At 46.3% G+C, this 132,310-nt stretch overlaps 2 protein-coding genes and 1 pseudogene across 4 annotated transcripts; 2 read left to right on the plus strand and 1 right to left on the minus strand.

The window, feature by feature from the left end:
* Nucleotides 1–19,113: 19,113 nt before the first annotated feature.
* Nucleotides 19,114–57,579, minus strand: CCL25 (C-C motif chemokine ligand 25). 2 transcript variants are annotated; one of them, XM_084884861.1, is made up of 7 exons: nucleotides 57,373–57,579; nucleotides 37,732–37,808; nucleotides 22,593–22,691; nucleotides 20,391–20,508; nucleotides 20,170–20,294; nucleotides 19,754–19,858; nucleotides 19,114–19,516 (listed from the first exon to the last, which is right to left on the minus strand). In XM_084884861.1, the coding sequence occupies exons 1-7, from the start codon at nucleotides 57,510–57,512 to the stop codon at nucleotides 19,509–19,511; spliced, it is 672 nt and encodes a 223-aa protein (XP_084740987.1). In that variant the 5' UTR covers nucleotides 57,513–57,579; the 3' UTR covers nucleotides 19,114–19,508. The 2 variants fall into 2 exon arrangements, with proteins under 2 accessions (XP_084740987.1, XP_084740986.1); XM_084884860.1 differs by having other exon boundaries at nucleotides 22,593–22,682; nucleotides 37,720–37,808.
* LOC311622624 (26S proteasome regulatory subunit 4-like) lies at nucleotides 37,847–40,527 on the plus strand (annotated as a pseudogene). The gene is made up of 2 exons: nucleotides 37,847–39,926; nucleotides 40,185–40,527. The product of its transcript is annotated as a 26S proteasome regulatory subunit 4-like (transcript).
* A 95-nt stretch (nucleotides 57,580–57,674) lies between the features above and the next one.
* ELAVL1 (ELAV like RNA binding protein 1) lies at nucleotides 57,675–97,331 on the plus strand. Its single transcript, XM_084884849.1, has 6 exons — nucleotides 57,675–57,855; nucleotides 74,957–75,144; nucleotides 84,889–84,992; nucleotides 86,728–86,881; nucleotides 92,085–92,310; nucleotides 95,026–97,331. Exons 2-6 carry the CDS (start codon nucleotides 74,973–74,975, stop codon nucleotides 95,348–95,350), a joined length of 981 nt encoding a protein of 326 aa, XP_084740975.1. The 5' UTR covers nucleotides 57,675–57,855; nucleotides 74,957–74,972; the 3' UTR covers nucleotides 95,351–97,331.
* Nucleotides 97,332–132,310: the final 34,979 nt, after the last annotated feature.

The following is a 132,310-nucleotide window of genomic DNA, read 5'->3' on the forward strand; positions in this document are numbered from 1 at the left end:
TGGTGGAGCAGGGAAGGAAGAAAACAGCATACAGACCTTTGCCATCTGCTTGGCTCTCAGGTGACTCAAGTGACCTTCCCCTAGGTCTGGGAATGCCCGCTTCAGGAGGCAGATCCACACCAGAACCCCAAGACCCAGGGTCCCCGTTTTCCCAGCCCCTCACAGCCAGGAGGGGTACACCTCCCCGCCTCCCAGGTGAGTTCCCCATCGCCCTAGGAGGGAGGGGAGGAGGCTTGGCAGGATGGGGGGGGGGGGTGGGGGGCGACCAGGAGAGCCTCGCCTGGGTGAGAGCCGAGGCCTTCAGGTCTGCCTCTCCTCCAGGCACCCCAAATTCGAGCCCAACCTCAGGGCCACCTCCAACCCAACTTCTCCCTGAAAATGCTGTCCCTCAGCGCCTCGCTCCAAGCATCCGGAGCCCCCGCCCCAAGTCTAACCCTGCCCTGGCTTTGTGCTCCCTCCCATTTCTCAGCCCCGCTCCCCAGTCCCTTTCCCCACTCGCCCCCCCCCCCCCCCCCGCCCAGCCCCAGGCTCTGCCCCAGGCCCTGCCCCAGCCCCAGGCCCTGCCCCAGCCCCAGCCCCTCTCCCAGCCCTGATGGAAGCCCGGCCCCGGGAAACGTGCCCTCCCCCAACTCCTGCCCCCGAGCTCCCCCGTGTGGCCGCTCTGGGAACGCCGCGGGCCTGGCTTCTCAGTCCCGTTCCTGCTCCAGTCCTGGCGCCCACAGTGGGGCCCAGAGAGAAGGCTGGGAGCGGGGCGGGAGGAACTGGGGGTTGATTCCCTAGTTTGCAGCCCACTGCTCGGGGCCAGAGGAGCCTTGGGACACGCGCTGGCCGGAGGAGCACAGACCTTCCGGTGAGCACGGAGCCCGGCGTGGTGGTGCCCGGACTTGGTCTTCGGCCCTGCCTGCAGGAGAACGCGGCCCGCAGGCTCCCGGGGCTCGTACCCTCTGCCTGGGCCGCCTGCGCCATCCCCCAACATTCATACACACACACACACACACACACACACACACACACACAGAGAGAGAGAGAGAGAGAGAGAGAGAGAGAGAGAGAGAGAGAGAGAGAGAGAGAGAGACGCGCCTCCCACCTGATCCCACCGCTCCCCAAGCTCTGCCTCCTGCCCTAACAAAAAACTTCCCACAGTGCCCACCTCACTTCCACCTCACCTCGCTCTTGTTTTCTCTTGTGCCATGACCCCCTCGAGGGCCACCATTCCCCTCTCTGTCTGCACTTTTCAGACATGCACACAATCAGGACCCTGCATGTCAGCATGCTTGCCGGGGTGCACAAATTCAGTGCAAACACATGACTGCGTTCTGCTCACATGCATGCACCTCGTCTGTTCAGCCACATGCACGGACCTGGGTGTACCCCATGCTGCTGGGCTCTGGGAGCCCCGGGAGAGGAGGGTGCTCTGGCCAGGTGGGGCTCTCCTTCCTACAGCTGAGGACCGGATGTACTCACAGACATTAGCAAGTGCCTGTCCAGCTCGGGTGTGAATGGTGCATGCTGGAACCTGGCCGGCTCCCACAGCCTGCTAGGGCCTTGGGCACTGTGTGCCTAGGTGAGAGGCCCCAGTGCCAGAGTTCCAGGGACCTTGCCTTCTGCCCTGTACCCTATCAGGGCTAGGGGAGTTTGGTCCTCTGTGGTCAGTGAGCAGGTGTGGGCCCGGCAGGTCAGACAGGTGAGCCTTCTGCAGCAGCACCGAGGGCGCCTGCTGGCTGGAAGTCCAGGAGAGCTGCTGCGAGGTGAACCTTCATGGAGCCACTCTGTGCCGCTCTGGGGGGTGCCTGGGGGGAGCCTCTGAGAGCACTGCAAGATGGGTAACGCCTGGGAACACCCCTAGGGTGGGGTTCTGGAGGCCTCCCAGATGTGGCCACTGGGCCTGCCTGGTGTCCATTGAGAGAACTGAGGAAGAACAGGTGACCCGAGTCTGGGTGGAGAGAGTAACCCTGTCCACACTCTGGTTCTCCACCCACAGACCCTGCCTGTGCCCATGGCTTTGCCCGCACAAAGGGGCTCACCTGCGAAGGTAACTAACTTCCTGCCCCTCTGGGGTCACCCGCCCCCGGCCGCACGCGGGCAGCTGCATGTTCTGGGGGCTGAAGTGTTTGCGATCAAGACAGACACCCGCTCCTTGGCGCCCAGATCTTCGCTGTGATGTCCCTTGAATGAAGCTCACTCATTGCAAATAGTCAAACCTTGTGAAATGACATCTGCGGGGTTGTTTGTTGTTTTTCTTGACCAGAGAAGACTGACTTGGAGAATTGAGCGTGAAGCGCCCTCAGCACCTGGGGTTCACACACGCATCCTAAATGGCTCCCCATCATATTCAAAAGCTCTGAGATACTTTGCCCTGAATGAGGATTTCTTAACTTTGCCCCTCTCAGCACCTTAAGCCAGGCATGTCTTGGCCACAAGCATCTGTTGGCCAGCAGATAGGGTTCTGTGGTCTATGGTTTTTTCCTCCTGTAGTCCCGTCAGCCCACTAGTAGTCTTCTCGTCGGCACCATGGGCCCGGCCAGCTGTAATGCAGCTGGCCCTGCTGACCCTTCTCACTGTGATTTCCTTCTAACCCGAGTTTCCGGTGGCAGCAGGTCCTTTCATCAACACCGGAAATGTGCAAGGAGAGAAAGTAAGAGTGAAGGGAAACAGGGGTGCCCAAGGCTGAGTTCAGGGCCCGGTGAAATGGGGACGTCTGGTCAGGCATGACCAGTAGCCTTGGACCAAGGCACTGGGTGCAGAACTTAAGGGGCTCTGTACAGGTTGCAGCACTTCAGGGTTTTTTTTTTTTTTTAAAGAAATTCTACGGCTCATCCTCAAATTGGCCCATTTGTCCCTGTTGTCAATAGAGAAATGTTGTCCTAGACCAATGGTCGGCAAACTCACTAGACAACAGAGCCAAATATCAACAATACTGAACCCAAAACAGCAAGATTAAAATATTCAACAGCAATTTTTACCCAAGTATGGTCGCTGCCATACTTCAACATCAGGCCTGGCGGGCAGAACTGAGGCCCGGGGACCAGCCTTCCCTGTTTCCCCAGGGTGGGTGTGGCGTGAGAAGAGAGGGCCCAGAAGGGAAGAGCTGCTTGCCACCGTCCTGCACTTCTGCATGTGCCTCGCCTCAGGTTCTGCACAACATTCGGCAGCAGAAAGTCATATTCTTGGTCTCGTGGCCTAATGGAGAGATAGCGTTAATAACATAAATCCCCAGAGAAATGCAAGTGGCCATTGTAGGAAGCGCTGTAAACGGCCGCGTGGTGCAGAGGGGCATGGAGCTGGGGCATAAGTCCATTCTGCGGGGCTTGAGGTTGTGGCTGAGAGAGCAGACGTAAATGAAGCAAAGAGGGGCTGAGAGAGGCCCGGAGGAAGAGCAACACATGCCCTGGCTCTGGGTGGGCCTGAGGGAGAGAAGGGCATGTGAGACTGGAGCTTGGGGAGGTGGGGAGGTGGGTGCCTGCTCCCTGCACTGACACTTGGCCGGGCAGGGCCCATGCCTTCCCTTTGTGTCCTCTAGAGGGTGTTGTTGTTGTTTAAATCATTCTTTATTGTTGAAAGTATTAATACGTCTTCTTTTTCCCACCAGCCTGCCCCCCTCCAGCCCGTCCCCCTCCACCACCCCAGGCCCTCACAGCAGCATTGTCTGTGTCCACAGGCCATGCATATATGTTTACAAGGTCCTTGCTTGCTTGATTGCTTCCTACCCACCCACCCACCCACCCTCCCACCCTCCCCTGCCTTCCCTCTGAGATTCTGCACTCTGTTCCATGCTTCCAAATCTATGGATCCACTCTGATCATCAGTTTATTTTGTTACATAGATTCCACATACGAGTGAGATCATGTGATACTTGTTTTTCTCTGATTGACTACTTTTCTTAGCATGTTACTCTCCGGGTCCTTTGATGCTGTCTCAAAGGGTAAGTAAGATATTTTTCTTTTTTACAGCTGCATAGTATTCCATGGCTTTTTTATGTCCCACAGCTTTTTAAAATATATATATATATATATATATATATATATATATATATATATATATATATATATATTTTATTGATTTTTCAGCAATGTCCCACAGCATTTTTATCCACTTGTCTACTAATGGGCATTTGGGCTGTTTACATATCATAGCTATTATACATTGTGCTGCTATGAACATAGGGGTGCACATATTCTTTCTGATTGGTATTTCAGGGTTTCTTAGGATATATTCCTAGAAGTGGGATCACTGGGTCAAATGGTAGTTCCATATTTCATTTTTTGAGGAAACTCCATACTGTTTTCCATAATGACTGCACCAGTCTTCATTCTCACCAGCAGTGTACTAAGGTTCCCTTTTCTACATATCCTCATGAGCACTTGTCATTTGTTGATTTGATGATGGTAGCCATTCTGACAGGTATCAGGTGATACCTCATTGTCATTTTAATTTGCATCTCTCTGATGATCAGTGACTTTGAGCATTTTTTGATATGTCTCTTGGCCATCAGTATGTCCTCTTTGGAGAAGTGTCTATTTAGGTCCTTTGCTCATTAAAAAAAATATTTTTTTAATTGATTTTTTACAGAGAGGAAGGGAGAAGGATAGAGAGCCAGAAACATCGATGAGAGAGAAACATTGATCAGCTGCCTCCTGCACACCCCCCACTGGGGGATGTGCCCACAACCAAGGCACATGCCCTTGACCGGAATCAAACCTGGGACCCTCCAGTCTGCAGGCTGACGCTCCATCCACAGAGCCAAACCGGTCAGGGCTCATTTTTTTAATTGGATTGTTTGTCTACTTTTTATTAAGTTGTATGAGTTCCTTATAAATTTTGTATATTAACACTTTATTAGATCTATCATTGCCAAATATGTTCTCCCAGGAGAAACCAAGATGGCGGCATAGGTAAACACCTAAATTGCTGCCTTGCACAGCAATTTCAAAACTACAACTAAAAGACAAAATGGACAACATCCAGAACCACAGGAAGGCTGGCTGAGTGTAAATTCTACAACTAGAAGGAAAGAGAAAAGCACACTGAGACTCAGAGGAACTATTGGGGTCAATTTGCATATTACCCTTTTATCATATAGGAAACTAGAGGCCCCTTTCCTGGGCCGGTAACTTGCTTCCACTTGCCTCAGCTGGCTATCCTGCCCAGCTCGTTGCTTTGCTCACCGCCCCTGCTGGTAGCTCTCTGCTGCCAGTAGCTCACGCCCTGCCCTGCTCGCTGTGAGAGCCGCTGCTGGTTTGGTCATGTTGGCATTAAGGCGGGTCAGCCATGGGCCTTTTATATAAGAGGTATATATTTTTTATTGATTTCAGAGAGGAATGAGGGAGAGGGAAAGAGAGATGAAAACATCACAATAATGAGAATCATTGATCTGATGCCTCCTGCACGACCACTACTGGGCATGTACCCTTGACTGGAATTGAACAGGGATCCTTCCGTCTGCAGGCTGACGCTCTATTTATTGAGCCAAACCAGCTAGGGCTATCTTTAACTTTTTTTTTTTTTTTTTTAATATATTTTATTGATTTTTTACAGAGAGGAAGAGAGAGGGATAGAGAGTTAGAAATGTTGATGAGAATCATTGATCAGCCGCCTCCTGCACACCCCCCACTGGAGATGTGCCTGCAACCAAGGCACATGCCCTTGACCGGAATCAAACCTGGGACCCTCCAGTCTGCAGGCTGATGCTCCATCCACTGAGCCAAACCGGTCAGGGCTCATTTTTTAATTGGATTATTTGTCTACTTTTTATTAAGTTGTATGAGTTCCTTATAAATTTTGTATATTAACACTTTATTAGATCTATCATTGCCAAATATGTTCTCCCAGGAGAAACCAAGATGGCAGCATAGGTAAACACCTAAATTGCTGCCCTGCGCAACAATTTCAAAACTACAACTAAAAGACAAAATGGACAACATCCAGAACCACAGGAAGGCTGGCTGAGTGTAAATTCTACAACTAGAAGGAAAGAGAAAAGCACACTGAGACTCAGAGGAGCTGTAGGAGGCAAAGGTTTGAGTCGCACACGGAGAACACTGGCAACTGAGTGCGCAGCTGGTTTTCTTAAGTGGAAGGGAGACAAAAGCTTCCCACTGTGCTGAACTTCAGTTCTAGGCGAGACTCTGGGGACCCAGACTCATTCAGGGAGAAACTGGACTGTCTGGCAATGGGCAGAACTCAAGGGCAGCTTTCTCTCAGAGGTGCTTTCAGTGATTACCACGGACACTGAGACACAGGGACCTATTAGGGCAGGGATGATAGGAAACCAATGCTGTCTTCTCCGACCTGAGACTCCGCCCCATCCAAGCTGAGCACAGAGGCTTTTGCAAGTACTGTCTCATAAGGGTGTCTCCAGCACAGAAGTTCTCCCAGAGCTATTGCTCTGGGTAAAAAACAAAGCATGGTGGTTCTCAGCCACCAGGTTTGCAGTAGTTGGTTACAGCAATCTACGAAGCTAAAACAGTAGCTGCTAAAATGCTGACGGGTTGGTCCCTGTATCACTGAAAATCATCAGGCTTGCATGCTTTGGGGAAGGTTGCTGTGGACACTTTGGGGCTCCAGGGCTTCCCCACTGAGCTATTTGTTAAGGGGAGCCCCAGGGACTCTCGGTTGGGCCCTGCTCCTGCTTGAACATGAACCTCACAAGCAGAAACCTGTAAGAATTAGGTCTGCCCTGCTCTACCTCCAGGGACAGGGCAGACCTCATGACTCCTGAGTTGGTCCCTCAGAGCCCCCTCCACCTGCACTCTGACCACCAGCTCCCTGAAGCGGCCTGTAACTCCCTTTCTGATGACATAGCCCAGGGGGCAGGGCAGACAAAGGAACCCTTTGTGTTTCCACAGTCTGTGGAGGCAGATGTGGGGGTTCAGGTCACACTCGTTCACATCGGCAGGATGATGGGAGGGGAAGCAGGTGAGCACGGAGGGGTTGCTTCAGCACCGCTGAGCGCCCTGCCACACAGATACCCTTTGTATATTAACACTTTATTAGATGTGTCATTGCCAAATATGTTCTATCATGTCCTAACTATCATGTCCATCTCCAGGGATGCGGAGCTCCCACCGGTTCCACCATCAGGGAGTGTTACCTCCATGGTGTATAGAGCACAGTGGACATGCATTTCCAAAAGGATTTTATGGCCAAATATATTTAAAGAATACAGAATTAAACAAAGCTAACCAGATTCGCTACTGCAGACCTTGTCAGAGCCTTTATGAGTAGGTAGGAAGTAGGCAGCATTCCCTAAATATCTTTGGTCCCAAGGCCTTTTTCTTAAGTGCTTCCTAAAGACTCCTGTGATATGGAATTCTTTAAGCTGCACTGGGCTGGGCATGACTTCTTGGGAGGCGATTGCTATATATTTTCTTCCTGGAAATTCCCTCACTTGGCCCTCAGCTCTGTCCTGGTAGGGCACCCAGTGCACATCGCTCCCTAGCCTCGTGACCTCCAACGAGGAGAAAACAGTCATCGCAGCCCAAATAGCACAGAGTCTCCACACAGGGCTCAGAGAACATAATTCTGAGTGTCTTTCCATCTTGCTCACCATCCTCTGCATCCTCAGTCGTGCCTGTTTGAATGTCATCCCATGCACCAAGAGGTCTCTGGTCAATTCCTGGGCAGGGCACATGCCTGGGTCGCTGATCAATGTTTCTCTTTCATCGATGTTTTTATCTCTCGCTCTCCTCTCCTTTCTTTCTACAATCAATAAAAACATATTTAAACAAACAAACAGAAAAACCTCAGTCAGTGGCAATTGTAAAATATGGCTCTTGGCCCTGGTTCAGTGGCTCAGTTGGTTAGAGCATTGTCCTGACACACCAAGGTTGCAGGTTCAATCCCCAGTCAAGGCACATACAAGAATCAACCAATGAATGTATAAATAAGTGGAACAACAAATCAATACCCCCTCTCATCTAAAAAGTCAATAAATAAAAATTTAAAGAAATATTTCTCAAATAAATAAATAAATAAAATACAGCGCTTGGAACGGGTGTGAGCCTCTGATATGTGTTGTCTATATAGTGGGTGTTCAACAAATGTACTTCAGAGGAACAAGGTTTGGGGGCTCTGCTGCCATGAAAGACATCCATGAGCTTTGGTGCAGGCTCAGGGTCACGAGCAGTCCACCAAGCGATGTGAAAAGCCTGCTCTCTGTGTGTGACAGGAATGGGGCCTGGTCTCATCTCACCCTCCTGAGGAAGGCCTGTTGTGTGAGTTTTGACACTGCCTCTTCCACCTGGCAGTCCCAGCTCCTCACCAACACATGTCCTCACGTCCAGGGTGGCCGTGAAGACATCACAGCACAAACCACGCTGACCCCCTGGGAGGTTGGTGCACTATCCGCCATCACCAATGTCCAGGTCCTCTTCACACTCACTCATGTCTGAGGCAGCAGGATAGGGGCGGGGCTACAGGCGAGCAGTGATGAAAGGGGAGCCCCAGAAACCCTCCCACAGGGTCAGTGGTCTATGGCTTGCTTTGCTTTGGCTCTCATGTCCCAGATAGTAGGAGGGGACTGCAACCCCCTAACCCCCTCACACACCCGGCCCTCGGGCATCAGTGAGAAGCCATGTCCACAGCTACATCGATAGCTGCCTTCAGTGTTAACGCAGTGCATGGCACACCCACCAGCACACCCATCACGTCTCTAAGAAGTCGGGATTTGATGCTTTCACATAATGTTTGAGTCTGATGTGTGTTAAAATAATTGTATAATTGTAACAGATAGGCCCTGTGTTCCCTCACAAGATATGTTTACTAGTAAGTCCTCACTTCTGGAACCTGGAAATAGGACCTTATTTGGAAACTAGAGGCCCAGTGCACAAAATTTGTGCATGGGAGGGGGCAGTGTTCCTCAGCCTGGCCTGCACCTTCTTTAATCTGGGACCCCTAGGGGATGTCCGACTGCTGGTTTAGGCAGTTGGACATCTCTCTCACAATCCAGTACTGCTGGCTCCTGAACACTCATCTGCCTGCCAGCCTGACGCTCCCCTGCTGGCTTCATAGCCCCCAACTGCCCTCCCCTGCCAGCCCAAACACCCCCAACTGTCCTCCTTGCCTCTCTTCCAGCTGAGTATAGAACCTTATGCCCAGGTGGCAAGGGCTTCCGGTCCAACCTCATCACTGTCATTCTGGAAGGGGAGATCTTGGCAGATCATCCATCATGCACCCACTGATGGGCCTTTCTTTCAAAACTACCTCATCAGAGCCTAGGCGGGCAGTGGAAGGGGGGCACCACATCCTCCTGCCTGGAGGTCCAGTAATGAGACCAAACTACTTTTAGTTTGTGGTGATTTTTTTGTTTTTGTTTTTTCTTTTAGCTATCTCTTCTTTTATGGATCATTGTTGACCCATCAAATCCACCTATTCATCCATTCTCCATGCATCCCTTATCCTTCTTTACTTTTATACACTTATACATACATATACATATATTCATCCATCTTCTCACTACACATCCATCCATCCATCCATCCATCCATCCATCCATCCATCCATTCATCTACTCATCTATCTACTCACCCACCCATCCATTTACCCACCCATCTTCTTGTCCATTGACCCAAATGCTTATTCACTCAACCATTACTTTTCATATCTATCCACCCACCCACCGATCCATGATGCATCCATCCATCCTTCTATGTACAGGACATGATGAGATTAAAGAAGTCCATTGAGAAGTCCATGTGATGGATGGAGGGATGGACCATCAGATGAAGGAAAAGGTAATGAATACAGGTGACCCTGACCCAAGAGAGTCTGGGTATGGTCTCCAAGATAGGCCCTAACCTGCCCTTCAAATATTTAGCAGCTCCCAGATAGTCCTGAAGAAGCAGGACTGCTTCCTCTAGAGCCCTGGAGATCCCTGGATAAGGCATGGGTGTCCCTTGAGCCCTCTGCTTGGGTCTGGCTTCCAAGTTCGGCCTTCTCACTTCCTGGCAGGTATTGATGAGTTCCAGGTGCAGCCAGAGCTCTGCCAGAGAGGTGACTGTGTCAACACTTTCAGCAGCTTTCATAGTGAGTATCCACCTGACTACCACCTCCATTTGGTCACTTGCATGTGTTAGAGTGAGCCTGGACCCTCCCTGCCCACCTGGCTTCTCATAAAACCTTATCTCAGGTACTGGGGCCTGAAATGCCCTACGAGCTTGTTCACCTGCCTTGCTGCTGAGGCCCCTAAGATGTGTGGGGAAAGCTGCAACAAAATATTCATCTATACTCTGCTCTGCCACCTCCTCCTCCTGGTTGCCTAACTCTGGACTTATTCCCACTCAAAAATGGCCTGGCTTTATACAGAAGTCATGCCCTTCTCCCTCTGGGCAAAAGATGACTGAGGCCGAGGGCTAAAAGTGAGAAGGCAAAGGCACAGCAGGAACAGTTTCACCTTTCCTTCAAGTATCACTTCATTTGTCTTATTGTTCTCATTTGAGCATCACAGTAACTATCAACAGTTAACTGGTGTCTGTGACTGTGCATTACCACTGTTGTGAGCACCCATGTTTGTCATTCATTCATTCATTCATTCATTCATACATACATTCATCACAACAGAGATATTCCTATTATGATCCCATTTTTTAGATGTAGCAACCAAGGCTCAAGGAGGTTAAGTGGCTTATTAAGAGGTACCAGTTATCCCTGACTTGTTTGGCTCAGTGGATTGTTTGAGCTTGCAGACTCAAGGGTCTCAGGTTCAATTCTGGTCAAGTGTATGTACCTTGGTTGTGGGCACATCCCCACTAGGGAGTGTGCAGGAGGCAGCTGATCGATATATCTAACTCTCTCTATCCCTCAAATGGTGAAGGAAGGGATAGATTTGATATCAAAATCCCTATTTCCTCTGTATGTGGAGGTGGGAGCTGTCAATCCAGATTCAGAACCCAAAATGCTTGAAAAATATCTCTTCCTTCCTGCCACCCTTACCCCATAGAATATCAAGGAACAAAGAGAATCGACATCAATAAATATGATGATGTGCCAACCTGAATGCTGACCTTGGATGTGTAACCTTGTCTGGTCAGTTTGTGCAACTGAAAGCTGCAGCCTTTGCAGCCCTTTCCAGCAGTCAGACTCAAGGGCCCTGTACTCCAAAGGGCCCGGCTTGCTTTAATTCTTTACCTTCTCTATCTTGACATTTTTTCATATATTTTGAGCCAGGAAGCCCTTTTGCACTGAGCATATTCTGTCTCCAGTTCTTGCCAAAGAGTTTGTCTCACTCTTGGAATCACTGATTCATATGCTAATACTATGTTGACTTTTTGAGGAACTGCCAAATTGTGTTCCCCAGTGACTGCACTATTTTACATTCCCACCAGGAATGTACAAGGGTTCCTGTTTCTCCCCCTGCTCACCTCTACTTATTTTCCATTGTTTAAAGCTATACCAGCCTAGTGGATATGCAGTGGTATCTCATTAAGCTGATCTGTAGTTCCCTAATAACTAATGAAGTTGAGCATGTTTTCATGTGCTTATTAGCTACTTGCATATCTTTTGGAGAAATGTCTACTCAAGGTTTTTTGCCCAGTTTTAAATAGGGTTGTTTGTCTTTTAGTTGTTGAGTTCTGAGTGCTTTTTTTTATATTATGGACATAAGACTCTTATCAGAGATGATTTGCAAATAGTTTCTCCCATTCTGTGGTTGTCTTTTTACTTTCTTGATAATGTCCTTTGATGCACACTGGTTTTAATTTTGATGAAGTCCAATTTATCTGGCTTTTGTTTGTTTTTTTTAGCTTGTGCTTTTGGAGTCATATCTAAGAATCCATTGCTAAATACAAGGTCTTTAAGATTTACCCCTATGATTTCTTCCAAGGGTTTTAGCTCTTACATTTAGTTCTTCTATGTTGAGTTGATTGTTGTTGTTGTTGTTGTTAATCTTCACCAAAAATATTTTTTCCATTGCTTTTTAGAGAGAGTGTAAGGGAAGGTGCACACAAAAAGAGGGCAGAAAGGGGAAAAGAGAGAGAGAGAGAAAGAGAAACATCAATGTGAGAGAGACACACCCATAGGTTGCCTCTCACACGCACCCTGATCTGGGTTAGGGGTCAAACATGCAACCCAGGTATGTGCCCTTGACAGGAATCGAACCTGAGAACCTTCAGCCAAGGGCTGACGCTCTAACCACTGAAAAAAGCCAGCCAGGGCCCAGCAGGGTCAGTTTCTGAAGACTCTCTTCCTGGCCAATAGATGGTGACTGTCTTCTCATGCACATTCACAGGGTAGAGAGAAAGCAAGCTAATCCCATCATAGTTACCCCCACCCCCCAAGACCTCATCTAATCCTAAGCACCTCCCAAAGGCCCCATCTCCATGAGGGGTTCAGCATACAAATTTAGGGAAGTCACAAACATTCAGTCTGTAACACTGGCTGACATCCTATGATTGTCAAGTTTCCATGAGGACAAAGCACAACAGTTATCCCGAGTCACTTTCCCATGGAAAGGAAAAGGGATTTTATTATTCTTTTACTCCTCTGACAAGCACTGTCCTAAACCCTTTACATGATTAGGTTAATTTAATTCTCAATGGGTGGGTATTGTTACCTGCGTGCTATAGCTAAGCAAACTGAGGCAGAGAGAGGGAGGGTAAGTCAGGCCACACAGCTTTGAGGTGGTGCAGATTCAAATGAAGCTCTATATGTGTGTGATCTCAAATGTTTGTGGCAATTCTGTGAGGTAGGAACTATTGCAGATCTCATTTCACAGAGGGGTAAACTGAGGCACTGAGGGGATAAGTGACTTGCTCAAAGCTATACATTTGATCAGGTGGTAGCCCCAGCATCCTGGAGCCTGACATTTCCCTTAACCCCCAGCGGCCCGGCCCATTCTCTGTCCTCTGCAGATAATGAAGAATGCTTGGCCCAGCCTGCCTTTATGGCACCTGTGGACCCTGCCGCAATGCTCCAGGCAGCTCCAGCTGTGACTGCTATCAAGGTTTCACCCTGGGTGGAGATTAGGTCTGGGAGGTGATCCTGAAGGACGCTGGGTGAGCCCTTCAGCCAGACTGGGCACGGGTGAGGGGCTTGAGTGGGATGTGCCCAAATTCAAAAACCCTGGGGTGTCTGCACACAGGCAGGCCTGTGCACACATGTATATACACGTGCACAGAGAATGGGCATAGAACCTCAGCAGCAACTGTACATGTGTACACACAAGCTCACATGCACTGTGGTATAATTTTCCTCATGGCACTCCTGCCTGATTGCAACATCAACAGGATGGATCCCCAATTCTTTAATGATATGTGCCCATTAGCACAGCTCACACCTATGCCCACAAGCCCAGACACACTTGTGCATTTATATATCCAATATGCATGTGTGCAAGTACACATTGATATCCCAGCATGCACGCAGGCTTGCATATGCACTTGCCCTTGGGTACACTCAGGTGCATTCATATACTCTGAGTGCATGCAGGTTCACAAGTCTCTACCCAGTTAAGCCAAAGATGTGCGCGCTCACACACACACACACACACACACACACACACACACACGCCTGGAGAGGTTCACACACAGCCACACTGACACATTTGCATGACACCACTTGTGCCCAGGGGCAGCATGGCTACAGATGAATTGTGGGGGCAGCAGAGGAGGTCTGCTGCCTCCACCTCCATCCTGGCTTAGGCACTGTCTTCAGCCTGAGCTTCAGCCCCAGATCTCAGAACACTCCAGGTGCGGAGAGCTGCTCTCCCCTAAAGCCTGCTGTGAGTGCAAGATCACAGGCCTCCCCGCCATGGCACAGCACGCACAGGGACCACCAGGTGCCATGGAGCATGCACTCGGTGTGGCAGTCCAGCCTGTGGCGGGGACAGTCGGAGGATGAGCCAAAGGGGGGAACACCAGACTGTCCAGCTCATCCCAGCGTTGTGGTACATGCCTACACCTTTCCGCCACTTCCTCAGCTCCTGGCTCCCCTTGGGCTCTCTGCATCCCACTTCACTCCTGGTAACGAGCCAGGTACCTTCCACATAGACTCTGGCCAGGCCTGATGCCTCCATGATCCCTTCCATGGCACTTGGATGCCCCCCAACCTTATTTGCACCCCAGAACTTGTCACCCCTCGCCTCTTTGCTGGCAAAGCCTTCCCTCAGAGCTCCTCTGAATTTAGCACCCATGGGGCCCAGAGGAGCCAGCTTAATCCCTTTGTTTATTCATAAGCTAGTGGTCCTCAACCACTCCTCTCCTCTCCCCTTCAGCTCCTTCTCCTCTGCTCCTCTTTCCTGCACCTTTGAGCTGTGGGACTCTTGAAGCCACCTCAGCTCTAGAAACCTCCCCACTCTCAGGACAGCAGAGCACTGGCAGCTTTGTCCTTCTTGTCCTCTGGGGCCGCTGCAGCCATGACCCGGACCCAGGTTGTGACTTTGTCCCTAAGGCCACTGCTGGCCAGCCTTGCCACCATCCCCCAAGGGATCTGAAAGCTAAATATCTGTTAGGTGCCTGCTGGATGCTCACACTACTCCAGGCACTCTGCATTCATGGCCTCTCAATGTTGACCACCGTCTTCAGAGGTGTAGATGCCTCTCTCCCCATTTTACCACTGAGGAAACCGAGGCACAAAGAAGTTGGTCACACTGCAGCTCTGCTCACATGGCAGAACTTAGAAGTGGCCGAGCAGGGGACTCCAGAGTGGTAGCACATGGCCTTTTGGTTACCTGCGTCCTTGTCTTCACGACCAGGCATCCTAGACCCCTCCGCAGTCACTACCCTCGGAGACCATCACTTTATGCTATTTCCCAAAATCATCGACACAGAGGCCATTACTCACATCAGGGACCAAACTTCTTCACTCCAAAGGTGTTTCTGAACACTTACTGTGCACTGGGAACCCGAAATGGAGCAACAGTAAACAGAAAAAAAAAAGAAAAGAAAAAAAAGTATCTGCCCTCATGGGACCGATACTCTAAAAATACGGAGACAGATAAGAAGTAAGACATTGTATTTTGTAACACATGATAAAATATGATACATGAGCCGAAACCGGTTTGGCTCAGTGGTAGAGCGTCGGTCTGTGGACTGAAAGGTCCCAGGTTCGATTCCGGTCAAGGGCATGTACATTGGTTGCAGGCACATCCCCGGTGGGGGATGTGCAGGAGGCAGCTGGTCGATGTTTCTCTCTCATCGATATTTCTAGCTCTCTATCCCTCTCCCTTCCTCTCTGTGGAAAATCAATAAAAATATATTTTAAAAAAATAAAAATAAAATAAATAATACATGATAAATGCTGGGGAAACAATGAAGGCAGAACTAGGATAGGAATTGGATCTGAGGGGCTTTTAATATTAGATTAAACATGAGTGGATTACTTTGCCCTGTTCCCCCCTCCCCTTTTTTTTAACCTCTTGCTGGAAAAAAATAGTGACCGTATGTGCTATCCCATTGTTACCATTATTTTCTGTAAGCTTTGCACGGGCAGGGCCATGTGTCTGTAGGGCTTGCCACTGTGTCACCAGCCCTTGACCCTCGGAGGGAAAGGCGTGGTTGTCCGGATTCTGTGACTTTGCCTGCAATACCCACAGGCTGCCAGTAGGTGCTGGTAGGAGCACATGTCTGCAACACTTAATGGGAAGGACTGAAGTCTTGGGAGCTCAGGGGTTAGGAAACAGGAATAGCTTTCACTTTTGATGCAAGAGCAAAACACCCCGGCAGCATATCAATGAGGCAAAACAAACACGGCACTGCCCAGAGCAAAGGAGGAGGAAGCACAGTTAGCAGCCTGTGTGACTGGATATGGCACCCAGCCCTGGTCAGTCTGCCGTCGCTGCCGGCTGACTTAATCAGAGCCCTCTCTGGCTGCCAGGACCAGGAGCATACTCACAGGAGCTCGGATAAAGCAGAGTTTGTCGTCTGCACACAGAGGGCTCTCAAAAAGCCCCGACGCAGAAAGGGCAGCGGGCCTCCATGAACCGGAAAGCTCTCTGGCAACCCCTCTCTAGCCCGGCCGGATCTTGTGCTTCTCTCACTGTGCTGGGTCAGGCATCCTCTCGTAGGCTGGCTTCTGCTACAAGGCCCTTGGTCATAATTCCAGCCACCCCATCCACCTTTGGGATCTGACGCTGTCTGACTGAGTCTTGTATAGGACTCTTAGGTCATACCCTCCATTCTCTCTGCTCAGACTGGCAGGAATCTCACTGAAGCCCCTCTAGTGGGATTAGGGGTGTGGAGTTGGTGTGTAAAACTGGCGGCCTACCTTCCCTCTTTGCTTTCCATCTGAGAACCAGCCTCTGATTTCATGCCTCTATCTCTAGCCCATGTCCATTGGACTTGTGGATGGAGGGCTAGACAGAAGTCAAGGGCAGAGGCTGTTCTGTGTTTTCCTCCTCTTTAGAGATTGGCTGAACTCTACCCTTGGCCATGACTCCATGGCCCCCTATTTACCACATTCCAGTTCTGCCAGCCTCTACCCATCATCCATCCACTTGGTTTTTCTTCCCCGGGTGAGCCTAGCCAGCTTTGAGGTGGAGGTCCTGCTGACCTTGGGCTTGAACCTCTCATGTGTAGGCTGGGCCGAGCACATCCTGGAGCTGCAGCCTGTGCTGGAGAGTTAAAGAGGCCAGGTCCACTATGCTGTTGTCCCCAGCAATGAACGGTTTCTTCCGCATGCATTGCCTCTGTGGTCGCAGGTCCCTGCAGCTGGGGCATCAGAGGAGAGAGCCTGCAACCTACCAGCTGGAGGTGGTGAGCGTGGCAGGGCCCTGGTGCATCTGGCCAGAGGGACAGCTGAGGCCAAGGGTCCAGGCTTTGCAGCTGAAGGTTTGGCTACGGCTACTATAGCCTGGTCCCAGGCCCCTCCTACCCCAGACTCACCACCTGGGCACCACCCAGCCCAGCCTCATTCCATGGGTCTTGGGAGGAAACGGATGAAACTCTGCTTGCTACACACTGCAGGGAGACCCTGGGGACAAGCTGGGGCCTTACAAGGCCTCCATGTCTCCTCTTCTCCAGAGACAGGGTATTTGGGAGCTGTTAAGAATCCATCCCTGGTTGCAATGGCTGAGCAGGTGGAACCCCAAAACTCAGGAAGAGTGACATGCTACCTTATCACCCCAGGCAAGACAAGCCTCTCCCCTGCACTGTCTTTCCTGGAGACAGCTGGAAGTTGTGACCTGCACCTCCATCTCCCACACTAGGGTCAAGCAGGGCCCTGGGATTCACTGTATCTGGTCAATCTCAGGCTAAACTTCTGCACTGCACCAGGTCTCACCCCACCCCCACCCCGGGCTTGGTGGGCATGGGGACAGCAGCAGAGGTGGGCATAGGGATCATCCCTCCGAGCTGAAGGGCCCACAGGGCCCCAGCCAGAGCTGGTGACACACAGCCATGTTCATGCCCCCTAGGGTTCCAAGGATGCTTTATATCAGAAGTGGAAAAAAAAACAGTTATGTTTGGAGTTACGTCTGACTCCTTAGCACGTTCTCAAAGTAAATAGGCACTGAAGGGCTACATGAAGAACCGGAGACCCTAAGAGGGCGGGAGCTATGGGGAGGATGAGCTATAGCGCAGGGCTCTGAGCAGAAAGCCTATAGGTGAGAGGTGGGTGGAGTCCACCTTCCATCTGGGAGTGGAGACATGGTCCCGGGGTGCATATAGGCTCTGCCAATTCTCAGGCCTGTGTGTTTGGCATCAACTGAGCCACTGATAAAAACGGCCTGGCTGAGGTGGCTCCATGGTTGAGCATCAACGCATGAACCAGGAGGTTGGTTTTTTTTGTTTGTTTGTTTTTGTTTTTTTTTTATATATATATTTTATTGATTTTATACAGAGAGGAAGGGAGAGAGATAGAGAGTCAGAAACATCGATGAGAGAGAATCATCGATCAGCTGCCTCTTGCACACCCCCCACGGGGGATATGCCCGCAACCAAGGTACACGCCCTTGACCGGAATCGAACCCGGGACCCTTCAGTCCCCAAGCCGACGCTCTATCCATTGAGCCAAACCAGTCCCGGCCAGGAGGTTGGGTTTTGATTCCCAGTCAGGGCACATGGCCGGGCAGCCTACCAATGATTCTCTCTCATCATTGATGTTTCTATCTCTCTCTTTCTCCCTTCCTCTCTGAAATCAATAAGAATATATATATTTTTTAATATTGATGAAAATGGCTCACATTTCCATACCACATACTACATATCAGACACCATTCTAAGTACTTTCCAATTATTGACCCATTTGTTACTACAGCCTCATGGAACAGGGACTGCTATCCTCATCCTTTCAATCATTTTGCAGATTGAAAAACTGAAGCTCAGGGAGGACAAACAACTTACTAAGGTGACTCCAGGTTGGCTGCCTTAGGACAACACATTTGGGTACATTAAGTTTGAGTGGTGGCCTGGACCCTGACATTTGCCCCTTCTTCTTTCTGCAGAGCAGTCACTGAACTCTGTCCTCACTGGGGTCTGGTTCAGCCAAACTATCAGGAGCTTCTGGGCACCCATCAGAGCTCACAGAGGCTTCCTCCATTAGCGGGTTATGACAACCCAGCAGCCTGGGCAAAGCAAGCATGTGAGCCCACTTTATCAACCAGGAAGGAGGCAGCAAGAGAGTGAATGGTTTGCTCAAGGTCACCAGCTGAACATGCACCTGGTCCAGTAGCTAGCAACCCAGTGCTCGGCCCGCTGGAGGTGTCTGCTCTTCTGGAGTGAGAGGAGATCATGTGGGATTTGGCACAGGTTGGGACTGGCAGCCCATAATGAAATGTGACAGAGACAGGAATGATGACCCACCAAAGGTTTATTTTTTAAAGCACAGCTCAAGAGGGGTGTCCCTGGATGGACTAGAGGTTTGCAAGGGCCCAGAGGGACAGAGGCAGGTGTGGCCCCAGAGCCGGTGACAAAAGACTGCAAATGGGTGGTGTGCCTTGATGATTTCTTTTTTTTTTTTTTTTAATATATTTTATTGATTTTTTTTTACCCCCTCCCTCCCTCCCACATATCCCCTCCCTCCCCAGAGTTTTGTGTCCATTGGTTGCACTTATATGCATATATACAAGTCCTTCGGTTGATCTATTATCTCCCCCAGATCTTCCTCCCCTCCCAGCTGTAATTTGACAGTCTACTTGTTGATATACTATCTCTATATCTATCTTATGGTTCATCAGTTTATAATGTTCTTTATTATCCACAAATGAGTGAGGTCACACAAATAAACAAATGGGACTACATCAAAATAAAAAGCTTTTTTACAGCAAAAGAAACCATCAACAAAACAACAAGAAAGCCCACTGTGTGGGAGAACATATTTGCAAATGATTTCTTATCAGGACCGTTGGCCAGGGCTGGCTCTGGTTCTCAGAGAAAACAAAGGGCTTGAAATGAGGCCAGACCCCTCCTTACAGCTGCCTAAGGACAGGAGGGGGCAGCGGTGAGAGAACCAACGCAGGCTCAGGGACTGGGCTTTGAGAGTTGGCTTGGAGGAGAGAGCAACTGGGGGCTGCAAGGCCATAGTCACATTGGAGAAACTCCAGCCCATCTTGTGTTGATTGATCCTGGCAATGTGCAGTCTCACGGTCCTGCAGGAGAGATGGGAGAGGATTGGGGAGGACGGCAGGTGACAGGGAGTGGAATGGAGCCGAAGTTTCCTGGGCTGAGTCAGCTGTGGACACCTAGGATGCTCTCATGTGAACCTGTGGGGCTGACACAGAACCAACCCTCCTTGGTCCTGCTGATGAGTCCCCTGCCCAACCTGGGCTCATCATGAGCCCTCATCATGATGAGCCCAGAGATGGTCACGTGATCCACGTCCTTACCTGGATTAGCTCTTGTTGGGAGGGAGGCATTCCTCTCGTTGCTTCTGATGCCATGTTGAACCCTGTAGGTTCCAAATCTCAACTTCTTCCCAACAGGGTGCGAGCCTGCCAGAAAGATGGAAACAGAAATGGGTAATAGATTCACCAATGCCCTTAGAGCACCTGGATCCAGCCGAGCCTGAAGCCATTGGCTGATCATCTGAGCTGATGAGTTTCCCATTCGCTTGACTTGCCCATCACTGGCCATTGAAAGTGTTTTGACTAAAAGAGTTGCCCATTCACTCAGTCTCCCTCTCAGCCAGCAACTGGCTTTCTTTGGGGGGGGGGGGGGCAGCTGTCCGCATGCTGGGCTGCAATCCCCTCCTTTGGGGGTTGAGAAGCTCAGGAGCCTGCAGCTGGGCTTGGGTCTCACCAACCTTGGGGTTTTCCTGAGGTGCCTTGGTGATGCTTTTTCCGATGATCCAGAAACTTAATCCAATTTTGTACCCATTTGGCCTCTGGGTCCCCACACACCTTCTTATCTCGGCGAGGGAAGTAGAATCTGTGCAAGCGGGAGTGGAGTGCAAGGTTAATGTGTAAGTGGGAAGCAAAGCCAGGTGTGAGCTCCCACCCGCCCCAGCCCCCTTGTCCCACTCACATCACAGCCTGAATGTTACAGCTCCCACTCACATCCTGGAGCCGGTAACTGTGGGCCCGCTTGAGCATGTCCTTCCTAATGTGGTGATGGTGCCTCAGACAGCAGTCCTCAAAGACACCTGCAATCACAGTCACCCCACACTCACTTTTCTGTTCTGCATTTTTATTTTTGTTGTTAATCCTCACCTGAGGGTGTTTTTCTTCATTGATTTTTGGAGAGAGAGAGGGAGAAAGGAAGGAAGGGTGGGAGGAAGCAAAGAGAGAAGCATCAATTTGAGAGACACATTGGTTGCTTTCCCCGATGTGCCTGCAACCCAGGTATGTGCCCTTGACTGAAAATGGGTGCCCAGGCCAATGCTCTAACCATTGAGTGGCACAGCCACGGCCAGGCTCAGTTTTCTATGTGTCTGTGTGGCTGCATTTGCACTGGGTGTGCAGGCACGGACACCGATGTAGGCACCCTCGAACATATCTCGTGACTGTCCCGGACCCCATGGAGGCTGAGGGACAGCCCAGGTGATAAGGAAGCCATTAAGCTCACCTTTGGTCCTTGATATGAGGACAGCTGGCAGGAGCCGGAGAGGGCCTGAGACCCTGGCTAGGAAGGGCCCAGGACCTTAAAATGAATGGGAGACCCAGGCCATTTCTACTCCTGCTCTGGGGCAGAGGGCAAGGAGGGCAGGTGCAGTACCCTGAGGAGGGGTCAGAGGCCACCACTCCCATCTGGGTCCCTCCTCCTAAAATGAGTGGGCTGGCCCGCTGTTCCTGACAGCCTGGTTCCTGCTCCAGACTGGCCTTTCCCCACCTAGGCCTACCTCAGGTACTTCCTTTCTGTCCCAGGGGGTCTCTGTTCACTTTTCCTTCAGATGAACAAAAGCATACAGAGTTCCCACTCGGGGCTAGATGTCTGGATAAACAGAGGGGAACTGGACCCAGTGTTGCGATCGGGGATGTCCTGGCCCAGCAAGGAGACCAGGAAGTTGATCTATGCAGGGAGGGGGAAATTTAGGAGCAGAGGCACTCAGAGAAGGAGGTGCAGGTGCCAGGGGGTGTGGAAGCAAAGGATGAATTGATGCAAAAGACGGTACAGAGGCCTTCAAGCATCTGTCCCTCTATCGGCCCCTGGAGTGGCCATGACTAAGCCCTGGCAGAGTGAAGCCAGAGGGAGGAGGAGAAGGGAGGGCAAGAGTGGCCCCAGGGAGCAAGGGGCAGAGGCGTCAAATGGATCGGCACAGTGTCAGGCAAGCCGTTCCTCAGTGGGGCCACTTTGCCCCCAGGATCAAAGGGCCTGGGCTTGCCAGGCTACTGGAATGGGCTGCTGATACCAGGGCAATGGAAACTAAGCCCAGCCCCCTCTGGGCAAAGGCTAAAATCCGCTGGGGGACAGGAGAGGGCCTCAGACCTAGTAAGGGGTGGGTGGGGCAGGCGGGTGGGGCCATGGGACCTCGACCCTGCCCTGCCAGCTGCTGGGGTTTAGTAGCCTCCCCTGGGCCCACTGGGATGGAGGACTCAGTGGCAGGGCTCCACTCCTGGGGGTTTGCATGCCCAGAACTGGCTTTTAGTCACCAAAACCCTCATGTGCCTAATCTAGGGAGAGGAGGGAAGCTATTTCCCAATGATAACAGTAATCATTGTTGCTGCTGGCAGGCACTGGGCCAAGAGTTTTGCAGGCATTAATCCATTGGATCTTCATGCCCCTCTCTCTGCAGTGGGAATCGGGAGCCCCCACTTTGCAGATGAGGAAACTGAGGCCCAGGAAGGCTGAGTAGTGACCCTCGGCCTGACCACAGTTAGCCTGGGTTGGGGGAAGCTGGGAGGGGGGCCCTTTCTGCTAGTCTCTGGGGCTCTACAAGGTGAAGCCACTGCAGTGTGTCCCTGGTGATAAGGGGCTAGGCCACTGCTGGGAGCCACCCTCTGCTTCCCTCTGCTTCCCACACCCCCTGGCTGACTGAGTCCCTGCAGGAAAGACTTGGGTCGTGGGCTTTGGTGGAGGCACCACCGGGATTCTGCAGCCCCAAGAGCTGCACAGATGCCAGGAGTGTCTGCATGCCCGGGGACGGGGGAGCTGTCAGTCAGAGAATCTGAGGGTGGAAATCAGCTCAGGCTTTTGGAGGAGGGATAGGCAAATGGGAAGGGGAGACAGAAGGATGGATGGGTAGGGGAAATCTGAGGGGAGGAGAGTAGGTATGGCCCCAGACAGTACCTTGAGCTTGGACAGCTGGGGTCCAGGTGTCTATGAAGCAGGTCACCAGGCAGGCCAGGAGCCACAGGTTCATGGTGCAGATTTTTCTTCCTTCTGATCCTTGAGGAGTTACAGGGAAGGTGGGAGGGGTGTAAGGAGGACCCCAAATGGACAGTAGCATGCACTGGGAACACCTCCCTCCCATCTCAATGCAAGGAAGGCAGGCAGCAGAGGATGGGGCCCAGTGGCTCCCAGGAGATCAGCTGCTGGTCTCAGTGCAGCGGGGGACACTCACCGACGCTTATGGGGCTCCTGCAGCCTCTTGGAGTGTGTGCCGAGCTCTCCTACCCACTAGCCAGCGGGCTTTCTCACTTTATAGATGGAGCCCCACCCTGCCACCGCCCGCCCTCCTCCACCCTCCTCACCTGTCCTCCCGCTCCACCTCCGGTATCTCCCTCCTGCCCCGCCCTCCTCTCTTCTCCCGTTTCTCCTTCTAGCTCCTCTCCCCAAGGTCAGGATACATGTGGAGGGAGTCAGGGGCAACTGGGAAAAGGCCCCAAATCAGGAAACAATGACTCCCTCAACGACTACTCAGATGCGGAACCGACAAGGGTTTGGCTCCCTTGGCAATAAGGCTGAAAGTGCATGCAGATGGACAGCCCAGCCCTGCCGGGCCACTTGAAGGCTGGCTACCCCGTGACCCCCCACGACTTCCTTCCCTATCCCAGGCCTCTCAGCCAGCACCCTGCTTTCTCCCTGAAGGACCCTCCTTCTCCTCCTGTCCCCTCTCCTGTCAAACATCTGGGTGTCAGGCTGCCTAGAGCCCAGAAGAGACTTTACCTCTGCTCCCCTCTCCCAAGCCACCTGTTCCGTTGGGGCCCTGACTTCACGTGGCTTTTCTCTCCTTCCACACAGAGGGATGACCTAGTCACAGAAATGACCTGGTGTTGAGAACAGGCAAACCGATAGAAACAGAAAGTAAAATGAGTGATTGCCATTTTAGGAGGGGAGACTGAGTGACTGCAAAAGGGTTATTGGTGGTGTGTTTTTTGTTTGTTCTGAAATTAGATAGTGATGAGCATCCAGCGAAGCTGAGAATACAGTAAACACTACAGAATGGCCCACTTGCAATGGGTGCAATATACATATGTGAATTTTATGGAATAGTCTTGAAAATAATCTCAATAAAAGTATTAACTACAACAAAACAAATACATGTTCTGGTTTGGGAAGAAAAGTCAGGAGCCCCACGTAGCCACACCACCAGGAATAAACGCCACACAAGTAGGCGTCTCTTCTTTCCCTGGGCCCTATGCCCAGCTGAAATAGGGGTGCGGGTGGGGGAGGGAAGATGGGGTGCAGGTGGGGGAAAGGGAGCTCTTCAGATCACTCACAACTGATTGCTTTTAAGTTTTTTTTCAAATATATTTTATTTATTTATTTATTTTTTTTTTTTTTACAGAGAGGAAGGGAGAGGGATAGAGAGTTAGAAACATCTATGAAAGAGAAACATCGATCAGCTGCTTCCTGCAACCCCCCCCCCCCCCCCGACTGGGGATGTGCCCGCAACCCAGGAACATGCCCTTGACCGGAATCAAACCTAGGGCCCTTCAGTCTGCAGGCCCACGCTCTATCCACTGAGCCAAACCAGCCAGGGCTGCTTTTAACTTTTTAAAAAATGTTTTTATTGATTTTAGAGAAGGGGAGATAAATAGAAACAGCAATGGGAAACATCAACATGAGAGAGAAACATGAAGTGGCTGCCTCCTGCATGCCCCCTGCCAGGGATGGAACCCGCAATCAGGGCATGTGCCCTGTCAGGGAACCAAACCCGTGGTCTCTTGGTGCATGAGTGGATGCTCAACCGCGGAGCCACACAGGCCTGGCTGCTTGCAACTTTTCGTTCCCGGCATTCTTAGCTGTAGACAACTCGGTGTTGATAACAGCCTGCACGCACCCCTTTTTCATTTCTCCTGCTCCACCTGGGCCCTGCACTGAGTGGAAGCCGGCTGGTGGGGGCTTACACCTGAGGGCGGAGCCTCCTGCCCCGCCCCGCCCCGCCTCCGCTGAGGTCCCCGGGGGCGGGGGGAGGGGAGAGGGAGGGGGAGGCTGGGCCCCCCGCGGCTCCGCGTGGCTGCGGGCGTGGGGACGCGGCGTGGCGACCCCGGGCCAGCCTCGGGCCCGCTGCCCCTCCTTCCCCGCCCGTGGGCTGCGGCCAAGACGTGTAGGTTATCCAGACTCAGCCCGGTCCCGGGCGAGCGAGTCCCTCCTCCCGCCCACCGTTTGCTCCAGCGCCGCCGGAGCAGGAGGGCGGGGAAGCTGAGGACCCGGAGCGCCTGTCAGACCGGGCTGTGCGCGTTCTTGGACTTGGCTCCGGACCCTGGTGTCTGGGCAGGAGACAAGATGTTCCGAAGCCCTGAGTGAAAACCCCCAGTTCCAAGGACCACAGCTACGGTGTGAGGAGGACCGCGTATTCAGGTCAAGGCTGCACCGGGAGGAGAGGCCTCTTCCGTTTGCACAGCTGCCTCGTCTTTCTCATCACGTGTGAAATGAGTGCAGCTGCGGCGACAGAAGCATCCTCCTGCTTCCGGGTCACCAGCTCTGTCACCAGTCCTGACAATGGAAGCCTGGAGCTGAGCCAAACTCCGGGGCTGATTACACCCCAGGGCCTGCAGGGCAGCGGCTGCAGTACAGGGAGGTGGGCACGGCCCCTGTGAAAAGCCCTGGTGGGTATACACAGGCGGCCACTGTGGAGCTGGTGGGCAGTGGGTCTGTGAGGGGAAATGCCAACGGCTCCCTTTGGAGTGGACTCCTCTGCAGGCTATTTCTTACTTCTCTGCTTGAGGGTCTTCGCAGGTGCTCAACGTTGGCCCACTTTATAGAGGAGGTGATGGAGGGTCAAGGAGGCCTGGCACTTGCCTCTTTTTGGCCAGGCAAATTAACTTTTCTTAAAACTGTGAAGGAACGGGGGACAATCCCTTCCCTAACGGCAGAGGGCCATTGAGCAGAGGCCTAAGGATCATCAGGACAGATACTGGAGAAGTACCACCAGCTGAAGGGGGAGTCCTTCTGCAGTTGCTTTTGCATATTAAACCCCCATCATCCCCAGGAGCTACCTACAGTTTTCCTGAACCTCTGGCGCCTCAAGGTCCCACCAGTTCAGGTGGCCACCAAGAGAAGCAGCTAGGGACCCTTCTCTCTACTCCCCATAATGCAGCTCCTGTCTGCTGGGCCTGGACTCCTGTCATGCCCTGTTGCCTCTTGCTCTGGCCCAGATCCACAGTGGTTGCCAAGCAACTAGAGGAAGGGTGGGAGGAGGGAGGGGAAGGTGTCTTGCCAGCCTCTGACCGGACTTTCAGGGACTTGGTTTATGGGTTGTGTCAGTGTGTGCCCAATATGGTTGGCCCTGGTCCCTTCTCCTAGTGCAGCTTGGAGGGGCTTCCACCCCCAGGCTAACCAGCCACTTTGCATCAGAGGGCAGCACACTGATGGCCAGGGTGAGGGAACTCAGGCTGCGGGCATTGGTCTCGGCCTTGGCCTCACTTCTTATGCTTCTCCTGCTCTTACTGATTTGTGGGGGCCAGGTGAGGCTGGGGCTGGGGAGGGGTGACTTCAAAAAGGGAGACTGGTGGGCCCTGAGGAGAGGGTCCTATCCTATCCTTAGACACTGCTAAGCTCCATTCACTCCTTCCACACAGTTCTTCTGGATACCTCTGACATACCAGCTTGGGGTGACGGCAGTAAGGAAGCAGGTATGTCCCTAACATGAAAGTTGGCAAGGATGTCACTGATCCTCACTGGACACCTGTGTTGGGGCCACTTGCTATCTCATTCATTCTTCACTTAGCAAGCAGCACTTTCTATAAGCCAGGCACTGAGCTGGGTGCTGGGTCAAGCAGTGAAAAAGACAGATGGTGTAGAGCAGACAATATAAGCAGCAAAACAACAAAGCAAGAGCCCCAGCTAGTTTGGCTCAGTGGGTAGAGCATTGGCCTGCAGAATGAAAGGTCCCGGGTTCAAACCCAGTAAAGGGCACATGCCCAAGTTGTGGGCTCGATCACTAGTAGGGAACATGCAGGAGGCAGCCGATCAATAAATTCTCTCTCATCATTGATGTTTCTCTCTCTCTCCCTCTCCTTTCCTCTGAAATCAATAAAAATATGTGTTTTTTTTAAAAAAAAAAAAAAATGAAGCAAGATGCTGTGAGGTTAGAATTACTGCCTCTAATCCTGAGTAATAGGGAGATGGCTAGGGATGAGCTGCTCTTTTTTCTTTACTTTTCTTTTCTTTCCAGGCGTAATTGGGAGCTGGCTGCAGATTGAGAGACTGGGCCAGCTTTTATTTTGTGTAATTGGCAGGGAGCGGAGGAAAGGAAAGGAGAAGAAAAACAGACCCACTTTAGACCTGGTAGGAGTGGGGAAACTATAGAAATTCAAAGAGAAACACCCTAGGGCCAAGGGCAGGATCCTGGATCTGGAGCCCAACAAGCCGTGGCCATGGGGGCGGGAATCACAGCCAGGATGCACATTTTACGTTGGAGGGAGGTGCCCCCGCCGGTCCCACCGAGCGCTTTTCTTTAAAGAGAGTGGATTGAATTAACAATAACCCTAGAGGATTACTATTTATCCCCATGTTACAAGGAAAAAATAATCAACTGAGCCCAGCGAGGTGAAGTTACCTGACCAAGTAAGTGGAGTCCAGATTCCAAGCTTAGGTCTGACTGCTTCATTCCACATATACATACTATGGAGTGCTGTATTAAACATGTCTTTAAAAAATTTTAATAATGTAGCCCTGGCCAATATGGCTCAAGTTGGTCCGGCATTGTCTCTGCACTTAAAGGTTGCCGATTTGATTCCAGGTCAGGGCACATGCCTGAGTTGCGGGCTTCATCCTCCATGGAGGGTGTGCAGGAGGCAGCTGATCAATATTTCATTCTGGCATCAATGTTTCTCTTTCCCCCCTTGCCCGCCTCCCTCCCGCTTCCTCTCTCCCTAAAACTCAATTTTTAAAAATCTTTAAAAATTTTTTAATAATTATTTTGTTTAACCCTATCTATCATGTTGAAATGATAATACAGGTGTGGGTAAAAGTAGGCTATAGTTGTGAGTACGCGACAGTTTTTCTTGTATTTATTTATTATTAACCTACTTTGCCCACCCCTGTATTATTTCAACATGTAGCCAATTAAAAATGACTAATGAGATATTTTCCTTTTTGCATAGTAAAGTCTTCAAAACATGGTTTGTGGCCGAAACCGGTTTGGCTCAATGGATAGAGTGTCGGCTTGGGGACTGAAGGGACCCGAGTTCGATTCCAGTCAAGGGCATGTACCTTGGTTGCGGGCATATCCCCAGTAGGGGGTGTGCAAGAGGCAGCTGATCGATGATTCTCTCTCATCAATGTTTCTAACTCTTTATCCCTCTCCCTTCCTCTCTGTGTGTGTATATATATATATATATATATATATATATATATATATAGAGAGAGAGAGAGAGAGAGAGATTTATAGACCACAAACCAGGTCTATATATATATATATATATATATATATAGACCTGGTTTGTGGTCCACCTCCACTCATTTCCAGTGCCAATAGCCACATGTGGCTGGTGTTCACCTTATTGGACAGTGCAGTTCTAGCCACAGATAATGATCAGCTCATAATTTTTTGTTGTTTCTTTTTTATATTTTTATTAAGACTGTTTTTTAAAATATAGTTTTATTAATTTTAGAGAGAGGGAGATGGAGGGAGACCCTTTAATATGAGAGAGAAACATCAATATACTGCCTCCTGTACGCACCATGAGCCCACAACCTGGGCATGTGCCCCAACCAGGAATCAATTGGTGATCCTTTCAGTATGAGAGACAATGCTCAACCAACTGAACCATACCTGCCACTGAAAGTGTTTTTTATTATTTTTTAAAATATATTTTTATTGATTCCATAGAGGAAGGAGAGGGAGAGAGAAACATGATGACAGAGAATTATTGACCGGCTGCCTCCTGCATGCCCCCTACCAGGGATCAAGCCTGCAGCCCAGAAATGTGTCTTGACCTAGAATTGAACTAGTGACTTTTTGGTGCATGGGACGACACTCAAACAACTGAGCCACACTGGCCAGAGAAGCAAAATGTCTTTTTAAGGGCAACCATCTCCTGATAGGTTGACTTCACCAAACTTGCATCATAATAAAACCTATATTTTAAAACAGATACCAAGTGATGTGGAGAGAACCAGACACACAGGCAGACAATAGATGCACTGCTTCCCAATGGGGCTTGAAACCAGTGTTGTGTGTGTGTGTGTGTGGTAGTGGTGGGAGGGGGGCAATATTCATAGGATGTTGCAAGACTGCATGATCCGTGTTCTAGAGGAATGTCTATACTTACACAGGCTGTGGGGTACAAAGGGCAGCTCCCCAGGTCTCTGAAAGAAACAATCACTGAAGACCTGAAAGACATGCAGGTGTCAGTGAGAGGCCAGCTCAGCTCAGGGTGACCAAGGGACCTGCAGGATGGCTGAGGTGGGATACTGAAAGATGGAGCGGGGACAGGTTACCCAGGGCCTCACATGGGAACTAAGAAGGGTGACCTTTATTGAGGACACTGGGGAGCTGCTGAAGGATTTAGCCAATGGATAAGGTCTATGCTATGGCTCTGCCAAGGTCATGTGGAAGATGCACTGGAGAGCCATCAGCTTAGGCAAAAAAAAAAAAAATTCAAAAACCAACAGACTCTCTTCCCTGGAGAGCTATAGGGAAGTCGCCTTCCCAGTTCTTTTCCAGCCCTACACCAGTGAGAAATAATTCAGGAAATGTTTATTGAGTCTACTATATGCCAAGTTGAGTAGTCATTTTTATTTTTCTAACAAAGGGGTTATAGTAGCAACTGATGAATACTGAGAAGACAGAAAACAGGGACCTAAAAGAGAGAGAAAAAAATAACTAAGATTAGAAATCAAAGTGGGAACATAACTACCTTCCTTATAGAAATAAATAAAAAGGACACAGTAATCAAAACAGCATGGTACCTGCATAAACATATAGACCAATGGAACAGTCTAGAAAACCCAGAAATAAACCCACCCCTTTACAGTCCGTTAATATTTGACAAAGGAGGCAAAAACATGCAAAGACAGTCTCTTCAATAAATGGTGTGGGGAAAACTGGACAGATACATACCAAAAAAAATGAAACTAGACCACCGCCTTACACTTCACACAAGAAGAAACTCATAAAAATCCTAGAAGAAAACATAGGCAGTAAAATCTCGGACATTTCTTGTAGCAGTATTTTCTCATATATCTCCTCAGACCAGAGAAACAATTAAAAATTAAAAAATGGGACTCAACAAACTAAAGAGTTTTTGTACAGCAAAGGAAATCATCAATGAAATCAAAAGACAATTCACTGAATGATACCTCTGATAAGGGGTTAATGTCCAAAATTCATAAAGATATAAAACACAACACAAAAAACCCCTCAAACAATCCAATTAAAAAATGGGCAAAGGACATGAATAGACACTTCTCCAAAGAGGACTTACAGATGGCCAATAGACATATGAAAAGATGCTCACTAATCAACAGATAAATGCAAATCAAAACCACAATAGATATCACCTCATACCTGTGAGAATGGTTATCATCAATAAATCAACAAACAAGTGTTGGTGAGGATGTGGAGAAAAATGAACTCTTTGCAGTGTTGGTGGGAATGCAGGCTGGTGCTGCCACTGTGGGAAGCAGTATGGAGTTACCTCAAAAAATTAACATGGAACTGCCTTATGACTCAGCGATTTCACCTGGGAATTTATCCAAAGAAACCTGAAACACTAATTCAAAAAAATATATATGTCTCCCTATGTTCACTGCAGTGATATTTGCAACAGCCGAGATTTGGAAGCAGCCCAAGTGTCCATCAGGAGATGAGTGAATACAAAAGCTGTGGTACATTTATACAATGAAATACCATTCTTCTGTAAAAAGGAAGAAAATTTTACCCTTTGCAACAAGCATGGATGGACCTGGAGAACACTATGCTAAGTGAAATAAGGAAGTCTAAGAAAAACAAGTACCCGATGATTTCACTCATATATGGAATTTATTGAACTGAACTACCAAGCGAAATAGAGACAGACTCAGAGAACAGGCAGACAGCGCTAGTGGTGGTGGACTTGTTGGAGGCGGAGGAGTCTGAGTAAAAAAGAAAAAAGAAAGAGATAGCACTCAAGGTCATGGACAATGGTGTGGTGAATGGAAGGGAGGAGGTGGAAGAGGGTATAGCTGGGATAAATGGTGATGAAAAAAAATAAATTAAGTTAAAAACAAAAAATAAAAAACCAATAATACAGTACATAGTAATAAATGTTAACTAAGGATATGTAAAACTTATAGGCTAAAAATTATAAAGCATTGCTGAAAAGAATTCAAAAAAAGCTAAATAAATGGAAAGACAATCCATGTTCATAGATTGGAAGACTTAACATTGGTAAGACGGCTATACTGCCCTGGCTGCTGTGGCTCGGTTGGTTGAGCATTGTCCCATGCACCAGTTTGATTCTAGGTCAGGATTCATACCCAGATTGTGGGTTTGAGGCACCCAATCCATATTTCTTCTTCTCTCTCTGTACACACACACACACACACACACACACACACACACACACTTCCTCTCTCTCAAATCAATAAAAACACATTTTTTAAAAGATGGTAATACTCCCAAGTGACCTATAGATTGATTCAATGAAATCCTTATCAGAATACCAATTACCTTTTATGCAGAAATGGAAAAGCAGATCCTAAAATTCATATGGACTTATAGGGGACCCTTAATAACCAATCAAACAGGAGCCAGGCTAAGAGTGGGACCAGCCCTTTTCCTCCTGCAGGGCCACAGTGAAGGCCTGCCCCGCCACCGGGCAGGACTTTTGTCAGAAACAGCAGCTCCCTCTGGCTGCCACGATTGGACATGTCCTCCCTCAAAGCAGCCCCAGCCAGGCACTGCCCCCCTCACTCAGCCCGAGTCCTGATGCCTCCACCTTACCAGATTCTTCTTCACAGGATTATCAAGGTCAAATCGAAGGGTATTCAACTCTTTAAGAAATTCTGTGCGGAATCTTTCATACCCCGCAACAGAAAGCAAATGAAAATATAGTTGACCTTTGAATAACACAGGGGTTAGGGTGGAAACTCCCCTTCCCCGCTGATGCAGTAAAAAAACTGCATATAGCCCTGGCCGGTGTTGCTTGGTGATTAGAGCATCAGCTCTCGCATCAAAAGATCATAGGTTTGATTCCCAGTCAAGGGCACATACCTGGGGTGCAGGTTTAATCTCCTTTTATCCCCATATGCAAGAGGTAAACAACTGATGTGTCTCTCCCACATCGCTGTTTCTCTCCTCCCTTCTTCCCTTCTTCTCTCTCTAAACAATATCCTCATGTGAAGATTAACAACAAAAATCTGCATCTGATTTTTAACCACACCAAAATTTAACTGCAGTGACCCCTCAGTATCCAGAGGATTAGTTCCAGGACACCCCCCGGATACCAAAATCTTCCAATGCTTAAGTCCCTTATATAAAATGGCATAGAACAATGTATACAGTTGGCTCTCTGCATCCATGGATTCCCCACTGTGGATCAAAAATACCGTTTTTTGATGGGCAGTTGGTTGAATCAGTGGATGTGACCTAGGGATACGGAGGACTGATTGTATATTTATTGAGAGAAAACAACCTAAGTGGACCCACACAGTTCAAACCAGTTGTTCGAGGGTCAACTCTAAATAGAGCTGTGTGGTTTAAACAGGACCTGGGGGCCTCAAAGCACTCCCATATCATCATCCCCATCCACTCCAGATATGTGTAAACACTTGGGCCTCTGGAAATACTTTGAAAACTATCTGTTTAGAGGGGAAAGTAAAACCATAGAACTTGGATTTTCTATTTTCTTCTTGAATCAGTTTTGGTAGTTTGTTTCTATGAGTTTGTTAACTTCATACAGGTTATCTAATTTATTGGCATACAATTGTTCATAGTTACTCTTATAAACCTTTGTATTTCTGTCAAATATTTGTTTTTTCTTTCTTAGTCTAGGTCAGTGGTCGGCAAACTGCGGCTCCAGAGCCGCGGTTTGCCACTCTGTTGACTAATGAGTTTGCCGACCACTGGTCTAGGTGAAGCTGTCGATTTTATTCATTTTTTCAAAAAGCCAACTGTTGGTTTTGTTGATGCTCTGTATTATTTTTCTATTCTCTATTCTACTTATTTCCACTAAAATCTTTATTATTTCCTCCTTTGTGCTAACTTTAGGTTTAGCCTACTCTTCTTTGTCTAGTTTCCTTAAGGTAGGGATGTCGAACTCAATCAGAGAAGGGGCCAAAATCTAAAATCCAGCCTAAATCACGGGCCGAATGGTTTACTGAACAGTCATAAACTGACAATGTCATAAACTGACAGCGGAGTGCAGTGATGACAGTGCGGTGCGGGCCACATTGCAAGGCCTGGCGGGCTGGATTTGGCCCGCGGGCCTTGTGTTTGACACATGTGCCTTAAGGTATAAAGTTAGGTTATCTATTTGAGATCTTTCTTCTTTTTTAATGTAGGCATTTACAACTATAAACTTCTCTCTGAAAACTACTTTCGCTGCATCTCATAGATTTTGGTATGGTGTGTTTTTGTTTTCATTCATCTCAAAGTATTTTAAAATTTCCTTTTTTATTTATTCCTTGACCTATCCATCTAGTGTGCTGTTTTCCAGTTTTCTCTCTGTGATTGATTTCTAGCTTCATTCCATTTTGTTCAGAGAAGATATGTGATTTCAATATTTTGAAATCTATTAAGACTTGTTCTGTGATTTAGCATTTGGTCTATACTGTATTATATGCATTTGAGAAAATGTGTATTCTACTGTTATTGGGTGAAATTTTTTTAATATCAGCTAAGTTATAGAAATATTGAAAGTGGAATACTGAAGTTTCCAACTATATTGCAGAATTGTCTATTTCTCCCTTAAATTATGCCAGTGTTTTATTCACATCTTTAGGACTCTGTAGTTTAATACATATGTTTATAATTAATATATCCTTTAAATCAGTGGTTGGCAAACTCATTAGTCAACAGAGCTAAATATCAACAGTACAACAGTCGAAATTTCTTATGAGACCCAAATTTTTTACACTTAAGCTTCTTCTAACGCCACTTCTTCAAAACAGACTTGCCCAGGCTGTGGTATTTTGTGGAAGAGCCACACTCAAGGGGCCAAAGAGCCACATGTGGCTCGAGAGCCACAATTTGCCGACCACAGCTCTAGATAGATCGACCCTTTTATCCTTCATTGTTTAACAACTTTTAACTTTAAATCTTTTTTCTTTTTTTTTTTTGTCTGATATTAATATAGCTATTCCAGCTCTTTTTTTTTTTTTTGGTTACTATTTACATAGAATATCTTTTCCTGCCAGGGGAGCGGAACAGGGGATGGGTAGAGGTAGGCAAAGGTGGTGGTGTGGGGTGGGGGGAAAGGAGGACATCTGTAATAGTGTCAATAATAAAAAATAAAAAAGAAGGTATTCTTTTCCCTTTCTTTTGTTTTCAAACTTTTTGGATCTAAAATGAGTGCCTTTTAGACCTGGAGAGTATCATGCTAAGTGAAATAAGTCAATCAGAGAAAGATAAGTATCACATGATCTCACTCATATATGAAAATTAAGTAATAAAATAAACTGATGAACGGAGTAGATCCAGAGACTTGGAAGCATGAAACAGAATGCGGAATCTCAGAGGGAAGGCAGGGGAGGATGGGTGAGTGGGAGGTAATCAACCAAAGACCTTCTATGTATATATGCATAGCCCATGGACACAGACAATAGGGTGCTGAAGGCCTGGGGTGGGGGTTAGGGGTGAACTGGAGGGGGTTTAATGGGGGGAAAAGGGGGACATATGTAATACTTTCAACAATAAAGAATTGTAGCCCTAACCAGTTTGGATCAGTGGATAGAGTGTCAGCTGCAGACTAAAAGGTCCCAGGTTCGAGAGGATCCAAGATGGCTGCGCCCAGGTGAACACCTAGGCACAGCCGCACACAACAATTTCAATAAAATACAACTAAAATATAAAACGGACATTGCCCAGAACTACAGGAAGGTTGACTGACTGGAAATTCTACAGCGAGAAGCAAGGAGAAAACCAGAAGGAGGCTCGGAGGAGCTGGAAAAGCCCAAGGTACGGAGACGCGGCACGCGGAGAGGACGGAGCCAGAGAGGAGGGGGAGGCGGAGTGCCTGGCGGGCGTTCCCTAGCGGAAAGGAGATAAAACTCCGACTGTGCTGGGCCCCCGACTGCTCTGAACCCCAGTTCTAGGCCAGACCCTGGGGACTCAGACTCATCCATAGGGAGCCGGGCTGTAAGGCGGAACCCGGGGAAGCCGCGAAAGGAGGTCCCGGCGGCGCGCACACTGCGCGCAGAGAAGGGATGGTCGGCTGTGCCGCGGGATTGCCCTGGCCGAAAGGAGACTGGGGCTCCAGACTGCTCTGAACGCCACCTCCAACTCCACTTCCAACTGAACTGAACCCCAATACCGGGCTCATTGGGGGAGAGCATAGACTGTTTGGCAGCAGGCGAAAATCAAGGGCACCTTTCTCTCAGAGGCGCCCGCAGCGAGCACTGAAGGACCCGCATAGGGCGGGGCTGACGGAAGCCAAAGCTGCAGGCTCCACCCTGAAACCCTGTCCCATCTGTAACTGCGAAATGCGACAACAAAATAGATCACAAACGAAAGAAATGGAGGACAAAAAGCATCTGGATATAGAGTTCAAATCTACGCTTATAAGGTTTTTCAAGAATTTCCTAGAAAAGATGGATAAGACCTATGAGGATATAAAAAGAGATCAACTAGAATTAATAAGGAGTCATCAAGAAATGATAAGGGATCAACAAGAAATAAAGAATACATTGTCTGAAATAAAACATATTTTACAGAGGCCTAAAAACAGAAGGGAAGATCGTAAGAATCAAGTCAAAGATTTGGAACATAAAGAGCCAGAAGACACTCCTCCACAGAAGCTAGAAGGCAAGAGAATCCAGAAAATTGAAAATAATGTAAGAAACCTCTGAGACAACTTCAAGCGAACCAACATCAGAATTATGGGGGTCCCAGAAGATGAGAGAGAGGAAGATATCGAAAACATACTGCAAGAAATAGTGACAGAAAACTTCCACCACCTGGTGAAAAAATTAGACTTACAAGTCCAGGAAGCGCACAGAACTCCAAACAAAAGGAATCCAAAGAAGACCACACCAAGACACCTCAAATTAAAATTCCAAGAGCAAAAGACAAAGAGAGAAGATTAAAAGAAGCAAGAGCAAAGAAGGTAGTTACCTATAAAGGAGCACCTATACGATTGTCAGCTGACTTCTCAACAGAAACCATGCAGGCCAGAAGGGAATGGCAAGAAATATTCAAGGTGATGAATAGTAAGAACCTACAGCCAATGATAATCTATCCAGCAAAGCTATCACTCAGAATCGAAGGTCAGATAAAGAGCTTCACTAATAAAAAAAAGCTAAAGGAGTTCATCACCACCAAACCAGAATTATATTAATTGCTGAAGGGGGTTCTTTCAGAAGAGAAAGTAAACAAAGATAAAAATTATGAACAACAAATACGTAACTATCAACAAGTGAATCTAAAAACCAAGGAAATTAAAAAAAAAAATCTGATGAACAATAGTAACTGTTGAATATAATAGAATCAGAGGTATGGAAGGGGAGTGAACTGATGATTCTTGGGGAAAAGAGGAGAGAGGGGCGTGGGAAGAGACTGAACATAAACTGTGCACCTATGGATGAGGACAATGGGGAGTGGGGAAAGGGCAGAGGGTGGGGTGGGAACCTGGTGGAGGAGAGCAATGGTGGGGGGGAAAAAAGGAACATTTGTAATAATATGAACAATAAAAACTTATTTAAAAAATAAATAAATAAAATAAAATAAAATAAAATAAAAAATAAATAAAAGGTCCCAAGTTCGATTCCAATCAAGGGCATGTACCTTGGTTGCGGGCACATCCCCAGTAAGAGGTGTGTAGGAGGCAGCTGATCAATGTCTCTCTCTCATCGATGTTTCTAACTCTCTATCCCTCTCTCTTCCTCTCTATAAAAAAAAAAAATCAATAAAATATATTTTTAAAAACACAATAAAGAATTATTAATAAATAAAATTAATCCATTTTAGACAGCATATAGTTGTCACATTTTTTACCCAATCTGTCAGTATCCACTTTAAACTGATTTGGAGAGTTAATTCTTTTACATTTAAAGTAATTATGATAAGGAAAAACTTCTTACTACTTGTTTTAAAGGAACGTCTTATACCTTTATTGTTCCTCAATTTGTCCATTACCACCTTCGTGTTTGTTTTTAAAATGTTATTATTGATTTTAGAGAGAGGAAGGGAGAAGGATAAAGAGAAACATCGACGAGAGAGAAACATCCATGGGCTGCCTCTTGCACATCCCCTTCTAGGGATTGAGCTCCAAATCCGGGCAGGTGCCCTGACTGGGAATCGAACCAGCAACCTCTTGGTTCATGGGTTGATGCTCAACTGCTGAGCCACACTGGTTGGGCTGTTGATTTTTTAGTGTACCATTTGATCCCCTTATTATTTCCTTTTCTGTATATTTTTAGTTATTTTCTTACTGGTTTCCTGGGGATTACAGTTATCTTCAATTTGTAAGAAATTAGTTTGAATTAATACCTACTTAACTTCAGTAGTATATAAATTCTGCTCATATACAGTTTCATTCCTTCTCTTTTGAGTTATTATCACAAATTACATCTTTATATGTTGTATTCCCATTAACATAGCTTTATAATTATTATTCCATACCTTGTCTTTTAAATCATACAGGGAAAAAAGGAATTACAAACCAACAATACAATAATACTGTCTTTTTAAAAATATATATATATATTATTGATTTTTTACAGAGAGGAAGGGAGAAGGACAGAGAGCCAGATACATCGATGAGAGAAACACCAGTCAGCTGCCCCCTGCACACCTCCCACTAGGGATGCGCCTGCAACCAAAGTACATGTCCCCGACTGGAATTGAACCCAGGATCTGAGCCAAACCGGTCAGGGCAATACTGACTTTTATACTTACTTATATAGTTACTTTTACCAATGTTCTTTATTTCTTCACATGGCTTTGAGTTGCTATCTAGTATCATTTCATTTCTCCTAAAAGAAGAAAGACACCTTTTAGCATTTCTTGTAGGGCAGGTCTACTAGCCACAAACTCTCTTAACGTTTATTTATCTGGGAATATCTAAGCTTCGTTTTTGTACATCTGTTTTACCAGATACAGAACTCCTGGTTGACTTTTTTTCTTTCAGCACTTTAAATATCATTCACTACTTGCTGGCCTCCACGATATCTGATAAAAAAAAAAAATTGGCTATTAATCTTTTTGGAAATCTCTTGTATGTGATGAGTTACTTCTCTCTTGCTGCTTTTAAGATTCTCTTTATCTTACAATCTGACTATAATGTTTCTTTGAGTTATCCTGCTTAGAGTCCGTTGAGCTTCTTGGATGTATAGACCCATGACTGTTATCTAGGAAGTTTTCAGTCTTATTTTTTTTCAAATAGTCTTACTCTTTACCTCTTATTCCTCTGGGACTCCCAATTACCTGTATGTTTTACACTTGATAGTATCCCAAAGGAGACTCATGTTCTACCATGTATCTTCTCAAATTGGGATAGTTTTAATTGACTTTACTGCAAGGTAAGCATATTTGAAATTGGCTAGTGTGAATAAGTTTAGCAGGCTCTGGGGCACAGGTGCTGGCCCTAATTGCCTGATACCTGGCCCTGGGGTGATTAGGGCAGGGGGATATTGCCTCCTGGCCCGTGAGAGCCTAATAAAGAAGATGGGTGGAGTGTCAGTTCTAGAGCGTGAGCTCTGGATTGGTTGTTTGAAAAGCCCACTCCCAGGAGAGTCATTTGCTATCTCTAGGAATTAACTAGCCTTGTGAGGGGCCATCAGGCCCAGATCAGCAAGGCCTCAAGATGTCAAAAACATAAAATACTGAAAATAAAAAACATGATTGAGCAGCTGATTCTAGATGGACCAATGTCAGAGTGATGGTCATTGTCTTTGAGGTGGCAAGAAAGATGACAGGACAAGAAAAACAGACACGAACCTCCTGCCCTGGCTGGTGGCTCAGTTGGTTGGAGCACTGTCCTCATAGCAAAAAGTTGTAGATTTGATCCCCAGTTGGGGCACATATGGAAGTCAACCAATTTGATGTCCTCTCTCACATTGATATTTCTCTCTCTCCTTTCCCCTCTCTCTAAAATCAATAAGCATATCTTTCAGTGAAGATTAAAAAAATAATAACCTCCTGTACCAACTAGTAAGGTAAAAGAAGAAAACAAAGGGACCAGATGCTGCCAGCAAATTGCCACTGGTAATACCGCACACTCAGTGCTGGTTAAAATTATTTAAGTAGAATTAAACACTGTCTTCTCATGGAGGAAGAATTCATTAGAAATCAAGAACAAAGGAAGCAGTTAGAAGAAAAACAAGAGGAGGAAAGAGCAAAGATAGATTATCTGAGGGGGACCCCAATGTCAGTTGGAACCTTAGAAGAAATCATTGATGACAATCACACCATACTGTCTACATCTGTTAACATTCTTCCATTTGTAGACAAGGATCTGCTGAAACCGGGCTGCTCTGTCCTGTTTAACCGCCAGCGCCTGCCAGGACAGGGTGCTGGTGGATCACACAGACCCCTTGGTCAGTGATGCAGGTGGAAAAGGCCCTTATGGTGACATTTGGGTGGACAACCAAATCCAGGAAATTAAGAGATCTGGAGCTTCCTTTCACTCACCCTGAAGAGTATGAAGAAATGGGTTTAAAGCCCCCTTTGGGGGTCATTCTCCCTGGTCCACCTGGCCCGGGCAAAACCTGATTAGCCAAAGCAGTAGCAAACCAAATCTCAGCCACTTTCTTAAGTGTGGTTGGCTCTGGACTTATTCAGAAGTACATGGGCAACGGGCCTAAACTCATTTCGAAATTGTTTGGAGTTGCTGAATGCACCATCCACCATGTTTACTGATGAAATGGATGCCATTGGGACAAAAAGCTATGACTAAAATTCTAGTGGTGAGAAATTCAGCGTACAGTGTTGGAACAGTTGGAACTGTTGGAGAGTTGGGTGGATTTGATTTAAGGGGAGATGTAAAAGTTTTCATGGCCATAAACCAAATAGAAACTTTTGATCCCGCACTTATCAGACCTGGCCATGTTAACAGGAAGATCCAGTTCCCCTGCTCATCTTTGCAGATAAGGGCAAAGATAAGCCTATCTTTGCCTTAACCCATTTGGCTCAATGGATAGAGCGTTTGCCTGTGGACTGAAAGGTCCCAGGTTCGATTCTGGTCAAGGGCCATATATATTGATTGTGGGCACATCACCAATAGGAGGTGTGCAGGAGGCAGCTGATCAGTGTTTCTCTATCATCAATGTTTCTAACTCTCTATCCCTCTCCCTTCCTCTCTGTAAAAAGTCAATTAAAATATTTTTTTAAAAAAGAAGCACATCTGTTAGATCTGTACAGGCAGAATGATGCTGGCTGATGACGTAACACTGGACAACTTGATCATGGCTAAAGATAACTTCTCTGGTGCTGACATCAGGCAATCTGTACAAAAGCTGGTCTGATGGCCTTGAAAGATATAGACTAAAAGTAACAAATGAAGCCTTCAAAAAAAATCTAAAGAAAACGTTCTGTATAAAAAAACACGAAGGCATTCCTGAGGGGCTATATCTCTAGCAAACCGCAGTTGCCTTCAAGGAAACGTTTGGGAGTGCTTTGACCCCTTGGAGGTTGGAGAATAAGGTTGGGGGAGCTGCCCAGAGGAAGCTACGTTACTGTTGATCTTTAGCAAAACGTCCTGTATACTATGTACCTTTCTCAGCATGCTGTGTAGAATGCCCATCACGCAGTGCTCTCTTCCCATTAAAGTGTGCTCTTTCTAAACAAAAAAATACAAAGACACAAACATGATTAATATGCTTATCAGCACTCTTCTCTCACCACCTATCTCTTTTCCCTGTCTTAACAGCCACCCCTTTTGGCAATGGATAAATGCCAAGAACAGCTCTCAAGTCTCCCCAACCCCAAGAAACCCAGCACCTCTGATCCCTTGTTGCCTTACTCCCCTCTTACCGTGTCACCTCCCTCTCCTGAACTCCTGCCCTGGCTCCAGATTGAAACCTAATAGCTGCCCGTCACCCTCGGCCTCCCTAGCCATTCCTTCCGTTAGGCCTCTCCTCCACTGCTCCAGACACAGCCCCTTTGTGCCATGTTCCCTCCACACACACTTTTCATCATTTGTGAGACAAGGACATTTTGTCGAGGTTCTGTTCCTGATCCCGTTCTCTGGGATCAGGCAGAGACCACACGAAACCTCCTTTGGTATTTTAGCTACCGGTGAAAGGCTGGAGATGCTTCATATATTGTGTCCATTTGACAGTGAATTTCTGCAACAAAAACTCATTTTTCCTTTAACGTTGGCTATGAAAATCAAAGATATCTTTTCTTGAGGGAAGGGGGTATTTGGCCCAGGGCGTGTTGAATGTGGGAAGCTTCAAAGTCATCTATGTGAAGCAACATTGGGGGCTTTTTGGTCTTTATAAGCATAACTTTAAAAATTTGCTTCTCTTTCCAAGCCTAGGAAGTCTGGTCCACTCAAGTCCGGACCCCCAACCTTTTTGAACATGGAGTCCTCCCCACCTAGTGGGAGACAGATGGCACCACTGAGCACCACAGCTCATGCCAAGGGAGGCCAGTGCCGTCCTACCACCCGGCAGCTCTCCCTGACTCGGAGTTTCAGAGGAGATGCCTGTATGAATCCCCTGCATTTGCTGTAACAAATCACCACAACTTTAGTAGCTTAAAATATCACACTTATTATCTTACAGTCCCGGAGGGCAGAAGTCCTATAATTGAGGCATTGGCAGTGCTATCTTCCTTCTGGAGTCTCTAAGCGGCAATCCATGTCCATGCCTTTTCCGGCTTCTGGAGGACATCAGCATGCCTTGGCTCCCAGCCTTTTCTCCATCTTCAAAGTCAGCAGTGCAACATCTTCTAACTTCTTTCTCTGACTCTGCATCCATCCTCACATCTCCTCTAACCTGAACCCTCCTGCCTCCATCTCATAAAGACCCTGGGCCCACCGAGATAATCCAGGAAAACCTCCCCATCTGCACTGCCTCAATTTAACCACACACCTGCAAGGTCCTATTCCCCAAGTTCTGGGGATCAGAACATGGACATCTTGGGGGGGGAGGGTATGCATTATTCAGCCTGCCACAGCATCAATGGGGCCACATTCCTAATATGAGATCCGTGGACCACCCTTTGGGAGAAGCAGTGTGTGGGCTTGGTTCTGGAAGATGGCAGGTGGGGCTTTGGTTAGGGGGCAGAAAATGAATACCTGAATGGATGTGACCTAAGGACCAGGGCAAGGGAGGGCCTGCTCTTTCCAGGCTCAGTTCTGCAAAGTGGGGGTTCCCCATAGGTCACTTTTGCCCCCGGGGGACACCTGGCAAAGTGTGAACACGTATTTGGCTGTCATAGCTGGGGAGGGGTGGCCAGAGATGCCGCTAAATAACCTACAATGCATAATATTGTCCTCACCACAAAGAATCCTCCTGCCCAAAGGTCAGTGGCATTGGGAGTGTGAAGTCCTGTTTAGTCACTTTTTGGCTATCTCTCCAGACCCAGAGGGACTTCCCACTTCTTCATGAAGGGTTCTGCTCAGTGACCTTTAACCTTCCTGCCCCCATCCTGCCTTTCTTGGAAAAAGCTGTTTCTAGTGACCCTTGGCCTGCCTTTGTGGAGGCTGATAGCTCCTGCCTCTGGAGAAGGCTGGGCCTGACTGCTCTGACCTCTGAGTCCCTGCACTGGGCAGGTGAGTGAGGCGGATGGGGTGCTGACACCTGTGAGACTGTGCCAGTCACTGGGTGGGGAACAAGTTTGGAGAACTCAAATTCATTGGGCAGCAGGTGACAGGGCCCCTGACAGCAGGATGTGATTGGGCTGGGGCACTCCCTTTCAGCTCGTTCCCAGTGCTCCTGTCAGTGGTGTCCCTGGAGTTAGACACGCTCTCCTTGGGCCAGAGCAGGAGTAGGGTACCCACCTCACCCACAATGGAAGGTACCCCAGCCTGGTGGCTGACCCAGTGTGTGTAGAGGGAACAGGGTAGGCTCTGCCAGGATGTGATAAATCCCAGCCAGTGTCTTGCTGTTGGTCCCTGCAAGAAGGTTCTGCTGCTTGACAATGTGGTTAGCAAACTATTGACGCCTACAGCTTTGTGCTGGGGATGCAAAGATGGACAGGACCCAGCTGTCCCCTCTAGGAACTCTCTGCAATTGGGGAAAGCAGGGCTCATGCTGGTTCACTGCTTAACCAAGAACCAGCCCCTGTACTGGGTGTGCCTCATCTCTCAGTGGGAGCAGGACAACTAAATTTCTGGAGGAAGGGATGGGACGGAAAGAGGGCAGCAGGGATATGGGTAGGGAAAGCCCTGATACAACAACTCGGAGGGGAGGAGGAAGGTGAGCATGTGTCTAGTGGGACTTCCCTGGGGGTAAGCCCAGGAAAAACCCTGCTCCTGAGAGTGGGAGGGCTGGTCTGGGGAGATGGCCTATCCTGACTCCTACAGGCTCCTGAGCTCCTCCCTCACTGCCCTGTGCTGGTGTAGCTGCCTGGCCAGCCTCTGTGCATTTCCATGCAGCCCCTCACTAAGTCCAAGCCCTTGGTGTATGGTACTGTCCTCCTGGTGGGTCCAATGTCAGCCCTAGCTGCCAGAGAACGGGGTGTGCAAACCTCAGAATCCTGGCTCCTTTACTTGTGGAAGACCAGGCAGACCTCCTCTACCCACCCCTGCTGACACCCAGTGGGCTGTAGCGGAATAACATGTTCCCCCCATATTATGTATGGGCTGCACTGTGTCCTCCCCAAATTTCTATGTTGAAGTCCTGAACTCCAGGATCTCAGAACATGACTGTATTTAGAAATTGGGCCTTTAAGAGGTAGTCAACTTAAAATTAGGTCATTAGGGTGGGCCCTAATCCAACCTGACCAGTGTTCTTATAAAAAGGGGAAACCAGGACACAGATATATGCAGAGGGAGGATCATGTGAGGACACAGAAAAGATGGCCATTACATGCCAAGAAGAAGGCCACAGAAGGAACCAACCCGCCAACATCTTGATCTTTGACTTCTCACCTTCAGAAAAGAGACTAAATTTCTGTTGTCCATAAGCCACCCAGTCTATGCTTTGCTATGGCAGCCCCAGTGAATTCATACACCCAGGATACGACTGAGTAAGTCGGCAGCACATCTAGAAGTGGGAAAGTACAAAGATGAAGGCAAACCTTTCTCCACAGCTTTCATATTTTCTCTCTCCCGTGTGGACCTGAAGCCATCACTTTATCTGTACTACTGAGGCATCCCCTTGCCTCAAACTCAAGCATCTTAAGACATGGGCCCTGGTTTGGTGAGGGAGTGGAAATAACACCCACAGATGCCACCACAGACAAAAGACTCCCACCAGGCTGTGCCTTCCTTCTGAGTGGTCCATGTGAACCTCCCTCCCCCTCCCACCAACCCTTCCTCTCTCCCAGGCCCCCACCACCTCTTATCACAATCCTGCTTAGTCCTTTCTCCTGCCCACTGGCCCTGGGGCTGGGCCTCCCTCAGTGCTGGCTGGCCCATCTCTTCGCTTTCTCGGTCCCCCCCACCCTCCACACCCATCCAGCCCAAGGTGGAAGACCCTCAGAGGATAGGTACAACTCTGTGCCCTGCACTTAGCTCTTAAATCATGAGCACTTCACCATCAAGGTTCCAGGCATGAGTTCTGAGCTCCATGGATCCTGGCCCTTGGCCCCCTTCTGCTCCTCTTCCAGGAGTGAGTGACCTTGGGCCCACTTGATCCTTCTATAAACTGAGGCTCATAGGACCCAACTCATAGGCTCACCCTGAAGATTAAATTGCATCCGCAGAGCTCAGCCTAGGGAGCTACTCTTACTCTATGTGGTTGGGGTCCTCCTACTGTCATTTTTAGCGCATGAACAATTCACCAAGCCAGCTTCATCGCTGGGTGTTTGGATTGTTGCCAACACAAGGGCACCTCATTAAAAACTGGAAGAAATGTCTTACTTTGGATAGACCTTCCCTGGGTGGTGCAGGATCATTTTCAGTGGTATAACCACACGGTCAGATTACGAGCCCTTTCATATGCTGGCAAGTATCTTCCACAGGGTCTTTCAGAGGAGCATGACCACCCCCCCTGAGGAAAGCTGATGTTGGGGCCCTGGCAGCACTGCAATAACCTTCACCTTGACCAGCCCCTGCCCATGGCCCCACTGTTACAACTCTGCGCAGACACTGATGCTTGCTGACCCTCTTCCCCCTCCTGGGAAGTGTCTGTTTCTGATCTTTGCCCCTTTGGTTCTCATCAGTTTGGGTGAGCTTTTATAGACTGATAACACCTGACCTGTTCATCTCAGGACACTCACGGCACATGACAGAGTGTAGTGTGCCGGAGGCTCTGAGTGATGCTGCTGTGTGATTTGGGATCTTCGGGCTGGGAGGCTGGGAGATGTGTGGGTTTGGTAATACACAGGCAGTTATGGGAGTTGCCAGGATCAGGCAGAAGCTGGGAATGGGAACACCCATCCTTGGTGCTCCTGTCCTAGCACTTGGGGGGTGAGTGAGAGGCGCCTCACAGGGAGAGCTGGCAAGTCTGTGGGCCTCTGGCCTGTGTCCCATGGGATGCTGGACCAGGTGCAAGATGGAGAATTGTCACAGCAAACTGACCACCTGCCTCCAATAAGCATGAAGCCTCTATCTCATTTATAAACAAAAAATTGGGGGGACAGTGACCAGCTATACTCAGTGAAAGAAGCCAGAAACAAAGGGCCACATATTGTATAATCCCACACATATAAAGTAATCAGAAGAAGCATATCCATGAGTCAGAAAGATTCCCAGGGGCAAGCAGATGACTACCTATGGGCACAGGGTTTATTTTAGGGGTGATAAGAATGTTCTGGAATGATACTAAATATACTAGAAGCCACTGAATTTCTGTTTTAAATTTTTTGTTGTTGTTTGTTAATCCTCACCTGAGGATATTTTTTCCATTGCTTTTCAGCGAGAGTGGAAAGGAGGGTTGAAGAAAGAGAGAAACAACGATGTGAGAAAGACATCAATGTTGCCTCTGGCACATGCTGCAACTGGTGGTGAAGAGTGAACCTGCAGCCCAGGTACATGCCCTTGACCAGGAATTGAACTCAAGACCCTTCAGTCCACAGGCTGAAGCTCTAACCACTGGGCAACCAGTTAGGGCTAAATTTCTGCTTTTAAAATAATTTTAAGCATTGTAAAAAGCCCAACAAATACATGTAAAATATTTAGAGACAAAGCAGAAAAGAGAATGTGTATGGCATGCAAAAGAACACTTGGATAAAAAAACAAATCTTAAAAAAAAAAAATGATCCTGGCTACTATGAGTCACTGGGAGGAATGAGAAGGGTGACAAAGTGACACCACCCATATTGCACGGGGACAACAGGAGTGACCAGGTCACTCTGTGACCCTGGGAATCAGAGCTGTGAAGCCTCTTCTAACCTTTGACCCTATGGGAGATAAAATGCCCACTGCTGTCCTTGCCAGAAAGATATCGGAATCACAGGGTAATGGGTCAGATCCAGGAGGATAATTCTGGAAAACAAAACTTGCCAAACTCGTTCAGGCCAGTGCTCCACGCTATCTCACACTGGTGTTCAGGAAGCCGTGATCCTAAGACAAGAAGCGGAGCCCTTCCTGCTCTCCGGGCATTAGTCACAGAACTTTCTTTATGGGCCCATTGACACAGCGGGAGTCCTGGTGTGTTCCATGTTCCGCTCAGTGCCTGCTTTACTCACGTTCCCAAGGTGGTAGTGCCACATGCCTTTTGCAAACAAGCAAAACTTCGCAGAGGCTCAGGAAAACTATTGGCAGAGTTCCTGAGGGCGGCCTTGCACAGCTGTGCCCCTCCAGGGCCAGGCTTTCTGGGTCAGAAATAGGATCCATACGTGACCCCTGCCCTGAGGAGCCACTGCTCTTATATATAGCTCCAATCCTGACCTAATCAGGGGCATGAGTTCTAAACTGCTGCTAACCTGAAAATAAACTCAGCTGCCTACGAACAAATAAATAAAGCTTCCTGGTTTTCTTTCTGACTCATGGATATGCTTCTTCTGATTACTTTATATGTGTGGGATTATACAATATGTGGCCCTTAGGTCTAGTAATAATTAATGTCGTTTTCTAATACTTTAAATCGAATTTATTTAAACAATACAACAAAATTTAATCAACAATATAGTTGCTGTTGTTTTCTACTACTTGTGCCCAACGCTCAGGAAGCATTTTAATCCCTCTGTTGTAAAATTCTTGTGATTTTGATGCAAAAAATTCGGTCAATGCATTTTTGAGGCATTCTTCATTATTAAATTTTTTTCCAAGAAGAAAGTTTTGCAAAGAACGAAACAAATGGTAATCGGAAGGGGCAATATCAGGAGAATATGCAGGTTGAGGGAGAACTTCCCATTCCAACTGGCGCAGTTTTTCAGCAGTGATTCTTGCAGTATGCGGTCGTGCATTATCGTGGTGAAGAATTACGCCCTTCCGATTAATCAGCGCGGGTTCTTTTTCTCTTAAAGCTTGGGCTAACCTTTCCAATTGGGCACTATACACTGTACTTGTAATGGTTTGGTTAGATGGTAAAAGTTCATAATGAAGAATTCCTTTAAAATTCCACCAAACACACAACATCACTTTTTTCGCATGCAAGTCAGGTTTTGGCGTGGGCTGTGGAGCCTCATTTTTGTCCAACCATTGAGGCCGCCTTTTCAAATTAACATACAGCACCCATTGTTCATCTCCGGTAACAATTTGCTCTAAAAACGGCAAACGGTTTTGACGAGAGAGGAGCGAAGTGCAAATTGTGACTCTTTGATTACGGTTGTTGTCGGTCAACTCATGAGGAACCCATTTTCCAAACTTTTGGACTTTGCCAAGTGCACGCAATTGATTGGAAATTGTTTTTTGTGAACAATTTAAAGTTGTCGCAAGCTCTTGTTGGGTAATTTGAGGATTTTGCACCAAAAGAGCTTGAAGAGCTTCTTGATCAAAATTGGACACACGGCCTCGACCACTCTTGTCATCTAACGAAAAATTTCCCTCGCGAAATTTCTCAAACCAACGCTAGCATTTTCTGGCACTAACTGCATCTTGACCAAGAGCACCACAGATGTTTTTTTCAGCCTCACTTGCTTTTCTTCCTAATTGGAACTCGTAAAGCATGCAGTGCCGAATATGCTCTTCATCCGCCATCTTCTTAGCCCTAGTTCTGCAACAAAAACCAAACCAAACACAAACTTTTTCAAGCAAAACTTGTTAATTGCACTTCACACGTTCTGTAGATACCACGTGTTTGAAGGTTATGTCAATACAAGTCAACGCCAAGCAAGATTTTAAACGAATGTTTAAAAACGACATTAATTATTACTAGACCCGTAATAATTATTACCCGACATTAATTATTACTATTATTATGACTGACTTACTTGGCACTTTAGGTGGAATCAGACCAAAGTAGGGTCCCCCAAAAACTAGAGTGCCAGGAGATTCTTTTGGCTTGTTTGGGCCTGCCCAGCTTCTGCTCTCAGAATGAGGGTTCCACTTTGATGTCTCAGCTCCTGTAGGGATAAGAAACCCATTTCTTATGTCCACAATATAAACCCACCCACATAGGAAGCCCCATAAATGGTTCAGATATAATGGCTTTCCACCACATCAGAAGGTCAAAAGTCAGAAATTGGTCTTACTAGACTAGAGTCAAGGTGTCAGCAGGGCTACAGTCCGTCTGAAGGCTCTAGGAGAGAAAGTTTCCAAGCTTCTAGACACTTCCTGCCATCTGTGGCTGGTGGCCCTTTCCTCCACTGTCAAAGCCAGCAATGGCATCACTGACCTCTGTCACATCTCCTTCTCTGACTCTGACCTTCCTGCCTCGGTCTTATAAAAACCCCTGTGATAACACTGGCCTCACGCAGGTAATCCAGGATAATCTCCCCATCTCGATACTTAACGTAATCTGATCTGCACAAAGTCCTTTTGCTAAGTAAGGTAACATAATCGCAGGTTCCGAGAGATTGGGACACGGACATCTTTGGGGTACTGCTATTCTGCCCACCACAGGAGGACCAGCATGTATTTTCTGAAAAGGGCTAGTCAGTGTGGAGCTGCCCTCTTAAACTGGTCCCCACAAGTAACTTCTGTGGGCTCAGATACCACACTGGCATGGTCACTACTGTATCCACAGGGCTGAACACCAGTACTGGGTGTGTTGTGGGCCTAAAAGAAATAACATGTACTCCAAGGTGGGGGGGGGGGGGGGGCAATGGGAAGATATGTACACATGTCTTGTCTGTGAAGCTCTTTGTCTGGCCTCCAATTCTAAATGAGCTTTGCAGTGTAGAGAAGGGCGTGGCAAGAAATATTCAAAGTGCCGAAGAGCAAGGACCTGAAACCAAGGTGACCTTCCTTTTAAAAGGATGTGGCTGCTCCGGAGGCAAGGGTTCGATCTCCATGAAAACCGAGTCAGTCTTTGCATCGGGCGGGTGGAATCGCTGAGGCCTATTTGAGAGTCGCCAAGGCTGGGGGCATGATCTCAGAGCAGTTAAAAACACATTTGTGAAGGGATGTTATGGGTTCTCTCTCATCAAAAAGCCCGCAAGTATCTGTTCTACACCATCGGGGTTGCTTTAACACTGAAGCCTCCATCCGCAAGCCCACCCACCTCCAGGAGCTGGCAGGAGGTTGAAAGCGGACACGCGGTGCCAGGCGACCCGGCAGGTGTCAGCGGCTTGGCCGTCTTAGCCCCGGGCGCGGGGAGACTAGCTCTGACATCACCATCGAGTGGAGGATTTGACGGCATCAGCAGCAGCTTCAGAGCTTGTTGCTATTTTGTTTTATTTTTTATCTCCTTTTCCCTTTAAACCTCTCCAGGTTGCATGCTTTCGAGAGCGGAGCAGCCTTTGCAGCCTCCTCAGCGGAGAGCACGCCTTCGATCTGGGTTCACACGCAGCTGGACAGAGTCCTGTTTAGAAACAAGTGTGGGTCTTGCAGTATTCGTGTAATTACTGATAAAGAGATTTTCCGATTCTGGCACGTAAATATGTTTCCTGCTCATCCACGAGGGCAGGAGGCCGAGCACAGCCACAGTTCTTCCCTCTTTCACAGGCCTCCGTCCGAGGGCGGCGATGCAGGTGCCGCACACAGGGGCGGCCGGGGAGCAGGGGCGGGCAGCAAACCCAGAGCACACCGTCCATCCGCGGCCCTGCTTTTCCCAGGCCTTGTCTCAGTCCCGATCTTCCCATTCTGGGTCTGTAGTCTTCCTCTTAAGGCGGATTCAGGCACCTGCAGGACATGATGTTTATCATGCTGTTTCTCTGTGTGGATGGTCAGGCTTCCTCAGCATTATGGTGGTTGTGGGGGCACAGCGTGAAGGTGCAAACACAATCCATGTGGATTCCTCACTGAGCGCCGTCTGTATACCTGGCGGGCATCTCCCCTCAGAAGGGGTATCGACAGCTCAGTCACATGCTCCCTGTGTCTGTGATCAGCAGTTGGGGGGGCCTGATCAGAGGGGGGGCCACAGGAGGTTAGCGAAGGCCGATTGGGGTTGGATCAGGCTGGTTGGCTGCCGCAGTGTACATCATAGCCACCAATGGTCATGCTCATTCCGCATTAATGTTCACTGGGCAGAGAGAGAGAAAGAGAGAAAGAGAGAGAGAGAGAGAGAGGCTAAAGGCCTGGTGCACAAAATTCCTGCACTGGGAGGGGGTCCCCAGCCTGGCCTGCATCCTCTAACAGTCCGAGACCCCCCACTCCTTACCGCGCTCCTGCTTGCTGCTCCTTGGCATTGCTGTGGAAGCAGGAGGGGCTCCCGCCACTGCCACTGCACTCACCAGCCAAGAGCCCAGCTTCTATTATAGCTGAGCAGCACTCCCCCTGTGGGAGCACCAGACTTCCAGGGGACAGCTCCTACGTTAGTGTCTGCCCCCTGGTGGTCATTGTGCATCACAGTGACCAGTCATTCTACCCTGTTTCCCCAAAAATAAGACAGTGTCTTATATCAATTTTTGCTCCCAAAGATGCGCTAGGTCTTATTTTCAGGGGATGTCTTATTTTTTCATGAAGAATACAGTACACATTTATTGTTAAATGAAAATAAAGGAAATTTATTACCTGTATACGGTACGGTAGTACGGTAGTTGTCAACACAAACCAGACAAACTGTGAATCCTACAGTATCAAGAATTTACTCATTTATTCAATGACAATCATGTCATCATCTTCTGGAACATCATCATAACAATCCAATTCCTGAATTTCCTGGTGAATTTCTTGTAACTCCATTTCTTTCAGAATCAGTGGACCAAATCTCTCACGTTTAGCCTACGGGGGCCTTATTTTCGGGGGGATGCCTTATATTTCACTCAGAAGGAAACCTGTAAGTAGGTCTTCTTTTTGGAGGATGTCTTATTTTCGGGGAAACGCGGTAGTTGTTCTGCTGTACAGGTGGCTTAGGCTATTTTTAAAACAATAACCATCATTATTTTTATTTATTCATTTATTTTTAATATATTTTATTGATTTTTTACAGAGAGAGGAAAGGAGAGAGATAGAGAGCTAGAAACGTCGATGAGCGAGAAACATCAACCAGCTGCCTCTTGCACACTCCCTACCGGGGATGTACCCGCAACCAAGGTACATGCCCCTGACCGGAATCGAACCTGGGACCTTTCAGTCCACAGACTGACGCTTTACCACTGAGCCAAACCGGTTTCGGCCGCTTAGGCTTTTATTATATAGGTTATATAGACTAGAGGCTCAGCACATGAAATGGTGTGGGAAGGGTCCCTAGGGCCTAGCCTCTTGCAATCAGGGCCATCTTCTGCCCATTGACCAGTCCCCAGGCCAAACGCCTCCTCCACCGCAGGGCTGGCAGGCCGTTGGGATCACCAGCTCAGCCCCAGCTGCTCAGGGGCTCAGGCCTGTAGGAAAGCTGGTGCCGACAACTTTACCTCCATGCATGTGCACCAGACTGGCCACTGAGGGAACGTGCTCCCCGCTCAGGACTGCTCACAGGGGCGCCGTTGCTGACAGAGCTGCAGGGCGCACCCGTGACCTACCCGCCCGCTGTGGCAGCGCGTTCCATCAGCAGCCGGCCCAGCGCACACGCATGGAGAGGAAGTCGCCGGCGCCTGCTTTCCCACAGGCCTGAGCCTCCAAGCAGCTGGGGATGAGCTGGTGATCCCAACGGCCTGACAGCCAGCTCAGTCCTCCTGCCACCCACCCCGATTCCCCCGTTCACCATCGCTGATCCATCGGAGCCTGTGGGCCGGGGGCAGGGACCAAGAGGTCAGCCATTCAGTCCACTTGCCAGTCCCCAGTCCCGCCCCACTCGCAGGCAGGGGGTGGAGAAGGACCAAGAGGTGCTCAACGCACCTCATGATGACCGGCTGTTTGGTCGTCACGGACACTGGTTTTTTTATATATATACTAGAGGCCCATTGCATGAAGATTCATGCAATAGGCCTTCCTTCCCCTGACTGCCGGCACCAGTTTTCCTCCGGCACCCGGGACCCAGGCCTTTGCTCCAGCCACAGAGGAGAAGCCAAGTCGCTTCAGTCTTCAGCCTTTGTTCCGTGCCTGTGTATGCAAATTAACCTGCCATCTTTGTTGGGTTGGTTTGCATACTCACTCCCGATTGGCTGGTGGGTGTCGCGGATGTATGGTCAATTTGCATGCTTCTCTTTTATTAGTATAGATATATGCATAACCCACGACACAGACAATAGTAGGGTAAAGCCTGAGGAGGGGATGGGAATGGGAAAGAATGGGGAGGGGGGGTTCAGGAGGAAAAAATGGGACATCTGTAATACTTTAAATAACGAAGAAAAAATTTTTAGGGAGATATGGAGGAGATAAGAAATCAACCAAAGGACTTATATGCATGCATATAAGCATAACCAATGGAGGAAAAACTATGGGGAGGGAGGGCATGTTTGAGAGTGGGGGTGGGTGGGAATTGGTAAGGTATGTACACATAATATCTTAATTTAAAAAAATAGAAAAAAAAATTTAAATTCTCATTACAAGAACAAAAAAATTATAACTAGGTTTGGTGAAAGATGCTAAACTCATTGTGGTGACTATTTTACAATATATACACACTGGAGGCCCAGTGCACGAAATTCATGCATGAGGGTGTCCCTTAGCCCAGCCTGCACCCTCTCCAATCTGGGGCCCCTCAAGGAATGTCTGACTACCTGTTTAGGTCCGATCCTATCCCACAATCCAGGACTGCTGGCTCCCAACTGCTCGCCTGCCTGCCTTCCTGATTGCCCCTAACTGCTTCTGCCTGCCAGCCTGATCACTCCCCAACCACTCACCTGCCAACCTGATTGCCCTTAACTGCCTTCCCCTGTCAGCCTGGTCACTCCTAACTGCCCTCCCCTGAAGGCCTGGTCATCCCTAATTGCTCTCTCCTGCAGGCTTGGTCATCCCTAAGTGCCCTTCCCTATAGGCCTGGTCCCCCCAGGCCTGGTGCCCCCCAACTGCTCTCCCCTATAGGCCTGGGTCTCCCCCAACTGCCCTTCCCTGCAGGCCTGGTCACCGCCAACTTCCTTCCTCTGCCGGCCTGGTCACCCCTAAGTGCCCTCCCCTGCAGGCTTGATCGCCCCCAACTGCCCTCCCTTGCAGGTATGGTCCCTCCCAACTGCCCTCCCCTGGTGGCCATCTTGTGTCCACATAGGGGCAGCCATCTTGTGTGTTGGAGTGATGGTCAATTTGCATATTACTCTTTTATTAGATAGGATATCAAATTATTATGTTGCATAACTAAAACTAATATAATGTTATACCAGTATGTCAAGTATTTTTTTAAAAAAAGAGAAAGATTGGGGAGGGAGGAGAACAACTAAATGTAATATGGGAAGGAAAATCCAAGATGGCTGCTCGGGTAGGCACCTAGCCACAGCCGCACGCAACAATTTCAATAAAATACAACTAAAATATAAAATGGACATTACCCAGAACTACAGGAAAGTCGACTGACTGGAAATTCTACAACAAAAAGCAAGGAGAAAACCAGAAGGAAAAGCGGAGGAGCTGTAAAAGCCTAAGGTACCGAGACACAAGGCGCGCGCGGAGAGGACGGAGCCGGAGAGGAGGGCGGCTGAGAGCCTGGCTGGCGTTCTCTAGCAGAAAGGAGATAAACGCTCCGACTGTGCTGGGCCCCAGTTCCGACTGCTCTGAACCCCAGTTCTAGGCCAGACCCCGGGGACCCAGGGCTCATCCATAGGGAGCTGGGCTGTAGGGCGGAACCTGGGGGAGCCGCGAAAGGAGGTCCCAGAGGCGCGCACATTGCGCACAGAGAAGGGACAGCCGGCTGTGCCGCGGGATTGCCCAGGTGGGAAGGAGACTGGGGCTCCAGTCTGCTCTGAACACCACCTCCAACTCCACTTCCAACTGAACTGAACCCCAACACCAGGCTCATTGTGGGAGAGCATAGACAGTTTGGCAGCAGGCGAAAATCGAGGGCACCTTTCTCTGAGGCGCTTGCAACGAGTACTGAAGGACCCTGAGTCTCAGGAGTCGCATAGGGTGGGGCTGACGGAAGCCAAAGCTGTAGGCTCCACCCTGAAACCCCGCCCCATCAGGAAAGCTGCCTGCGAAAATGTCTAAACCAAATAGATCACAAACGAAAGAAATGGAGGACAAAAAGCGACTGGATATAGAGTTCAAAACCACACTTATAAGGTTTTTCAAGAGTTTCCTAGGAAAGGCCGATAAAATAAATGAGACCTATGAGGATATGAAAAGGGATCAACAAGAAATAAAGAATACCTTGTCTGAAATAAAAATATTATACAGAGTCCTAAAAACAGAATAAAAGATCGCAAGAATCAAGTCAAAGATTTGGAACATAAAGAGCCAGAAGACACTCCTCTGCAGAAGCTAGAAGGCAAGAGAATCCAGAAAATTGAAGATGATGTAAGAAACCTGTGGGACAACTTCAAACGATCCAACATCAGAATTATGGGGGTCCCAGAAGATGAGAGAGAGCAAGATATCGAAAACATACTGAAAGAAATAGTGACAGAAAACTTCCCCCGCCTGGTGAAAGAATTGGACTTACAAATCCAGGAAGCACACAGAACTCCAAACAAAAGGAATCCAAAGAAGACCACACCAAGACAAATCATAATTAAAATTCCAAGAGCAAAAGACAAAGAGAGAATATTAAAAGCAGCAAGAGAAAAGCAGGTAGTTACCTATAAAGGAGCACCTATACGATTGTCAGCTGATTTCTCAACAGAAACCATGCAGGCCAGACGGGAATGACAAGAAATATTCAAGGTGATGAATAGTAAGAACCTACAGCCAAAGATAATCTATCCAGCAAAGCTATCACTCAGATTCGAATGTCAGATAAAGAGCTTCACTAATAAAAAAAAAGCTAAAGGAGTTCATCACCACCAAACCAGAATTATATGAATTGCTGAAGGGGGTTCTTTCAGAAGAGAAAGTAAATAAATATAAAAATTATGAACAACAAATACGTAACTATCAACAAGTGAATCTAAAAACCAAGGAAATTAAAAAAAAAAAATCTGAGGAACAATATTAACTGTTGAATATAATAGAATCAGAGTTATGGAAGGGAAGTGAACTAATGATTCTTGGGGAAAAGGGGAGAGGGGGATGTGGGAAGAGACTGAACATAAACTGTGCACCTATGGATGAGGACAATGGGGGGTGGGGAAAGGGCAGAGGGTGGGATGGGAAGGGGGGGAAGGAACATTTGTAATAATATGAACAATAAAAATTTATTTAAGAAAAAAAAATGTGATATGGTATCCCAGATGGGATTCTGGAAGAGAAAAAGAACATTATGTAAAAACAAAGAAAATTAAATTAACTATGAACTTTGGTTGATAATGCTGTATCAATTTTGGTTCGTTAGTTATAACAAATGTATCATACTACTGAAAGAGGTAACTAATAGGGGAAAGTGGTTGTGAGGAAAATGGTAGCTCTGTACCTTCTTTGCAATATTTCCGTAAATCTAAAACTGCTCTAAAAGATAGTCTATTAATGCCAACAATAAAGTATAGATGAATAAATAAGGCCTTCATTCTTCATGGTAACAATGGTCATTGCTCCCTTCTCACAGAGATACGTCAAGAATTACACAGGAGAACCTGAAAAAGCATTTAGCACACAGTACATGCTCAATTCAGAGCACTTGCCACCGTTCTCATAAAGCTATGTCATCTGCTATGGGAGCCATTGGCCCTATTGTGATTATTTAAACTTCAATCAAGTAAAAATTAAATATATTAAAAATTTAGTTCTTTAGTGTAACCAGCTACATGTCAAGTGCCCTAAAACCACATAGAGCTAGTAGCATGTCAAGTGCCCTAAAACCGCATGTGTTGATAAAGCACATGCCATCAGCACAGAAAGTTCTACTGGGCCAACACTGCACTAAACAATGAATACCGTAATTCTTTGTTCAGTCTTTTCAACTCCTTCTAGTCCTTGTACAAATGCCATCCTCTCAACCATCCCGACCACTGTCTTCCAAATTGCTACCCCCACATTTCCCCTGCCCTTTCCCCAATTTATTTTTCTTTTTACCGCTTTTTACCACTTGATGTGGAAACCCCTTGATTTCTTTTCTGCCTCGCCCATACAGTGCTGAAAGGTCAAAAGCAGTACACTGGCAACATGTGGCTGTTGCGCCCTTGAAATGTAGCCAGTCCAACTGTAGATGGCCTGTGAGTGTTCAAAGAATGTGTGAAGAAAAAAAGAAAAAAGATCTCATAACCTTTTTTTTTTTTTAATCCTTACCTAAAAACATTTTTCCCATTAATTTTTAGAGAGGAGAAGGAGAGGAGAGAAAAAGGGAAAGAGAAATGTCAATGCGAGAGAAAATACACATGGATTGGTGGCCTCCTGCATGCGCCCCGACTGAGGCTGGAGATCAAACCTGCAACCCAGGTACGTGCCCTTGACCAGGAATTGAACCCAAGATCCTTTGGTGGGCAGGCTGGCGCTCTAACCACTGAACCACAGTGGCCAGGTCATCATAACTTTTCATATTGGTTACACGTCAAAATAACATTTTGGACATAAATTGGGTTAAATAAAACACATTATTAAAATTAACATCACTTGTTTCGTTTTATTTTTTCCCTTTAACATGGCTACTAGAAAATTTAAATTATGCATGTGGCCAACACTTGTCGCTTGCTTACATTTATTTCTACTAAACAGCGCTGGTCTAAAATGTGAGCCCAGTAAGGGTAGATATTTCTGTCTGCTCACTGCCCATCCAGTGCCTGGCACATAGTAGATGCTCAATAACATTTTAATGAATGAATGCTGAGATGAGCTTTGGGAACCCAAGAGCTATAATGGTCAACACTGTTGAAATGCTGACACGTCCCATGTCCCGCCTTCACACCACACCAGATAAGGAAACTGAGGCCCAACGAGATGACGTCAGGCCCTGTACAATCGCACGCAGTGCGGAACCGTCGGGGCCAGGATTCGAACCCGGGTTCTGTCCCCATTAGCCCAGGCGCGCTGACCGTACCTACCTCTTACGGCGGTGGAGGCCGGGGACAGGACAGACAGCGGCGGGAACACAACATGCGCTCCACAAGGTGCGTGGCTCTTCCACCGCCGTCTTCGGTCGGCTTCCGCGATCCGGGCGCCATCTGGACCTCACCGCAGCCATCGCTGGCCACCCGGGTCTCACCTGCCATCTACCCCTTCGTAGGCAGCGCCAGACGGAAATCCCTCCTCCACCGCGCGCCCCGGAGCGCGGCGACAGCCACGCTGGCCAATGAGAAGCGCGCCGTGGCGAAAGCCGGCCAATGGGCGCGCGCGCCGAGGGGGCGTGTCCGGGCCGCGGGCCGGAGCGAGCCGTGCGCGCCGAGGAGGAGCTGCCGCCGCCTCCGTCGCCGTAGCCGCTGCCGCTGCCGCCGCCACCGCTAGCGAGGCTGAGCGGAGCCGTTAGCGCCGCGCCGCCGCCCCTCGCCCACCTCGGAGCAGCCCTGGGCCCGCCCGCCCGTGTCCAGGTGAGGCTGGGGCCTTCGGGGGTGCTGAACCGGGTAGGCCGCGGCAGGCCAGAGCTCGCCTCGCCGGGCCGCGGGCGTCCGCGGGCCTGCACCGGCCGAGGCCCAGGCCGCGCAGAGCCGGTCGGAGACGCGCGCGGCCGCGGTGGCGGGCGGGCGGGCGCTGGCCGGGGAGGGCCCGGGCGGCAGGCCCCGGGCCGGATTCCTCGGCCGCCTCGAGGAGCGGGCGAGGGGGACCCAGCGTGGGCACGCGCCCGCCGGGCGGGCTCCACGACTCGGGCCTGGGCAGTCTTGGAAGCCAGGGATCCGGGGGCAGGAGATCGAAGCCAGAGGCGAGGTAGTGCGGTGAGCGCCTTCAGCACCCAGAGGTCCCGGCCCGCGGGCTCGGTCCCCTGGAAATCCCGCAGATTCTTTTGTGGTCGTTGTCAGATGACCGCGGCTAACCTGAGGTCCTTTGAGAAGTGTGCAAGCCCTTCAGTACGAATGGGAGTCCTAAAAAAGTGTAATTTTTTTTTTTGCACGCCATCCCTAACGAGGCTCTTTAGGGGGCGGGGAACATTTGGATTTGTAAAGTGTGTGTGTGTGTGTGTGTGTGTGTGTGTGTGTGTGTTGAAAAGACAAACTGCCGGCAGTTGAACAATGGGGGATGGATATTCTTCCTTTCTTTTTTGGAGTCCTCTGCTGCTAGGCTCATTAAAATGGGTTTTAAAACCTACTGTGTGCAGGGCAGGTGAGGAAGAACTGCTTGCGCTGCCGCTGGGGGGAGAGGAGAACCCCTTTATCCAAAGTGTTCATGTGGGATCCAGATGGCCATTGCTCCAGAAGTGGGAAGATGGGGAGGATGATTACACAGGAGGAGGGTTTCTCAACCTTGGCATTACTGACATTTTGGGTCTGATCATTCTTGGTTTTGGGCTGTCCTGTGCATTGCAGAATGTTGAATAGCATTCCTGGCCTCTACCCACTATATGCAGGACAACCCCCCCCCCCCTTTTCCCCACCCCCGTGAATATATAAAAAGTCTCCATATTGCCAAAAGTCTGTCTGTCTCTCTCTCTCTCTCTCTCTCTCTCTCTCACACACACACACACACACATACACATATACACATATATACACACATTCAATCAGTCACGTGTGAGAGCCGCCACTGGACTAAGTAATCTTCCTCTAAAGGTTCCTCCAGTACTATCTCTGACACCTTGAGAACTAAGGCCCCAAAAACCTTCAACAAACTCATCTGGGGGGGGGAGAGGAGCTTAGATTTTCTTATCTGTAAACTAAGATTGACAGCAGTATTGCTGTGCAGATTTAAGAGTGTGGGAATGAATGGCCGGCAGTGAATAAATGATGTTATAAAGTTTCAACAGTTTTTATTGAGGATTTATTTTATGCTTGACACTCAACAGACATTTATCTTTAGCCCTTGAGGTAGGTACTGTTACAGTGTTTAATTTTATTTATTTATTTGTTTGTTTTATTTTTATCTTTTTAATCCTCGCCCCAGGATATTTTTCCATTGATTTTTACAGAGGGTGGAAGAAAGAAGGAAAGACAGAGAAATAACTATGTGAGAGAAACACACTGATTGGTTGTGTTCCAACCAGGGCCCCTGCGGGGAGAAGCATGCAACCGAGGTACATGCCCTTGACTGGAATAGAATACGGGACCCTTTGATCCACAGGCCGATGTTCTATCCATTGAGCCAACTGGCTAGAGCTACAGTGTTAATTTTAGGGACAAAGAAACTGAGGCTTAGATGGGTCACTTGATATGACCAGCATCACACCATAAAGCGGCTTGTTCAGGATTTGAACTCAGACCCTCTTACTCAGAGTCCTTATTGCTCTTAACCGTAGGCTTCCACTGCTCTTATCATCACAGAAGTCCAGGAAACCCCAGAGGAATTTCATTCAGGTGCCGTTGAGCATCTTTGTGTACAAAGCCGTATGCTGGGATCCATTATAAAACTGCAACTTCAAGTTCCTGAAATACATGAACATCTCAAAATGTGGACATAAATGTTTATGTTGAAACACTGGTTTTGAGGGGGCAGAATTTCAGTTTGGATATGTTGAATCTGAAGTCATGAGGCAGCAAAAGGGAAATTATGAAAATAACATCTTTCTAATGCTTGCTTTGTTGCTTCCCTTATTCCCTGCCTCCCATTTTGTTTATTTGTTTGCTTGTTAATCCTCACCCAAGGATATTTTTTCTATTGATTTTTAGAGAGTGGAAGGAGAGAGAGAGAAAAACGGAGAAACATCGATGTGAAAGAGACACATGGATTAGTTACCTTCAGCACATGTCCCAATTGGTATATGCCCTTGATTGGGAATCAAACCCGAGACCCTTTGGCACGCAGATTGATGCTCTAACCACTGAGCAATGCTGGCCAGGGCTGCCTCCCATTTTTTATCCCTTTTCTTCACTCTAGCAAGAGTTGTCATAAACAGCCCTACAAGGTGTGGCTCAGTGGATAGAGCCCTGTGGACCAAAGGGTCCTGTGTTCAGTTCTGGTCAAGGGCAAATACCTGAGTTGGAGGATTCTCCCCAGCCCAGGCCCTGGTCAGGGTTTGTGCAGGAGACAACCAATCGATGTGTTTCTCTCACATTGATATTTCTGTCTTTCCCTCTCTTCCACTCTCTCTAAAAATCAATGGAAAAATATCCTTGGATGAGGATTTAAAAAAAAAAAAAAAAGGTTGTAGCTGAAACCGGTTTGGCTCAGCAGTAGAGCATCGGTCTGCGGACTGAAAGGTCCCAGGTTCGATTCCGGTCAAGGGCATGTACATTGGTTGCGGGCACATCCCTGGTAGGGGGTGTGCAAGAGGCAGCTGGTTGATGTTCCTCTCTCATCAACATTTCTAGCTCTCTATCTCTCTCCCTTCCTTTCTGTAAAAAATAAAATATGTTTAAAAAAAAAAGTTGTAAACACAGATCTGATCATGTTACTCCTAATTTAAAGTCTTTGGGCAGATTTAAAAAAATTAATTCTCTAAACCTCTTTAGTTGGCTTAAAAGCTAAAGTTTGGGATTCCAGATCTTGCATATTCTAACCCTTCCTTTGTGATTTCACCTGCACAAACTCTAACCCTCTCTCTGCCTGTTGCCCCCACGGTCTGGAATGCTACTGTGTGGCCCAGACCAGAGCTCATTCACCACTTGAAGCCTCTGACCGCCTGCCAGAATCAACTGCTCTCATTTGTGTCCTCCCCATCCATTCAATGTATTGAATCAAATTACCAGTAAATGGTGAATGGTGAGAGAGGTGCAGTTGCTGTCTTCTCCCCTAGATGGCAGTATGAGGCAGCCAGGCCAACCTCCGGCTTTGGGTCAGGGAAAGATGGGAGGAAGCCAGCCTAGGAAGGGAATTGAGTCTTGCTTCCCTCCTTTAACCAGCTCTCCCTGCTACGTCCCAGGCCCTGAGCAAAGGCTCTGGGGAAGCAGTGGTGGTTATATCCTGTGCATAGATCGTTTTGGCCCATTCTGGTTAGTGCATTAATGGTTGTAAATGGTTGCTGTGACAAAAAGGACACTGTAACCAATGACAGAGTGCTTCCCAAAAGAGGTAAATTTGTGCTGGGGAGGAATTATCCAGGTGAAGATCCTGGGGAAGGTCTTTGCAGGATGCAGGACAGTACTGGCAAGGACACAGAGGTGGAAACATTTAGGCTTGTTCAGGGAACCACATGGGGTCTGGTACTTCAGGGCCAAGAAAGGTGGAGTAGTGGCCAAAGAACTCCTGTGGCTGGTTTGCAGAGGGCTTGGGTGTGGTCCTGTAGGTCACGCCAGGGTGGCTATTAGGCAGTTTTAGTCTGCAAAGTGAAGGAGTCAGATCTGTACAGAAGAGGAAGAGTTGGAGGGGGATAATGCTGAAGGTCATCAAACCAGTTAGAAAGTGATTCCTTTCCTTTCAAAAAGGAAAATTGGGAATATGACCTGGAATGTAGTAATAGGGGAAAAGAGAGGGTGGGTTTGAGATGTGGTTAAGAGCTAAAAGATACAGAACTTAGTGGGTATTTAGATGTGGGACATGAGTAAGCGATGAATGATTCCGGGTCTCTGCCTGAGTGACCAGTAGATGAAGAGAGGAAAATAGAGAAAGTGAGAGTAGCTGTTTAGAATGTGGAGTCAAAGGGAAAGCATATCACTCAGGTAGAATGTGTGTGCATGGGTGCACAGTGAAACAAAGGTGGCAGAAAGCAGTGTCCATGTTCCTACGTGTTGGGGGATTCACTTATATGATCATTGCCCGTCCCCACTCAACCTAGAGAGCCTCCATGTACTGGTATATTGGCCAACTTCATTATCACACTTATAAAGCATAACTGTCTGTCCAATGTCACAGGGAATGGGGAGAAGTGGAAGAATTTGCCTCCTCAAGAAACTTACAACCTGACCTAGCCAGTTTTGCTCAGTGGTTAGAGCGTAAGCCTGTGGACTGAAGGATCCAGGTTTAATTCCAATCAAGGGCACATGCCCAGGTTGTAGGCTCAATCTCCAAAAGGGGGTGTGCAGGAGGCAGCCAATAAATAATTCTCTCTCATCATCGATGTTCCTATCTCTCTTCCCTCGCTCTGAAATAAATAAAAATATATATTTTTTAAAAACCACACATGCACAACAAAAACTTAACAACCTGAGCTAGGGAAAGTAGAGTGTGAGATTCAACAACAAAAAGTTGAAGCAGCAGGTCATAATAGTATTGAGAGAATGTGGAAAGAAATGATTGCCTGTTTTTTGGTTTTAGGTTTTCATGAAAGCACAAACTGTGTCTTATGATTAGAGAGGTGTAGGCAAGAGTTTCCACGTGCAGCCAGAGTGACTAAGAAAGGAGAGCACAAGGAGGTTAAGAAGCCCAAGTGGACTGGCTTGGGCAGGCGGAGGTTCAGAAGGTGAGCTTGGATATAAATCTGGAAAAGCATGCCAAGGTCTGGTGATAGAGGCACAGTCAAAAGGTGATCTTGGAATATTGCTTTTCTAGGGAAGAGATAAGGATGAATTGACTGGTCAAGAGGCTTTTGCAGTACTGAAGTGGCCTGGTAACGGCCTGAACTTGAAGGTTAGCATTGCACTTTATCTGCTTATGTCCCAGGCGTCTCAGCCCAGCAGATACAGATTTGCCATGAGTTAGCGGGAGCCACCCCAGCCAGGCGACTTTCTCCTCTGTGAGCTATGGGAAGGGGAAGTAAGAAAACATGTACTGTGTCCAATTAAGCCTTCCTCTCTCATACCAGTGTTAATTGGGTCAGGAGATATATTCAGGGAAGGTTTTTTTGGTGTGTTTTTTTCCTTTTCTGGCACCAGAGTATTTCCTGGGGGACCTTATATTCCTAAGACTTTTACCCTGAAGTACTCCGAATTTTACATCTGGAATATAATTGATTCCAGGCCTCTCCATATGATATATGAAGTCTCGAGATTGAGCCTGCAGATACATTTGATTGTTCTAGTTTTCTTCTTTCTCAAGTAGCTTAGAAAGTCTGCTCTGTAACCATAAATTGAGACAGATTCTAAGGGGTACCCAATGGAAACCAGTTTTGCTGCTTTATATATGTACTATCTATATATATTTTAATGTCATTTCTATACATATCTCTCCCTTATACATGCAGTAGGTATACTACTGATGTGAACAACATTGCTGAAGTCACACAGAGAGCCAAAACTGTTTAACATATTCAGTGGGGCTGAAAACCCTCAGATCATCCCAAGAGGACTTCTTAATATCTTCAGTTTATAGAAGTGTTTTGTTTTGGTTTTTTAATGTATTTTATTGATTTCTTACAGAGAGGAAGAGAGAGGGATAGAGAGTTAGAAACATCGATGAGAGAGAAACATCGATCAGCTGCCTCCTGCACACCCCCTACTCGGGATGTGCTCGCAACCAAGGTACATGCCCTTGACCGGAATCGAACCCGGGACTTTTCAGGCCACAGGCCGACGCTCTATCCACTGAGCCAAACCGGTTTCGGCAGTCCTGGGGTATTTTTTAAAGATAAATGAGATTATGGAGAGGTGTACAGTCTGCAAATGGAGCAGCTGTGATAGAGACATGGGGCCATGAAGGTCTGTGATATCCTGGGGAGAAGCTAATGAGGGGAGGAAGGACTGGAGCCCCAGATCAACCCCAAGATGAAGGGCCTTATGTTTCATCCTTGCTCTGTGACAAGCTTGAGACCTGACGCTGCCACTTATTAACAATGTGATGGCTGACCATGAGCAATGAAATCTCAGCCTCAGTGGGTGGTGACACCATGGAGGGGAGGAGCTAGCTTGGTGAGGCTGAACATGCTGACTTGGAAGAGTCCCCAGGACATCTGCATGGAGAGACACACTAAGCCAGGAGACAGGGTCAGGAGAGCTGAGACAGCTAGAGGTGGTCACAACTTGGAAGTCATTGATTGTCAGGTTAAAATGAAGGCTGGTTGTGGTTGGAGATTATAAGGACAGAAGGTGGTTTGGAACAGTTAGGGGAAGGGACCCAGAGAGCAGGATGGAGTGGCCACAAAGCACCAAGGAATTATGCTCTTGGGATTTTGGTGTCTACCTTGTTGCCAGTTGACCAAGAATTGGGCCTGCTGGGAGCTGCTAAGCCCCAACTGGGCATTAGAAAGAGCTAGCATGCTGGGGAACAGGGCTGCAAAGCAGAGAGTGTACTTTTTTATATTTGTGGTGTTTTTATCGATTTCGGGGGGGGGGGGGGGGGCGGGAGCGAGATAGAAACATCCATGATGAGAGAGAATCATTGATCGGCTGCCTCCTAAATGCCTTACACTGGGGATCCAGCCTGCAACACAGACATGTGCCCTTGACTGGAGTCGAACTCAGGACCCTTCAGTCCATAGGCCAACACTCTATCCACTGAGCCAAACCAAGCAGGGCAGAAGATCCATTTTTAAAAAAACAAAACAAAAAACCTTGAAGTTTTCTTTTTAACTCGCTCTCTTTGGTGTAATTTTTTTGAGTTTTGACAAATGTAGAGTCAAGTGACTATCACCATGATCAAGATATCAGAAAGTTCCATCATCCAGGAAACAAAAATACAGTTGACAATGAGAGGGTCAGGTGTGCCAATCACCCGTGCAGTTAAATCCTCATGTAACTAAAGTGGGTCCTACGTATACATGGATTTCCAGCTGTGGGTCGAAAATCATTCCTCAGTGTTCCCCCTGTGTAGTCATCTCTTCCTCTGCTTTCTGCCTCTGGCAACCACTGATCTAACACTCTGGTTTTGTCTTTTCCAGAATGAAATCATGTAACGTGTCTCAAAATCATTTTCCCACCCTGCAAAATTCTTTGAGATATATACAAGTTGTGTGAATTAGTAGTACCTTTTTATTGCTGAGCAGTATTCCATTGTGTGGTAGTTGATCCACTAACAGCTTAAAGGACATTTGGGTTCCAGTTTTTGGTGGTTATACATAAAGCTGCTATAAACATTTGTGTATAGGTTTTTTGCCGAAACCGGTTTGGCTCAGTGGTAGAGCTTCGGTTTGTGGACTGAAAGGTCCCAGGTTCGATTCCGGTCAAGGGCATGTACATTGGTTGCGGGCACATCCCTGATAGGGGGTGTGCACGAGGCAGCTGGTCAATGTTTCTCTCTCATCGACATTTCTAACTCTCTCTCCCTCTCCCTTCCTCTCTGTAAAAAATCAATAAAATATATTTTAAAAAAACAAAAACATTTGTGTATAGGTTTTTATATGAACAGTAGATGCACAATGCATGAATTCGTGCATGGTTAGGGTTCCGGCCGGCCTGGCCCCAATCGGGGCAGATCAGGGCCAGACCTGTCAGGAGGAGGAAATGGTGGGAGGTTGGCCGGAGGGCCCCACCCCCAATTGGAGTCGGGGCAATTCAGGTGGGGGGCAGCCATGGGAGAGGCTTTGGGTGGTGGGCCGGCTGGCCCTACCCCCAAATGGGATGGGGGCTGATTTGAGGGCCAGTGGCCTGAGGGAGGGCCATGGGTGGTTGGCCAGCCAGTCCTGCCCCTGATCGGAGTGGGGGGGGGGGGGGTGATCGGTGTTGGCACTGGCTAGGGGGAGGGGCTGCAGGCTGATAGGGTGGTGGGGGTCCATTGAGGATGGGGCTGGGTGGGGGGAGGGGTTGCAGGTCAGCTGGCCCTGCCCCCTATAGAGTGGGGGGTGGCAATTAAGGGGGAGACTGGCCAGGGAGGGGCTGTGGGAGGTTGGCCAGCGGCCTAACCTCTTCCCCCCCCTCCCCCCTCCCCGATCCTGCCGGTTCACTGACTGCAGTGGGCATCATAGCAACCAACTGGTCTTTCTGGTCATTCTGGTGTTCTGGTCACTGGCTTTTTATATATTGATGACTTTAATTTCTTTTGTATGAATTCAGACTAGGAATAGGAACTGCTAGTCTGTTTTCCAAAGTGGCTGTACCATTTTTACATGTCTACCAGCTATGTATGAAAGTTTTGGTTTCTCCACAACCTCACCACAACTTGATATGGTCTATTTTGTTGTTGTTTGCTTGCTTTTGTATGTGTGCTTTTTATTAAAATACTAGAGGCCCAGTGCATGAAATTCATGCATGGGGGGGGAGGGGCAGAAATCCCTCAGCCCAGCAGGTTCCCTCTCGCAGTCCAGGAGCCTTTGGGGGATGTCCAACTGAGGGACCTAAGTTGTTAGTTGGACATCCTTAGTACTGCGATGGAGGCGGGAGAGGCTCCTGCCAGCACTGCTGCACTGGCCAGGGTGAGCCCAGCTACTGGCTGAACGGCGCTCCCACTCTGGGAGCACATTGACCACCAGGGGGCAGCTCTTGCATTGAGCGTCTGCCCCCTGGTGGTCAGTGTGCATCATAGCGACCATTTTGCCATTCAGTTAATTTTCATATTAGCCTTTTATAATATAGGACTAGTGACCCAACACATGAAATCGTACGAGACGTGGGACACACACACACACACACACACACACACACACACCTGTGCCATGGCACTGCCTCGAGTCGCAGAGTCCCACCCCCCATGGCCGGCGTGCCATGGGACGGCCTCAAGTCCTGGAGTGCCACCCGATGCCCCACCTCCAGGCCAAGTGGAGCAGCGGAAACCCCAGCAACCGCTTGTGACGGTGTTGTGGTGGGAGGGTTAATTTGCATATTGCCTCTTTATTATGTAGGATAGTTGACGTACAATATTAGTTTCAGGGATAGTTTGCTTTTGTTTTATTTTGTTTTAGCCTTTCTGAATGGGTAATAGTATTTTGATTCTCACCCTAAATTGGGAGAGGTTTTAATTTGTATTAATGGCATTGAGCATCTTTTCACATGTTTATTTGCCATCCATATATCTTCTTTGATGCAGTGTCTATTCACATCTTTTGCCATTTTTTAAAGTGGGTTGTTATTGTTAAGTTTGGACAGTTTAAAAAATATATATGTTCTTGCTGAAACCGGTTTGGCTCAATGGATAGAGCATCGGCTTGGGGACTGAAAGGTCCCAGGTTCGATTCCGGTCAAGGGCATGTACCTTGGTTTCGGGCATATCCCCAGTAGGAGGTGTGCAAGAGGCAGCTGATCGATGACTCTCTCATCGATGTTTCTAACTCTCTTTCTCTCTCCCTTCCTCACTGTACAAAATCAATAAAAATATATTTTTAAATATATATATATATATATATATATATATATATATATATATATATATATATTTTTTTTTTTTTTTTTTTTTTTTTTTTTTTTCCTAGATACAAGTACTTTTGCAGATGTGTGACTTGCAAATATTTTCTTCCAGCCTATGGATTGTAATTTTCCTAGCAATGTCTTTTCAAAGAGCAAGTTTAAACATTTGATGGTATCCAATTTCAATTTCCAATTTATCAGTTTCCAGTTCCAATCCAGTTTATCAGTTTCTTTTACATGGATTGGGCTTTTAGTGTGGTGTCTAAGAAATCTTTGCCTCATCTAATGTCACAAAGATTTTCTCCTAGAAATGTTCTGTTTTTACAATTTCATAGCTATAGAGCAAAAGCAGCCCAGACAATACATAAACAAATTAGAGTAGCAGTATGCCAATAAAACTTTATTTATAAAAATAGGTAGTGGGTCAAATTTGGCCCCCAGGCCATAGTTTGCTGACCACTGTTTTTGAAAATTAACTTTTACCAGGAGTAGGAAATATACCAACCTCTCTAGATAATGAGAATGAGGTAATTATTGTTCATTCATGAAGGCAGGCTGAAGGAGAAGGCAGAAGAGTAGATGCCTAACACAGAGCAAGAGTGAAGAGAGGAGGTGATAAAGAAAAAAGAGGAAAGAAGAAAAATGTTAGAATCCCATTTGGAGCAAACTTCAGTGTGCATTTATTTTTATTTTTTTTTTAAACATTTTATTTTCAGTGTGCATTTTAATTTCTTAGAGTTTACCCTTGCACTTTGGTTCAGGTTTCAGCAGATGTTTTTGTTTGCTTTTGAGCTAATGATCTCAAAGTCTCCTGGTCACAGACAGTTTAACAGGTTTATGGGGTTTTTCATAATTAAACCTGTTAATGCTGATAGTCCTATGCTTTCTACTGACCCATTCCCCATTAATGCATATTTAGATTATATTCAGTGTTTTACTTTTACCAGCCAGGGGTTTGCGTGTTCTTATGCATGTTCCCCTGCACATGTGTGTTTATTTCACTAGAACAGACTCCTACAGTTCTGAGTTGTAGGGTAATATTCACATAAAAAAATCTTGGTAGGCACTACCAAGTAAGTTACTCTTTAAATAGGTGGTACCATATCACACTCATATCAGTGGTCTATAGGATATCTCCCCTTTATCTTTAAACTGGATTTATTCCATCTAACAAGCAGAAAATAGCATCTCCTAATTTCACATTTCCTTCATTATTCTCGAACTTGTGCTTCTTTCCATAGTTTCCTAGCCATTTGAATTGCTGGCATCTATTAGTTGTAGTTAATATCCTTTGACCACTTGTCTGTTAGTGAGGTGTGTGTGTGTGTGTGTGTGTGTGTGTGTGTGTGTGTATTAGAGGCCCGTTACACAAAGTTGCAAGAGGCCTTCCTTCCCTTGGCTTCCAGCACCAGTTTTCCTCCGGCACCCAGGATCCAGGCCTTCGCTCCGGCCAGTCTGCCTTCTTCGTCTTTGCTGCGGACTCGAGAGTCTGCAGTCTTGTCTTCAGTGTGGCACTCCGATCCTGTAGATCCCTTTGCCCCCTTCCCCCCCCCCCCCCCCCCCATTAGCAGGCATCCTGCCCCACCTGGTCACTCCGTGCCTGGAGCAGCTGGGTGGCCGCCATCTTTGTCCTTCTAATTTGCATACTGATTCTGATTGGCTGGGGGCATGGTGGACATACGGTCAATTTACGTTTGTCTAGTATTAGGTATGTTTGTGGGGTTTTTTTAATAATTTTTTTATTGTTCAGATTATTACAATTGTTCCTCTTTTCCCTCCCATAGCTCCCCTCCACCTGGTTCCCATCCCATCCTCTGCCCTTACTCCCCCTCCCCCCCAATGTCCTCATCCATAGGTGTACGATTTTTTTTAAATAAATTTTTATTCATATTATTACAGATGTTCCTTACCCCCTCCCCCCCATTGCTCTCCTCCACCAGGTTCCCACCCCCCATTGTCCTCATCCATAGGTGCACAGTTTATGTTCAGTCTCTTCCCACACCCCCCTCTCCCCTTTTCCCCAAGAATCGTCAGTTCACTCCCCTTCCATACCTCTGATTATATTATATTCAACAGTTAATATTGTTCATCAGATTTTTTTTTTTTTTAATTTCCTTGGTTTTTAGATTCACTCTTTGATAGTTAGGATTTGTTGTTCATAATTTTTATCTTTATTTACTTTCTCTTCTGAGAGAACCCCCTTCAGCAATTCATATAATTCTGGTTTGGTGTTGATGAACTCCTTTAGCTTTTTTTTATTAGTGAAGCTCTTTATCTGACCTTCGATTCTGAGTGATAGCTTTGCTGGATAGATTATCTTTGGCTGTAGGTTCTTACTATTCATCACCTTGAATATTTCTTGCCATTCCCGTCTGGCCTGAATGGTTTCTGTTGAGAAATCAGCTGACAATCGTATAGATGCTCCTTTATAGGTAACTACCTGCTTAGCTCTTGCTGCTTTTAATATTCTCTCTTTGTCCTTTGCTCTTGGAATTTTAATTATGATTTGTCTTGGTGTGGTCCTCTTTGGATTCCTTTTGTTTGGAGTTCTGTGCGCTTCCTGGACTTGTAAGTCTAATTCTTTTACCAGGTGGGGGAAGTTTTCTGTCACTATTTCTTTCAGTATGTTTTAGATATCTTGCTCTCTCTCATCTTCTGGGACCCCCATAATTCTGATGTTGGTTTGCTTGAAGTTGTCCCAGAGGTTTCTTACATTATCTTCAATTTTCCGGATTTTCTTGTCTTCTAGCTTCTGCGGAGGAGTGTCTTCTGGCTCTTTATGTTCCAAATCTTTGACTTGATTCTTGCAATCTTCCATTCTGTTTTTAGGACTCTGTATAATATTTCTTATTTCAGACAATGTATTCTTTATTTCTTGTTGATCCCTTATCATTTCTTGTTGATTCCTTATTAATTCTAGTTGATCACTTTTCATATCCTCATAGGTCTTATGGATCTTTTCAAGGAAATTCTTGAAAAACCTTATAAGCGTAGATTTGAACTCTATATCCATTCGCTTTTTGTCCTCCATTTTTTCCGTTTGTGATCTATTTCATCTAGGCATTTTCACAGCTTCCCTGATGGGGTGGGGTTTCAGGGTGGAGCCTACAGCTTTGGCTTCCGTCAGCCCCGCCCTATGCGGCACCTGAGTCTCAGGGTCCTTAAGTACTCGCTGCAAGCGCCTCTAGGAGAAAGGTGCCCTCGATTTTCGCCTGCTGCCAAACAGTCTAGGCTCTCCCCCAATGAGCCCAGTATTGGGGTTCAGTTCAGTTGGAAGTGGAGTTGGAGGTGGTGTTCAGAGCAGACTGGAGCCCCTGTCTCCTTCCCGCCAGGGCAATCCCGCGGCACCGCCAACCGTCCCTTCTCTGCTCGCAATGTGCGCTCCTCCAATACCTCCTTTCGCCGCTCCCCCGGGATTCCGCCTTACAGCCCAGCTCCCTCTGTTTGAGCCTGGGTCCCTGGGGTCTGGCCTAGAACTGGGGTTCAGAGCAGTCGGAACTGGGGCCGAGCACAGTGGGAGCTTTTATCTCCTTCCTGGTAGGGAACGCCCGCCAGGCACTCAGCCTCCCTCCTCTCCGGCTCCGTTCTCTCCGGGCGCCGCGTGTCTCCGTACCTTGGGCTTTTACAGCTCCTCCGCTCTTCCTTCTGGTTTTCTCCTTCTCACTGTAGAATTTCCAGTCAGTCGACTTTCCTATAGTTCTGGGTAATGACCATTTTATATTTTAGTTGTATTTTATTGAAATTGTTGTGTGCAGCTGCGGCTAGGTGTCTACCTGAGCAGCCATCTTGGATTTCTCCGGTGTACGATTTTTGTCCAGTCTCTTCCCACATTCCGCACACCCGTTTCCCCCTGAGAATTGTCAGTCTACTCCCTTTCTATGCCACTGATTCTATTATATTCACCAGTTTATTCTGTTCATCAGATTTTTTATTCACTTGATTTTTAGATTCTCTTGTTGATAGATTTGTATTTGTTGTTCATAATTTTTATCTTTACCTTTTTCTTCTTCTTTCTCTTCCTAAAGAATACCCTTCAGCATTTTATATAATACTGATTTGGTAGTGATGGGCTTCTTTAGCTTTTTCTTATATGTGAAGCTCTTTATCTGACCTTCAATTCTGAATGATAGCTTTGCTGAATAAAGTAACCTTGGTGTAGGTTCTTGCTATTCATCACTTTGAATATTTCTTGCCACTCCCTTCTGGCCTGCATAGTTTCTGTAGAGAAATCATCTGACAGTTGTATGGGTGCTCCCTTGTAGGTAACTGTTTTTCTCTTGCTACTTGAAAGATTCTCTCTTTGTCTTTTGCCCTTGGTATTTTAATTATGATGTGTCTTGTGGTCCTCTTTGGATTCCTTTTGTTTGGGGTTCTGTGCACTTCCTGGACTTGTAAGTCTATTTCTTTCACCAGGTGGGGGAAGTTTTCTGTCATTATTTCTTCAAATAAGTTTTCAGTATCTTGCTTGCTCTCTTCTTTTGGCACCTCCATAATTCAGATTTTGGTATGCTTGAAGTTGTCCCAGAGGCTCCTTACACTATCTTCATATATTTGGTTTCTTTTTGCTTTTCTGGTTGGGTGTTTTTTGCTTCTTTGTATCTCAAGTCTTTGACTTGATTCTTGTGATCCTCTGATTGGATCTGTGTATGTTATTTTTTATTTCAGTCAGTGTATGCTTAATTTCTAGTTGGTCTTTTTCATATCCTCAAGGGTCTTGCTAAATTTATTAAATTCTTGAAAATTCTAGAAAAACTTATAACCGTGGTTTTGAACTCTATATCCAGTCATTTGCTTTCCTCCATTTCTTTTATTTGTGACCTGTTTCTTTGTCTTCGCATTTTGGCTGCTTTCCTGAGTTGATAGAGTGGCTTTGTGTGCTAGGTGTCCTATAGGGCTCAGTGGCTCAGCCTCCCCAGTTACCTGAGGAGGTGCACCTCTTTGTGGGCTATGTGCACAGTCTTGTTCTTGTTAAGCCTTGATTGTTGTTGGTATCACTGGGAGGAATTGACCTCCAGGCCAATTGGCTGTGAGGATCAGCTGTGTCTATGATGGGAGAACTTCTTTGCTGGAGACACTCTTATGAGGCAAGACTTGCTTCAGTGGGACTTTGGTGCTCACTGAGTCTGTCCCCTGAGTGTGTCCCTTATGGATCTGAGGAGTTGTAATCTGGATGGTCCCACTCAGACCCCTGGGACAGTGGCTCTTGGATCTCCAAGGAGGTGCTAATTTTGCCTCTGCTTTAGGCCACCCAGCTGGAGCTACGGAGAGATTTGCAGATTCCTCTTCTTTGTTTGGGTTTTGGAGGTGCCCAGATGAGGCCCAGCTGTGAAGCAGTGCAAGCTGCTGCGGGGCTTTGGGCCTTCTTTTAGATGTTCTGGGCCTCACTGACTCAGCTCCAGTTTGTTAGGTAAGTTTAGAATTCAAAGGACCTGGTCATTCTTATGCAAAAGCCACTGCGCTCAGCTTGGATAGGGCGGAGTCTCAGGGCGAAGCAACCAGCAATGGCTTCATGGGTTGGGATCTCAGGGCAGAACAACCAGCAATGGCTTCCCATCAGCCCTGCCCTAAGAGGCCCCCTGGGTCTCAGTGTCCCATAGTAATTGCTGCAGGCACCTCTGAGGGAAAGCTGCCCTCAAGTTTCACCTGCTGCCAGACAGTCCAGTTTCTCTCCATATGAGTCTGGGTCCCCAGAGTCTCGCCCAGAACTGGATTTCAGAGCAGTCAGGAGCTTTTGTCTCCGTCCCGCTTGAAAAAGCTAGCCGCTTTCTCAGTTGCCAGCCTTCTCTGCGTGTGCGCCTCCGCACCTCTATCTTCCACAGCTCTTGTGAGTCTCAGTGTGCTTTTCTCTTTCCATCTAGTTGTAGAATTTCCACTCAGCCAGCCTTCCTGTGGTTCTGGATGGTGTCCATTTTGTCTTTTAATTGTAGTTTTGAAATTGTTGTGCAAGGCAGCAGTTTAGATTTTACCTATGCCGCCATCTTGGTTTCTCCTTTATTAGGTAAGATTTTTAAATTAATTTGTAGATGCTCTAAATGGACTTTTCTCAGCTACGGCAGTATTGACATTTTTGGGCTGGATAGATCTGGGTAGGGGCTGTCTTTGCCTTGTGGAATGTTTTGCAGCATCCCTGGCCTCTACCCACTAAATGCCAACGGCACATGCACACACACACCCCACTCTCCAGTTGTGATAATCAGAATTATCTCCAGACATTGCCCAGTGTCCCCTGGGGGCAGAATCACCCAGGGTGAGAACCATCAATCTAAGTAATATAATAGGCAGCAAGTACAGTTGACCCTTAAACAACACGGGTATTAAAGGTGCTGATAGCTACGTAGTCAAAAATCCACCTTATAAAAATGCAGTTGACCTATGAACAACATGGATTTGAACTGTGTGAGTCCACTGAAGGCATTCCAGAGCCTGCATGCTTTCAATTCTGTGTTAAGGTCAACTGTGTTTTCTCCCAGTCTGCTGCTTGTCTGTTTCTGACGCCTTTTGGCATGCAAAGTTTTGAACCTTATGAAGTCTAGCTTTCTAATCTCTTTTTTTGGCCTTTGATGCCAAACTACTTTATAAAGAGCAGGGAACAGAACATTTGCAAATAAGTACCGTAAAAGAAATCCTGGGAGATTAGACTAATGTTGCACATCGTGTATGGAACTTAAATGATGGTACTGAAATGATGGTCTTTTTTGAAGCCCTCTTAGTAAGTGGAAATGGTTGAACTTGGAATTGTTTTGTTTTGTTGTAACAGACTTTTTAGAGTAGTTTTAGGTTTATGGAAAGATTGCTAAGAAAGTACAAAGTGAGTTTCCATATACCTCTCCTCGAATATAAAGTTTCCCCCATTATTAGCATCTCACATTAGTATGAACCATTACTTATACATATTAACTGAAGCCCGTAGTTGCTTTAGGGTTCCCTCTTGATGGTGTACATTTTGTGGGTTTGGACAAATGTAGAAAGACATGTATCCACCATTGTAGTATCAAACAGAATAGCTTCACTGCCCTAAAAATCCTCTGTGCTCCAAATATTCATCCCTCTCCCAAAATTCCAGCAATCTCTCATCTTTTTATTGTCTCCATTGTTTTACCTTTTCCATAGTGCTGTGTAATTGAAATCATATATAGCCTTCCAAGCTGTTTTCTTTCATTTAGCGGTGTGCATTTAAGGTTCCTCCATGTCTCTATGGCTTCATAGCTCATTTCTTTTTATTCCTGAATAATACTCACTTGTGTAGATGTTTTATTTCTCTGTTCACCTACTGAAGGACATCGTGGTTTCTCCCAGTTTGGGGGCAGTTGTACATAAAGTTGCTGTAAACATCCATGTGCAGGTTTTTGTGTGGACACATGTTGAAGAGAAAATTAAGTGCTAATGCAGTTATTAGTTTTGTTACCCATTCTGTAATATGAACATTAGGAATTTACTTGATTTTTTTCCCCTGCAGATTTTTAAAAAATACAATGTCTAATGGTTATGAAGACCACATGGCCGAAGACTGCAGGGATGACATCGGGAGAACAAATTTAATAGTCAACTACCTCCCTCAGAACATGACCCAGGATGAGTTGCGAAGTCTGTTCAGCAGTATTGGTGAAGTCGAGTCTGCAAAACTTATTCGGGATAAAGTTGCAGGTAAAGAAACCAAGACGTTTTTGTAGAGGGAGTGCTTGTGGCTGTCCTGCTAAGCACTGTCTTTTTTACCTGTGACTTCGCAGCACTTGACCCTCAGTGCAGAACTGCAGCCTTGCAGTGATGCTTGTAAAGTTTCATTTTTATCTCAGACTCTACTTTGCCACCACCCTGATATACGATTAGATGTAGCTTCCCAAAAGAGGTAAAAATCAACATTAGACAGAGAACATGTCCAAAATAACATGGTGGGAGGGGAGGAAAAATGAGATACCAGAAACTGGATCTGCTCTTGAGAGCTGGAAGGGGCCAAAGAAGGACAGCCTAGTCTGATGTGGGCCGTTTATGGAAGGGACTCCAGCCAGCGCCCTGCTCCAGGCAGGCCCATTCATCTTCCCAGGCTCCCACACATGGTCAGGCCCACTGAGTCCCCAGTGAGTGCCCCTCATTAGGTTTAGGCGTTGTCACTCCATCAACCTGAACATCTGAAACACACTGAACTTGACCTCTGGGGGGGGGGGGGGGGTTGGGAGCATGGCAATGGTTCAACAGACTGGATGTGGGGTTGGTAGGCTGGTTCAAAGCCCTACTCTCCACTCCCTTGCAGTATGACTTCTAAGCCTCAGTGTTTCCATCCATAATGTGGGTGTGGTGGTGCCTACCTCCTGATGTTTCTCTCTCTCCCTCTCCCTACCTCTCTCTAGAATCAATGAAAAACATATCCTTGAGTAAGGAGTTAAAAAAAAAAATTATTGCTAAAATTCTCCAACTTCCTGTAGTTGAGGTTTTCTCAACTTGAGCACTATCACTATTTGGGATTGGATAATTCTTGGGGTGGGGCATTGTAGGATGTTTAACAGCATCCCTGATCTTCACCCACTAGATACCAGTGGCACTTTCTGAATTGTGATAACCAAAAAAATGTCCCCAGACATTGCCAAATATTTCTGAGGGGGCCGAATCACTCACAGTTGAAAACCACTATTCTAGTTATTGTTCTCCTCCTGTTCATAGACACAGCGAATCACTGTCTCCTCTTCTAGAAGCTTCTGCCCTGCTCTCTGTTCTGGTGTTTGGTCCCTCTGCAGATGCCATATGGCCATGGGGGACCAGGAACCAGCCTCTATCCTCCTGGACTGTCTGTCATACTGGCCACTTGGTCTTCAGCCTCTAGTTCAGTTTGCTCAGCTTCTGTCTCATTGCTGTGCACCTTTCTTCAGAATGAAGCCCTTACCCTTGCCTGCAGCTCACAAGTCTCCGGGAGACCTGTCCCCTCATCCCAGCCCCTGCACCCCACACACACTCCTCTGGCATTGGACTGAGCTACTTGTCATTCCCTAGACATGCCCATGATTGCACACTTGTGATTTCATGAATGTTCTTCCACACCTGGTCAGCCTGATCACTTTTTTTTTTCCTTAATGCAAAATAACCTTTGTTCCTTATAGAAAAAGGTTTCACGTGAGATAAGAAAAGTTTAAATTACCCATAATCTCACAATTGTGTTCAAGTCCTTTTAGATTTATTTCTTTATACAGTAGGTCCTCGGGTTACATTGGAGATCCATTCCTACAGCGTGACGTAATTAACGCGATTTTTGCTGTAAGTTGGAACGCACCTACGTCACTCATATAGAACACATACGTACACAGCAGTAATGAAGTGAAACAGTGAAAAAAATTTAAAAGAAAGATAATAATTCCTGACCTTGTGGTAAATGCAGTAAATAATAAAAAACATAAAGCACATATGTACATATGTCAAAATGACAACTTTTTTTTTTTTAATAAATAAATGAGAGTTGGTGACATAACCCGAGGACTGCCTGTATATTCCTTGTAAGCGGTTGTGTTCTTTTACAAATATGGGCTTGCATCACCCAAACTATATGGAAACTTTTCTGGTGTTTGTGAACATTTTTCTCTGCCATGGAACTTAGCTATCTCCTCATAATATTAGGGCATTACCTCCAAGACCCCCAAGTGGATGCTGGAAACAATGGTTACATAATATTCTGCTGTTTGGAGGTTCTGAGTTTATACAACAGGTTACTGTAGCTGTTTTCTATATTTATTAGCCTCACAATAATAGCCTCAGGTTCTCTGAGATAAATATCCTGGCACAAATCTTTGCTCATTGGTTATTTCCATAGGAAGTCTTCTTAGAAGTGAACCAACAGATGCGATAATATATATAGTCGTCCCCCTTATCTGTGGTTTTGCTTTCCGTGGTTTCAGTTACAAATGGCCAACCGCTGTGCAAAAATATTAAATGGAAAATTCTGGAAATAAACAATTTATAAGTTTCGAATTGCACATTGCCCTGCGTAGCGTGATGAAATCTCTAAGCATTCTGCTCTGTCCCGCCGGAGATGTGACTCATCCCTTTGTCCAGCATCTCCATGATATATATGCTCATTACCTTTTAGTCACTTCGTAGCTGTTATCAGATCAACTGTTGTGGTATCTCAGTGCTTGTGTTCAAGTGACCCTTATATTACTTCATAATGGTCCTAAAGCTTAAGAGTAGTGATGCTGGCAGCTCGGACATGCCAGAGGAGCCGTAAATGCTTCCTTTAAGTGAAAGGTGTGTATGTATAAAAAGAAGCATAATATATGTAGGGTTCAATGCTGTGCTGAGTTTCCAGCATCCACTTGGGGGTCTTGGAGATACTACCCTAAAGATAAGGGGGGACTACTGTACTTTCTAAAACCCCTTGACCCCCTATTGCCAGCTTGCCCTCCAGTTTACACTCCCTTCCCCCTCCAGCCCTCCCACCCCTGGTGTGGCAGGGTTTCTCATCTTTGCCAGCCAGCCTAAGTGAAGAATGGCATCTGATCCTGGTGGTAATTAGCATTTCTAGGAAAATATATCTATTTTCCTGTACTTACTGGCTGTTTGTATTCTTATAAAATACCCTTATTGTCCTTTGAATGCTTTCTTTGGGGGCATTTGTTGTTTCTTATTTATTGTCTGCTTAGGTCACTCATCCTCCCCATGCACCAGTCTCTCTCCTTCAGTGAAGTCTTCCCTTGAGCCCCCATGGAGGGCTCGGTGGCTCCTGCACTGATGTTGCAGGGGAGGCCTCATCCATAAGGCACTCACCTACCTCAGCCATGGACTCCAGGTCAATTTGAAAAACACTAGGGGATTAAAATAGCAAATCTGGCTGACCTTGTCTATAAATAGAAGGTGAACTGCTGTGTAATTATCTATTAGTTTTAACCCTTGCCCTAAGAGAGAGGAAGTAAAATTAGGAAATTGAAAAGCACTTGCCCAAGGTAGCCTGACAGGGCATGAAGAGTGCTCCATGAGGAGGCAAGTAGGCTTGCTTTTCTCCAGACAGTGGCTCTTGGAGCACTGGATCCTGACCAGCAGCAGAACATGGTGGCAAGGAAGAGGGGGTTGAACATGGACCCCAGTCTCTGGCCCCACCCAGATGTACTGAATCAGCCAAACTCGGTGTTTGAACATCTGACATTTAACCTTCCTGGAGGGAGGGCAATGCTAGGCCTTGATGGCATTGAGTCTAGCAGGCTCACTGTCTCTAGGAGGAGGAGAATCATGTGTAAGGAGCTGAGAAGCATAGATTCCTATGCCTGCCTGCCATCCTGGGTCCCCGGACTCTGAAGGATTCTAGGAAGCTGCATCATTACCTGCATGATCTGTGGGCCCTATTAGAGAAACAGTAACAGACACTGCTTTGGAAAGTGAGGGTCTTCCCCCAGGCGCCTGGGATTCTTCTGTATAACCATGAGAAATCCTGCTCTCTGGGGCTCCCCACCTGCACTTCAAGCATCAGCTCTCTCTGTGCACGTTGGACTCCTACTGAATCTACTGAAACCGCCCCACTCCTGCTCCTCTCCACTGCCGCTCCAATTTCATTGCTCTGCGATGTGGCTTGGATAGTGGTCATTTTTTAGAAGTTTCCCTGGTGATTCTAATGGGAAGCCAAAGATGAAAGTGATTGGTTCATGGTGAAGGAAAGAGTGGAGGTTGGTGCTCAGCACTGTGTTAAGCACTTTGCTCTACAGCCGTGGTCGGCAAACCTTGGCTCGAGAGCCACATGCGGCTCTTGGCCCCTTGAGTGTGGCTCTTCCACAAAATACCACGGCCTGGGCGAGTCTATTTTGAAGAAGTGGCGTTAGAAGAAGTTTAAGTTTTAAAAAATCGGCTCTCAAAAGAAATTTCAATCGTTGTACTGTTGATATTTGGCTCTGTTGACTAATGAGTTTGCCAACCGCTGCTCTATAGCATCATCAATTGGGTGAAAATCAGGGACTCCCATTTGTTCCTCTGCCACCTTTCTTCTTGCTCCACACAGGTGCCCACCACAGAGGGTAGAACAGATTGAGGGGACAGAGCCAGCCCTGCAGTCAGGGGTATGCAGAGATCCCTCCCCACCTGGCCCCAGAAGGCTCAGCCCATTCCAGGAGTGCTGGCACTTTAGGCTCCTCTGAAACTCTCCTGCATCAGCCCATCTGCAGGTCTTCTCTGTAGGCCTTCCTTCTGCTGCCTCCTCTCTGGTGCACACTGCCCTCAGCTCACAGACTCCACAGGGTCCTGTCTGGCTTTACCTACTGAACCTGCTTTCTACCCAGCAGCAACCTCTGGTCCATTCCCCCATTTCCTGGTACATACTCATTGTTTCTACCTCAGAGACTTGGCACTTGCTCTTCCGTCTGGAATGCTTGCCCTCAGCTATCGAAAGGTCTTGCTTCAGATGTCACCTCCTCAAAAGGTGCTCCTGTCCACCCTGTCTACTGCGGGCCCATCCTGTCAGCCTCGCCCCACAAGAAAGATCCTCCCCCAGCACCTATGCAATGGTTTGTTCATTTCTTTCTTGCCGGTTTGTTGTCCAATTTTCCCACTGGGATATGAGTTTTATAAAGGTAGAAGCTTCCTCCTTTGTGATCATCATCAAAACCCCACCCACCCCGCCAGCCTGGCCTGGAATCTGGTACATACTAGGTGCTCAGTCATTATTGGCGGACTCATTCAAGAAAACTGGAGTTGGTGTAAGAACAGGAAAGGGAGGCAGTGGCCATTTAAGGATGTGCAACTTCCTAGGTAACATTAGAAGGTGCAGGCACACAGGTGGTCAGAGAGGTCACCCAGGAAGACTGATGGGGATAAAGGATCAAAGGCAGAGTCTTGGACCATCTTGATGAAATTGGCAGAGGAAGAACCTGAAGAGGGACAGCTGAGGAGAAAGAAAACTTGGCACTGTTGTCACATCCTGGAGGAGGTGGCACTTGAAGCTGAGAGCTCAGGAAGCTGGTCCTGAAACTGTCCATGGGGCAGCACCCAGGGGCCCTGGACAGCCTTGGTGAGTGTAGTGCTAGCAGTCAGCAGTGACCACTCTAGGGAGCCAGCCAGGGCCACCAAGCACTGAGGTGGGCAAGGCCCTGTTTATATGCCGAGAGGAGCCAGCTGTAGCTGAAGACACAGGAATGGGGCCTGGGTGAGTCTTCATTGGTGTTTGCTTTCCCCAGCATTGCTTAGACCTCCTTGAATGTTTGCAAGGACCCTAAGTCCCTGACCTGAAGGTGGAATTGGCCCTGTGGGAGGAGCAGAAAGACAAGGAGGCCGGTGTGCAGGTATTGCTGATCAGAGAGGGGTGGAGGAGCATGTTCAAGGCTGAGTCAGAAAGGACACTCTTGGCCTGGCTACAGTGAGACATTTACAGAGTGAGGTTGAAAAGCAGGTGTTTGGGTGTAAGAATCTCAGGCAGGCTGGAGTTTGCTTGGGAATCTATCACAGACCTCCTCTGTATCCTCAACTCTCATATTTATAGTCTGGAATGTTTGCAAGGACCCTAAGTCCCTGACCTGAAGCTGATTGTAGTTTTCTGAGTTGTGCTATGACTCTCCTGCTAGATGGACCTGGGCCCCACAACCCTGCTCTCCAGGGTTCTCACTATTCAGTCTCAGAAACCAAGTCTCTGAGATCCATGGGGTTTTGTTAAAAATATGGGTCTGCCCCTAACTGGTTTGGCTCAGTGGATAGAGCATCAGTCTGTGGACTGAAGGGTCCCAGGTTCGATTCTGGTCAAGGGCATGTACCTTGGTTGCGGGCACATCCCCAGTGGAGGGTGTACAGGAGATAGCTGATCAATGTTTCTCTCTCATCGATGTTTCTAACTCTCTATCCCTCTCCCTCTCTGTAAAAAATCAATAAAATAAAATAAAATATATGGGTCTGGAGGATCAGATTTTGTTTTTGGTTCTTTAAAAAAGAAAGCGGCTGTGTAAATAATTTATATAGCTACTCCACCCTGAAGGAGGCAGAGTGGAATTCCAAAAGGTACTCCCTAAGTGTGGGCTGCGCCATGACTTCCTTCCAAAGCCTACAGTTTGGAATCGGGGAATGGCCTTACAGTGGAGAAGAAACCTGCCAAACGGACTGCCCCTGCTAGGAGATGAAGGTCAACATCATCTGTGACAAGTCACATTGACAGAATACACCCCCTGATGTCATGTCATGAGAAGGACATTCATTGCACTATGTGATCTTCCTCCCCAAAACCCATCACGCCAACCTAACCATGAGAAAAAGTATCTGACCAGCCCAGACTGAGAGGGATTCTACAGCATTCCTGACCAGCCCTCCTCAAACTGTCAAGATCATCACAAGCAAGGAAGGTCTGAGAAATTTTCCCAGCCAAAAGGAGCCTAAGGAGACGTGATGACTAAATGTTACATGGGATTCCGAATGGCATCCTGGGACAGAAAAGAACATTAGGGGAAGACAAATACTATGAAATCAAATGTGGATTGCATTTAAAAATAATATATCGCCTGGCCGGTTTGGCTCAGTGGATAGAGCATTGGCCTGCCAACTGAAGGGTCCAGGTTTGATTCTGGTCAAGGGCACATGCCAGGGTTGCAGGCTCTATCCCCAGTAGGGGGCACTCAAGAGGCAGCTGATCAATGATTCTCTCTCATCATTGATGGTTCTGTCTCTCTCTCCCTCTCCCTCCTACCTCTCTGTAATCAATACAAATATATATATATATATATATATATATATATATATATATATATATATATATATATATATATATATATATATATATTATTTATTTATTTTTTTTTTTTTTTTTTTTTTTTTTTTTTTTTAATGTATCACTGCTGGTTTATTACTTGTAAACAAGTGTTCCATCCATTCTAGTATAAGTTGTTACTAATGGGAAACTGGGTGTGGGGTATATGGGAATTCTGCATTATCTTTGTAATTTTTCTTTACATTTAAAAAATAAATTTTTTTAAGTGGCAAAAACCGAGTTAAGCTGTCCTCTGGGTTCCAAGTCTCATCACAGAAATGGGCCTGGGTTCCTCTGGCACTTCCGATTGAGTCAGCATAGCTACAATGAGGATCTCCATCTCTGTGGTCGGAGCCTGGTTGTATTTTTTATTTATTTTTTAATCCTCGCCTGAAGACATGCTTAGAAAGAGGAAGGGAGGGAAAGAAAAACATCAATCAGTTGCCTTTTTTTATTAATGTGTGTGTGTGTGTGTGTGTGTGTATAATTTTTTTAAGATATTTTTATTGATTTTCCACAGAGAGGAAGGGAGAAGGATAGAGAGCTAGAAACGTCGATGAGAGAGAAACATCGACCAGCTGCCTCCTGCACACCCCCTACTGGGGATGTGCCCGCAACCAATGTACATGCCCTTGACCAGAATCAAACCTGGGACCCTTCAGTCCGCAGGCCGACACTCTATCCACTGAGCCAAACCGGTTTCGGCTTATTAATATATTTTTATTTATTTTAGAGAGGAAGGGAGAGGGAAAGAGAGACAGAAACGTCAGTGATGAGACAGAATCATTGATCGGCTGCCTCCTGCGTGTTCCATGCTGGGGATTGAGTGCACAACCCAGGCATATGCCCTGATCGGGAATCAAACTGTAACCTCCTGGTTCATAGGTCAACACTCAACCATTGAGCCAGGCTGACCGGGTGATCAGTTGCCTTCTGTATATTCCCCAGCTGGGGATCAAACTCACAACCTAGGTATGTACCCTGAGCAGGAATCAAACCCATAACCTTTTGGTACACAGAATGATGTTCAACCAACTAAGCCGCTCTGGCTGATCAGACGCCCTGATTGTGTTTTTTACCTGCTCATTCTTACCCTCTGCCAACTGGAGGAATGGGACAAACTCAATGAAGGTGGCCCTTGGTCTCACACACAGCTCTCTTCTGCCCAAGGCAGTGCCTGTGTGTAGTGGGTGCCCCCTAACGTGGCATGTGCATGGGTCAGATGTGGGCGCATTGGTGGTTCTCTCTGTACCTCCTCCTGCTCCCCTTGTGGTGAAGATGTAAGGCTCCTTCCACCTCAGACCCTCAGCCTTTGCTCCTCTCTGACTTCCTGGGAACCCACAGTGCCTTGCCTACTATGCTGAGTCCCTTGTGGGTATCCAGTTGGTGGTCACTCCCACTTTTAAAAGTTTCATACAGAAGGGGCTGGAGCCCTAACCGGTTTGGCTCAGTGGATAGAGCAGCCTTCGGACTGAAGGGTCCCAGGTTCGATTCCGGTCAAGGGCATGTACTTGGTTGCGGGTACATCCCCAGTAGGGGGTATGCAGGAGGCAGCTGGCCGATGTTTCTCTCTCATCGATGTTTCTAACTCTCTCTCCCTCCCCCTTCTTCTCTATTGATATAAAAAATCAATAATATATATATATATATATATATATATATATATATATATGAAGAAAAAGAAGGGGCTGGAACAAGTTTCTGTAACCTTGGCTCTCTTTGGGAAGAATTCAGATTCTTGCATCCCGTATGACTCCCCCAGACTTCAGCTGATAATGCTATCTCAGTGGAGGGCCACTTCCAGGGGGGCCCTGCAAGCTTAACCAAGGCTGTGAAGGTGGTACAGGGGCTGCCCGGCTAAGTGCTGTCCTCTCCTTGTGCTCCCCACCGGGTTGCAGATTCAGGAAAATAAGAGAACTGACACTGGGTGGCACCAGAGCCCAGCAAGCTTTCCCTGCCCTGGGGTAGGAAGTGGTGGAGAAGTGTCTGTCTACCTATCTGCCACCTGTAACTGTCCTCCCCTTCCCAGACCCAGGCACCCTCAGAACCCCACACAGGAGCCATCACTAGCGGCACCAATCATTGTCCTTGCTTTCGTGATGGGTTTCCCATGATGTAGTCAGTAGCACAGTTTTTCAATAACTTTTTTTAAATTACAGAAGTAACATGTTCTTTGCAGAAAATATACGAGTTTTCCAAAGAAGTGTACCAAATAAACCATTAATATAGCCAGGCAGGCTAGCGTGGCTCAGTGGTTGAGCATCAACCTATGAACCAGGAGGTCATGGTTGGATTTCTGGTCAGGACACATGCCTGGGTTGTGGGCTCGATCCCTGGTGGGGTTTGTGCAGGAAGCAGCCAATCAATGATTAGCTCTTATCATTGATGTTCTATCTATCTCTCCCTCTCCCTTCCTCTCTGAAATCAATAAAGTATATATTAAAAAACAATAATAAATAAACCATTAATATGCACTGAGTGGCCAGATTATTATGATCTCTGAATGCATAATAATCTGGCTACTCAGTGTAAATTATAAACTCATTTCCTGCAGACCCTGGCTTTTAAGGTTCCTGTGTTTTTTCTTTGTCTTTTCTCTGACTTTATCCTTTTGAGCCCAGCCAGACATGGGAGGGCATAGTCCTTTTCATCCTCTGGGTCTCTCTCTGTTGGTTTACCAGTGTACATATGTTCTCCCACAGGACACAGCTTGGGCTATGGCTTTGTGAACTATGTGACTGCAAAGGATGCGGAGAAAGCAATAAACACGCTGAACGGCCTGCGGCTCCAGTCCAAAACCATTAAGGTAAAGAGTGGTGAGCACCACCTCATTCAATCCTGTCCTGGGCGGGATCTCTGCCAAACCTGACCTACCTCACCATCACTGTCAAGGGCACCTTTAGCATCTCAGAGCCATTTTATTCGGCATTCCTATCACAGCCACTGTATTCGACATTCACTTAGTATATGTTTATTGAACACCTATTCTGTTGAACAAATCAGACAAACTTCATGCCCTCATAGAGTTGGGAGTGGGGTGTTCTTGGCACATAGAACTACACTCCTGCCCTTCTTAGCATGGTAAGAACACACGTGTTGTCCATGCCCTCATGCTGCCCAGTGACAAGAGTTTATACTTGCACCCTAACCAGTTTGGCTCAGTGGATAAAGGGTCAGCCTATGGATTGAAGGACCCCAGATTCAATTCCTGTCAAGGGCACATGCCCGGGTTGTGTGCAAGAGGCAACCAATTAATGAGGTTTCCATCTCTCTCTCCCTCACTCTCTAAAATCAATTTAAAAAAAAAAAGAATGAATTTTATGATGAGTTATATGTCTATAAAGAATTAAAATATCAAAATAGCTCATTGGTCGCATGTAAATTTTTAAAAAATTATACTTGAAAAAAAAAAAGTGTATCTTTGCTCCTGTGCTATGGTTTCAGGCTCCTCATCATATCAGTTTTGTGACCCTCAGAGAGAAAGTTCTGCAGTCCCCACCTTCTGGAGCACACGGTTCTCTTGTTTCCTCCCTTCGCCTCTGTCTCTCAGCCTCCTCACTGAGTTCTGTCTCTGTTGGGTGTGACTGAGTCCCATTTCCCTAGATTGCCCCTTTGCGGGCAGAAGCCTTCCTCCCAGCTGCCCCTTCCCAATGAGACCTTGGTCCCTCCTTGTGGCTGCAGGGTCCACACAGCTGTCACTTTTTCTTCAGAGACCTTTTCTTTGAAGAAAGGACCAAAGACCTTTTCTTACCCTCAGCCCTGCAGCCTCTCCTCACCACCTCTAGAGCAGGGGTCCTCAAACTTTTTAAAGTGGGGGCCAGATCACGGTCCCTCAGAGAGCTGGAGGGCCGGACTATATGAACTACTAATTCCTACTGTAACACCTCGGCTGCGCTCACTGCCCAAAAAACCTGGCGAGCTGGATCAGATTCCTCTGCGGGCCGCATGTGGCCCGCGGGCCGTAGTTTGAAGACCCCTGCTCTAGAGCATACATGCCACTTTCTCTAAGCCACCACAAAAGTTCACGTTAGGCTTTCTTCAAGTTTGCAAAGCATAAGCCTAAAAGGCCTAGAGTCATTTAATATTGAACAGTGGGTGTGGAACTCAGGGCTCCCCTCGCACTCACAGCCCATCTGGACTCCTGTGGCGAGCTTGCCTATTGGCAGATGGATGTTGCACTCCCAGCAGCATCCAGCTTTTTTGCCCACCACTCCTCACAGGCAGGTCTTGTTCCCAGCCCAGCTCATCATGCAGAGGGATAAGGCCTTGGTAAGTGCACAGGTAACAGGGTTCAGTCCCCGCTCTGCCACAAACAAACTTGGACCTTCAGTTACTTTGGAAAACAGGGATAATGTTCCCTTCATTGAAATGTGAAAAGGCTGCCAGCTGTCAGCTCATTGCCTGGGGAGCTGCCTCAGGTGAGAGTGTTTGTGTGTTCTCCCACCATAGGTTGGCTTTTTCTCACCCCAAAATGTAACACCCTTCCTTGATGCTTTGGCCACACACCTGTCCTAACCCCCGAAAGCGGTTTTGTTTTCAAGGTGTCATATGCTCGCCCAAGCTCAGAGGTCATCAAAGACGCCAACTTGTACATCAGCGGGCTCCCCAGGACCATGACCCAGAAGGATGTGGAGGACATGTTCTCCCGATTCGGGCGAATCATCAACTCCCGAGTCCTTGTGGACCAGACAACAGGTACGGAGGTGGCCTGGGACGCACGGTGAGGTTTTCCTCTAGGCCAGGGGCTAGGTTTCCTAGGGAAGACAGATCGAGTTTGATTTTAAATGTCATTAGTTGTTCCACCAATGAAAACAATCAAAATGAGACTGCAGAGATGAAGTGGCATGAAAGAGCCCCTCAGTCAGGCTGGCATTTATGGTGAAAACGCCAAGACATTGTGGCAACAAGACATACCTTTCCTTAGGCACCCAAATGTCCCAGCCTGGCCTGTAAGTGGGTCACAAGGATTTGCTGCTGCTCTTATTGCAGGCATACAATGTGTGATGTGACCGTCTTTACTCTTGGTCCAGGCCTTTTTGTCCCAAAGCTACAAGGGGGGCTGTTTTGATTATTTAGATGCCCCACCCACAGAACTCAACAGTGGTGAATTTTACTCACTGATTACCCCATCCCCTCTCAGGTCATCTCAGTTCAGGACATTAGCCACTTGGGCTTTGCTGAATCAGCCTTGGGCTGACAGACTGGCAGGATTCTAGGCTCTGGCCCTGACTGTGTGGCTCGCATGCCCTGCTGGCCTGGAGACTGGGGTTAGGGTATCCTTTGCCAAGTCCTGTGCATGCCTCTAGCTGGGGAGCAGAGAGCGTGGGCCATGCCCTCTTTTGGACTTCTCAGAACTGTTCCTGCCAGGAGTGGGGATCTGCTGACAAACTAGAAAGGAAGCTCCTTGCCTCCGGAGCTCAGCGGAGCCGGTAGAATTGTCTGCATTTGATTTTTATGTTCTTCCTACACAGAGTATTCACTACCCCCTTTGCTGTGGTATTAAAACTAATATTGGGTAATTAGGGCGCAGGAAGTTATAGCTCTGAGATGACCTCCCCTTTGCAGAGCAGACCCTGGAGAGCAGGTAGGTGGGGTCGCACACATTTTTTCACATTCCCCCCAAGCTGTGTGCTTTGGGGCATCTGGCCTTATCCTCTGCTCTCCTTTCTCTAGCCCCAGCTGTGGAAGCTGAGATTGGTGGCAGCTTGATAGCCCCCGGGTCATGAGGAGGCGGAGTGGCTTGAGGGGTATAGTCCACAGGCTCAGGTCACTGGCGTTTCATGGGAGCTCTGGGTATATCCCTAGTCTGGCACAGACACCGGGTTATGCTGGAGTGACATGAGTTCTGCCCTGCATATTGCCTCCTACATTCTCACCCTTTGCTGGAGGATAGGGGTGGGCATAGGGTGAGGATACCATTTATTTGGGATAACCCCCCTGGCCTGCACCAGATTAGTAGTTTCTTAAAGCCCCCATTGAAAGAAAACAAATGCAGTCAGCTGGTCAGTGCATGTATTTATTCCCAGCTCCACCTGCATTGGAGTGCCTGATGGGCTGCCTGGGGACCCTCCTTCCTGCTTCCATGGCCCTGCTTTCCTAGATCCAGCGACCTTGGGAACATACCCCTGGCCATGTAGCTTTTGTTTCGCTGGGAGCCCATGCCCCTTTTCTGTGATGGTGTCCTCGCAAGAGGACAGGAGGGAAGGAAGAGATGAGGGGCTCCTGGGCTCCCTCTCCCAGTTCTGCTTCCTGACCTGGGGCTAGAGTTAGAGAGAAAAAATGTGAGTCCTCTTTGGCTGAAGGCTCCCTTCTTCCCCTCGCTCTAGAGGAGGCTACCCACCCAGGGCCTTCTACTGGTACCCCATGGAGCCCACAGGGAATGAGGCAGAGAACAGCATGGCAGACAGACTTGCCTTCATAAGATATGCTTTTTAGTGTTGAAGAAATGGGAAGCTCTCTTCAGAAACCTTTACATCCTGAGCTAATAGAACTTAATTTTTTAAATTTTTCTTTGCTTCTTTATCCATTTTAATTGTGATCTTTATAGTTTACTTTTTTGAAGATTGTGCCATTTATTGGTCTCTGCTCTTAATTCTAAAAACACTAGCGGAAAAGAAGGATCTCTTAGCCTTTGAGACAGCATGGAGGGACCTACAGAGTATTATGCTAAGCGAAATAAACCAGTCAGAGAAAGACAAATATCACATGATCTCACTCATATGTGGGTTATAATGAACAAAATAAACTGATAAACAAAATAGATCCAGAGACATAGCATAGAGCAGACTGTGGAATCTCAAAGGGGATCGGGGAATGATCAACCAAAGAACTTGCATCCATATGTACATAAACCATAGGCACAGACAATAGGGTGGTAAAGGCCTGGGGCAGGGGTGGGAGCAAGTTAGAAGGGGCAGTGGAGGAAAAAAGGGGACATACGACATTCTTTCAACAATAAAGATTTAATTAAAAAATTTTAAAAATAAACATTAGAAGGAAAAAACAGCTATCTTCAAAAAAGTGTAGATTCATCACAGTGAATTAACATTTTCTTGCGTTAAATAACATTTTCTTTCTCTTTCTTGGATTTTGTTCATTGCAGTTTGGAAGTTTTCATTTGAAAGTCATTTTACAAAATCAAACAGGGAAATCCCACTTGCACACACACTCTCTCTGCTTGATCTTGAAGTTTTATAAATAGAATAAAACCATCTCCCTGAAGGCAGCTTCCTGGAGGAGCCAGCCAGCTCCGGCTTTTAGCATTATTTATCTAAAGTTAGATTTTGTTTAGATTTCCATCTGTCTAAGCTATTATTCATGCCCTTTAAGAGTGAATAAAAACAGTACTTTCAGGTGTTCTTTTGAACTGAAAAAAAAAGCTCAGGTTCTAGAATTTTCTGGGGCATACATGTGATTGCTAGGTCTGATCTCACTAATTCAGTGAGTGTATCTGTGTGAATTTTAAAGAGTCATGCAGCCAACATGGGACAGCCTTCAGACTGCTAGGAGCTCCTGTATGATCTCCTGGGCCCTATGCTGGGGGAGGGGTAAACTGGGTCAGGGAGCTCCCAGTCGGAGTGTTGTGTGCGTTAAGACCCAGCATGGGTTGTCCACAATATGTTACAGTTGTAAACAAAGAACCTTTGGCCTGAGGGTCCCTGGCTATTCACTGTATGTTTCAGTGGGGCCCACAGTATCACGTCCAGGTCAGGTCCCAACATGGGATCCCAGGCCCAGAGAGGTGTCAGCCATGCTTTGCAGTGACCCTTGTCATCTGATGTGCCTGAGTCTCTCTGGGCCCCTCCAGGGCTTCAGGACCAGCCAGGGAGACCCATGTCCCATGCCCGTCAGGGGGCAGGCAGTTGGTAGGAGGGACCCTGTGGGAAATGGTAAGGAAAGGTACTGGAACATGGGAGCGGAATGGGGGAACATCTGGTGTGTTCACTTAGCTGGTGGCCCTATAAATGGCAGACAAAAAGAGAGTGTTTAGCATAGGGCTATCGACCACAGCCATCCCACCAGTTACACCTGTGACTCCAGCCCAGCAATGTCACCCTCACACTGGCCCTTGCTGTCAACCTCTCCACTACATTTGAACCTTCACTGTGTGTGTGTGTGTGTGTGTTTGTTTTGACCCTGTTTCTTCTCAGGAGAAGGAGCCATGCTCTTCTGTGACTCCATATTGCCTCACCCCACCCCCACCCCATTCCTTGAATTCTTCAAGGGCCGAGATCTCCTCATCATCCCCCCAGACCCAGAATGTGATGGGCAGGTTGTTGGGGGCAGCTGAACCCTCTGCTACCTGGTTTGCTCAGGTCTCACACATGCCAACTCACCAGACACTGCCTATGGCAGTTGGGCCTTAGATCTCAGGCAGCCTGGTCCTGTATAGAGTTCCTGCTCTGTTGGGGGATTCAGCTTACCTACAGGTGCCTCAGTCTAGGTAGCAGGAGAAGGTACCTTTTCAAGACAGATGGAGGCCACTGGCCTTTCCCATGCAGGAACAAGACCAGGGACTCTTCACCTGCCAGGCAGTCTATGGGGGACTGTCAGCACTGTGTGTGTGCCTGGTCAGTTTAGGGCAGTGGTCTGCAAACTGCAGCTCACGAGCCACAAACAGCTCTTTGGCTCCTTGAGTGTGGCTCTTCCACAAAATACCACGTGCGGGTACACATGTACAGTGCGACTGAAACATCATGGCCCATGCGCAGAAGTCGGTTTTCAGCCTGGGCGAGTCTATTTTGAAGAAGTGGCGTTAGAACACTCAAGGGGCCAAAGAGCTGCATGTGGCTTGCGAGCTGCAGTTTGCCGACCACTGGTTTAGGGGGAAAGGGTGAGTGGCATCACTTGGTTCTGAGGGCAGTTTGGGGCCCACAGGAGTTCCAGGATTTTAAAGTAGTGAAGGAGCTGATGGCGGCAGGAAAGTGCTGTTTGGGTGAGGCTTGGTTACTGGGACTCCACGCCCTTCAAGGATGAAGGAGAAGGCTGAGCTGGGCACCTAGTAACCAGCGATTCTGTTGGGCCCACTGGAAAGGCAGCAGGCTGCAAAAGCCTGACCGGGCTATGCGGCCAGGTTGCCTCTTATTCACTACGGGCCCTCAGCAGCACCACTGCCCCTCGGGCACACCGGGAGGGCAAGGCAGGCAGGGGGTATCCAGAGCCCGGGAGAATTCTCAGACCCTGCCCTGCCAATCCTGGTTGCCTTCCCTCCCCAGCCCATCCAGCACCCACACCACAGAGGGTACCTGGTGTCAAAATAGTGATGGGAGATGGGGGCGTGATAGCTTCTAATGTGGCCGTCTGTCACCAAATATCTTTTGGCACTGAGTAACTCGGAAGAAAGTCTGAAACCTTAATCTTTTATTAGTCATTGTTGGGTTTTTTAATTCATTTTTCTTTTTTTAGATAGTCATAGAACTATTTTTAATTGAATTATAAATGTCCCTTCATTCTTTTTTTAATCCTCACCCAAGAACATGCTTACAAAGAGGAAGGGAGGGGGAAAGAAAGGGAGGGAGCGAAGGAGGGACATCGATCAGCTGCTTTCCATATATATTTCAATGAGGGCTCGAACTCGCAACCCAGGTATGTGCCCTGACCAGGAATTGAACCGGCAACATCGCTGTACACAGGACGATGCTCAACCAACTGAGCCACTCTGGCTGTGCTGTCCCTTTATTCTTAATTTAAACATATTTAGCAATTTTAAATTCACAGAGAATAATGAAACCTTGACCCAGGTGGCTTGTGCATATTTAGGTTTAATTTTTGTCTTTCTAGCTAAGTAAGCATCCAATTTGAAGCACAGTAGACTGACTTGCTTGATTTTTGTTTTTCAGTTTTAAAAAATCCTTGCATTTTTTCCCCCTAACTCCATTTTTGTTGGTTTGTTAAAAAGGTTTGTCCAGAGGGGTTGCGTTTATCCGGTTTGACAAACGGTCGGAAGCAGAAGAGGCAATTACCAGTTTCAATGGTCATAAACCCCCAGGTTCCTCTGAACCCATTACAGTGAAGTTCGCAGCCAATCCCAACCAGAACAAAAATGTGGCGCTGCTCTCCCAGCTGTACCACTCGCCAGCTAGACGGTTTGGAGGCCCCGTGCATCACCAGGCACAGAGATTCAGGTGGGTCAGGAGGGCAGTGCTCTCATCTACCTACCCAGTCTCTCCCCCCATGGCTGGCAGTGCTTTGAAGGCTGTGAGAGCCTCACTTGCTGGGTATCCACACACACTGGGAAGCACTGGGCATGCCAGGCTGATCACATCGGAAGGTTGCACTCAGAATCATTTCATGTCTCATGTCCCCACCTCCGGTATAAAAGTGTCTATATGAGAGCCATCTCTTTCCAATTGAGTGTTGTCTTTAATTAGAATTAAAAAGATGATGCCAGCTCCAACCTGAGAGAGCGGGTGATAGCACTCCAGCATATAGTTTCTAGAGAAATGAGAGTATAGCCGTGAGTTTAAAAGATTCAAAAAAAACACACATGTATATATAACATATAGACACAGACAATTGTGTGGTAATAGCCAGAGGGAAAGGCGGGTGGGAGCTAGGTATAGGTGGGCGAAGAGGGGGAAGTTAGGAAGGAGAGAGACATCGTTTGGGACAGTGGGTGCATGGATGCAGTGTGTAGATGATCTTTTATTGAGTTGTGGTACACTTGAAACCTGTATGGTTTTGTGAACCAGTGTCATCCCAGTAAAGTCAACTTAAAAAAACAAAAACACTCTAAAAATATATGCATCATTCAACTCCGTAAGAAAAGGAAGCAGCTCTTGGTATGTTAAGTGAGAGCTGTCCTCCTTCCTGAGTTTTTAAACAGGTTTTAGGCATTTGGTCATCAGGGCAAAGGCAACCCTTTCTCGTACACCTTGTGGAGTTACTTTGATATCTAAATGCTGTATGCCTTCTATTTAAAAGCCCTGTCCAGAGTTCTCAGCCATGTCAGGTTCTATAGCTGGCTCTCCTAGTTACTAGACAGAGGCAGGGGAAGTGCCTGCAGACAGAAGCAAGTATGGAAGTAAATCCAGCGTGGAAGTCACATAACACCGATCACCTCACTACTCATTGGGATGAGTGGATGGCAGTGTTCCTTGAGTTATGGTCCCTGGAAAACCAGGGACAGTTGGAGGACAGTTGGGGCCTTGGTCACAGCAACAAGGAGTAGAAGAGAAAGGGGAGATCAGAGGAGCCAAACTGCTGGTTAGGCAAGGAAGGGATCATGATGGCCAGAGGAACAAAGCAAAGAGCTGGGAGGAAGTAGTGAGTGGAGTGACAGGAAGGAAGATTTACCACCGGAAGGCAGACAAAGATAAAAATAAGAGAAAGACCCGGAAGAGAAGAAAGTGCCTCTGTTGTTACCATATTGGGGAAAGCAGGGTCAGTTCTCCTTTTGTGCCATGGAGAAGGGAGTTAGGCTGGGTTTCCTGAGTGTCAGGAGGAAGGAAATCAGCTCCAATTGGCAAGAGAAAAACCTTAACAATAATTCATAAGAATGAGAATCATGTCAATAAAAGGCAATAAAGTATTTTCTCAGATTATTTGTAGTTAACAGCTACATGAGATTAACTATAATAAGTCATGTCCCTTTGGGGTACCTATAAAACTTGGAGAAAAGAAGGCCTTTTAAGGGGTCCTTTTAAAATTGGGAATTCCTTTCCTTTCCAGTTCTCATTCATTGAGAACCAGCTGGGTGCCTTTTCTCACCCCCATTTCAATGCTGTTGTGGTCTCACTGTTACCCCAACAGACTCAAGATCACTGACAAGCCACAAGTCATGTAGCCAACTCAGGCGTTCCGATGCAGGCTGTTTAAAATTATTCTTGAGAAGTCAAAGCCATGGCCAATAATGTGTCTGGATTCTTCTATACCTTGGGGGCTGGTCACTCTGCCTGGGGTCATGAAGGCACCAACCTGCCTCTATGTCAGCCCCACAGCTCAAAGCCCGGCTTTATTTTGGAAATGAAGTACTTCTCCATTTGCATGGTGTGGCTATCACAGTCAAATCTTTTTAAATTGACCTGAAACCATCTAGAGGGCCACATGGCTTCAGTAACAGTTTTATTATCTCCCTTAATCCTTATTGCAATGGCTACACATTGGTAGAAGGCTTAGTCTTAATTACATCAAAATGTTCCACATTTTTGTACAGTTCAGTGACCCTGCAGTATGGCCCCTGGTCCTCCTGGGATGTTATGAGCCAGCAGCGGAGGGTTGCCCAGAGCTTTGGGAAGGAGTTCCCTCATGCTGGCAGTGGCCCTTCACCGGAGCATGTGTAACCCAGACACTGCTTGGCTGTGAACCCTTAGAGATGGCAGGTCATGGCCAGGGAAAGGTACAAAATTCAGAAAAAGAAGGAAAAGTACAGGCCTCCCCAAAAGACACATATGCAGTATGAGGAAAGCGTTTCCTCCAGGGCAATTTGAGGGTGTAAGAACACCTCAGAGGGTGTGGAGAGGCTTCCATCATTTAAAATGTGGGAAGCACAGAAATGGCAAACAGGAACCACACACACACAGTGGGGAAGAATGGAGTAAGTGATTGGTCAGCCACTAACAGGCCATCATTCTAAGTGAAATCAGTTGAGGATCTGAACTTCCACAGGCACCAAGTGTCTCAGGTGACTCCCTTCCTCTGCCACCATATTGAATTCCTCTCAGTTAAAAAAAAAAATCTTGCTTGTGACTGGTGGGGAGTGACATCCTTGAAAACTCCACCCCTGACTGATGGGAGAGGGAAGGGCCTGAGCCATTCCCGCCTGTTCCCCCAATAGTGTTGGCATGCTGGCCAACACTGACCTTGATCTTGACCTGAATGCTGTGCTCTCTGTTTGCTAGGTTCTCCCCTATGGGTGTAGATCACATGAGTGGGCTTTCTGGTGTCAATGTCCCAGGAAACGCGTCTTCAGGCTGGTGCATCTTCATCTACAACCTTGGTCAAGATGCCGATGAGGGAATCCTCTGGCAGATGTTTGGCCCCTTTGGCGCAGTCACCAATGTGAAAGTGATTCGCGACTTCAACACCAACAAGTGCAAAGGCTTTGGTTTTGTGACCATGACAAACTATGAAGAAGCCGCGATGGCCATAGCAAGTCTGAACGGCTACCGCCTGGGGGACAAAATCTTACAGGTTTCCTTCAAAACCAACAAGTCCCACAAATAACTCACTCATGCTTTTTGTACGGAATAGGTAATTCAGAGTGAAGAAGTTGAAACTTTTTTGTTAGTGTACAACTCATTTTGCGCCAATTTTCACAAGTGTTTGTCTTAGTCTAAATGAGAAGTGAAAAGGTTTTTATACTCTGAGATGCAACCAACATGTTCAAATGTTTGAAATCCCACAATGTTAGACCAACTTTAAGTTTCTTAAGTTATTTTCTTTAAAATATATATTAAACAGAAATCTAAGTAGACTGCATTGACTAACCAGTCCCTCGGGATGGTGGTGAAACTGAAGCATGCTTTACTTCTAAGACTGTCTAACACGCTTCATTCGGTGTCTCCACAAACTGGATAAAAAAAAAAAAATGACCTTTTAATTTTTGTTTTTAAACTAAAGATGTTAGACAGATGCTGAGTGTGCATTTTCTCAACTGCTTCAGCATTTTAAGCGATTTCTGCTTTGGTTGACATGAAATTGCTTCCCCAAGCAGGTCCCATTGCCACCTTCCGGTCACTCAGTCCTGGGTTCTGCCGAGTGGTCCTGACAGTGGCCGAGGGCCACCACCGGGGATGGGCCACGAGCTGGGCCAGCCCTCCAAAGGAGGACACAATGTTTTCTAAGCCCAGACGCCAATGGGAACGGACCAAAGAGTTTCAGGGAAACTCCATATATTCCTGAATCAGATCTCAGCCCCAGGCGCTCCTGAAGATGTGTTGCTACTCTGACATTCTGAGTTCCTGTCCACACACTGCATGCACAGTGCCCCACACATCAGACATTGTTGTTCACAGTCATTTCTCCAGTTTCCAAAAGCATTTAACATAGCTCGAATGCATAAGATAGCTCTATTTTTAATAACATGAACATTTGAGCATTGTATTTCTCATATCCCTTGTGAGTGCTAGACTTTTTTCTACTTTAGTCGGATTTTGTTTTGAAGCTTTGCTTTCTATGAACACTCAGCAGAAAAGTACTTACTTCTTGCCAATTATCTATTAACAACAACAACAACAACAAAAAAAAAACCTTTGATTTGTAGTTTTAAAGATTAACCCTCAAAAAAGTTCTCTTCATTATTGCTTTGACATTTTGGGTTGTTCTGTTCTGTTAATTTTCTTTTGCTTTTTTGTGTTTTTTGTTTGTTTTTACTTTTGCATTTAAGACCATTAAATTTGATTTTGTTTTGCTCAAATTTTGTTTTGTTTTTTATTTTACCTTTTCTTTCTTTTTGGCTAGGCGAAATACAGACGGCCCAGCATTCAGGGAGGATATATAAGAGCTTAAAGGACAAATACTTGCCTCAAGACAAAGCATTTACAAATCTGTCGTATAGGAATGGTGTGTTTTTAAAATGGGGAGCCAGTAGGGAGAATCTGACAGGGCCTGCGAAGTAGCCAGGGCTAGATCTCCGGGCAATTCCTACGGAGCATGATCCGATTTTTATAAATACCTAGTGTACAGTGAGAATAAAAACAGAATAACTTAGTACCAGCAGTTTTTAACTTTGACACGAGACTAAAACGTCATAATAGGCTGTTTTTTAGTTATTGAGATCATGGAATTGCAGCATTATTTATCTATCTGTCTGTCTGTGTATTTATTTATTTAAGTGGGGGGAAAGGCTGACAGGCACAGCCTTCTCCGGAAAAGATCAGTGTTCTGAGAAGCCCAGGAAAAAAATTTTGAAGCTATTATTCTCACACTTTCTTGAGGGGCTACCAGTTGCTTGCATTATTCTCCCAAATTTAAGATGTTGCCATGTCCTTTTCCCACCCAAGGCCAAGTTCATACCTTGAGGCCTTGTCTTATAAGTTGCCATGGAGGGCCTCCTCCCTCCAGCAGAATTTCCCAGATCCTAAGTGAAAGCCAGCTTGCGTGCCTCCTAGAACCCAAAACATGAAGATTGTCCCCATTATGTTGCTCCAGAGTGCTCTTCACCTTGGGACTGGCATGTTTTTGTGTTTTTGTTTTTTGTTTTTTGTTTTTTGAAAAATAAGCCCTTCAGGTGGTGCAACCTTGGGCCAACATTTTCTCAGAGATAAGATTTCCAATTTTGATACCGACCCTTTAATCTCACTGACACACATTCCTGTCAGCCCTCACTCGGGCCCATTGTCTTATAAGGATAATATAAATGCAAATTGAGATGATGGTGGGCTCGCACCCAGCACCACAACTTCTTTCCTCCCCTCCCTTTCATTGGAACCAGATTGATTGTTCTGATGTTAGGTCAGATGAGGAGGAGATGTAGAGTACATACGAACCTTTGAAAGTTGAGTTTCTCAGGTCATTAAAATTCTTACGAGATCGGACGCTTTCAGGGTGGTATGGCCGTAGACAGGTCATTAAAATTCTGTTACATGGTCACCTCACCACTCTGCATAGGCTTCTAACTAAAAACCCCAATGCGTTTCTTTGGGAGTTTTGACATATAGGTGTGTGGAACAATTCTGTTTTTGACATATTCCTCCTGAAAAGCAGTTATCACTCCCATCCAGCTACCAGATGTTGGCCCTGCGACTATGAAGTTCATTACATCTCTAGGCTTGTTTGCAAAAGGAAGATTTATTTTTTAAAAGTCATAATCCAAAAAAAACCATTTTTCAAAATTTACATTTTTATTTACAATTGTATTTTGCAAAATGAGTGATCTTATTTGGGAATTTTGATGGAAAAATAAGAGTAGATAAAGTTAATTTATCAGAAGTTTGGTTTGGTACATAAATGCCAAAGAAGCCTTGGTTGAATTCTCTTTTGTCCTGTAACTGCCCTAACAGTTGTTTGCTAAACAGCTCCCAACTTTGGACCTGGTTCCAGTTGAGTTCTCTTGTTTTTAACCCTTGGCTTCTGGAGCTTTTCAGTGGAATATGCTAGGCCATGGTGCACGGCTGTGCCTCTTACCAGCAGCTGGGCTGGATTGGCTCTCCATCTTTGTTCAGAAGGTGAGTCTTTCCCTTGCCAAAGGCAGCTGACTTAACTTTGCAGAGTCTGCACTTGGTGTTAATCAGGGTCTGCACCAGTCTGCTGCAGGAGTTGGTGCCTCTGAGCTGGCAGCTGGATCAGACAAGTAGAAGAATCCTATGAAAGTTACTAGCAATAACTTATTCTGGTTGGCCTCCAAACTAGGGCCATTAACTGGCCTGAGTCCACTGTTGGGCTTGAAAATCAAAGTTAGCATCACCCAGCTAGCTGATCCATTTTACATCTGATGCAGCCTGATTTTTCTCTCTCTACCTTTTGCAGCCTTCCTGTGTTGGATAAAATAAAATAAAAAGATTAAGAATAAGCTGCCCCCCTGCCCCCACCCCAGTCCTCCACCAGAAATGCTGCCCAGGACCTAAGGCACCTACCTCCCTCCCATTTGTCAGATTCCCAGGCCAGCCACCAGCTAAGGCTGCAAGTGCTTTGTGTTGAGTGGCTTTGCTAATTGACCCTTTCTTATGATAGCAGTAGAACTTGGATCCCAGATCTTCAGCAGGGTTCAAGGTTCTAAACCTTTGATTTGCCTCTGACTTCTAATGATTGTATTGTATATTTTCCCACAACCTTTTGGTGACATAGTTCAGTTTTCTGCTTGGTCATTTTTTAAAAAAGGAAAATTTACTTGTAAGTCACCACCAGGACCTATGTTAGGCTAACCAGTGGTCTGAGCAGCGATTTTGAGAGGACTGTATTTCACTCCCCCGTACCCCCAGGAGAGAAAGCTTGTCCATTGGTTGGGACCACCTCGTTACCATGTAATGTTCTGTTTATAGTGACTTGCTCTGGGGGAGGGGGACTTTCCTGACTGGTCCCCATGTTGTACAGTAGATGAGTAGACATTTTGTATATTAGTGTTTTAAGTTACTAATTTGTTTTATATGAAATAATTTATTTTTCAGATACCATTTTTCATTTTAACTTTGTTTTTACATGGGTTTGTTTTCAATAAAGTATGACACTGCTGTCCAAAGTCAACAATAAAATGAATCCCATTGTGTTATTTGAGGATGCTTATGTAACTAGCTTTTTCTTAATTATTATTAATTTTCAGGAGGGGGGGGGGAAGCCCTCAGTTTTCCATCTTCCTATTTCCCTTTTTATCCTTGTGAATAAATGTTCTTTAGTGTTTTAAGAGGAAAAAGCAAACCTAGATTTTGATAATACAGAAGATTTCAGATTAATAAAGAAGCTTTGAAAGAAGACCATTTTTCAAAATCTTAGTGAAGTACGAATATTTTTTGTCAATGGCTTTCTCAAAGAGAATGAAACTTTTGCACCATTTTCAGAGTTTTTATAGAGATGCCAAATTGATATATTTACATGTAATGGAAACATGAAAAAGTTTTATTAAACAATTGTTCATAGCTGTGTAGACATTTTAATTCAGTTTCCAAAGCTCTCAAAGCGTATTTTTGGAGTGCGGAGTGATGACAGTTTGGGATATGATTCCAAACATTCGATTGTCCAAATACTTAGTTCTTTCCACAGGTATCAGGTTTGTGTTAAACACTGTATGTGAACTATGACTGGAATTCTGTGATATTTTGGTAATAAATGAAGTGGGATCATTGAGACGTGGTGGTGTAGGGTGATGGTGTGTAACTTATAAGCAGTGAACACTGCCAGAGCGCCAGCTTGGGTTGCAGGTGACCTCCTCCTAGTTATACTTGGGCTGCCCTCTGCCAAACTCTGGATGCCAGGTATGGCCTTGACCCATGTGAGAGGACCCTCAGACAGCCCAGCTTGGGGTATTGAGGGAAAGGCACCAGAATGTGCTCTGTGACCAGATCTCCCACAGCCCTCTGCTACACAGATTTTGCCCGCTCCCTGGACACACAAGCCAGTTCCCTCTCCTCAGAGACTCAGAGGCCCCTCTTCTCCACGTTCAAGTGATCTTGGGTTTCCTTCGTTGTCCCTGAGAGTTTCCTGTCCATCTGCTCCTCACTCCTGAGCCCTGTGGCCATTCTAAGTGTCCTGACACTAATCTCCTTGGTGATGGGAAAGTCAATTCTGACTGAGGCAGGATGGATCACAAGGATCTTGGGTTTCAATCCTGGCTTGGCACTCTTCCCAGTGTACATTGGGGGCAAGACGCTGATTTTCCAAGCCTCAATGTCCCCATCTGTGAAATGAGATCTGTAACCATCCCCACCCTTCCACCCCCCTCATAGGGTTCTTAGAAAAATTGATCAAGTAGGTACTGCACTTACCACAGCTGTAATGAATCCAAGAAGCATCAGAAGCGAGGTCGGGTCAGCAGAAAGGAGCAAGCCCACGCTGCCCGACAGCCAGGGGGCTCCACTGAAACCTATAGATGGGCCTCTTCTAACGTCTCTGGTTTGTCGTGGGAGGGAAGGGGGGGTGTGGGTGTTGGTGGGTGTCTGTTGTAGTTATGTGTTCATCTTCCTCTTTCTAGATGTGGCTAAACAGCCCTGTGACTTCTGGAACACCTCAGAATATCCAGCCCCTGTCTGCCATGGGGGGCATCTGGGGAAGGAGCACGCTCCGGCAGGAGGTGCTTCAGGGTGCCCCCCGCATGCTCAGACCGGAGGCCAGCGCAGGGCCTCCAGCAGGGTTCCTTGGATGGACGGAGTCCCAGGCGTCTGCACCTGTGCACTGAGGAGAAGGGACCTCCGTGTCAGCCCTTCCCAGTGCATCAGGGAGGGGCTTCTTGGCCTGGAGGGCATCTTCCTCCCCCAGGGGCCCTGTTGAAAAGCATATTCACCATCAGCAGGTGTGGGTGAGCCTGAGATTGTGCATGCCTAACAAGCCCAGGTGATGCTCTAGGAACCCACTTTTGAGAAGCAAGAGATTTAACAAGGTGCCTTAAGTGGGGGAATGTTTTAACCAAATCTTGCTGGCCCCATCACTCTGGTGCCAGGACAGCTTCTGATTCCCTCGCACCCAGAATTCAGAGCCCTGTGAGGCCGAACCCATGTGCAGGGCAGGAGAGTCCTTGCCACCAGGCTGTCCAGCTCAGGCTGTTTTCATGTCCAAGGCTCTGATGGCCTAACATCTACATCCCGATGTCCTTAGGGTTTTGTTTTTTTTTTATTATTGATTTAACTTCAATAACTGCTTAGCACAATTTAAGAGGATCTCAGGAAGAGCAGGGAGAAAACCATAGTCACCAGTGTTGTCCCAGAGAACCTCAGTTTGTGTTGAGTGATAAGCAGGACCCAGTTGCGATGTGTTTACTGGGGTGGGGAGGGGAGGGGCACAGTGAATATGCCCTTGTCCTCTTAGCCTGGTGCCCCAACGAGCAGGACAGTGGTGGTGGTTACCATCCTCTGGCCAGTGGAAGCCTGGACTTCCCACCCCATCAGCTCCAGGAAGCCACAGCAGTCCTGCAGCAGAACTAAAGCTAGCCAGGGAGCATCTGTTCCAGGTCAGGAGCTGCTTTGCCACCTGCCTCATCTGGCGATGGTGAGTACCTTTCATCCCACACAGGGTCCGAAGGAACAGACCAAAGATCCCTCACCCCATGTGTGGGGAGTGCTGAGTAGGGAGTGGGACAGCAGGGTGTCCCAGGGGCTGGCATTGTCAGGATGTAACAGGAGAGAGTGAAAGGAGCTAGAGATAGTGGTGGGAAAGATGCTGTGAGCTGTGAGGCACGGTACAAAGTACTTTTCTCACATCACAGGAGGGTCAGCCCCTTGAGGAAGGTGTCGCTGTTACTGTTCCTATACCCACTTTACCGAGGATATGCCAAAGCTTAGCCCGCGGGAAAGCGGGCTAAGTGCTGTTGACTTTCCATCCTGGGTTTGAGCTCCCTTTCAGTTTTGTGCCTCTGAACTATACATTTGGGATTCAGTTTGGGATGGAAAGTTTGGGTGCAGAGGAGGTGTGGTGGTTTCTGCAGGCACATGCTATGGGCCGGGAGCTGACCCCAAGTTCTCCCTGGTCTTTAGGTCACCCCAGAACAATTGAGGCCACCTCTTGAGAAGTCAACCAGCTCCTTCCCACTGAGACCTGGGACAGTGTCCTCTGAAGGCTTCCCATAACCTGCCAGCAGAACTTGCACAGAATGTGCAGGGCCTCTTAGTTCAGAAAGCATTAAGAATGCCATGGCCAGTGTTTCTCAGTGGTTGTTGTCGACCTATGAATCAAGAGGTTACTGCTCGATTCCTGGTTAGGGCACATGTCAGGGTTGGCAGGCTCCATCCCCAGTACAGGGCATGCAGGAGGCAGCCAGTCAATGATTCAGTCTCATCATTGATATCTCTATCTCCCTCTCCCTTCCTCTCTAAAATCAGTAAAAATATTAAAAAAAAAATAAAAAAAAAAAAAATGCCCTGGCCAGTGTGGCTCAATTGGTTGAGCGTTATTCCATGCACCAAAAGGTTGTCAGTGTAATTGCCCATTAGGCACATATTTGGGTTAGGGACTAGCAACCCAATGATGTTTCTCTCTCTCTCTCTCCCTCCCTCTCTCTCTCTCTCTCTTTAGTATACTTTATTGATTTTTTTACAGAGAGGAAGGGAGAGGGATATAGAGCTAGAAACATGGACCAGCTGCCTCCTGCACAACCCCCCACCGGGGATGTGCCCTCAACCAATGTAAATGCCCTTGACCGGAATTAAACCTGGGGCCTTTCAGCTTAAAGACTGAAGCTCTATTTACTGAGCCAAACCGGTTTCAGTTTTCCCTCTCTCTCTCTTAAAAAAAAAAATAAATCAATAAAAACATTTTAAATATATTGTTGGAGAGTGGGAATTTTTGAGCATGTTTCCAGAGAGGCTGTGGACTATGCCCCAGAGAGAGTTCAGTGCTGACACCAGGCCAGGCCTTGAGATACGGTCTCATGGCCCCTTCCCAGCACGTAGGCCTTCTTTCACAGATCACTGCCAGCTTTCTGAAGAACAGGATGACCCTGTGAACAACATGGCCGTCAATGGCATGACTCTGACGTTGCTTGGGGAAAAACTGTTTTGTCTTGGGTTACTTGTTCTGCAAAAACAGGATGTGGTTAATGGGCTTAAAAGCGGTCCTACACAAAGTCATGGCTGCTCTCTGGTCTCCCTGAGTGGAGAACGGCAGAGCTGTCGCCTGGCTAGTTGCTCACCCGGCCGGCTAATAAAGGCTCTTTGTTCTTACATCAAAGACCACTCGGTGGTCCCTGGGGATCCTTGGGGATCTTGAAATCTGGCATAACAATATATCTACACTAATAAAAGAGAAACTTGCAAATCGACCATCACTCTACTACACCCACCAGCCAATAAGGAGCAAATATGCACATTAACCCAACTAAGATGGCAGTGGCCACAGAGCTGGAGCGAGCAGGAGGCTTGGATTGCCCTTAGCGATGGAGGAAGCCAGGCTTTCAGCCCGTCCTGGCTGGCCCTGGTCTCTGCTCAAGGCTACAAAGTTTCAATTATAGAAGATACATAAATCCCAGATACCAGCTTCCAGCTGGACCTGGCCTCCACTCAAGGAGGCGCTGGTCGAAGCCGGTTTGGCTCAGCGGTAAAGCGTTGGTCTGCGGACTGAAAGGTCCCAGGTTCGATTCCAGTCAAGGGCATGTACATTGTTTGCGGGCACATCCCCGGTGGGGGGGGTGCAGGAGGCATCTGGTCGATGTTTCTCTCTCATCGACGTTTCTAGCTCTCTATCTCTCTTCCTTCCTCTCTGTAAAAAAATCAATAAAATATATATTTTTTAAAAAAGGAGGCGCTGAAGAAAAGCCAAAAAAGAAAAGAAAAAGAGGAAGGACTGGGAGCTTAGGTTGCCGGGGGGCGTGGCCAGCCTACAAACAGCCATCAGCCCCTCACCCAGGCTGGCCAGGCACCCAGCGGGACCCCCGTTTGGATCCAGGACACCCTTCAGAGCAAACCAGCTGGCCCCCTCCCATGCACCTGACCTCTTATCTATACTAATAAAAGGGTAATATGTTAGACTGGGAGACCTTCCAGGAGACTTTCCGGATGTTCTTCTGGACAAAGCCATGGTGGCAGGACCGAGGTAGAGGCAGTTAGAGGCCAAGAGGGTGGGCAGTTGTGGGTGATCAGGCTGGTGGGGGAGGGGCAGTTGGGGGTAAGCAGACCAGCAGGGGGCGAGCAGTCTGTCAGTGGGGATCAGTTGGAGGTGATCAGGGCAGCGAGGGAGGGAAGTTTGGAGTGAGCAGGCCAGTGGAGAGGGAAGGTGGGGGTGAGCAGGCCAGCAGGGGAGGCAGTTGGGGGCAAGCACACAGGCACAGGGGGCAGTTAGGGGCGAGCAGGCCAGCAGGTGGAGTGGTTAGGGCAATCAGGCAGGCAGGCAGGTGAGTGGTAGGGAGCCAGCAGTCCCAGATTGCGAAAGGGATGTCCGACTGCCAATTTAGGCCTGATCCCTGTAAACCAGCAGTAGGACATCATTCTCGAGGTCCCAGATTGGAGAGGGTACAGGCTAGGCTGAGGGACACCCACCCCGCCCCCCAACCCCATGTACGAATTTCGTGCACTGGGTCTCTAGTAAATGCATATACATATACATGTGTGTATATATATGCTTTAAAGAAAAGCATTAAGAATTTCAAAACAGCAGCACCAGATCATTAAACTGAGCACAGGGCCTCTGCGTGTGGGGATCTGTGTCCCTGCATGGGTAGCATGCCCACAACACCAGCCCTGCCTGCCACCTGTCTCTGTTCATAAGTTTTCAAGTTGTCTTGGGCTTCTTGGAGACAACGGAATTTTTAAACTTGCCTTTTGCCTTTGTTCCAAGGACTACATTCTGTCCAGTTAATTTTCTCAAGTCGAAGGCGTTGGTACAGGGCCTAAAAACTCCATGTGGCAACATGTGGGGCCTGGGTGTCAAAGGAAACCAGCTTAGAGAGTCACTGCTGCGGGGAGGGGGTGCTGGGCTGGGGTAGACCGCAGGAAGGTCCTTTCCAGTTGGAGGGATCCAGAACAAGAGATGGGGTGGGGACAGAACAGCTGGCTGGGCAACAGTGTAAAACACTCACCCCAGGCCTACACCGAAGAGGTGGCCACTGGAAAGCGCATAGGGTATGGGGGAGAGCGGCCCCAGAAACGGTGCAAGGGCTGGAGCTCCAGAGCCACCAGAGGCCCCTCAGGAGAGACTTTGGAGTCAGGGGGTGGAATCCAGAGCATAGAGCCCCAGCTAAAGCAGTTGTTTTTAAGATATCAAGGAATCCCAGCCTCGTTCTTTTTTTTATTTTATTTTATTTTTTTGAGAGGGAGAGAAACATCTATTTGTTGTTCCACTTATTTATGCATTCGTAGGTTGATTCCTGTATGTGCCCTGACTGGAGATCACAACCTTGGGGTATATAGATGACGCTCTAACCCACTGAACTCTCTGGCCAGGCCCAAGCCAGTTTTTTCTTAGAAATAAGTATAAGTTTTCTCCTGCATGCAAGTAAATAAAATGGCTGCATCCCAGGAAAACTGGAACATGGAGTGATGGGGATGGTCTGCCTTGACACAGAATGTGTGGCAACAAAAACCTTCACACAGGGACCCCTCAGAGAGTCAGTACCTACATGCAGGCCACAGGCCCTCTACTGGGAGCCGTGGATGTTAGAATCAGAATCTCAGGGCAGATGCTCTGAAGGCAGGTACAAACGTGCAGGCCTTTCCCAGGGAGGGAAAAGGTGTACAGACCCCCCAACAGGCTGTGCTGAGGAAGGCAGTGGGGGCCTTGAATGCCAAGGTCACACCAGAGGTGAAGGGAGACTGGTTTTCATTTCCTTGGGTGCCAGACCCTTGTCAATGCTGTTGTCCCTGCCAGGAGTGGCCTTGCACCTTGATCATTCTCTCTGCTTAAATTTCACCTACTGGGCCCTGACTGGTTTGGCTCAGTGGATAGAGCATCGGCCTGCGGATTCAAAGGTCCCAGGTTAGATTCTGGTCAAGGATATTTACCTTGGTTGTGGGCACATCCCCAGTGTGCAGGAGGCAGCTAATCAATATTTCTCTCTCATTGGTGTTTCTAACTCTCTATCCCTCTCCCTTTCTCTCTGTAAATATATATATATATATATATATATATATATATATATATATATTTTTTAATTTTACCCACTGGGCTGCCATCTCTCATTGGTTGTGTGGACTGGGCTGGGGTCTAGAGGGGGGCAATGACATGTAAAGGTTTTTACGGGGCAGCTGGTAATGATGTGTGTCCTGCTGGAGAAGCAGGGGTGGGGTAATGAGCAAATCGACAACAGTACAACTACAACTATTTAAAGTTAAAGATGAAAAGTGAATAAATAAGGGAAACTCAGAAGGGGATGTGTCAAAGATGGAGGTAGCCAGTCTGAGCATTGCACGAGAGTGAAGGTAAAATAAAGAGGAAGATAATTGGTTGTGAAGGCACCTAGGCCCAGACCCACAGAAAAACAAGCACAAACCTTACATGTGCTTTGTAACTAGCTTTCTGATTTTATTTCGGTAAATTTTTAAATCCTAAAATATTCCATTCATCTGCTTCTGTGACTGAGGAAACAAAAGTGCAGTGTTTTGCAAGTTATTTTTAAATGCTTCAGTTTAAAACTGCAGCCTAAAACCTTTTTAATTTAGAGAGATGTGTATAAAGCACCCCCTTCCCTCCCCTGTACCCTTTTCAAGCCCTTTAAGCCCCCCTTTCCTGCCCCCCCCCCAATGCAGGTTACAGTCTTAAAACTCGGACAGTCAGACTGGACAGTGTGGGCAGCATGTCAAGGAGGACAGTGGAGGCAGGGAACAGGGAAGGAGGAGGCCAAGACCTCCCAAGTCACTCCTAGGTGTCCTCCCAGCAGGCAGGTAGAGGATTTATGTAGACACTGCTCGATTTAGTGTGACAGAAGCCAGCAGGTCGGGCTACATACTTTGTGAGGCAAAAGTAACATGTTCAAATTTAAGAATCTCAGTTAAGCAAAATGTGATGCATTCATACAATGGAATATTATTCAGCCTTAGAAAAGAAGGAAATTCTGACAGGGCCACCACTGGATGAAGCTTAAGGACCTTATGCTCAGGGGAATAGCAGTTACAAAAGGATAAATATCATATGATTCCACTTACATGAGGTCCCTAGAGGAGTCAGATCCACAGAAAGAGAAAATAGATGGTGGGTGCCAGGGGGTGGGGGAGGGGGAAGAAGACTAAGTGTTTAATGGGGACAGAGTTTCAGTTTGGGAAGAGGAGGAAGTTCTGGAGATGATGGTGGTGATGGTTGCACAACAATGTGAATGTACTTGATGCCCATGAACTGTGTAGTTAAAAATGCTAAAAATGGTAAATGTTATGTGTATTTTACCACAATCAAAAATAAAGTTTTTAAAAAATAACTAAGAATTTCAAGACAGCCCTGGCCCGTGTGGCTCGGTAGGACGCTGTCCCATATACCCAGAGGCTGTTGCTTCGATTCCCAGCCAAGGGCACACGCCCAGTTGTAGGCTCAATCCCCAGTTGGGCGCATGCAGTAGGCAGCCAATGGATGTTGCACCCTCACATCCATGTTTTTCCTCTCTCTTTCTCTCCCTCTCTCTAAGCATGTCCTCAGGTGAGGTAGGTATGTATGTATAAACAAACAAACAAATAAATAAATAAATTTTCTGTTATGTGAATTTCACCTCAGTTAAAAAATAAAAATCAGCCAAAACCAGTTTGGGTCAGTGGTAGAGCGTCGGTCTGCGGACTGAAAGGTCCCAGGTTTGATTCCGGTCAAGAGCATGTACATTGGCTGTGGGCACATTCCCGGTGGGGAGTGTGCAGAAGGCAGCTGGTGAATGTTTCTCTCTCACCAATGTTTCTAGCTCTCTCTCTCTCTCTTCCTTCCTCTCTGTAAAAAATCAATAAAATATATATTTTTTAAAAATCATGCCCTGGCTGAATAGCTCTGTTGGTTAGAGCATTGTCCTAACACAACAAGGTTGTGGGTTTGATCCCTGATCAAATCACATTCAAGAATCAATCAGCCGAAACCAGTTTGGCTCAGTGGTGGAGCGTCGGTCTGCGGACTGAAGGGTCCCAGGTTCTATTCCAGTCAAGGGCATGTACATTGGTTGCGGGCACATCCCCAGTGGGGAGTATGCAGGAGGCAGCTGGTTGATGTTTCTCTCTCATCGACGTTTCTGGCTCTCTGTCTCTCTCCCTTCCTCCTCTCTGTGAAATATCAATTAAAATATGTTTAAAAAAAAAAAAAAAGAATCAATCAATGGCTCTGGCCAGTTTGGTTCAGAGGATACAGTGTTGGCCTGCAGACTGAAGTATGATGAGATTGATTCTGGTCAAGGGCACATACCGTGGTTGCAGGTTCCTCCCCAGCCCAGGTCCTATTTAGGGCACATGCAGTAAGCAACCGATCAATGTGTTTCTCTCACATGGATATTTCTCTCTGTCTTTCCCTCCCCCTTCCACTCTCCCTGAAAAGCAATGGAAAAATATCCTCAGGTGAGGATTAAAAAATAAAAGTAAAAGAATCAACCAATGAATGCATAAATAAATGGACCAACAAAGTTGTTGTTTCTCTCTCTTTCCCTCCCTCCTTTCCTCTCTCCCTCTAAAGTTAATTTAAAAAACAAAAAACAAACAAACAAAAAACAACAAAAAAAACCCCAGCACATTACCTTATGGGCTTAACTGCCAAAAGTTTGACATGCACTATAGACCAGTTAGCCAAGTCATGTGTGCTCAGTGTTTATGATCTCTCTCTTCAGCACTCAGTGCTGCCAAGTGGGCCAGCTCACATGGGAAATGAATATCTATGCACCTTTCAGTAGGTCTATGTATTAGTTTTCCAGGGTGACTTCAACAATGGAAATTTAGGATATCACAGTTATGGTTGCCTCACCGTGATCTCTTCCTTCATCTTCAGATGGCACCTTCTCTCTGTGGATGTCTATGTCCAAATTTCTCCTTTTTATAAGAACCAGTCATATTGGATTTAAGGCCCTCCCTGCTCCAATGTGACTTTATTTTAACTAATTTCATCTGCAACGAATCTATTCCTCAATAAGCTCACATTCTGAGGCACTGTTTAGGATTATCTATATGTATACAACCCTAATATGCAAATAGACCAAACAGTGGAACAACTGAACAAACTAACAACCAGTCGCTATGACATGTGCTGACCACCAGGGGGCGTGCACGGAACATGGTGGGTGTCAGCAGCAGGTGGCAGAGCATAGAAGATGGCGGGATGGTGGAGAAGGTGAGTGAGGGCACCAGACCAAGGCGGGACACCAGTCACTGTCATTGGGATGAGCCTCTGGTGGTTACTGAAAATTCTTTGCTCCTACATGCCACAATCCCTCTGGGTTCTCACATCTGCTGCCAGCACCAGAGCCACTGCTCGCATCTGCAGCTGGTATCCAGCACCAGCCCTGATCACTCAGGACTGTCAGCTGATGCAAGTGGTGGCTGCTGGCCCCAATCGCCCCTCAGGGCTTTTCCACCTCCCCTGGTGATTGGGGACGGCAGCCGCCACTCACACCCAGTGCAAGTGACAGCCCCATTTGCACCTGCTGCCAGTGCCAGAGCCACCACTTGCACCCCTTGCCAGCACCAGCCCTGCTTGCACTCACAGCATGAAAAAAGACATAGGAACCATAAAAAAAGAACCAGCACAAAATGAAGGATACACTAAATGAGGTAAGTAATTTATAGGGAATCAAAAGTAGAGTCCTAGCTGGTTTTGCCCAGTGGATATAGCATTGGCCTATGGACTGAAGGGTCCCTGGTTCAGTTCTGGCCAAGAGCACATGCCTGGTTTGCAGGCTTGATCCCTAGCAGGGGGCGTGCAGGAGGCAGCCAATCAATAATTTTCTCTCATCATTGATGTTTCTATCCTTTTCCCTTTCTCTCTGAAATCAATAAAAATACAATTTAAAAATAGAGCAGCGGTCACCAACCTTTCAAACCTCACAGACCACCGGTCATCATGAACCAGCAGTTGGTGATTGCTGCTCCAAAGGTTTCCTTAAACCAGCTGTCGCCAACCTTTTGGGCCTCACGGACCACCATTTGTTGACCACTGTAATAGAGGACACCGTGAATTAAAAAAGGAGGCAAATATATATAAAATCAGAAGAGCAAAAAGAAAAAATCCAAAAATATGAAGATAGTGTAAGGCAGGGGTCCTCAAACTTTTTAAACTGGGGGCCAGATCACGGTCCCTCAGAGAGCTGGAGGGCCGGACTATATGAACTACTAATTCCTACTGTAACACCTTGGCTGCGCTCACTGCCCAAAAAACCTGGTGGGCAGGATCAGACTCCCCTGGGGGCTGCATGTGGCCCACGGGCCGTAGTTTGAAGACCCCTGGTGTAAGGAGTCTCTGGAACAACTTCAAGCGTGCCAACATTCGCAACATGGAGGTGCCCGAAAGAGAAGAGAGGAAGCAAGAAAATGCAAACCTATTTGAAAAACAACAATGAAGTACCATCTCACACCTGTCAGAATGGCTATCATTAACAAACAACAAGTGCTGGCAAGGATGTAGAGAGAAAGGAATCCTCTTGCACTGCTGGTGGGATGCAGACTGGTGCATCCACTGTGGAAACAGTTTCCTCAAAAAATTAAAAATGGAACTTCCATTTGACCTAGTAATCCCACTTCTATGAATATATCCCAAGAAAACAGAAACACCAGTCAGAAAGGATGTAAGCACCCCAATGTTCATAGCAGCACAATTAACAATAGCTAAGATTTGGAAACAGCCTAAGTGCCCATCAGCAGATGAGTGGATTAGAAAACTGCGGTACACCTATACAATGGAATACTATAATGTTGTGAAAAAGAAGGAATTCTTACCATTTGGAACAGCATGGATGGAACTGGAGAGCATTATGCTAAGTGAAATAAGCCAGTCAGAGAAAGATAAATATATGTGATCTCACTCGTTTGTGGGATATAATGAACAATATAAACTGATTAACAAAAATAGAACCAAAGTCGTAGAAGCATTGAACAGACTGTCCAACCTATGAGGGAAGACAGGGGAGTGAGGGGGTAAGAGAGCAACCAAAGGACTTGCATGCATGCATATGAGCATAACAATGGACACAGACAGTAGGGGGGTGAGGGCCTGTGCTGGGGTGTGTGAGTGGCCGGGGAGAGGTCAATGGGGGGCAGGGAAAGAGACTCATGTATTATAATATTTTAAGTAATAAAGAATTTAAATTTTTTAAAAAGGAAACCTATTTGAAAAAATAATGACAGAAAGAGACTCACATTCACTGCACTAAAGAAGCTCCCAGGAGGCCTGGATAGACACACCAAAGGATCAGATTCAACAATATCTGAACAAAATCAAACAAACTCTACAAATGGTGGACCCAAAGCAACGGTATAACAGCTGTTATGAGGTCATTGGGGTTGAACCTCACTTGTAGTAAGTTGGAGAGAAGAACCCTTCCATGAATGGGACATCAACAATCAAGTCTCAATTTCACCAGGAGTGCCCAAACAACACAAACAAGGGGCATTCCTAGAGCATCCAGCTCAAGTGAACAAAGAGACTACAGCACTGGACACTTCAAGACACTTTTTACGTAAGGCCATTCCACAAAGACTGGGATGCATAGCAGTTCTATCTAATACATAGAAGCAAATACAAAGAGACCACTAAAATGAGGAGACAAAGAATAACTCCAAAGGAGAGAAAAGAAGGAATCTCCAGAAAAAGAACTAAATGAGATAGAAGCAAGCAACCTATCAGACATAGAGTTCAAAGCAATGGTTATAAAGATGCTTAAAGAACTTAGTGCAAATTACAACAGCATGAAAAGGGAAATAGAGGCCATGAACAAAGAACCAGCCAGAAATGAAGAATGATATATCTGACATTAAGAACTCACTGGAACTTGTTAAAAGTAGATTGGATGAAACAGAGGATCGAATCAGTGATTTGGAAGACAAAGTAGAAATAAATACCCAATTAGAGCAGCAAATAGAAAAAAAAGAATTAAAAAGCAAGAAATAGCTTAAGGGACCTCTGGGACAACATGAAACTTAACAACATTCACATTATAGGAATACCAGAAGGGGAAGAGGGTGAGCAAGGAACAGAGAACCTGTTTAAAGAAATAATGACAGAAAATTTCCCAACCTGGGGAAGGAAGATGTCATAAGTTCAGGAGACACAAGAGAGTCCCAATCAAGATGAACCCAAAGAGACCCACACCTAAACACGTCATAATTAAAATGACAAATGTTGCCCAGCATCTACCTATGAGCCAGGAGGTCACAGTTCAATTCCCGATCAGGGCACATACCCGGGTTGTGGGCTCCATCCACAGTAGGGATGTGCAGGAAACAGAAGATCAACGATCCTCTCCCCTCGTTTATGTTTCTATCTCTTTTGCCCTTCCTCTCTAAAATCAATAAAAATATATTTTTTTAAATTAAAAAATAAAAAGGCAAATGTTAAAGACAATAGAAGAATCTTAAAAGCAGCAAGAAAGAGACAGAAAATTACCTACAAAGGAATTCCCATATGAATTTCAGCTGACTTTTCAATAGAAACATTTTAGTCTAGAAGGGACTGGAATGAAGTACTCAGGTAATGAAAAGCAAAAGCCTAAATCCAAGACTACTGTTTCTAGTGGGACTATCATTTAAAATGTAAGGTGAAATAAAAAGCTTCCCAGACAGAGGGAAGAAAAAAAAAAAGTTAAAAGAGTTCATTGCAACCAAACCAGCAATGCAAGAAATGTTAAAGGGACTGCTTTTAGAAGAAGAAAAAGAGAGAGAATCCAAGATGGCTGCTCGGGTAGGCACCTAGTGGCAGCTGCACGCAACAATTTCAATAAAATACAACTAAAATATAAAATGGACATTACCCAGAACTACAGGAAAGTCGACTGACTGGAAATTCTACAACGAGAAGCAAGGAGAAAACCAGAAGGAAGCGTGGAGGAGCTGTAAAAGCCTAAGGTACGGAGACACGCAGCGCTCGCGGAGAGGACGGAGCCGGAGAGGAGGGAGGCCGAGTGCCTGGCTGGCGTTCCCTAGCGGGAAGGAGATAAACACTCCGACTGTGCTGGGCCCCCAACTGCTCTGAACCCCCGTTCTAGGCCAGACCCCGGGGACCCAGGCTCATCCACAGGGAGCCAGGCAGTAAGGCGGAACCCGGGGAGTGGCGAGAGGAGGTCCCAGAGGCGCGCACACTGCGCGCAGAGAAGGGAAGGTCAGCTGTGCCGTAGGACTGCCCTGGCAGGAAGGAGACAGGGGCTCCAGACTGCTCTGAACGCCACCTCCAACTCCACTTCCAACTGAACTGAACCCCAATACCGGGCTCATTGTGGGAGAGCATAGACTGTTTGGTAGCAGGCGAAAATCGAGGGCACCTTTCTCTCAGAGGTGCTTGCAACAAGTACTGAAGGACCCTGAGTCTCAGGAGTCCCATAGGGTGGGTGGACGGAAGCCAAAGCTGTAGGCTCCACCCTGAAACCCCGCCCCATCAGAAAAGCTGCCTGCAAAAATGCCTAAACCAAATAGATCACAAATGAAAGAAATGGAGGATAAAAAGCGACTGGATATAAAGTTCAAAACCACACTTATAAGGTTTTTCAAGAGTTTCATAGAAAAGGCTGATAAAATAAATGAGACCTATGAGGACATGAAAAGGGATCAACAAGAAATAAAGAATACATTGTCTGAAATAAAAAATATTATACAGAGTCCTAAAAACTGAATAGAAGATCGCAAGAATCAAGTCAAAGATTTGGAACATAAAGAGCCAGAAGACACTCCTCTGCAGAAGCTAGAAGGCAAGAGAATCCAGAAAATTGAAGATAATGTAAGAAACCTCTGGGACAACTTCAAATGATCCAACATCAGAATCATGGGGGTCCCAGAAGATGAGAGAGAGCAAGATATCGAAAACATACTGAAAGAAATAGTGACAGAAAACTTCCCCCACCTGGGGAAAGAATTGGACTTACAAGTCCAGGAAGCACACAGAACTCCAAATAAGAGGAATCCAAAGAGGACCACACCAAGACAAATCATAATTAAGATTCCAAGAGCAAAGGACAAAGAGAGAATATTAAAAGCAGCAAGAGCAAAGCAGGTGGTTACCTATAAAGGAGCACCTATACGATTGTCAGATGATTTCTCAACAGAAACCATGCAGGCCAGATGGGAATGGCAAGAAATATTCAAGGTGATGAATAGCAAGAACCTACAGCCAAAAATACTCTACCCAGCAAAGCTATCACTCAGAATCAAAGGTCAGATAAAGAGCTTCACTAATAAAAAAAAGCTAAAGGAGTTCATCACCACCAAACCAGAATTATATGAATTGCTGAAGGGGGTTCTCTCAGAAGAGAAAGTAAATAAAGATAAAAATTATGAACAACAAATACCTATCAACAAGTGAATCTAAAAACCAAGGAAATTAAAAAAAATCTGATGAACAATATTAACTGTTGAATATAATAGAATCAGAGGTATGGAAGGGGAGTGAACTAATGATTCTTGGGGAAAAGGGGAGAGGGGAATTTGGGAAGAGACTGAACATAAACTGTGCACCTATGGATGAGGACAATGGGGAGTGGGGAAAGGGCAGAGAGTGGGGTGGGAAGCGGGGGGAAAGGAACACTTGTAATAATATGAACAATAAAAATTTATTTTAAAAAAAATAGAAGAAGAAAAAGAGAGAGGGGGATCATAGCCATATGGAAAATAAAAATGACAATAAATAAATACCTATCAATAATAACCTTAAATATAAATGGACTAAATGCTCCAGTGAAAAGGCATAGAATGACTGAATGAAGAAGAAAACATGACCCATGTATATGCTGTCTACCAAAAACCCACCTCAGAACAAGGCATACGTACAAACAGAGTAATTGGATTGAAAAATATATTCCATGCAAATAGAAATGAAAAATAGCTGCAGTAGCAATGCTTATATCAGACAAAATAGAGTTCAAACCACAGGTCATAACAAGAGACAAAGAAGGCCACTTAAAAATACTAAAGGGAATGATTCAACCAGAAAATATCACCCTTGTAAACATATATGCACTCAATATAAAAGCACTCAAGTACATTAAAAAAAACAACAAAAAAACAAACTCTTGATGGATTTAAGGGAGAGATTAACAGAAACAACAGTCATAGTAGGGTATGTTAACATCACACTAACATCATTGGATAGATCTTTCAGACAAAAAATGGACAAAGAAAACAAAGGCCTTAAATGACACACTAGGTCAGATTTATCTAACCAATATTTACAGAACATTTCACTCCAAACCACAAAATAAACATTCTTCTCAAGTGCACATGGAACATCCTCAAAAACAGACCACATGTTAGAACACAAAACAAGTCTATACAAATTCAAGAAGATAAATATAACACCAAGCATTTTCTCAGCTCACAATGGCATGAAGTTAGAAATCAACTACAATAAAATAAAATAAAAACACCTCAAAAACACTCAAATATATAGAGGATAAATAACATGTTATTAAGCAATGAATGGGTAACTAATGAGATCAAGCAAGAAATTAAAAACTTCTTGGAAACAAATGAAAATGAACATACAACAACACAAAACCTATGGGATATGGTGAAAGCAGTCCTGAGAGGGAAGTTCATAGCACTGAAGGCCTACCTTAAGAAAAAATAAAAAAGAGTAATAAACTGCCTAACCCTACAACTAAACGAATTTGAAGGAGAACAGCAAGAAAATCCCAGAGGAAGTAGAAGGAAGGAAATAATAAAGATCGGAGTAAAATAAATGACACAGACTAAAAAAAAAAAAAAGAAGATCTGGGGGAGATAATAGATCAACCGAAGGTCTTGTATACATGCATATAAGTACAACCAATGGACACAAAACTCTGGGGAGGGAGGGTATGTATGGAAGGGAGGGGGCAATGTTAAAATATATACACAGATAATAATTTAATAATAAATAAATAAATTGATTAATTAATTAATTAAAATTTAAAAAAATTAAAAAAGGACAGCCGAGACCGGTTTGGCTCAGTGGATAGAGCATCGGCCTGCGACTGAAAGGTCCCAGGTTCGATTCTGGTCAAAGGCATGTACCTTGGTTGCGGGCACATCCCCAATAGGGGGTGTGCAAGAGGCAGCTGATTAATGATTCTCTTTAATCGATGTTTCTGACTCTCTGACCCTCTCTCCTCCTCTCTGTAAAAAATCAATAAAATATATATATTTTTAAAGTATAAAAGATCAATAAATCCAAGAGCTGTTTCTTTGAAAAGATAAACAAAATTGATAAATTATTAGCCAGACTCATCAAGAAACAAAGGAAAGGACCCAAATAAATAAATCAGAAATGAAAGTGGAGAAGTAACCACCAATACCACAGAAATACAAAAGATTGTAAGAAAATACTAAACAACTATATGGCAGCAAGCTGGACAATGTGGATGAAATAGACAAATTCCTAGAAAAATACAATCTCCCAAAACTAAATCAGGAAGAATAAAAAAACCTGAGAAGGCCAATAACAACTGATAAAATAGAAGCAATAATCAAAATACTCCCAGCAAACAAAAGCCAAGGTCTAGATGGCTTCACAAAGGAGTTTTCCCAAACATTCAAAGAACTAACATTTATATTCCTCAAGCTATTTCAGAAAATCCAAGAGGAAGGAACAGTTCCACACTCTTTATGAAGCCAACATTACCCTAATTCTAAAACCAGAGAAAGACACTACGAAGAAAGAGAATTGTAGGCCAATATCCCTGATGAACAAAGATGCTAAAATCCTCAACAAAATATTAGCAAATCGCATTCAGCAATATATTAAAAAGATTAAACACCACGATCAAGTGGGATTTATTCCAAGGATGCAAGGCTGGTACAATATTCTCAAATCAATAAGTGTGATACGTCACTTAAACAAATTGAAAGACAAAATTCACTTGATCATATCAATACACAGAAAAAAAGCATTTGACAAAATCCAACACCTATTTTTTATTAAAAATAACTCTCAGTGGGGGGAAAGGGAGAAACAATTATAATAATCTGAGCAATAATTATTTATTTAATTAAAAATATAATAATAATAATAATAAAATAATTCTCAGCAAAGTTGGAATAGAGGGAGCATATCTCAAAATGATAAAGGCCATAAATGACAAACCTACAGCCAACATAAAACTAAAAGCATTTCCCTTAAGAAAGGGAACAAGACAAGGATGTTCACTTTCGCCACTAGTACTGAAAATCCTAGCCAAAACAATCAGACAAGAAGAAGAAATAAGAGGCATCCAAATTGGAAAGGAGAAAGTGAAACTGTCTTTATTTGAAGATGACATGATATTGTTCATAGAAAACCCTAAAGACTCTACCAGGAAACTACTAGACTTAATAAATGAATTCGGCAAGGTAGCAGAACACAAAATCAACATCCACAAATTGATGGCATTTTTATATACCAATAATGAACTCTCAAAAAGAGAAACTAAAGCCGAAACCGGTTTGGCTCAGTGGTAGAGCGTCAGTCTGCGGACTGAAAGGTCCCAGGTTTGATTCCGGTCAAGGGCATGTACGTTGGTTGCGGGCACATCCCCGGTGGGGGGTGTGCAAGAGGCAGCTGGTCGATGTTTCTCTCTCATCGACGTTTCTAGCTCTCTATCTCTCTCCCTTCCTCTCTGTAAAAAATTCAATAAAATATATTTTTAAAAAAACAAAACTATTCAGTGGAAGTAAAATAAAATTTAAAAAAAAAAGAGAGAGAGAAACTAAAAAAGCAATTCCATTTACCATTGCAACAACAATAAAAAGATACCTAGGAATAAACTTAACTAAGGAGATAAAAGACATGTACTTGGAAAACTATAGGACACTGATGAAAGAAATAAAGGAAGATACAAACAAATGAAAGCATATACCATGTCCATGGATTGGAAGAAGGAACATCATTTCAATGTCTATACTACCCAAAGCAATCTACAGGTTCAACACAATCCCTATTAAAATTCCAATGGCATACTTCACAGAGCTAAAACAAATACTCCAAAAACTTAATATGGAACCATAACAGACCCTGAATAGATGCAGCAATCTTGAGATAGAAGAATGAAGTAGGAAGGATCACAATACCAGATATCAAATTGTACTACAAAGCCATTATAACCAAAACAGCCTGATACTGGCACAAGAACAAGTATATAGACCATTGGATCAGAACCCAGAAATTAACCCAAGCCATTATGCTCAATTAATATTTAACAAAGAGGTAAGAACATACAATAGAGTAAAGACAGTCTCTTCAACAAATGGTGCTGGGAAAACTGGACAGATACAATCAAAAAGGTGAAACTAGATCACTAACTTACACAAGAATAAACTCAAGGTGGATAAAAGAGTAAATGTAAGGCATGAAACTATAAAAATCTTAGGGGAGAACATAGGCATTAAAATCTCAGACATCTCTTGTAGCAATATATTTATGGATACATTTCTTACGACAAAGGAAACTAAGGATAAAATAAACAAACTAGATAGACTACATCAAAATAAAAAGCTTCTGCATAGCAAAAAAAACCACCATCAAAATGAAAATAGAACCCACTGTATGGAAGAACGTATTTGCCAATGATACATCTGATAAGGGATTAGTATCCAAAATATATAAAGTATTCATTCAACTCAACAAAAAATCCAATTAAAAAATGGGCAGAAGCCCTGGCTGGTTTGGCTCAGTGGATAGTGTCAGCCTACAGACTAAAACGTCCCAGGTTCAATTCCGGCCAGGGGCACATGCCTGGGTTTTGGGCTCGATCCCCAGTAGGGGGTGTGCAAGAGACAGCCAATCGATGATTCTATCTTTCCCTCTCCCTTCCTCTCTAAAAGCAATAAAATATTTTTTTTAAATAGACAGAAGACCTGAATAAACATTTCTCCAAAGAGGACATACAAATGGCCAAGAGACATATTTAAAAAAATGCTCAAAGACAATAATCAGCAAAATGCAAATTAAAACCATAATGAGATATCACCTCACATCTGTTAGAATGGCTATCATAAAAAAAATCAAACAACAGGCCGAAACAGGTTTGGCTCAATGGATAGAGCGTTGGCTTGGGGACTGAAGGGTTCCTGGTTCGATTCCAGTCAAGGGCAAGTACCTTGGTTGTGGGCATGTCCCCAGTAGGGGGTGTGCAAGAGGTAGCTGATTGATGACTGTCTCTCATCGATGTTTCTAACTCTATCTCTCTCCCTTCCTCTCTGTACAAAATCAATAAAATTTTTTTTTTTAAATCAAACAAGTGCTGGTGAAAATGTGGAGAAGAGGGAGCACTAGTTCACTGCTGGTGGGAACGCAGATTGGTGCAGCCACTATGAAAAACAGTATGGAGTTTCCTAAAAAAATTAAAAATGGAACTTCTATTTGACCCAGTGATCCCACTTCTGGGAATTTATCCTGAAAACCCCGAAACATCCATCAGAAAGAATATATGCACCCCTATGTTCATAGCAGCATTATTTATAATAGCTAAGATTTGGAAACAGCACAAGTGCCCATCAGCAAAGGAATGGATAAAAAAGCTGTGGGACATTTATACTATGGAATACTATGTAGCTTTAAAAAATTCATGCATGGGTGGGGTCCGGCCAGCCCACCCCATGGGGGCTGATAGGGGCTGGGCTGGCCGGGGAGGGGCTGCAGGAGGTTGGCCAGCCTCACCCCCAATGGGGGGCCCGATTGGGTGGGGGGGCAGGTTCTGTGGGTGGGACCAATCGGGGGCGGGGCCGATCAGGTTGGAACCGATAGGTGCCCCTATGTGGTGGATTGGCCACCTCAATGTGCTTCATAGCAACCAGTTGTTCCAGTTATTCTGTCCTTCTGGTTGCTTGGCATAGATAGATGATAGATAGATAGATAGATAGATAGATAGATAGATAGATGATAGATAGATAGGAAGATAGGTAGATAGATATGCATAGCCCATGGACACAGGTGATAGGGTAGCAAAAACCTGGAGGGGTGGGTAGAGGCTGGGAGGAGGGGAGGCAAAGGGGGGAAATGGGAGAGATCTGTAATACTATCAACAATAAAAATACATTTTAAAAATATTGTGAGAAGGAATTCAGACTAGTGACAGAGAATAGTGTTGAAACAAAGCAAGCAAATATTTATTAAGGAAGGAAAGCAAGAATTTTTTTTAAAATAAATTTTTATTGTTCATATTATTACAAATGTTCCTCTTTTTCCGCCCCCCTCCATTGCTCTCCTCCACCAGGTTCCCACCCCATCCTCTGCCCTTTCCCCACTTCCCATTGTCCTCATCCATAGGTGCACAGTTTATGTTCAGTCTCTCCCCACACCCCCCCCTCCCCTTTTCCCCAAGAATCGTCAGTTCACTCCCCTTCCATACCTCTGATTCTATTATATTCAACAGTTAATATTGTTCATCAGATTTTTTTTAAATTTCCTTGGTTTTTAGATTCACTTGTTGATAGTTAGGTATTTGTTGTTCGTAATTTTTATCTTTATTTACTTTCTCTTCCGAAAGAACCCCCTTCAGCAATTCACATAATTCTGGTTTGGTGTTGATGAACTCCTTTAGCTTTTTTTTTTTTATTAGTGAAGCTCTTTATCTGGCCTTCGATTCTGAGTGATAGCTTTGCTGGGTAGATTATTTTTGGCTATAGGTTCTTACTATTCATCACCTTGAATATTTCTTGCCATTCCCTTCTGGCCTGCATGGTTTCTGTTGAGAAATTAACTGACAATCGTATAGGTGCTCCTTTATAGGTAACTACCTGCTTTGCTCTTGCTGCTTTTAATATTCTCTCTTTGTCTTTTGCTCTTGGAATTTTAATTATGATGTGTCTTGGTGTGGTCCTCTTTGGATTTCTTTTGTTTGGAGTTCTGTGCGCTTCCTGGACTTGTAAGTCTAATTCTTTCACCAGGTGGGGGAAGTTTTCTGTCACTATTTCTTTCAGTATGTTTTCGATATCTTGCTCTCTCTCATCTTCTGGGACCCCCATAATTCTGATGTTGGTTCGCTTGAAGTTGTCCCAGAGGTTTCTTACATTATCTTCAATTTTCTGGATTCTCTTGCCTTCTTGCTTCTGCAGAGGAGTGTCTTCTGGCTCTTTATGTTCCAAATCTTTGGCTTGATTCTTGCGATCTTCCATTCTGTTTTTAGGACTCTGTATAATATTATTTATTTCAGACAATGTATTCTTAATTTCTTGTTGATCCCTTATCATTTCTTGTTGATTCCTTATTAATTCTAGTTGATCCCTTTTCATATCCTCATAGGTCTTATCGACCTTTTCTAGGAAATTCTTGAAGAACCTTATAAGTGTAGATTTGAACTCTATATCCAGTCTCTTTTTGTCCTCCATTTCTTTCGTTTGTGATCTATTTTCTTGTCTAGGCATTTTCACAGCTTCCCTGATGGGGCGGGGTTTCAGGGTTGAGCCTACAGCCTTGGCTTCCGTCAGCTCTGCCCTATGCGGCTCCTGAGTCTCAGTAATCCCCAGGGTCCTTCAGTACTCTTTGCAAGCACCTCTGAGAGAAAGGTGCTACCAAACAGTCTATGCTCTCCCCCAATGAGCCCGGTATTGGGGTTCAGTTCAGTTGGAAGTGGAGTTGGAGGTGGCGTTCAGAGCAGTCTGGAGCCCCGTCTCCTTCCCGCCAGGGCAATCCCAAGGCACAGCCAACCATCCCTTCTCTGCGCGCAATGTGTGAGCCTCTGGGACCTCCTTTCGTCACTCCCCTGGGGTTCCGCCTTATAGCCCAGCTCCCTCTGTTTGAGCCTGGGTCCCCGGGGTCTGACCTAGAACTGGGGTTCAGAGCAGTCAGAACTGGGGCCCAGCACAGTCTGGAGCCTTTGTCTTCTTCCTGCCAGGGCAATCTGTCAGCAGAGTCAACAGTCCGTCCTCTGCGTGCAAAGTGCACGCCTCCGGGGGCTCTGCCTTACGCCACTCCCCTGGGATTCTGCCTCACAGCGCGGCTTCCTCTGTTTGAGCCTGGGTCCCCAGGGTCTGGCCTAGAACTGGGTCTGGGGTTCAGCACAGTCGGAGCTTTTATCTCCTTCCCACAAGGGAATGCCAGCCAGGCACTCAGCCTCCTCCTCCTCTCCGCTCCGTCCTCTCAGCGCGCTGCGTGTCTCCATACCTTAGGCTTTTACAGCTCCTCCGCTCTTCCTTCTGGTTTTCTCCTTGCTTCTCGTTGTAGAATTTCCAGTCAGTCGACTTTCCTGTAGTTCTGGGTAATGTCCATTTTATATTTTAGTTGTATTTTATTGAAATTGTTGTGTGCGGCTGCGGCTAGGTGTTTACCTGTGCAGCCATCTTGGATTCTCACTGGAAAGCAAGAATTTATTAAGAGTGTACTTGGCACAGAGAGAAGTGGGGTGAGGGCGTGTGCTGGGGGCCAGGTTGGTCAGGGAGAGGTCAATGGGGTGGGAGGTGGGGAAGGAGACATGTAATACTCTCAGCAATAAAGAATTTAAATTAAATAATTTTAAAGAAGTGTAGGTGGTGTAAAGCTAGTCTGAGTGCCCCACCTAGTGGGGGTTCAAAGCGTTTTGTACACTTTCCCCCTTTAGGTTTTAAGATCCCCTGCCAGGTATCTTGGGTAGCAGACTAGGTTTCAAAATCCCCTTCTACACTGCTTGGCTTATCTGGGACTGTTTCTTCATGCCTCTGGTCATCTTGTTTGGCAAGTCTTACAATGGCTGACTTCTATGTTAAGTGGGTGAAATAAACTCCACCTTCTTTCCCCCTTCCCTAGTAGCTATCTATTCCACATAGCAGAAGGACTGACCAAATTCATCTTAAATGAGTCTGGAATCCAGGCATCTTTTATTTAAGGGCAGGGAGGAGGGGCGAGGAAAAGGGTGGGTGCTGGCCATAGACAGGTAGGTTTTGAAAGGGATCCAAAGAGGAGTGTGAACTTTCCCCATCCCTTTGTTCCCCCTGGTTGGTCTGCTGACCCCTGGTGATCTGTGCCCAGTTGTGGAGACTCCTGTGAATCTCTGAGACACAGTCATTACCGTATAGGCAGTCCCCCACCTCTTTGCTTACAAAGGGGCTGCCCAAGCCACAAGCAGAATTCCTCTAGTTCAAGCATGTCCAAGTCAAAGGCTAACCCGGGTCAAATAAACAAGGTTTAAGTTTATGTGGGCCACAAAAAAACAAAAGCTTCAATTTTCATAGAAACGTAGGTTTATTTCAATAGAGACATGCTGATATAAAGAGCTGAAATAAATGAGTCATATAACATAAAATAATAGAACATTTTAATAAAATTAATATTTTTTTCTTGAACATTAACTTACCAGGCAGTGAATAACTGCACAAATTAATTAGTGTAATGCAAATAAACCTATTTTTCATGTTCTCCAAAGGTGAAATATGTCCTGTTGCGCACACCAAACAAGTCAGTCCAAGACTAATGACGCGGCAGTCAGCTGCTAAAATATTCGCTGCTGGTATTAGTGGAGAGAAATGGTGCGCCTGTGTGTAAGGCACATAAGGGAAATGAATGCAACACGATTATAGTAATCAGTCATTAGTGAATGTTGTAGTTCGTTATTAATAATTATGTATAACAGGATATTGTAAAAATTAACTTGAGAAATTTTAATTAAAACATTTCTTACACACCGTTATTTTAGCTGGGCCACAAAAAATACTCTTTGTGGGCCGCATGCGGGCCCCAGGCTTGCTCTAGTTAATTACATATCTGCAGCAGGAGTGACTAGCCTGCAGGCCATCGGAGAGAGGAAGCATCTGCTCTGTTAGAGCAGGGTTCCTTGAAAGTTCTGATTGTCTTAAGAGCCTGTAAGCACAGGAGCGTTCCTCCCACACACCCTGTCTGAGCTCTCCCTTCTTGCACTAAGCCTTGGCGAGTCCAGCTGCCCTGAGAGCTTCTCAGACACTTTGATTTCCCCCATTGCAGCATTTGAATGGCTTAGCCCCTGGAGGCCCTCACCTCCTGGCCTAGAAAATGGGGGATAATGCTGCTGACTTCACAGATTTTAAGAATGCGGTACCTTCCATATGCATAACCTCTGCTTCCATTCCATCCTGCCTACACACAGCCCATAGGCTAAGGGTCTGTACTATGACCTGGGACCAAGGTTCTGCCCGAGCCAGGGCCACCCAGATTCTCTTTTTGGCACTAGCTGTGTGGTTGTGAGCAACTTCCTTCCCCTCTGCCAGCTCTGGGTGCATCTCTGCAGGAGGCTAATAATAGCACCACCTGGAAGGGGTGTGCGGTGGTGCTAAATTAGACACCGCTTCCTGGGGCCCGAGAGCTCCAGTCGGAACAGGAGGTGTGACACTAGTGCCAGCGAGTATTATTATACCTCCAGAGGGAGAGCAGAAGATGGAGGGGAGACAGCCAGGAGAAGAGGGAGCAGAGTGGGAAGCCACACAGAAGGCAGATAGATGGCGAGGCCCATGGGCAACAGAAGCTGGAGTGGACAGGGCCTCGGAACCCGAGGGGAGAGGCAGAGGACCTGTGATATGAGTCTGCAGGGGCTGCTCTAACCGACTGGACAGCCTACACAATGGATATGGACCTTTCACAGCTCTGGAGGCTGGAAGTATAAGGTCAAGGTGTTGGCAGGGTTGGTTTCTTCTGCAGCCTCTCTTCTTGGCTTGTGGATGGCCATCTTCTCCCTGTGTCCTCACATGGTCTTTCCTGTGTGTGTGTCTGCGTCTTAATCTCCTCTTCTTATAAAGACACCATCAGATTGAATTATGGCTCGCCCTGATGACCTGATTATCTCTTTCAATACCCTATCAAATATAGTCACATTCTGAGGTGCTAGGGGTTAGGGCTTCAACACTTGACTTTGGGGAGACACCATTCAGCTATTGAGGGTGGCTTTGGAAAAAGGGGAGCAAGAAGAGCATTAGACTGGAGGCAACAACTTCTTCTTTTTTTATGTTTTTATTGATTTGAGAGAGAGGGGAGGGGACAGGGAAAGAGGGGGAGAGGAAGAAGCATTGATTGGTGGCCTCCTACATAGCCCCCACTGGACATCAAGCCCACAACCCAGGCATGTGCCCTGGAGGGAAATCAAACCAGTAGCCCTCCAGTGCACAGACAAAGCTCAACCAACTGAGCCACACTGGCTAGGGCACAACAGACTTCTTTTGCTAAAGATGTAGCTGTGTCTTGATCCAGTCTCCATGAGGCTGGAGGGACCATCAGTTCTGCCATGAGTTCAGCTACAAAGTTAGATGCCCACCTCTGTCATTCAGGTTTTTTATAGCTGTTATAAAAGGTCTAATTAAACCATTACATGAAGCACTTGGCACACTGCCTGGCCTAGCAAAAGCTCAATAAATTGTAGCTATTATTGTTATTAAGAGTATTTGGTTGGCCCTGACTGGTGTCCTCAATGGTTAGAGCATCAGCACATACACGGAAGGATCATGGGTTCGATTCCCAATCAAGGTCATGTACCTGCATTGGGCATGTGCTAGAGGCAACCAACTGATGGATATGTCTCTCTCATATTGATGTTTCTCTCTCTCCTCCTCTTCTTCTTCTTCTTCTTCTTCTTCTTCTTCTTCTTCTTCTTCTTCCTCCTCCTCCTCCTCCTTCCTCCCTCTTCCATTCTCTAAAAATCAATGGAAAAAATATCCTCGGATGAGGATTAACATAGCAAAACAAGATTATTTGGTTGGCAATATTAATACTATAAAAAAATATATATCTTTGGCCAAACAGAAAAGGAACCTGATTATATAATGATAAGCATTACAATAAAATCAGATGTGGCCTTATTAAACCTATATGCTTCATAAAATTTAATAACCAAATGAAAAAAATATTAGGAATATATTAAACTGACAGAAACATAGCTACAGTGAGAATTGATTGTTATCCTTTAGCATATTGAGTGAATAAAAAAGAAATAAGTGATCTAGCAATCACACTTCTTGGTACTTGGTACTTAAATGAAGTGAAAACTTACACAAAAAACCAGCACATGGATGCTTTTAGAAACTTTATTCATAATTACCAAAACTTGGAAGCAACCAAAATATCCTTCAATGGGTGAGTGGATAAACTGTGGAACATCCAGACAATGAAATATTATTTAGTGCAAAAAAGAAATTAGCTGTCAGTCATGAAAAGACATAGAAGAAACTTAAATGACACTACTAAGTGAAAGAAGCCAATCTGAAAATCACACTACATGATTCCAGCGCTATCCCTGACATTCTGGAAAAGGCAGCACGATGGAGGCAGTGAAAAGATCAGTGGCTGCCAGGGACTGGGTGGTAGGGGAGGATGAGCAGGTAAAGCACAGAGGATTTTTAGGGCAGCAAAGCTACTCTGGATGGTGGGCATGTCATTAAACATTAGTCAAACCCCACAGAATGCAGCCTCAAGGGTGACCCCTAATGTGACTTGGGCTGATAATGGCAGGTCAGCTTAGGTTCCCTCATTATAACGAATGTAGCACTCAGGTGCTGTGTTGACAGTGGGGGAGGCTAGCAGGGAAGAGGCAGGGGACATATCAGAAATCTCTGTACTTTACTACTGTGAACCTAAAACTTTTCTAAAAAATAAACTTTTATATTTAAAAAAAGAATAGTCACTAATTGCTTTTTACATTAGTTCCTATGTTGAGAATCCAAACCTGTTTAGTAAGATGAATACATTAAATTTATGTGTCCTATATAATAAAAGGTTAATATGCAAATTGTTCCCACGGGTGGGAGTTCGACTGACCCGGAGTTAGATGTGCACTGACCACCAGGGGGCGGCGGAAAGCACTGCAGTCATAGGGCAACACAATGCTGGCAGCAGGCGGCAGTGGAGGCACTGCCGTCCCAAATGGGCACCAACAAGAACAGGACAGCCGTGGTATGGTGGAGCAGGTGAGAGGGCAGCGCCAGGCCAAGGCAGGTGTGAGCAGAGGCCCTGATCGTCCTGATGGCACAGAAGGCGACCAGCAGCGGGGAGCAGGGCTAGAAAGTGAGCAGTGCCAGGCCAAAGCGGGTGCAAGCATGGGCCCCGATTACCCTGCCGGTTATCCCACAGACGGTGACCAGCGGTGATGGCAGGGGGCTGGTGAGTGGGCAGGGCCAGGACAAGGGGAGTGCAAGTGGGGACCCTGATTGCCCCACCAGTCGCCCCACAGATGGAAACTAGCAGCGGTGGCAGGGAGGGGGGAATGGGAGGGCAGCGAGTGGGTGGTGCCAGGCCAAGGCAGGTGCTAGCCGGGTCCCAATCGCCCCACAGATCAGCCCTGATCACTGGCCAGGCCTAGGAACCCTACCCGTGCGAGAATTTTGTTTACCAGACCTCTAGTCTATTCATAAAAAATCATGACACAATGATGTAAATGTTACCATTAATGAAATAATTAATTTGTATACCAAAAGTTATATCTTACAAATAATAAGTAGGTCTTTTAAAAAATTAATTTTTGGCGGGCCGGTGTGGCTCAGTTGGTTGAATATCAACTCATGCACCAAGGAATCGCCAGTTTGATTCCCATCAGGGCACATGCCTGGCTTATGACTCGATCCCCAGGCAGCTGACATTTCTCTCTCAGAAGGATGTTTCTCTCTCTCTGTGTCTCTCCCTTCCTCTCTAAAATCAATAAAAACATTTTTAAAAATAAATAAACTTTTTATTTTAGGGCAGTTAGATTTACAGAAAAATTACAAACATGTACAGAGTCCACATACACCCCACACCATTTTCCCTATTTGTAACAGATTAGTACAGGATTTTGTTACAATTAACAAACCAACACAGACACATTATCCTTAACTATCATTCATACTTAATTCAGACTTCCTCAAAATTTCCCTAGTGTCCTTTCTGTGCCCCCAAACTCCACATGGCATGTCAGCTGACACAATCTCTCAGGCTTTCTTTGTTTTGATAACCTTGACATGGAGGAGGACTGGTCAGGAATTTTATAGAATCTGTCAGTTGGGACCTGTCTGAGGTTTTTCTCACATTTAGACTGGGGTGATGGGTTTTGGGAGGAATTTTGTTTACCAGGCCTCTAGTCTATTCATAAAAAATCATGACACAATGATATGTTACCATTAATGAAAATAATTAATTTGTATACCAAAAGTTACATCTCAGAGGTGAAGGGCCCATCATATCATATCACATCTTATCAGGAGTATGCTGTCAGAATGACTAATCATGAGTGAAGTTTTTCTTCAAGTTTTCAAGGAAGAGTAACAAAACAAACAAACAAACAAAAATAACACATATAGGCCAAGAAAGAAATTTCTAAGCAAAAAAGAAACTGCTCAAGTCCCAGGTTCTTTTTTGGCACAAGTATATATATATATATATATAAAAGCCTAAGTGACTGAATAACCTTTATATATATATATATAAATCAATAATATATATATATATTATATATATATATAAAATCAATAATATATATATATATATATATATATATATATATATATATTTATTATTGATTTTTACAGAGAGGAAGGGAGAGAGATAGAGAGCTAGAAACATCGATGAGAGAGAAACATCGACCAGCTGCCTCTTGCACACCCCCTACCGGAGATGTGCCCGCAACCAATGTATATGCCCTTGACTGGAATCGAACCTGGGACCTTTCAGTCCGCAGACCGACGCTCTACCATTGAGCCAAACCGGCTTCGGCTGAATAACCTTTTGACCCATCGCTATGATGCACACTGACCACCAGGGGGCAGACGCTCAATACAGAAGCTGCCCCCTGGTGGTCAGTGCACTCCCACAGCCAACCTCCCACACTTGCCAACCTCCCACAGTCCCTCCCCACAGCCAGCCAGCCCCAATCAGCCCCAATCAGGACTGGGCGAGACGGCCCTGATTGGCCCCAATCGTCAGCCAGGCTGCAGGACCCCACCCATGCACAAATTCATGCACTGGGCCTCTAGTAATAAATAAAGCTGGAGTTATCCCTGAGTCCCAAGTCTCACAAGCCCCGGAACATATAACCAAATCACTCTAACACTTATGAAAAGTGTGAGTGGGGCCCTGGCAGGTTTAGCTCAGTGAACAGTGTGTTGGCCTGAGGACTGAAGGGTCCTGGGTTCAATCCTGGTCAAGGACATATATCTCGGTTGCAGGCTCGATCCCCGACCCTGGTCTGGGCCCGTGGGGGTAGCAACCAATTGATGTGTTCCTCTCACATTGATGTTTCCCTTTTTTCTGTCTCTCCCTCTCCCTTCCACTCTCTCTAAACATCAATGGAAAAATATCATTCGATGAGGATTAACAATAACAACACCTATATTCATGCTCTTGCCTGATCCTGTCTCCTTGACTGTAGTCAAGACCTAGTGAGTCCAGCCCTGCCAGCATGGCTCAGTGATTGAATGTAGAGTATGACCAGATCCCGCTTTTGGCGGGACAGTCCCGATTTCTAACAATTTTCCCCACATCCCACAACATTTTAAAAAAAAGTCCTAATTTGCCGAAACTGGTTTGGCTTAGTGGTAGAGCGTCGGTCTGCGGACTGAAGAGTCCCGAGTTCGATTCCAGTCAGGGGCATGTACATTAGTTGCGGGCACATCCCCGGTGGGGGGTGTGCAGGAGGCAGCTGGTCGATGTTTCTCTCTCATCAGCATTTCTAGCTCTCTATCCCTCTATCTTCCTCTCTGTAAAAAATCAATAAAATATATTTTAAAAAATAATAATAAAATTAAAAAGTTCTATTTTTTGGAAAGATTCTTTCCAAAAAGTGGGACTGTCCCACCAAAAGTGGGACCATCCTGTCACCTTAATATGAACCAGGGGGTCAGGGTTCAATTCCTGGTCAGGGCACATGCCCAAGTTGTGCGCTTGATCCCCAATATGGGGTATGCAGGAGGCAGCTGATCAATGATTCTCTCTTCATTGATGTTTCTAGTTCTCTCTTCTTCTCTGAAATCAATAAAATATATACACTGAGTGGCCAGATTATTATGACCACCTTACGTTTGTAGGCAAATTAGCTGTAGTCTGCATTGTATGGGATATGGAAGCCAAAGGCCTGTTCAAACATCTCTGCTATCTGCAGTTACCAAGATAAAACGTCTCCAATTCGCACAGGAACACAAGGATTGGACAGTTGAACATTGGAAAAAAGTCATGTGATCCGATGAATCACATCTCTAGTTGCATCATGCAGATGGCAAAGTAAGAATTTTACAGAAACAGCATGAAAGCATGCACCCCACATGTATGAATACAACCCTTCAAGCTTGTTCGGGCAGCGTTATGGTTTGGGGCATGTTTTCCTGGTATGATTTGGGCCCTTTAATTCGTGTGGAATAGAGGAGAATCCAAGATGGCTGCTCGGGTAGGGAACTAGCCACAGCTGCACACAACAATTTCAATAAAATACAACTAAAATATAAAATGGACATTACCCAGAACTACAGGAAAGTTGACTGACTGGAAATCCTACAACAAGAAGCAAGGAGAAAACCAGAAGGAAGCGCGGAGGAGCTGTAAAAGCCTAAGGTACGGAGACACGCGGCGCGCGGAGAGGACGGAGCCGGAGAGGAGGGAGGCCGAGTGCCTGGCTGGCGTTCCCAAGCGGGAAGCAGAGAAAAGCTCCGATTATGCTGGGCCCAGCTCCAACTGCTCTGAACCCCAATTCTAGGCCAGACCCTGGGGACCCAGGCTCACCCATAGGGAGCTGGGCTGTAAGGCGGAACTCCAGGGAACGGCGAGAGGAGGTCCCAGAGGCGCGCACAGTGCGCGCAGAGAAGGGCCAGCCGGCTGTGCCGCGGGATTGCCCTGACGGGAAGGAGACAGGGGCTCCAGACTGCTGTGAACGCCACCTCCAACTCCACTTCCAACTGAACTGAACCCCAGTTCCGGGCTCATTGGGGGAGAGCATAGACAGTTTGGCAGCAGGCGAAAATTGAGGGCACCTTTCTCTCAGAGGCGCTTGCAACAAGTACTGAAGGACCCTGAGTCTCAGGAGTCGCATAGGGCGGGGCTGACGGAAGCCAAGGCTGTAGGCTCCACCCTGAAACCCCGCCCCATCAGGAAAGCTGCCTGTGAAAATGCCTAAACCAAATAGATCACAAACGAAAGAAATGGAGGACAAAAAGCGACTGGATATAGAGTTATAAGTGTGAAAAACCACACTTATAAGGTTTTTCAAGAGTCTCCTAGAAAAGGCCGATAAAATAAATGAGACCTATGAGGATATGAAAAGGGATCAACAAGAAATGATAAGGGATCAACAAGAAATAAAGAATACATTGTCTGAAATAAAAAATATTTTACAGAATCCTAAAAACAGAATAGAAGATCGCAAGAATCAAGTCAAAGATTTGGAACATAAAGAGCCAGAAGACACTCCTCTGCAGAAGCTATAGAAGGCAAGAGAATCCAGAAAATTGAAGATGATGTAAGAAACCTCTGGGACAACTTCAAACGATCCAACATCAGAATTATGGGGGTCCCAGAAGATGAAAGAGAGCAAGATATCGAAAACATCCTGAAAGAAATAGTGACAGAAAACTTCCCCCACCTGGTGAAAGAATTGGACTTACAAGTCCAGGAAGCACACAGAACTCCAAATAAAAGGAATCCAAAGAGGACCACACCAAGACAAATCATAATTAAGATTCCAAGAGCAAAAGACAAAGAGAGAATATTAAAAGCAGCAAGAGCTAAGCAGGTAGTTACCTATAAAGGAACACCTATACGATTGTCAGCTGATTTCTCAACAGAAACCATGCATGCCAGACGGGAATGGCAAGAAATATTCAAGGTGATGAATAGTAAGAACCTACAGCCAAAGATAATCTATCCAGCAAAGCTATCACTCAGATTCGAAGGTCAGATAAAGAGCTTCACTAATAAAAAAAAGCTAAAGGAGTTCATCACCACCAAACCAGAATTATATGAATTGCTGAAGAGGGTTCTTTCAGAAGAGAAAGTAAATAAAGATAAAAATTATGAACAACAAATACATAACTATCAACAAGTGAATCTAAAAACCAAGGAAACTAAAAAAAAAAAAATCTGAGGAACAATATTAACTGTTGAATATAATAGAATCAGAGGTATGGAAGG

This window comes from Pipistrellus hanaki (assembly GCF_964339955.1).
Source record: "Pipistrellus hanaki genome assembly, chromosome: 5".
In the NCBI taxonomy this organism is placed as follows: Eukaryota; Metazoa; Chordata; class Mammalia; order Chiroptera; family Vespertilionidae; genus Pipistrellus; species Pipistrellus hanaki.

Excerpts from the sequence above, each read along its gene's own strand:
- ELAVL1 (XM_084884849.1), top strand. The coding sequence starts at position 74,973 with ATGTCTAATGGTTATGAAGACCACATGGCCGAAGACTGCAGGGATGAC. Across the intron at positions 86,882-92,084 it reads CCTTGTGGACCAGACAACAG|GTTTGTCCAGAGGGGTTGCG; the intron begins GTACGGAGGTGG and ends TTTGTTAAAAAG. Across the intron at positions 92,311-95,025 it reads CACCAGGCACAGAGATTCAG|GTTCTCCCCTATGGGTGTAG; the intron begins GTGGGTCAGGAG and ends TCTGTTTGCTAG.
- CCL25 (XM_084884860.1), bottom strand. The coding sequence starts at position 57,512 with ATGGCTGCGGTGAGGTCCAGATGGCGCCCGGATCGCGGAAGCCGACCG. Across the intron at positions 20,509-22,592 it reads CCCAGCTGTCCAAGCTCAAG|GTGTCTTTGAGGACTGCTGT; the intron begins GTACTGTCTGGG and ends CTGTGATTGCAG. Across the intron at positions 20,295-20,390 it reads TGTAACATTCAGGCTGTGAT|ATTCTACTTCCCTCGCCGAG; the intron begins GTGAGTGGGACA and ends CCGCTTGCACAG.